This window comes from Amphiura filiformis, chromosome 3 (genome assembly GCF_039555335.1).
Source record: "Amphiura filiformis chromosome 3, Afil_fr2py, whole genome shotgun sequence".
In the NCBI taxonomy this organism is placed as follows: domain Eukaryota; kingdom Metazoa; phylum Echinodermata; class Ophiuroidea; order Amphilepidida; family Amphiuridae; genus Amphiura; species Amphiura filiformis.
Genome location: NC_092630.1, coordinates 66678676 through 66822854, shown reverse-complemented (window position 1 = coordinate 66822854; position 144179 = coordinate 66678676). Strand labels below are relative to the sequence as shown.

Below are 144179 nucleotides of genomic sequence, written 5' to 3'. Positions count from 1 at the left end.
TCCCCCCAACCTGAGACCAAAATACCTAGTATTTTCGTCTCAGCCCCCCACAGTCACACTCTTAATGGACCTCACAGTCCCGGTACAAAACTATCTTGCCCCCCCTCTATAGCATAATTCTACATCAAAGGGAAACATGTTCATGATACTAAAACTTGTATATACATTTCGATGTGGAAATGTTTGTCATTTTGTAGCTCGTATAAGTATATAGGCCTATATATGTTTATGCAACCCAGTACCATCTACATATAGGCCTACTAGTATTTATGATTGGAATCAGTGACGTATTTCTCTTGGTTCGTTTCCCCCTGGGTATTTTCGTCTCAGGTTTCCCCGGTTCGTTTCCGTCTGTGCAAATATAATCATTGACCTGGTGTTATGTTGACGATGTGCCGTGCGCAGGTGTCATAAACGTGAGGTCCAGGGTTCGATTCCCGGGCGGGATCACTTTTTCTTTTCCATGTTTTCCGATTCAATAATTTTGAGTCATTAATTAATTATAATTGAATAGATTGGCCTTGTCATTTCGACAAGATTCTGTTATGTCCCCCTCGGAATAGTCATACTTGCATGTTAAATTCGAATAGATTTTATTCATTTGTGAGGAGTTAAATTTAAGAGTGATGTAGGTGTGAGATTAGGCATGTGAAAACATTACAAATATGTCTATGCCAAAAAATCAGGTTGAAAATAATTTATCCAAATTCATTTTAAAATATCGTACATGTGGCTTTTTTTTTTAATGGCGAATGGGTTATCATTGGCGAACTTGAAGCAAAATCAGACGAAGAAGTAAAAGACGAAGGTCACCAAGGATGGTCACTGCACTGGTCACATTGAATTTTTCATGGATGCTGTTTAGAGGATCAGGAGTCCGGCCAAATTTTGCTTGCCATCCAAAGAGCGAAAATTGCCTTTATCGAGGTCTTTCTGCATGAATAATGCAGATTGAATAATACAATTGTATTCCAAAATATGGCGAATTACTGTTTTATAAAAGGAGATCGAGAAAATTGGATCAATTCGTAGTGTGGCTGTGCAATGTATATTATTATGAGCCCAATTTCCAAACGGTGTGCTATTGCTAATCAGTGGCGTAACTAGGGTTGGTAGCGCCCGGGGCAAGAAACAAAATTGGCGCCCCCCCACCCGAAAATATCTTAGACGCGGGTAGTGGCGTAGCTAAGAGAGCTAATGATACATAATGCCCCCCCCCCCCATTCTTGAAACTATTGCGAGTGGAGCGTGAGAAATTTTGGACAAATAAGGCCTATGATACACTCATTAATTTTGGTTACTAGAAGTTAAATATCGGTCTTAAAATGTTCTTTCAATTGATTTTGTGCTGAACATTTTGACTTTCACCACTTGGAGGGGCGCAGAATCGATGCTGAATTGGTAAATTTTATATTCGCCCGTGGCGCCCGGGGCATGTTGCCCCCCTAGCCCCCCGTTGTTACGCCACTGTTGCTAACCTCCCCTCCCTTCCTTCCAGAAATGCTCCCCACCCTGCTAAAAAGTCTGAGCCCCCCTCCCTCCTTTGCACATGCCAACTTTTTGTGAATCCATGGTTACATGTTTTATTTTTAAAAGTGCACCGTAAAATATAAATGTGTGCTTAAAATCGTTTGCCTTCCGTTCGCGCGACCTGCCAAAATCAATTGCCAGCTTAGGTAGACCTAATCATGGATACATGATTGACGTATTGGACCGTCGGAGAAGAGCAGATAAGGCAACCATTTGATTATATCTGCATTTTCATACTGCATACTGTGAAAATTTGATAAACAAGAATTTGTCTTTAAAAAAGACAAGTTCACGGATCAGGTGTATAGCACATGTACTTTGAGCTACTTTGGTCTAACTTTCAATATTCATATCTAACCTAACTCAACAATAAATAAGTGATATGAGGCTTAATAATGATACCTGCGTCTTGACTCTGGAAAACAATATTTTTTAAAAACCTCATTTTGCATTTAGGTTTTTAAGCCACCTCGGGAGCCACCTACAGGATCTCGTTTTGCATTTAGGTTTTTATTGCGTTGCAAAGTAGCAAAACTTTCTTTATATATGGCCCAATTCGTGCCTGGAAAAGGCTATCCCCTCTTACAACCTATCGACAGGTCTGATATCTATAATGAGGTGTCACCGGGTTTGCAAGAGATAATAATACCAAATCTAAACACCATGAAATTTACCACATCACGACCAAGCTCACATTGGGCGCCCCATTCCTTTTTAAAGGATTTTTATTAAGTCACCTACTATAAGAAACAAATTTGGCTATAACTATGAAGAAAATTGTATCTTATCACTAAAGTAAACAAATTACACAGCTTGCTTTTGCTAGCTTTTGTCAGGGTCAGGGATATTTGTCTCTTTATAGTCCTGCATATGAACACCAATATTATGCAGGTTTATACACATGGGTTATTACAAGAGTCAATAAACATTCAATTAACTATAGATAATGGACTTAGTTTTGTGCAATGTAGTAATTTTCTGAAGTAAATCGTCTGCTGCACAGTTATCTATACAGAATGATATGTTTACTTTGTAATTAGGCCTGGCCATGACCTGTCTAGTTTTGATTAACCAATCAGTTATGTGTATTGTCAGCATGTGATGGCTATAAGCCAATTGCAAACATGTTTCTAAAAAAGGCAAAAAAATTCCTACACTGGATAGACTCTTTTCCGAGTTAGGGCTAATTAGTAAGTTGTCATGTGCGGCAAGATTAGATAAAGGCATACAAACTAGGGTATGAGATATTAGGAATTATTTCCTAGACTCTTAACCACAGGGCTGGTGGGCTACAATACCTATTCATGACACAGGATATGTAAGGGATAAACTGTGCATATGAGATGTGGGGGAAAGTGGCATCATTTCACTGCCGTGAAAAAATAAAAGGGCATTTGAGACTGAACTGGACTTTATTACTCAAATGGAGGTGATAGCGCCCTCAACGGGCACACTCCATGGATATCCATCATGCTTTTTGCCCAAATTGGCAGACCTGCAAATTGGTGTTCATTATACGATGTAGATTCAACATTGGAGTTGGGGATGTAATGCTACTCTTTTAGATTCATTTATAAAATATTTACCAAAACAAGGTGTTGCATGCGTGCCAAGCAATATTTTTAGATACTGAAGTTAAAGCATGCGGGAAAGCCGGGGAAAGCATGACAAGGCAAAAAAAAGAGCTTGATTCATATCTGATCTGTAACGATCAAACGTGAATCTCATGTTCAGGCCGATCTCAAGGGAAATATATCCATATTCATGATGCCGGTCGCGGTACCTCGAGATTAATTCTGCACAAGTTTGCATAATTATGGTTACGTACGTGCGCGTTTGGCGGAATCGAAATTCGTTTGAACGCTAGGACGAGAAACTTTTGTCCACAAAATGTCAAGATGTCTTTAGAATGGTCACCACACGCTTTTATTGGCTGTTTCTGTAAAATATCAGGTCAATGGTTACGGGAGAAATTGGCAGTTAAGTAGTGTTCGGGAAGAAAATAACAGTCAAGGCGCTTCATATTGATTATTATCGGTGCTATCTTCAGTAGATAGCATGGAAAGTCGTTCCCAATATACCTGAAATACCTGACATACCGTATATACGAGGGTCTGCAAATATCAGCTTCTGCAAATATCAGCCCATTCATACTTTCCATGATGGTAACCTATAATCTTGTCTAGCTGATAAGAAAATTTTGTTTTAATATCTTTTTTCATTTGTTATGTTGTAAGCGAAGAAATTAAACCAGGACTCAGGACCGCGGAAATATGTACATAATATATAATGAACACATTGGTAGACCAAATTGAACTTGCCATAAAATACGATTTAGTCCCTTCAGATGGCTCAAATTGAAGTTATTATAAGGAAAAATATTGAAAATTATGTAAAATCTGCACTACTCCAGCAAAAACCGTTGCTTTTTAGCAGAGAAAAGATAATAGCAAATAAGAACTGTAACCAAATTCAATGTTTTTCTTTAAAATGCCCAACATTTATGCAGAAATCGCCTGTATTGGAAAAATGCTAACAGGAAGCATATTAAACCTGCTATGGAAACAGCACCTTGGTAATTAAACACCAAGGAAACTAATTTGAACGAAAATATAGCAAGTGACAAAAAGTGGCTGGGTGTCTTTATTTTAAACTTTCAGCTCCCAGACGGAACTTAAAAGTCGTTTCATACGGATGGTCCCTAGCAGATTCTTATTCTCTAAAAGACCATTATAGATATAACAGTAAAAATTGGATGCAAGGATAAGTTTGTAAAGATAAAAATGCCTTTTTGTAACTGGTTATCTTGATATTTGGTTACATATTTGATGTTGTTTCAGTTGTTGCATATTGGGCTAATCTCGGAAGAGAGAGAGAGGGATACACACATATTTTCATTTAAATGTTTTGCTACTTTTTACCGTTTCCTGTATATCAAATCTTATTTTGGAGTTGAGGTCACCCACATTATTCTTGAACAAATTCATCAGGACTGTTCATAGTAGAATTGTTAGTTGTGCTTTCATACGACTAGTCCAATAAAATATCCACTTACTTGCAGACGTTTCGGAAACTGTGAGTTTCCTTTTTCGATGCTATTGTTGTAAAGACGATCTGTGTACAGCTGATGTTGACTGCTGCTTAGCAACCAAGTTGCCAGTTGAACTTCTGTCAGTTATCAGATCGTCACCCACATTAATCTGAAAAAGGTATCACTATACATTTGCAACCACGTGTATGACATTCCTATGTATAATTATGCCAAGTTTGAAAAAGCCACCATTTACAGAACCAAAGTTACAAGTGTGGAGGTAGAACTTTTTGAAATACCCTCGTAATATCGTTAGTCGATAGCAATGAAAGTCGCTCAAATTCGATGCGTGCTTCTTTTTATTAATTTATAGATTATGGTCGAAGCCGGTCAGGCAAACCCCAACAGTAGCTCAGGGGCCACTAGATTAAAGGGACACCTAAAACACAAAAAGGATTAGACAAATGGGTAAAAAAATATGGTGAGCTAATTGCGGTTTTGAATGAAGCCAAAGTGTGGCACTCGGCAATTGACCCAGGAAGATGATTCTAATCGGTGTGTGTGTGTGTGGGGGGGGGGGTGTTATCTTCAGTAGATGTACGTGTATTATATCGTAATTCAGTAGATAGTATTGAAAATCTTTCCCATGCGTGCTTCACATGTTTATCAGTAGAGAGCATTTACAAAAGTCTTTTAAGTCGTTCCCATTCGATGCGTGCTTCATATCGTAGTGTGGGTGTTATCTTCAGTAGATAGCATTAAAAGTCGTCCCCATTCGACAGATGCTATATCCGTAGTCTATTGGTGTTACCTAATCTAGGTAGCATTGAACGCCGTTCCCATTCGACCGGGCATTCGACGCGTGCTTCATATCATGGGTGTTATCTTCAGTAGATAGCTAGCATTAAAAGTCGTCCCCATTCGATGCGTGCTTCATATCGTAGTGTGGGTGTTATCTTCAGTAGGTAGCATTTATAAAGTCGTCCCCATTCGACAGATGCTATATCCGTAGTCTATTGGTGTTACCTAATATAGGTAGCATTGAGCGCCGTTCCCATTCGACCGGGCATTCGACGCGTGCTTCATATCGTAGTGTGGGTGTGGCTTCAGTAGATAGCATTAAAAGTCGTCCCTATTCGATGCGTGTTCATCGTAGTGTTGGTGCTTTCTTCAGTAGATAGCAGTAAAAGCATTTGAATCGTGCTTCATATCGTTAAGTATCTGTGAAGGGTATATAGGCCTAACTATTATTTGTTTGAATGCGTAATTTAGGCCTACAATGCAATTTCTCCAATAAATAATAGTTTTGGTCTTTTTAATATTGTGTATTTTAAAGATTTTTAATGTAATTCAGCCAGTTGGCTGCTATTTGAGTGTTTTGAATAGATATACCTGAAATATACTTGGTATATAATATCTTCAGTAAATAAGCAAATGCGTTCTTTTAATTTTAGTGTTGGTCCCAGCAAACACAAAAATATTTTAAAACGTTATTAAGGCGTTCATCTTGTTTCGATTTTAGTAAAAACGGTTTGATAATTTTTAAATCTCGGTTTATATAAAAGGTTATGACAACGTATTATGAAACAACATTTATGTTATTGTTAACATATTTTGGCAACCATTTTTGTCAACACATATAATGTTAGATTGTTTTGCAGCATGTTATGAAGTCATTCCCATGCGATGCGTACTTCATATCGTATGGGTGTGTGTGTGTGGGGGGGGGGTGTTATCTTCGGTAGATAACATTTATGAAGTTGTTCAAATTCGACGGGTGCTTCATATCGTAGTGTCGGTACTATCTTCAGTAGATAGCATTAAAAGTCTTTTCCATACGTACGTACTTCATAATCGTAGTGTTGATGGTATATAGTATCCACAGTAGATGATGGGATGGGTTTGGATACGCATAGGCATAGGGGGTGGGTGGGTAGGGGTGTGCGTGGTGTAGGGTGTGTGGAGTGGGGTTTGGGGTTTGGGTATATTGGTTGGGTGTGTTGGGTGCAGAGGTAGGTGGGTGTGTGTTGATTTCTATTTGTAATCAGACATGAATTAACAATTTAATAACTCTACACAGCATCACATCATTTTAATGGATACAAATTAAATTTAACTCATAGAAATCTACAAGGCCAAATTTCACTGAGATATCCAAAAATAACATTCAACTATATTAAAAATCCAATAATGATATGCTGTATAAATACAGTTAAGTTGAATGAAGTACAGAAGATGGGTAAATATTAAGTTATGACCACGAATCTATACATTAATAATCACGGTCGGTTAACGTAGAGTGTGTGGTCGTATTTAAGAGTTTTATTTGTTTTGTTTTGGAGAAAAATTATTCTGTACGCGGTTTCTAATAAATGAGTAATCTAATCATTAGATTTTATATTATACAACATTCATGAAGCGCCGGTTCCAACTTCTAAAATCGAGTCAGAATTTGTGAGAAATTGACAATTTTATGCGTTTTATACCGCAGTTTAACATAAATAAAACACATTATTTTGAATATTATAAACCAAATATTATGACATTTCCCTATAGTCAAATTTCAACAACAAAAAAAGAAAAAAAGAAAGAAAGCGACTGTGTTTTTTCAGATTTTTGGCTCGGTCGATAAGGGCAAGTCAACTTATTTTTTAAGCCTTAGACAAATAAAAAAAAAAAAAATGGTGAGATAATTACGGTTTTGAATGAAGCCAAAGTGTGGCACTCGACAATTGACTCAGGAAGATGATTCTAATCGGTGTGTGTGTTGTGGGGGGGGGGGGGTGTTATCTTCAGTAGATGGCATTTATAAAGTCATTCCCATTCAATACGTGTATCATATCGTAGTGTTCAGTAGATAGTATTGAAAATCTTTCCCATGCGTGCTTCACATGTTTATCAGTAGAGAGCATTTACAAAAGTCTTTAAGTCGTTCCCATTCGACGCGTGCTTCATATCGTAGTGTGGGTGTTATCTTCAGTAGATAGCATTAAAAGTCGTTCCCATTCGACGCGTGCTTCATATCGCAGTGTCGTGGTTATCTTCAGTAGATAGCATTAAAAGTCGTCCCCATTCGATGCGTGCTTCATATCGTAGTGTACGTGTTATCTTCAGTAGGTAGCATTATGAAGTCGTCCCCATTCGACATATGCTTCGTGCCGTAGTGTATCATTGAAAATGATGTGTTGCTGTGTAGAGGGATCAATCACCGATTCATCCATCCTCAGATTTATGGAGTGCCGAATAGATTTGTGTTGGCGAAGAGATGATGAAAAGTGGGACGATTTGGAAATTTTGCCCCTGGCTCGGTGACTCCGGTACATCCCGCCCCTTTGAATTTTGCTTTGAAATATCACATTTTTGCGCGCTACGAGCCTACGCGAGCACTTCATCATCAAATTTTTATGCGCTTTTCCTGGTGTGGGGACAGCTTGGAAAAAAACTTGGGTTACAGTTGTGGAGGAGGGGTGTCTTCTATTCGAAGAGCCAAATGTGGCAATCATGTTGCCGCGCCCAGGGGCCATAAACAGATAAAAGTTTCATTTAAATTTTCAAATAGGATCGACGCCCTTGCATCATAGACGTCCAATATTGCATAAGTAATATCTTATTCTTGGACGTCTAAGATTGCATAAGTAAGATTGCATCTTGGACGTCCAAGGCTGCGTATAATCTTAGGCATCTTTTGCGTACTAGGCTTTTGATGCTGACAGCCATCCATACAAGATGTTGACCGGGGATGTTGATGGACGTCCCCACACCGACCTTCCATAGCAGACGGTCATGGAACGGGTGTTTGATGGTATGTAAAACTACGTCATTTTAAAGAAAAAGTGAACATTGGTGGCGCTATTTATCTTGGTTTAGCTATCATATTTTAATTTTTACAAGGTGTAGACATTGGTATAGTGGCATTAAAACATCAGAAAAAGAGTAAGAAATAGCAAAGAAATTTTCAAAACTTTTTTTTATCATGATATGTAGTAGGGAATAACTTAAATTACTTGGCTAAATTAAATTTAAAGTATATGTAAATAACGCCCTCAGTTTGAACACAAATATACACATTATAGAATTACCACAAAAAGCAAGAAAAAATCAATAAGTTGATAAAGAAACGAAAATCTATATTAAAAAATAGCTAAAAATATATGTATTATTAGTGTGATAGCTGTTGGTATTGTACAGGTCTAGAATTGGACGTTATTCTAAAGTTTTGTTAGAAAATTTGATCACATCAAACAACGCGTACATAAGGATCCCTTTTGAGGAAGTGGTCCACAGTATTAATGACTCTATCTTCTGATGGAAGCTCGCATCAAGGTCCTTCTTCAAATTAAAAAACGCTGGCGGTCAGAGGGTGCCAAGTCACAAGAATTGGGTGGGTGTTCGACCAGTTCTAATTCACATTACTGGATGGCAGCCATAGCCACTTTGTACTTGTCATGCTTGTCATCTTTGCCAACTTCCTTTCACCGCATTGGCTTTTCTGGGAGTTGGAGAACCTGGTTGTTTCAACTGCTTATTCTTTCGTCTCTGGTTGGAAGTGATTGATCCAGATCTCATCTATGGTCATGAATCGCTGGAAAACTCTCCCAGGATTCGCCTCAAGAAAGGCAATATTGTTACAGCTTTACGCACCAACACCCATATGGCATCTGACAAAACCATGGAAGAATTTTACGGTCAACTACAGGAAAATCTGCGGAAAATGTGATAATGTTAATTAAGTAGTCAATATATTATCGACCGCATATTGCACTTAATTAGAGTTACATGTTTAAAGTATGGTAAATGTTACCATTTCAGTCACCAAGGCTCTGTTTTCATGGACATCCGAACCCCAAGTATATTCAGTAAACCATGCAGAGCCTTTTGGTATTTTTGAATGCGTTTCATAATTCATAGTTATTTTTTATTTTGGTGATCAAGATGAAAAAAAACCCATAAAACAGCACCCCATTATTTCACTTTTTACATTTTATTGCAATAATAAGTGTTAAAAGCAAAAAAAGAAACAACAACAACAAAACAACCTTACATAATATTTGTTTACAGCTTACACCCCGGGGCTTGCACTTTGCAATGGCCTTGAAAAATTACATATCATGGTTCATTAAAAATCTCAGTACGAATAATAGGACGGCGGTCGACAGTTGTGTAATACAGGCAATAATTAATTAAAGGTACTCTCCTCATTCAACGCTGTGTTATTACTAAGGTCTCAGTTCGCTTGGTTTGTTTACTGCACTTTAACATGTTTAGCCCAATCTTCTTTGATGGAAATCTTAAGCAAAGTAGGCGAGCGAGTGAGCGCGGCACTGATTTAATGTACAACAAAAGACGTGCATTCAAAATTCTGTAGTATATGGCCAATGCTGATAGTGACAATTATTGCTTTTGTTCCTATACAAATTAGCAATCAGAAGCGGTGACCGAACTCGGGTTCTCACTTTTCACTATTTAATAAATATTCCATTATTGTAACCTCCAGATGCGGATGCTATTATTATATAGGCCTTGTATATAGGCCTATCTTAATGTAAAACGTGTGCTCAATATGTAATAATTGTTTATGTAACCTTCTCCCCGGGAGACAATAAGTTAGGCGTATACACTTAGTTGCAGGTTCTGTTTTCATCCAGCAAATGTACTGAAAACGAATAAACACGTACAAATATGTTCCATGTTTTCCTGTTGAACCTGAATGCCAAGTAAATATTATAACCACCGAACAGCAACGTAGATTTCCACAATTCACATTAATATCGCTGTATAAACAATTCCTATTTAATAGTATTAGAAATATGAAGGCAATACAGGTGACAACTACGTACAAATACACGCATAACCATCCCCATCCCCATACTCCTTCTCCAACCCATTCTGTACACCCCAACACACCCACAAACACTCGCATATTGAATTCACAAGTCTACAAGTCTTCGTTAATCCGGAAACAGGTAAGATAACATTGTTGTCAGTGGTTGAATCCACGATCCATGCTATGCACGCAAACGTACATTGATGTCCCATTTGCATTATAAATAAAACTGTGGGTGTGTGGGTGAACTGAACTGTTCTATACCATAACAGACAAAGGTGTTTCACATAGAGCTATACAATACTGGTTTTAGATTTAGCCTCAACTTATTTATTGCTAAATATTAATTTTCCTCAAATGGTGTTTTTTATGAAGAAGACTCTTGAAAGTTTAAATTTTGTTATTATTGTTATTATTATTATTATCATCATTATTATCATTATTATTATTATTATTATTATTATTCAAACACCCGAAACTGGAGTTTGCTGCGTATTATACACAAAACCTATGGTCCCCTTCTTCCTTATTCTTATTATTCTTTTTCCAATGGCTCACAATTTTGTTACAAATTAGAACGGTTTCCGGTGATCCAAATTTGGTACTAAATTACAGCATTTGGATTCATTCACTTTGCACAAATTAATATAGGTTACATGGTTATCGTTATTAAGTTAGATGAAAATTAGAACTTTTAGAAGCCCTGTTTTATTAACTCAATTAAACCAATGATCCATGATTACAGGAAGTCTCTGGCAATTACGACATTATGCCTTATGTTAGGAAAATTATTATCAAGCATGAATCACATGGTTTTATTTTAAACAAACTCATATTGACCATTAAAAAATAAAAACAGCCGTGTCTCAACACGCGATATTCAAAATTTCCGGGCGCCGCAATTGTGTGGCGCAATGACGTCCCAGTAATACAATAGAAGCACAGTTAAGCACAAATAACCATGACGTCGTTGCACTAGACAAGTTCGGCGCGGAAATTTTGAATATCGCGTGTTGAGAGACGACTGTTTTTATTCGTTTTTATGGTCAATATGGGCTTGTTTAATTAAAATAAAACCATGTGATTCATGTTTGATAAAATTTTCTTATAACATATAAGGCATAATGTCGGGATTGCCGGATTCCTTTAATTACACTATTAAAGGGCATGGTATATTGCTCGGACAACATCATATCATTGGCAAGCTAATATTATGAGGACAATGAAAATGACTCCTCTTTTGAGAAAATAAGACGTTTAAAATTGATATTCCGCAAAAACCAAATTAAAGCCACATTATAACATTTGCTGAGGACTCACTGATTTTTTTTTAATTCATTTTTTACACGATTATATTGTAGTTTATTAAACCAATATACCCTGCAAAAATCAAGACTCTATGTGCTGTAGTTTTGTCAAAATCTGAGATTTTGAATAAAACGACGGAACCGGCGTTTTATTATTACGATGGAATTATTAATCGAACACATACACGATGTTCATAACACACAGTACGTACACGGCGTGCGAGACGGTGATCTACACAACAAAGGGTCGTAGCATAACATTACCGAAGGAGTGGTACGTATTGGCAACATATGCGCTGGTAGTAAATTCCAATTTTCTTTGCTTTGCCGTAGTTGTTCGGCTCAAAAATAAAAATATATCTGACAGTAAAAACTAACATTTTATGGCAAGGAAATGCTAATCTATTTTGTATGAAAATGTTATAATATGGCTTTAAGCGTGACTGAGTTCCTTCGAACGAGACAGATTTGGCCTAGAAAAACGGTGACGTCATGAAATGAGATGTGCCCGCTGTGAGAGAAGGGACTATAAACGCTCTCAATGGACAGAACGTATGCTGTTGTTGTTCACAGAAAAAAAATTCCAAATTAAAGCCATATTATAACATTTCTTTAAAATAGATTAGTATTAATTTTCAATAAAATATTAGCATTTACTGTCAGATATGCAATTTGGCGTTTTCAATGCGTTTTACACGTATCATGAAATTAACGAAAATATCTAGTCACGCTGCTTTTAGAATTTTTACCTGATCGTCGGCTTTTGCAGGCAACAGAATGCAGATTGGCTCACGATAGATGTCGTATTCCTCTATGTGGTTCACTTATTGATAATTTGAGTTTGCCTTCCTTGTAACAACACACACATTGCCGTCTGGAAACCGGGTCTGGTACTGATTTTGGGACAGCCATTAGACTTCAGCGCTGTATCAAATTTCATAAAAACCACACGACTGACGACTATGTGTTTATGTTTCCCGCACGAAAGCTTGTGTCTACATCTATTACAATACTTCTTTGGAAACGTTGACCTTTGACCATTCTTTATATAACGCCCTGATATGACCTTGATATGTTCGCTTGATTGGGTACGTTATAGCATCCATTTCATTGAGGTGTTAGGACTTGGTCAGTAGATAATACTTGCAGGGATACAATAGTTTAACATGGTGTGTGAGCATGGTGAAAGACTCATTATTGATTAGGCGCGGACATATTAAAGGCACAGGTCCTTTGCGTGTATAGCAGAAAATTATAATAGAATGTGTGAATAGAATGTTTGGAATTTTGCAACTAAAATACTAACTGCATTCTGCATTATGTATTTATTTATTTATTTAGGCCTATGCCTATTTATTTATTTACTGACTTATTTATTTATTTTATTTATTTGGTATATTAGTTAGTAGGCCTAGTTAGTAATATTCCATGATAGGCCTACGTCGGTTTATTATTGATTGTTGATAACTTGACAACTTGATTGATTGATCGATTGATAGTCATTTCACATTATATTCCTAGTTTATAGGCCAATTTGAATAGCATCGTACATCAGATAAATAGACCTATCAGTATTGATTTATTCTATTCAGCAATATCAAGGATTACTATCAAACTTCTCATAGCTAATTGTCAGTTGGCTCAGTGGTAACGCAGTAGGTTTTACAACACGGAGGTCCCGGGTTCGATTCCCACCTCTGCCTATTTTTTGCAAGGCTGAGAAAAAATGAAATTTCTGGACTGCAAACTTATTTGGCGCGCGATCTGAGCTGGTCCTTTTCTGGTGGCTGTGTCTGTTACAGGCACACGCCCTCTGCATCCAAACCAGGTTCACGCTCATTGCACCTCCCTTAATGAAAATAAAATTATTGTTTAATACAATATTGAAAAAAAACCAGTTGGTCATCGGGTTTCGAACTCGGATCCCCGGATCTGGAGTCGAACGCCGAAACCATTGAGCTACGGGACTCTGATATAAATTGCTGTGTCGAAGTACATAATATATTATATGAATGGGTGCATCGTCCAGAAAGAACAAAAGAATTGTGAAAACTTGATTTTTTGGCGAATGGGGCTCAGAATTTTTATGTAGGGTATCTCAGAAAATGCTAGGGTATAATTGGAAGTAAATCTGAAAAAGTAGTGTGTAGGTGATTGCCCGCTAGTGCTGTAGCCTTGTCCAAAAATTCTGGATCAGCATTATTTTCCACTAATTTTCGCTATGAAATACCGGGTGAAATGAAGCAAAAGTGTTTGTTTATTATTAAACAATGGCTGGCTGCAGGATTGGTGTCCCTTTTTGAATTAATGAGTTGTCAAGATATTACATTTGGGACTCTAAATAACATTATACATGGTTTTAGATACACTTTGTACCCAGCGAAAAATATCATAGAACAATAGAAGTCAAGTGTTTTAATGTTAGGTGTAAATATAGTCTCGCGGGAGCATCTTATTAGTCTTCTTTAACAGTCTTTTTTTAAAAACTTGCTGGTCACGGCTACCGCGTGACTCTAATGCTATAGTTTCAGTTGGATGAAATATTACAAAGCAAACGCATAGTAACTAGTAACAATACTGTGTAAGTTTTGTTCCCGAAATGAGAACAATAGTGTGCATATTGTTATGCAGCATTGTTATGGTAAGTGATAGTACAACTCATTGTTGCTAATGTCAAACTTGTCAAAGTGATTGTAATTGTATGATGAGAGCATGATAAAGTGCCCGCTTCATTTACCTACGTCATCAGCCATACGGGGGAGAACACGTATGCTTCAAACGGGGGAAGAACACGTACGAGGCTGAACTTTACCCACACAATTTCTCCTTTTTCAGGAGAAATACGCACAACAAATTGCAACAAGTGTCAACTTGTAATGTTATAATTATTCTCTTCGAATAGAGATAAACTTGTTTTTGCAATAGACCTGCACTTTAACAGCTATATAGATTTTATTATTAGACCATGGTTCAATTTCGACAATGACAATTCACTTTAAATGTTCGCCCTGTTTTAAACTTTGATATTTTATTCAACCTTAACAAGGAAAAATATTAAACTATTTTTTACGAAGAACCAATTGCCGTTTAAACGAATGATACTTATATACAAAAATAGGTAAAGGAATATTTTAATTAGATTGTCACATTGAGCTACAGAAGTTTCCTGATTATTCGCCTCCTTTTCCTTTCTCAAAAATGAACTCAACATGAGTAAACTCACTTCAGAAGAACCAAAGACAAACCAAACAGCCCTTTTCAGGGCGACCTTGTATCAACAACAAAAAAAAGAAGTGACTTATGTTGTGAATAAAAAAAGTAAGAAACAACAAAGAAAGAAACATAAGGCATAAATAACCAAGAAAAAATAAGTAATTACAAGCATTGCAAACGAAGTCCCATCCCACATCCATTTTGCCGCCACTTAACAAAATCCATAGCCCATAAGCTCACCGGTAAAGCCCATTCCTAATAAAGGTGTCACTTTATTATGTTTGACGGTACGTGACTCATAGGCGTAGATCCCGGGGGGATGGGGGATAAATCCCCCAATATTTTGCAAGGGGGGGATGGTCCATACAATCATCCCCCCCAATGTTGACGCCTGATAATGGGTTTCTGATCAAATTAACCTCATATTTGCTCATTTTAGCCCCCAAAATACAACTTTTCGCGCGCTTCGCGCGCATTTATTCTACTTTTACACCATATTTGATCAGTTTAGCTTCAAAATAGCAAAATTTTTCCTTTGTAACATAAACTTATTATTTCGCTAAAAGGTGCTGGATTGAATATACTTCGAGAATTTTTTTCAAACTCCATCCCCCCAATGTCCAAAAGAAATCTACGCCACTGGTACGTGTACTCCTTTGAAACTTTGAAGCAGCCAAACCTTCAGCTGGGTTGTTATGCAAATGACCTTGAGTACCAGACTTTTCCGGTATTGATGACAATCGGCGAGGAATGTCTTTATGAATCTGTACCAGCCGTGAGAAAATTTGGCCCAGACGCCTCCTCCACGGTTGAGAGATGGTTGCCCAGATTGCCTCTTGAATAACGCCACATTATAATCCAAGTATCATCCACATAACGATACAATTTGGACTAAACTCTGGAAAGTTGACAATGCCTTTCGCTCAATTCTTTCCATTTAAAGGTTAGAAATAATCGGTGAAACAGGCGATCCCATAGAACATCCATGACAGTGTTGGTAAAACTTTAAAACTTTCTGCTGTACGTAAAGTATGTGTTGCGTAAACAGAGACTAAGTAAGTCCGTTCATGAAGTATGGCATCCTGGGTTCCCGCCTGGGTTAGAACTTCGGGAACCGCTAGAACTGCGTCTTTAGGAGGTAAAGAGAGCGGTAACATCGAACGATATTATAGTCTCATCCGGGTCCTAACATCAGGCCTTGGATTTTTTTCCCGAAAAATCCTTCGAGTTCAAAATATGGGGGTCCGATAGGCCAACCATAGGACTCAAAACCCTGGCCAAATATTTGGTGATATTATAAATAACCGAACCGATACTGCAAGGGGGTGGTGTCCTTCCTTCGGGAGGCCGTAAAACCCCGGGATGGTATCGGAAGAATCATAAATCTTGAGGGCACGGTGGCTCAGTGGTTACGGCCTTGGACTCATAATCTGAGAGCTTGCTCGACGTGCGTGGGTTCGAGTCCCCGTCCCACCAACGTGTTGCGCCCTTGGGCAAGGCGCTTTACCTCGCTTGCCTCACCCCACCCAGGTGCAATGGGAAGCTGTTAGGGTTAGTCACAGTCGTTGTACTGATGAACCCTGCGCCATTTGTAGGCTGCAAACGTGGTTCCGGCATAATCTAATGACGGCGGAATAAATGTAAAGCGCTTTGAGGCTGTTTACGGCATAAAGCGGTCTATAAATGTCTACATTTTTTTTTATAAAGGACATTCATCGCCGATTGTCATCAATACCGAAAGTGTCCGGTACTCAAGGTCATTTCCATCACAACACAGCTGAAGACTGAAGGTTTCAGTCGCAATGTCGCGACCATCAAGAAAAAAATAGGTTTCTTAATTTCAAATACCAGATGAATCAGAGTCTACACGGAGTGAAAGATTTAAGTATATATTTTGGTACATTTTTTCGTATCATAGCGGAGCGAACGGAACCAGGTGCGGTATAAAAGCTGTATCTAAATGATTGGTACCCGTCATTCATTGTAATGGATTATTCTAACACATCAAAATCCAACATAAGATCCATGCAATTTGTAGATTAATTGTATAATACGCTCGTATGTATAACAAGCCTTAAATCATACATTAAGGATGTTTAAAGAGTATCCAATGTTGCATTTGAAGAGGCAAATATTTCAATAAACATCAAAATTGATGAGTACCAATCATTTTGATACAGCCACCTTTATAAGACCCCTGCACACCGTCGACGTCCTATACGATAAATATAAATTTAACACTCCGTTGGTGAGCGACGGGCGAGTGGTAGTGAGCGACAGGCGAGTGGTATTTCACTGAACGCAAGAAAAGGAGTTCTATCTGATTGGCTAGCAATCGATCGCTTAGGTCGCTCAGTAGTCAACTACAAACTCATGCATTCAATTCGATTGAAATCGATTATTCTATTATTGACGAAGATAAAGAGCGTGATAGTGTGTCAATAATGTACATTGTATTGCACCTGGTTTTACCAGCATTCCTTTATAAAATAATTTTCTCAAAGAGTTGAATATTATCAAAATTTTTACAGCGGATTTCAAATGTTTTACATCAAAATTGCAGTTAAACATATCCACAGCAAAATACCGGTCCTCACTAATTAGTACATTTAATTTCCAGTTAGTACATTTAAACGAAACCTGTGATCTACGTGACAACAAATAAAATTTTCTTACAATAGAAATATCATATGGGATACTGATATGGTAGGCCGCAACCGCCACAACGTGGAGCTGCTACGCGTAGCTGACTTTTTGTTCCGTGGAGCCAAATTGACCAATCATGTTAGAGTTTTTCATTACTCGGAGGTAAAACTGACCAATCAAGTACGACTTACTCATTACGTGAAGCGAATTTAGTCATTAAGAATTTGCCAGACGAGCTTCACGTAGTTGCAAGATATCCTCGGTCACGATAGTTATGATTCAAAAAGTAATTTATGAAAAGTTCGGATTTACTTTATATACTAGTAGTAGGCCATACATACTGTAGTTACGGTACTGCCCGTTTTCCTATACACAATACTCAGTGCGCTCACCATTGACGCGTGACCTAGTGTATGTTAGAAGTATTATGCCATTGCCTATATGACGTCACTGTGTAAAAAATAACCAGTCAATATTTAAAGTATTCTCTGAAATTCTAGAAAATATAGTTTTGTAACATTTCCTAAATTTTTAGCTAATTTAGGTGTTTGGAAATATTGGTACTTTTGTGTTTTAGGAAGGATATGTAAACGACAGATAACACCAAAAAATATGAACAAATTATTTCTAAACCGTGTTAAGTCTGCAAACCATTATGCTTCTCATTTTCAAGAACGCTGGTTAACAATAAGCAGACTATTGTCTCATTTCGTAAACAAAAGCCCAGACAGTATTGTTACCTTGCGTTCGCTTTATAATCATTCACCCAACTGAAACTATAATACCAGCTCATTGTTCATTGCACAGGTAAAACAGACACAAGTGCAGTGTGTATTTAACCAGAGAAGATCTGATGTAACATAGTTGAGCTGTTTTCATTGAGTGTTATCTTGGTTTAATAGCTTTTAATGGGGTTTAAGTCCTTCAAAGGTCGTGGTGAATTCTACTGTAGACATGACTGCATCATGATTATTTTAAAGTCAACAACATTCAACAATATGATCACCGTGATAGTATGACAGTATCAGTACCGTGGGTGTCAGTGATCCTGGCCTGACACAGACAAATAAACAAACACGCCACACACATGGCACATGCATGCAAGGTAACATTGACTATACACTAATCAAACAATGGTATTGATCCTGTACAACTGTTTGTGGTTTATTTACATTCGATTCATTTAAAATCCACATATAGTAAACATTAATTTTGGCAAGGGTTTTCTCTCTCTGGAACGATGATGCATCAACTGGCTCCGCGTAATGAAAAGATCTAACATGATTGGTCAATTTAGCTCCGCGAAGCGAAAAGTAAGCTACGCGTAGCAGCTCCACGTTGTGGCGGTTACGGCCAGCCATATACTGATCATGCGAAAATCGTAAAACATAGAATAGAAACAGTGTGGCCGGCGCTCAAAATCTCAAATTGTATGCATAGCCTGAGTCGCACGGCCTATCTCGAACAAAATAGCTCAAAATCACCATGCGTAGTTGTTGAAAAACGTGAGGATTTATCGTACTACCACGGCAATTTTTAACACGAAGATATAGGGATGATGACGGTGTGCCCTGATGCATGCCACCTTGTTCCATCGGGTGGGCTATTTGTTATAAGCCATTTTTATGATTGGCCAAATGGTATAATGAATGTACAACTTAAAAGTAACATCGTTTTAATAGGATAATTCCAATTCTTCCCCCAGTATAATGACATTGTTTTATGTAATTCTCCGACACTGTGACTTGACAATACATTGCACCGTATTATGGTCATTTACTATCATAAAATACACAACTTTACAAGCAAGCTTTTACAAATATGTGGCGTAATTTTGAGCGTCTATTGGACAAAGCAAACGAGTGATTGTTTACAAATTTACAAATTTTACAAACACATTGTTTTCTTGTAATTAGTCATCCGTACTGTCACTTGACATACTGCACCATTCACATGGTCATTAACGATATACAACATGATATACAATATATGAAAATTATGCAAGTTTACAAGACCGTATGCATCGTGTTTTTTGTTTTGTTTTTCGGGTTACCCTTTCACATTCTGCTAAAATTTGATAGAAGTTCTTTGTGTTTATTAAAGTTCATTTGAATGATTACGTTGATCGTCAGCAGTGTTAGTGTTCATACGTTACATGAATATTATTGTATTTCATTGTTATTTTATGGTTCGTGTTCCTTTCGTAAAATTATATCGTCGCAATTCAAATTCATGCAATATTACAGTATGAACCGGAGTTGAAATATTGAAACTTCTCAAATGTTTGTGTTATTCATCGCCACTGAAGTGGTTGCCACACTTGATGAATCTTTATCACGTTTTGTCGGACAGCCAAGAGCTTGGAAAAGAGCATTCCTGTACCTGGAATTAGCTATATTGTAGATTACCGGATTGATAGAGGCATTGATACAGTTCAAAGATGTCCCTACCCATATAAATGTGGTCCTCTGACTGTCAGTCAAGAGATCCAACCTCCCATCGCTCATTTTGCTTACAACATCCGTAAGTCCGTAAAACTGCCAGGGAGCCAAACATAAGAAGAAAGCTGCCGCATTGAAAACCAACATACTAGCAACTTGCTTGTTGACTTTTTGCATCTGAATTTCCGCAACAAATTTTCTACCCGTTACACCGATAATCTGTCGCCTCATCAAGGCTCGTACTATCTGAGTGTAGAGCACGACGTTGATGCAGAAAGTTATCGTGAAAATAATGGCTTGAAGAATGGGAGGATAATTCCAGATTATCGCTGAAATGGACGTGCAATAGTATAGGTCAGTTGGCATACGATCATATTGATGACGATCTGGCCAAATGACGCAATAACGTACCATTTTACTTTCTCTTGGTGAAACTGAAGCTGCAAGAACAAACGAGACGATCCAGATACCTACTATCATTCTAACTGTTCGCTTCGTACTTTTAAAAGATTGATATTTAAAAGGGTGACAAATAGCCAAGTATCGCTCATAGCTTACCAGATTCACTATCCCGTTTGAAGCAAAATACGGGACGTAGAGGATAAAATCTAACATGAAGCATCCCACATCTTGTCTGTAAGGGTTCATGATGATGTATGGCGAGTCAGCAATTGTCCAGATGGTGCGAAAGCTGATGAAAATAATGAAAGTAAGATCAGCTATTGATAGATTTGCCAAGTAGGCATTGGTGATGGTTCGCATGCTTTGTATGCGGAATAAAGTAAAGAGAAAAGCGACATTGCCAAGAAAACCGATAATCAGGATGCATGGCAGAATATAAGTCGTAAGACTGCGGACTGCAGGGGAGATAAATAAAATGATATTTGCGATGAGGAAATCGGGAAGATATCTCAAATCGAACGTCATTTGAGGCGCACATTCACTGCTTATACCATTCAAATCCGGTGCTAAGGTAACGTTGTCGACTGATGTATTCATGACGATGAACAATTCAGAAAAAGGCTCATAAATGTTTGAATGTGCTGGCAGCCTCAGATATGTGAGTTCAACACAAGATTGTATTACTAATAAATATCATAGGAGTTTATAAAATCAAACTTTACTAGATAATATCACAAATATGTGCCCATATTATGTGTCCAACATGTCCAATGACTGACTGTTTTAGAATATGTGACAAGAAACTCCTAGACTCAATGCAATAAATAGAGCGAGCATGCGTATAAATTCTGTATGGAAGTCACGGTTTTGCTAATATTAAATCGGGTAGATGTAAGGATACCTGGATTAATAATCTATGCAAGGAGGTAGATAATTGCCACCAAGCCTAGACAGGTCTACCAAACAATCAAAACCCTAACAGGGAAATAAACTCTTCGGATGAAAAGTGTAAAAGATAAAGCAGGAAATATTCTCACTGACGAGGAAAACATCAAGGATAGATGGAGAGAAAATTATTCTGACTTAATACATATAACAACTGACTCAACTGTGCTACAGTCATTATCCAATACTCAATCCAGTGATCCTGAGTTCCAGGAATACATAGAGATGAGGTGGAATTAGCCTTAAAACACCTCAAGGAAGTGAAAGCAGCTAGACATGAAGGTATCACAGCAGAGGAATTAAAAGCTGCTGTGATACAGAGTGATAGACATGATACATAAATTATGCCCAAGGATCTGCGAATCCGAATGTGTACCAGTGGATTGGGGCAAAGCAATCATTGTCCCCATTTTTAAGAAGGGGTCAAGAAGAAGGACAAATTAGATTGTCACAACTACAATAGAGGCATACGTCTACAGAGGGAAGGTCTTCTGCAGCATACTTCACAGCCGGATGAACAATCAAACCGAGGAGATACTCTCCGAATCACAAGCAGGGTTTAGACATGGCAGTAGCACTGTTGACCAGCTTTTACACTACGGCAAATAACATAAAAATACACCGAAATAGGAAAGGCACTGTATCTCTGCTACATATACTACCAGAAGGCTTTGACACCGTGTTGCAAGACGGACTGTCGAGCTTTGCCTTCGCCCTACACTTGCTTGCGAAAGTCTTGTCACTTTTATGGCGCTATCTGAGGTACTACCTCTACGTTTACTCCTAGAACACTAAGGACCAATTATAAACATTTATAAACAATTTAAAGACATCTGGCCCTCCATGTGTACCGTGTTCGTCCATAGCCATCTCAATTTAGCCCTGTGAAGCGTTCGTTAGGATTATCGAATTCTTCATGGCATAAAGCTAATACTAGGTCTAAGTACAACAATATTTCTTAGCTGGCTTCCCCTTTGTCTAATTACCTGAAAACTAGGTTAGCCTTTCTTTTACAAACTAAATTTAATTACAAGGCATTTAACAGCATTAAACTACCTAGCATCTTGAAGAGACTTGGGTATGGATGATGCGTGTTGAGGGGATGAAAGGGTTTAACAATATGCTTGGTGAGTTGGGGTGTGCGTGTATGTAAATGAGGGGTGAGTGGAGTGTATGTTGTTTCATAGTGGGAATATGTGTGCTTGTATGAAGATGAACGTAGGTGCTACTTTTATAGTATTTTATATTAATATGAAATTTCTGTATTTGTGCAATAGTGGGCCTGCTAATTATCACGATTTGTTTTAATAATTTATTTCCTAATAATATTTTTGAATAATTTATCATTTTGTATGTTTTTGTGCAATAGTGGTCTTGATGATGTATTTTAATAATTTAAATATAACTTGTACATAAATCATATTATAACGTTTTATTGTGAAAGATGTATGGAGGATGTGTGTTGAGAGGGTGAGAGAGGAGTGCATGTGAGAGAGTGACTGTATGAGGAAGAATGCAGGGTTACTATTTTATTTATTATATATATTTTGTCTTTTAGTAAAAGATCGTATACTAATATATTATATTTTAAATTAACTTGTGTTTGTTAGTAATATTTTTAATATCCACACGGACATGTGGAAGAACAAAACTGTATTGAACATGTTTTTACCGTGTATAAATAAAGCTATTATTATTATTATTACTGATGACCAGATTAACATCCTTGCAGAAGCTACCCGAGGTCTGAAAGGTGAGATCAGAGAGTATTGTAGAGGGTAACATTATTAAATGATGGCTGAAACTGTTGTATCTCGACTGCAACAGTTTAAGTCAGTTGGCAGACAAACATATTGATGACGATCAGCCCAATTAGTAACGTACCATTTTACTTTCTCTTGGTGCACGAACAAACGATACGATCCAGATACCTATTACTGTTTACTTCGTATTTTTAAAAGAGTGATATTTAAAAGTGTGGCAAATAGCCAAGTATCGCTCATAGCTAACCAGATTCTGTATTCCGTTTGACTTGTTTCAGGCAAAACATGGGGTATAAAGAATAAAAGCCAATATGAATGCCTCTAACGGTTCATGATGATGTATGGCGAGTCGACAATGGTTGATGGTACGTCGGAAAGCTGATGAAAATAATGAAAGTATTAAAAAGATCAGCTATTGATAGATTTGCCATTCGTTTGATGATGGTTCGCGTGTTTTGTACGCGGAATAGAACAAAGAGAAAAGCAACGCTGCCAAAAATGTGATATCAAGAAGGATGGCAGAATATAAGTCGTAATACTGCGAACTGCATGGGATTTAAATAAGATGATATTTGCGATGAGACAAAAGAGACATCATTGGTCATTTGTATTTGGTTGATGCAATTTAGGCCGGGAATGTAGAATATAGGTTTACATGTAGGCAGCTGCTAGACAATTTCATGTGATCAACATTAACTATCCAATGCTATTATTTTTTTGCAACATACGCAAGAAAACAGATTTACATAACAAGAACTGTATTTGAAACTATTGCTCGGTTGTTTGATTGCATGTAAAATTGTCTTAATTTTTAAGCAAAGTTCGGTCATGTCGTGAGGATGCCTGATGACAGACTACCAAACAATCAAGTACCAACATGCACAGCTTTGTCCTGATATCACTTTTGGGGTTTACAAAATGTTTAACCTCTACTGTGATTGGCAGCTGCATAAGGTATCTCTTTGATAGCTGATAATGCCCAGCCATTCAGCAAGTGGCTCATAACTGACCTTGATAAGCTTTCTGAACATAAATGTGTAGTTTCGTGTTCATTTGATGTATTTTTCACCTGATCTCAACCCTAAACTTTTTATTTTTATTTATACCATCTACACTGACTTGCTGCTATACACGCACAGGAGCTGTACGCGCCTAATCAATAATAACTCATTATAATGAGTCTTTCACTCCATTGTTAAAGTACTGTGCTCCCTGTAGCATTATGGAATGACCAGGTCCTAGAGTGTGATGGTTTTGTAGCAGATAACAGTGTTCATTCAAGCCTATCAAGGTCAGTTATTAGCCACTTGCTGAATGGCTGGGCATTATCAGCTATCAAAGAGATACCTTATGCAGCTGCCAATCACAGTAGAGGTTAAACATTTTGTAAACCCCAAAAGTGATATCAGGACAAAGCTGTGCATGTTGGTACTTGACGAACATTCTGCCACGTTTCAGCACGAGATTGACTGGGAGGGGGTCCGCGTTTTGGACAAAGAAGAGAACTGGTTCAAGCGAGGAGTTAAAGAGGCCATCAACATAAGGCGAACCAACAGCGACCTTAACAAAGACAGAGGACGCCACCACCTCCCAAGATCATACAACTGGTTTCATCGCGTCACGTGATTCTAGCCCTAACGGGCTAGGTCACGTGACCCTCCAACTTCCCAGTAACATCAGTTGGCACCGAAGGTCGATGGATGTCGGCCGCAGGCCACCACAGCTAAACAAGTAAGTCGTGAGAAATTGGTTAAACTTTTCTTTCATTCTTGGTACTTGATTGTTTGGATTCCTATGTTGAAAATCCCTTGTAGTAGTATTTTTTTATGTGTAGTGTATATTGTTGTGGAAAAAAAGTTCACCTGGACTTTTGATTTTGTGCCATTTCGGCCATTTTGGATGATTTTTGGCAAATGTTTTCTAAAAGCATGATTTCAGTGCCTCGGTTTGAAGAAATAATTTATGCTATTGACTAGTAAAGTGCCATTTCATAAGAAACCCTTTTGATACTTATATGCTTGTTTCATGTTTGCATATATATTAAAATAAAGAAATATAAAAAGGTAAATATATGCTTATACCAATTTTGCTCCCATTGCTATTTTTGGACTTTGTCCGATTTTGACCATTTAACCACCAAAATACTTCTGCTGATGAGTTCTTTCCAGAAAACAATCTTTTGTAGCAGTAGGGGCAACATGAAATTTTGATGGTCATCCCTAATAAGTTGGTGAAACGGAAGCTGCAAGAACAAACGAGACGATCCAGATACCTACTATCATTCTAACTGTTGTACTTTTAAATGATTGATATTTAAAAGGGTGGCAAATAGCCAAGTGACAAATTATGCGGGCATGCAACGGATTACTTTGGAATAAAACGTGGTGTTAATTTATGCTTTCTTATATATCATAATTCATCAATATTCAATATTGTTAATCAGGTAAAATGGTTGAAAACGCTCATGAATATGTAGTTATTGCAATACCTTTCTAAAATTCAATGCATACGTGTACAATTTTGCCTCGTTCAAAGAGTTTCCAATATATTCGTATGTATTTTATTTTCTAGCCTCCATTATAATATGCTTATTTGTATAATTAACAAGCTAATCTGCATCAATTTAAAATTTCAAGACAATATCTGTAAAAATAAAACTACCCTGATCATGCATGCATTGTTTTTAGAAAAATAGTGGCAACAATTACATATTCATAAGTACTATTGATTAGGCTAAAAAATTGCTATGTCTTAAAGCCGTGCGCGTTCGTGTCAGCTGAAACAGCAAATTAATTTTTTATTAATATTTTTATAAATTCTGAGACAAAATTGGAAGAAAAGTTACTTGATTCGATACTCGCATTGTAACAATTGCTACTTGTACTTCAATTGTGTAAATCAACCACAATTTCATGCTGTGTACTTTTGAACACTCGAAAATGACATCTTAATTCAAAATTTTGTTTAAAAAAAATGTTTTAAAAAAACCCTCATTCCGCATTCGTTTTTGAAACTGCCATGGGCTTTGAGACATAGCATTATTTTTAGCCTTATTGATAAAAACAATAAAAACAGAGAAAATTAAAATACGTGCATTTAATATGAAAACCGAGTGTCCGATTTAATTCTAACAAACGGTATTTTAATGAGCGTACTTAAAACATGCTAAGAGCTCTTTCAGAATGCTTTTTGTTTCACCTTAATCAAATACTTTCATAGGTCATTTTATGAAGCTGGTATTATTAAAATTGGTGATTTGTTTTGATGCAAGAGGTTATGCAATGTGGTAACATCGTTTTAATTAGAAAACGTCTACAATTAAAAAACAATTTGTCATCATATTAGAGAAATGTTAAAGCAATAATCAGATCATGTAGTGTATATGCTATATGGGAAGATTTGAGCCAGGTACACCAACAAATTGATGTGGTGAACAAGAACAATCATTCATCCAGACATTCTAAAGACTTTAATATCCAGTTATTCAATTCGGTTTTTGCTAGCAATACCATCAAAACACATGGCGCTCTTCTCCGGAACGATTTTGACCTATCTCTTAATTAAATTCTTCCCGTCTCCTACCGTATTTAAGGGTTTTTATACTGTAAAAATAATGATCACATTCAGTTTTCATTGATAATGGATGAGTCTAACATATCAAATTCAACATAGCATCCAAGCAAATTTGTAGATTAATTGTAAACTTTATAACAAGCCTTAACCATACATTCTGGAAATATTGCATTTGGAAGAGCGGGCAGACCTTTCAATAAACATAAAAATTGATGGGTACCAATCATTTTGATACAGCCTGTGCTCAACTTTATAAGACCCCTGATGTATTCCAGCTTCTTCCATCTGGTAGCTCTCTGGACTATTTGTTATAAGCCATTTTTATGATTGGCCAAATGGCATAATTATTGTATAACTTAAAGGTAACATCGTTTTAATAGGCTAATTCCCCAGGCTTCTACCATCTTACAATGACATTGTTTTATGTAATCCTCCGAAACTGTGACTTGCAATACATTGCATCGTTCACATATGGCCATGTATTAAATTTATCATAAAATACACAACTGTACAAGCAAGCTTTTGCAAATATGTGGCGTAATTTTGAGCCTCTTTTGTACAAAGCAAACGAGTGATTGTTTACAAATTTACCAATTTTACAAACACATTGTTCTCTTGTAATTAGTCATCCGTACTGTCACTTGACATACTGCACCATTTATATGGTCATTAACGATACAACATGATATACAATATATAAAAAAATATGCAAGTTTACAAGACCGTATGCAGCGCAGCTTGTTGGTTTTTTTTTTGGGGGGGGGGGTTACCGTTTATTCTGCTAACATTTAATAGAAGTTCTTTGTGTTTCATAAAGATCATTTGAATGATTACGTTGATCGTCAGCAGTATTAGTGCGGTTCATTATTGTATTTATCATTGTTATTTTATAGTTCGTGTTCCTTTCGTAAAATTATATTGTCACATTTCAAATTTATGCAATATTACAGTATTAATCGGAGTTGAAATATTGAAACTTCTCATATGTTTGTGTTATTCATCATCACTGAAGTGGTTGCCACACTTGATGAATCTTTATCACGTTTTGTCGGACAGCCAAGAGCTTGGAAAAGAGCATTCCTGTACCTGGAATTGGCTATATTGTAGATTACCGGATTAATTGAGGCATTAATACAGTTCAAAGATGTCCCTACCCATATAAATGTGGTCCTCTGACTGTCAGTCAAGATATCCAACCTCTCATCGCTCATTTTGCTTACAACATCCGTTAGTCCGTAAAACTGCCAGGGAGCCAAACATAAGAAGAAAGCTGCGGCATTGAACACCAACATACTGGCAACTTGCTTGTTGACTTTTTGCATCTGAATTTCCGCATCAGATTTTCCACCCGTTTCACCGATAACCTGTCGCCTCATCAAGGCTCGTACTATCAGAGTGTAGAGCACGACATTGGTGCAGAAAGTTATCGTAAAGATAATGGCTTGAAGAATTGGAGGATAATTCCAAAATACCGCTGAAATGGATGTGCAATAATATAAGTCAGTTGGCATACGATCATATTGATGACGATCTGGCCAAATGACGCAGTAACGTGCCATTTTACTTTCTCTTGGTGAAACTGAAGCTGCAAGAACAAACGAGACGATCCAGATACCTACTATCATTCTGACTGTTCGCTTCGTACTTTTAAAAGATTGATATTTAAAAGTGTGGCAAATAGCCAAATATCGCTCATAGCTTACCAGATTCACTATTCCGTTTGAGGCAAAATATGGGACGTAGAGGATAAAATCTAACATGAAGCATCCCACATCTTGTCTGTAAGGGTTCATGATGATGTATGGAGAGTCAGCAATTGTCCAAATGGTGCGAAAGCTGATGAAAATAATGAAAGTAAGATCAGCTATTGATAGATTTGCCAAGTAGGCATTGGTGATGGTTCGCATGCTTTGTATGCGGAATAAAGTAAAGAGAAAAGCAACGTTGCCAAGAAAACCGATAATCAGGATGCATGGCAGAATATAAGTCGTAAGACTGCGGACTGCAGGGGAGATAAATAAAATGATATTTGCGATAAGGAAATCAGGAAGATATCGCAAATCGAACGTCAATTCAGGCGCACATTCACTGCTAACACCATCCAAATCCGGTGCTAAGGTAACGTTTTCGATAGATGTATTCATGACGATTCAGCAAAAAACTCACAAATGTTTACATGTGCTGCCCGAGATATGAGTTCAACACAAGAATTGTATTTCAAATAAATATAGAAGTTTATAGCACATAAAATCAAACTATATTGGATAGTTTCACAAATGCGCACGTCATTTATATACAGCCGATATGTTTGTGAAAGTCACTTTGTGACCAATGACTGACTGTTTGAGCATTTTCACATGTGTGACAAGAAACTCCTATTACTCAATGTAAATACATTGAGCATGCGTATAGAGTTAAAGTCTTTATGAAGTCACGGATAGCTACGGATATTGCTGATATGAAATCGGTAATAGGTGTATTAAGGCGAGTGGGATGACATAAGCAATATTTTCCCAGTTTTGTTAAGTTATAGCATGAGTCCTGACGAAGTCAGACACATCTGACGAAAGCTTGACCACTCGCACAGGGACCGGCTACATTGGTACTGTGATAACCGACAGCGTAGAAATACTAGAGAGTTTGCGAAATGCAGTTCAGAAGTTCAAACTTCAACGCCTACAATGTAGAGGATTATAGGGATTATCTATTCACAACCACTCTGCCATGAAAGCCTCTAGAACACGTAAAAGTCGAAGTGAACGCGAAAATCTATAGTGAACAGTGAATTATGAACGAAAATACGTCAATTTAAGAACAATAGTTTCCCCATTTCCTCATTGACTGCAAAATGACGTATTATCTAGTTAAAGACCAATTATTGGAATCCCCCCCCCCCCCCATGGACCATTCGTTGTTCAAAATTAGTGATTGAATTAGGTTAAAATATCATTTTTGTTCCAAACGTCAAGCTTGATATATACTTTTGTGTGTCGTAAAAAAATCAGTCTGCGAAATTGCGTTATGTGCAAACTTCACCGGCAAGGGGATTAAGTTCCCGTATAAATGGCCTATATTTACTGGAGCGAGCTGTGTATCATACTTCTGGAAGAGTATAGCAGTTGCATATAATTTTAAATAGAATATGTCATAGGTTGTGCCTGATAAGAGAGGTAGGGAGGAGGAGAGGAAGGGCATTGGAAGTGGACAGGGAGGTGTAGTAGCGGTAGCCGGGGAGGCCCGCCCCGTCCCCCCCCCCCCCATGGACATCTTGTCCTCCTACTTGACCCTCCCCTGTTGCATTTTGGTTGGATGCTGACCGCCACGATATTTACGTTTTTAGGCCTCTTTGTCCATTTTGGTCAATAATATTTCCCCTTGAAAGTCGCCTCCCCATACCCTCCTAAAAGTAAAACCCTGACAACACCACGGAGGAGGGGAAACTGGATTGCGAGTGGGGTATTTTAGGAGGGATAAATTCGGAGAGCGAGGATTGATGAAGGTTATTGAGAAGGGGGAGGGGAAACAGGAGGGGAAGGGGAGAGAGAGATTGAGGAGGGGAAATAAATAAAGAATTGTTGTTTCATTATGCTTTGCGCTGTAAAATGTAAATATGAAATTAATAAAGCTAACGTTGCCTTTAATAATGGAGCCTTTATTAAATAAATGGTCTATAACCACATGATAACTATGATAAATGAAACGTATAGCTAGCTAGTTTCAAAATAATATAAGGAGATTAGCGCTTGATCCCGACATAATCCTTGTTGAGAAGTATAGCCAATTCATTCATGTTTATTCAAACGAAGCGCCTAAGGCAGCGTCTTTTTTAAGTGTTTTTCAAACAAAACATCATGTACAACCAAATTTTAGGCATAAATAGCTAAAAGTGATATCATGCTAATGTATACACTATGCTTTTGAGTCATTCTCAACTTTAATTTCCCCTCTTTTACAAAATTTTTCACTTTTATATTATATTTTTTTAAGCGTTTTCGGATATAAAATGTATCTAATAATGACAAAATTGGTGGCGCTATTTAGTTACTGGAAATTACTCTCAAAGCTTTTTAATACAAATAATTCCTTTTATTGGTTGATAAAATATGTTGATAAAATTTCCTTGTTGCTTGTTTCACCTATTCCAGCTGTTTTAATGGCAGTATTAATCCCCTAACCCTTGCAAATAAAGAAATATGATTTAGGATAAATAGCGCCATCTATAGTTTGCATTTAGTTAATAATGAAGCCAATTCTATATACATCAAACAACTGTGATTAATGACCCACTTGACCAAACAAAAGGGAGACATTTGACTTTACCTTTACGCTCTAGTTTGATCAGTTCGTAATCGGCGGGCCTTATAACATCGTGGATTAATATCAATATATTTTATTTGGAGAATCTTGCGCCATTTTGCTAGAAGTATCGCAAATTATGAATTGAAGTCCTATACTTTATGTACTTTCTTTAACACGCAAAATATAGACCAGGCAAATCAACTAGCAACTATATCACTCTTAAAATGGGTATACTTTTCGGCGTTGTGATAAAAGCCTAATAATTCCCGCCAATTACGAGCTGATCAAAGTATAGGTCATACTCCCTTCCGACCCGCCTTAGATATTATTAATTATTGAAAGGTCAATTGACCATATTGACTGTGAGTCTACCTTTTTGTGTGACTTCTTGTCGCAGTTGAGATGCAGAATATCTAACGACAAATGCTACTTATTTTGTACTCAACAGCCTTTTTGACTAAAAAAAAAGTAGGTAATGGTATTTCACATGGTTATCAATTCTGGGGCCTTACTCAGTGACAAACAAGAAACTATTAGTATTACAGCAAGGAATTTGATTCAGGGGGAGCAGTTAACTATTGCACTCGCACATTTGGTATAAAGTCTCGTGGTTCTTCATCTTCAATTGGACCGTTAAATACATGATGATTTATATTTCCCAACATAAATTGTGAATTTTCGTCTCTACATATTCATTATAATTATTATTACTTTTAAGGCTGGTGAATGTAACATGAAGTTGAAAAGAAACATTAAATCTAAAGAATATCTCGAAGGTATCCTTTTTCCCAAAGGCACACATTTGTATTTTACAAATTGGACAATAGTTTGGTACTAAATATGACATTTGGATTAAATTAAATCTCATTTTGCACAAATTTATAGGTTACATGGTTATTGTTATTAAATTAGATGAGAATTACACGCCCTATTTTTATTTCTACTTAAATTAGCAGCTATATATAGTTTATAATAATACCATTATTCAATGTTGACGTTCTGGACTGTGCCGTTTCCCTTTTTAAACTTTGAGAACATTTTTTTTTCTTATTCAAGCTGACATGGACGAACATTATAGATTCTTACGATGAGCCAATTGTCGTTGATAATGTACAAAAATAGATATAGGGTGTAAGCAAATTATGCTAATTAGATTGACATTATTAAACTGCAAAAAGTTAGTCGGTCTTTTCCTGTTTGTTCTCTTTCTGGGTTCCTTCAAATCAATGAACGCAACATACAACATCAGTCTCGGAGCGCCTTGGGATGTGCTTTTTCCTGGGGATGGTAAGTTAAAGGCTTTGTCTGCTAGGTTTGACCTAGTCAACAGGGGGATTGGTAAGGTCTTTGTCATTATACTTACTTACTAGCTTCGTCGACTCTTGCTGTCGGGCATCAATGATGGCTCGCCATAACCGCCTGTCCTGCATGCCGGTCTCAATTTCTGCCACTGTATATCCTGTGTTTTGTTGAAGCAGGTCCACAAAGTCCGTCTTGTGCTGATTTTCGAGGTTATAGGTGGAATGGAATGTCCCCATACAATTCCTTATTGGTCATATGTATTTTCCAACATATTTAGTGCTGATCGTAACAGGTCCAGGTTTCACAACCATGCAGCAGGACCGTCAGGACGTTTCTACAGTAGCTTGGAATAGGTGTATTTTGAGGTTTCTGGGTAAGGACGATTTCCAAATATTATTAAGCTTGTTACAAGCTTTACATGCCATTGCCTTTCTTACTTTGATGATGTCTTCATCAGTACTCCTGACCCACGACCCCAAGTACTTGAAGTCTTTAACTTCTTCCATTTAGCTGCCATCCTCGGTTTGGATTTCAACATCTGTTGAATGGTTGTTACACCATGAATTGTGTTTTCTTCGCATTCATCTGTAAACCCGCGCGAAATGCAGCATTTTCTATACGTTTTTGAGCAATCCTGTGCTTGGTTGGCAGTATTTAATAGTAGCGCAATGTCGTCTGCAAAGTCAAGATCAGTTATGTTCAGTGGACAAACACGTCGGCTTTTCCCAGGCGGTGATGGAAGCGATATCGCCAATTTTGAGGTCGCCATTGGATTAACACATAATCATGAAATCTTCACAAACAATTCTAAATTTGTTATGTGGTGTCAAAGCAAAATTATCTTACTCTAAAACCGTCGGGGTTTTACAAAGTACTCCACTGCAAGTATGTTAATTTTCCATTTGTAATTGCTAACCGTGTATTTTGAATGGGACTGTCAGCCCTGTATCTTCGCCAGCCTCGTACGTCACGTGTTGCGCTTCCTATGCCGCCTGGCTTTTCCTAGGTTTTATTGTGAAGCCTAATCTCTCCTCCCTGCCGTCTATTGCAGATCTGAGGTAATATAGTCTAGGACGATGATGAACATATATGGTGCCAGCGTATCACCTTGTAGCACACCTGCTAAAATTTCAAATTCATCTGTGTCGCCATCTGGGTCGTCACTTGAGCCTCATACCCTAGTATGTAGGTGTCTTCAATTGCATTCACGATGATATCTGGGATGCCATATAAGCTTTCAAGATCGTGATCATTTTGCCTCTGTGGACTGTATCGAATGCTTTTTTGAAATCGATAAACGTTACCGCTGCAGAGAGGTTCTTTCCGGGTTCTTTTCTTCAATGTCCTCAATAATCCTTCTCAGGGCAAGAATCTGCTCAGTGGTGGATATCTTTTCTCTGAAGATTCTGTCTGAGCTTATCATCAAGGTGTGGTCTGATCCTGTTCAAGAGCATCCTATATTGAATGTTTTGGCAACTGTTGAGCTTAGGCTGATACCCCTGTATTTGGCTGTTACCCAGCAAACACAAAAACGTTTTAAATAAGTTATATTTTGGCTTTTGGTTTAGGTAAAACGTTTTAATAACATTAAAATGTCGGGTTATGTAAAGGTCATGATAACGTTTTAAAACGTTTTGTATAAAACACACTACAACAATATTTTTAAATGTTTTCAAAAATTTTTATTGTAAACTATTTTTGCAAACATTTTTGCCAAATATTGTGTCAATACTTAAGGGATGGGGTATGAACGTTTGGGCAGTATTTATTGTGGGACATTAGAGCACATCAGACATATCGAATTGCATTCTGAATACGAAGAATGTCCTTCTGATATCAAATAATTTTGATTTTTGAAATTCGCAATGTAATACACATTTTATGGCAAATCATTAAAATTGATATTTTTGATATTTAACAGTACTCGAAGTAAACTTTATAAATCTCATGATTTATATTTGAAGTGTATGTAGGTGGGATGAAAAGCCGACGATCAATTGAAAATTTTGACCTTTCGTATTGAAGATATGGATTTTTTTCCCAAACACACACACACACACAAAAATAGGTCTTTTTGGAGAAAAATCCATATCTTCAATATGAAAGGTCAAAATTTTCAATTGATCGTCGGCTTTTCCTCCCAGCTACATACACTTTAAGAATATATCATTAAATTTATAAAATTTACTTCGAGGACTGTTATATCTCAAAATGTGAAAAATATCAAATTTTATTAATTTGTCATAAAATTTGTATTATATCGTAAATTTCATAAAATGAAAATTATTTGATATCAGAAAGACATTCTTCGTATTCAGAATGCAATTCGATATGTCTGGTGTGCTCTCATGTCCCACAAAAATACTGTCGAAACGCTGAAAACGCTCATTCCAGTTCCCTTAACATTATGTTAAAATATTTGAACCCAGCAAACACAAAAATGTTCTTAAAATGTTTTTTTCAAAACCTTTTAATAACATTTAAATGTCGGGTTATATAAAGGTCATGAAAACGTTTTTAAAACGTTATTGAAAATATTTTGGGCAAACATGTTTCGCAAAATATTTTTTCAACCTCAAAATAACATTCTGTTTAGAATGTTTTGTATCAAGTTTTCAAGAATGTTTTTGGAATGTTATTAAAACGTTTTTATAGTATACCCTTTATATAACCCGACATTTAAACGTTTTCTGTAAAACATTTTTGTTTGCTGAGCAGTAAATGTTTTTTAAGGTTATGAAAATGTTTTATACTCTTAAGGGCTGGGATATGAACGTTTGGACAGTATTTATTGTGGGACATTAGAGCACATCAGACATATCGAATTGCATTCTGAATACGAAGAATGTCATTCTGATATCAAATAATTTTGATTTTTTGAAATTCGCAATTTAATACACATTTATGGCAAATCATTAAAAATTGATATTTTTGATATTTAACAGTACTTGAAGTAAACTTTATAAATCTGATGATTTATACTTACAGTGTATGTAGGTGGGATGAAAAGCCGACGATCAATTGAAAATTTTGACCTTTCGTATTGAAGATATGGATTTTTTTCCCAAAACACCAAATAAAAAAATTAGGTCTTTTTGGGAAAAAATCCATATCTTCAATATGAAAGGTCAAAATTTTCAATTGACCGTCGGCTTTTCCTCCTGCTACATACATTTTAAGAATATGTCATTAGATTTATATAATTTACTTCGAGGACTGTTATATATCAAAATTTGAAAATATCAAATTTTTATAATTTGTCATAAAATTTGTATTATATTGTGATTTTCAAAAATGAAAATTATTTGATATCAGAAAGACATGCTTCGTATTCAGAATTCAATTCGATAGGTCTGAGGTGCTCTCATGTCCCACAAAAAATACTGTCGAAACGCAATAAAAGCTCATTTTAGATCCCTTAATATACCCTTTATATAACCCGACATTTAAACGTTTTCTGACAACCTTTTATAACCTTTTGCGAATGAAACGTTTTGTGTTTGCTGGGTAGGCCGAGTTCTTAGGTACTGGGATGAGGTTACCACTGGTTAGGTTTCTGTCGGTTTAGTAGTACAATGTACTTGATTGCAAAAATCAAGTATGATTATGTCAATATTGCATCTCTTGATCACCTCTGGTGGAATACTATCTTCTCCATAACTCTACCATCTTTGCTTTCTGGTATTCCTCCATATCAAAAGCGTCATTATACTGTGTTATATCAAGCTTTGCCTTCGTCCTACACTTGCTCGCGAAAGTCTTGTCACTTTTAAGGCGCTACCTGAGGTACTACCTCCACGTTTACTCCCGGGTTTACTCCTAGAACACCAAGGACAATTATTTCATAAAGACACCTGGCCCTCCATGTGTACTGTTCGTCCATAGCTATTTCAGTTTAGCCCTGTGCAGAAAACCATTAAGCACTTCGCAAGTGTTTGTTAGGATTATCGAATTTGATGATCTCATTGAAATCGCAATGCTCCTTGCTATTTGCAATTTTACAAGGGATAGAAAATGAATAGCATTAAGCATGGACATTTTCAAACTACTTTTGATCATGAAAAGAAAGGAAAACTCATATTGGGCTAGATTAAATTTAATATATATATAAATAGCACCCTTATTCCCTTAATTTGCAAACAAATATACAGTTTATAGAATCAAAATGACCACAAAAATGCTGCAAATATTAATTTTAACTTGAAATACGTTTCACTTGAACTGTTTTTTGTAGTTTACTATAAAATTGTTAACGCATTTGTTATATAAAAAACCAGTTTAACCAAATTGAAAAACAACTTTATTTTATCATAACATTTAGAGTTGTGTCACGAATTATGCGGGCATGACATACTATGGATTCTTTTGGAATAAGACGTGGTGTTCATTTATATTTTCTGTATCTCATTTTTATCAATATTCAATATTGTTAATGAGCTAAAATGGTTGAAAAAGCTCACGAATATGTAATAATTTCAATACATTCCTCAAATTCAATGCATATACGTGTACATCGTACTTTTCTTTGAACAATTTTGCCTTGAATCTTGTTTAAAAAGAGTTTCCAATATATTCTTATGTATTTTATTGTTTAGCCTCTATATAATATGCATAATGAGCTAATCTGAATCAATGTTAAATTTCAAGACAATATCTGTAAAATAAAAGTACCCTGAACATTCATGCATTGTTTTTAGCAAAATAGTGGCAAAAAACTTTTCATGTGAAGACAAATCACGGCATTGACAGCTTTTGTCATTATGGTTTTACACAGTCTCTTCGAATCAAAACCTTCTTTCAAAAACTGTCTTTCATAAGTTCCCGGGACGACGAGAGTGCACTCCGTGCGAGCTGTAGATGGAAGGAAGGACCGTTCAAGGATAGATTTTGGAATTTGAACTGCAAGGTTGTGAGCCTGGGTTGTGAGATCTAACAGAGCTCCGAAGACGAGGGTCCGTCTGGAGCTGGTCAGGTCCCGGGGGGTGGGCACTTCCATGACAGATATGCATCATGTGCCTCGGGATACACCCCCTTTTTCAAACCGGCTTGTACCCAATGACCCCCTTTTTTGTGTTATGGTCCTACCTATTACCCAATGACCCCCTTTAAAAAATTCATGTACTCAATGACCCCCTTTTTCTATTTCCTGCTATACCCAATGACCCCCCCTTTTAATTCCAAAATTTAGGTGGTATTTGTGTCCTCCTCCAGAAATAATGAGATTTTTCACATTTCCAAGGTGGCCAAGTTGTTTTTACGCAGTTTGGCACTTATTTATGTGTACTTAATGATACTCTTTTGGCAATCCTGTACTCAATGACTCCCATTTTACTTTTTGTTACCCCAACGACCATCCTTATTTCAAAGTTTCATACCGAATGACCCCATTTTGATTCAGGTTGTATACTGAATGACCCCATATTTTTGTAATTGTACATTTGACCTGAATGCCCCCTACTTTTAACATGGCGAGGCACATCCCTGCCATTTCAGATAGGGAGTGCCTCCCCCGGGGGTCAGGTACTAGTTGGCATAAGAGTTTTGCAGCATTGCCATAGTACAATGTACATGTCACATATTCCATGGAACATATTGTTATGTGCCCCCAAAAAATTCCACAATATTTATTCAATTAAGTATTTTGTCATCAGGCATTAGTTTTCACTATTTCTGATATTTATCTCCATTCGTACATGGTATATTCTGGAATGCTGATGATTAAAGTGATCAATACACATCGCGTATGGGGGGCTTTGGGGTGCAAGCCCCGGGTCAAAGCATGAAGTGGCTAGCGCTAGCGCTTAAAATCCTTTTTTTGCTCTTCACTTTTGAAACCACAAAAAAATTGGGTCAACCTTTTCGGGCTGTTGAGGAAGGGGCGGCAAATTGAATTTTTTTTTTTCTTTGGTTTAGGAGCCGCCACGGTACACCACTGATACATTCATATCTAGTTACATGTAGACATTTCTGGAAACATAATGGATATTGCTAGAATGATATACTTTCCCCAGAAATTCCTAGCACATTTAGTGGTGGTGCTATTACAGTGACCATCTATACACACTAATGAAAAATCAGAATTTTGAAAAGAAACATTAAGGGCCTCCTGTTGAGCAAACATTACAATATTGGGCGTTATTTCCTAGTTTCAATCAAAATTTATTAGTCATCAGTAGATATAAGTCAAACATAGAACTTAATATTTTAACAGGTAAAATCATCCTTTTGACTAATAATTATTCCTTGTTGAAAGTACATTGGTAAAATAGTGTGAATATGTAAAATATCTGTCAAGTGTAGGCTTTTTTAATGTCAATTATATCCATGCATCAACAGCTGAAATCTAGGAATAATGCTGACGAAATTCATTCAGGCACAGGTGACCTGAAATTCATCCAGGTACAAGTGACCTCGCTGGTCGGGGTATTTTTTTCACAAGACAGGCAAGTGTAGCCAGCAATTGGGCTTTTACCCTGATCAGAAACAACTGTAATATAATGGGGTCTTTTATGGGTCATCTGCCGGCTTTTTCCAGCTGAGCCCCTGGGAGAGCATATTTTTTTTGTCCTGCAGAGATTTGAACCTGGGCCCTCTCGCACCAAAGGCAAAGACCTTAACCAATGTGCCATGCTGCTCCCTTGCAGTGGTAATTCTCTGTATGCCCTTTAAATTACAATGTCTTTTGTCAAATCACAACAGGCCAAACAACTGAGCTATAGAGTTAATATATTAAAACAATTTTACAGAAACAAAATGAATGAGAAGTAAATATTATAGAGTCAATTTAAATTTATATAAAAAATGAGTATGTCAAATGTGTTTTGAATTACAAGGCGTTGTCATCAGGTAAATTGAAAAAAGTACAAACACGAAGGTGTGGATAGGACAGTTAGTCTTCCCTTGTGGCTAGCAATGGCAAAATTGCCAGTCATGTCTCTGATTTGACATTGTTAGTGACTAAAGGTTGACATAACTATAACCTTAACATGAATAAAAGTCTTTCATTTGGCTTCCTTGGGTTTGAAAGCATTGATTCTATACTTAGTGTATACATATATCTTGCATCTTTGTACATGAACCGGAGTATTGTGGTATCAACAGACACACACATAAAAGACCAGATTTATTACATATCCTGCTTTTTGATTACATTTCGGACCAGGTTTGATATAATATAATCAACTTTTTAGCTTGTGCGTATGAAAAGACCTTGTGTCATTAGTCGGGGTGTCCTTGTGTGTGCATAGACTCTAGGTGTGTGTGTCTCAGTCAGTCAGTTCGTGTGTCAACAATTAAGAAAGACTTTAGGTAAAAATGTAGTCTCATAATCATTTCAAATCTCGCTGTAGAAGTAGTGATTAATTACCATAGCGATAAGTGAAAACAATTTTAGAATATATTGCCCTACACTAGACAATTTTTGTACAGGAAAGAAAAACAAAGTCCTGAATTCAGTATTAATCCTGAAACTTAAATTTGAGCCACGTAATAGTAGTTCTTCTGGGGTGAACCAAACCTGCCCGGTTATCAAATTAATCAGTGACAAGGTTATTTCTGAATTTGACAGGTGCTAATTGATGTTTTAATCTTATTGCATTAATTAACACCTATCAAATTTAGAGATAACCTTGTCACTGATTAATTTGATAACCAGGCAGGTTTGGTTCACCCCAGAAGAACTGGTCTGGTGGTGCTTTCTCTTTAACACCACCCTTTACATGCTGAGTCAAATTTACTTAACTGTGCTACTGATCAATTTATAGGGCAGTTAGACAACATATCTTTTTGAATAATCTCTGAAGTCCCTGCATGTCCATACTGAAACCTTTCAAAATTGGTCAATATTATTTAAATTTAAGTCTGTTTGAATACAACAAGATAAAATACAAGTACACTCTGGGAATAGTTATAAAACTTAGCACCACTTAGTCATACAAAAATACAGGGTGAGTAAAAAAAAAGTGCAATAGAGAAAAGAATCCATTTTTATTTAAGAACCGAGTTGAACCTTTTAGGTTTTCAAACATTTTATATATGATATATCCATCAGTGACCTTGTGTGAAAAAATCTAGGAATTAGCATTTACCGTTTTGTTTTTATGACACATTTTGCAGCGATACCCAATTTTAATGTTTGTCCAAGAGACATCTAAAATTTGAATGTCAGCCCACTCTGTGTAAGGTAGATTTGGAACAACTGCCATTTTCTTAACCTCGTTGGCATTGAAATAAAATGGAGTACCCAAAGTGTTATTGCCCTTGGTCTTGTTTAAGGAGAAGAAACATTATTTGTTGTTATTTTCATTTTACCTTTACTTTAAAGACGTTTATTCTCTATCAAAACCATACAGATTTGTAGGCAGGTTTTTCAAATGTCAAAATGAAATGCACGTAAACTGAAGTGGAGTGAATTACAAAATATCTAGTTGGACATATTGGGATTTAAAAAATGAAGGGCTTAAAGTAATGTTAGAAAGTTTGTTTGAACAGAAAAAGAAATTAAAATAACACAAAAATCAACCTTATTTAAGTTAAAGTCAGTTTCAGAGCTGGCGCCTTTACCGTGCATTGTGTGCTCTCATTCAAAATACATGGTACTTCTTGGACAAATAACGAAATTTGGTATCGCAGCAAAAGGACTCATATTTTCACAGATGGTGACTATTGAGTGTAGCATTTATAAAAATTTTCAATAATGGGAAATTTCGACTTGATTCTTGCATAAATAACGATTCTTTGCTCTATTGCACTTTTTTTGACTCGCCCTGTATATGCATACATTTGAAATATCTAAGAAACATATATATAATCTTAGCTTCCTATATCTAACTGTATGCCCCAATTCATGGCAAGGCCAATTGGTCGGTCCGATTGTTTGGTTTTTCTAAATATTTTTTTAAGTTCATAGCAAAACATGACTGTATGCCTTTAATTAGATTAATAAATAGCCCAAATAGTTGTGAATTGGGATATTTCTCTATACTGCATACCACTTCATTCATGTTTTTAAAACTGTTCAGAAGTGTATAGAAACTGGAAAAAACTTTTCAGGATGTCGAAAATGTTGAAAGGAAAAAAAAAACCTTTTCTGGAATTTCCAAAATTAGGGTCGGTATTCATTTGTACAGTAAAAAAACATAACAAATTTTTTCCAGATTAGGGTCGGTCGGTGGAGGACAAGCCTCATTCAACAAGATGAATTATTGCTCAAAATGATCTATAGGCTCCTATTCGAATACACAGGTGTTCTAATAAAGCTTTAGGAAAAACCCTCAAAATTGTTGACATCTTATAATCAAAGTTTGTTGAAAGGATGATGATCCTTCCACCTTAAAAGTGTAATTGTGAAATGTTGAAAATTCCTCATTTTTTGCACCAATTCTTTTTACAAATGTATTTGCACTTTTTGACCCTCCCCAGCAAAACTGTTAAACATCATTAATCTTTTGGTCTATTCCTTTTAATGCCTTATTCGGAAAATCATAAAAATCAGACATAAATCACTTTTTCCACCTTTGTAGCATATATGTGCTAACATATAGCCAGTTAGTGGTTAAATTGATTTCCATCAAATTTTAATTTTGTTATTCTTTATAACATATAGCCTGTTAATGGTTAATTTGATTTCCGTCAAATTTTAATTTTGTTATTCTTTATTCAAAATGTTGAAATAATATTAGTAATAACTACCAGGAAGGGTTGCTGTCTATTTTAAGCTGAAATAACAAGGTAAAGTGAAAGAAACCCCACTGGTTATTTTGGCTATTTAACATGCAGTTCTATGGGAGGACATCTTTATGTCGAACTTTGCTCTGTTGACCTACAAAGACAACAAATTTGGCCGATTCCATTTAGGTGCAAGTTGGGACATGTGTAAACATTACAAATATGCAAACAAAATCAGGTTTGAAAAAAATTAACCAATTTCATAATATAAGATCATACATTTATGGCTTTAAGCTGAAAGCCATGTAAAAAAGACAAAAATGGACATTTTACATGAAACTGTAAAATGTAATATCTCTACATGCAATGGATAGGGGCTTCAACTTTGTCAATTTCTGCTGTTTTCATCATTTTTACCACTTTTTTATTTCAAAAATAGCTAATGAAAATTAAATGACTTATTCTTCACTTATTTTAATGTTTTTTACACTTTACTTGGATTACTGAATGGGCCTTTAAGACTGAAGCAAGATATTACAAAATTCATAAATGTTACAAAGACTTATAGCACAAAATTGAAAGGTCAACAAGCCTTGGCACACATCCTGATCAGAAAATGCCAGATCAATTTCAACCACTTTGAGATATTTGCTGCCAGCTAGTATGAATTACCATTCAAGGATGTTTTAATGTTGTGCTTTCAATTGTAGTGACATACCAGATTCAGTAGGTATTATTCACAGTAAAACACATGATCAGTTTACAAAATACAAAGCAAATGATAGGTACCACTGTAAACAAATTGTCATTGCTACAAGTTTTCAAAGGAGACAAAAACTTGTCAAATTTTGATTACAATTTTGACAGCTTAGACTTTTTATTTACTGGGCACAGCCCCACTCTGAGGGGCTGTCATTTTCTTCAGAATGGGCAGTGTCATGAATATACTGGGGGTCATACAATTTTTAAACCAAAAATAGGGGGGGTTGTAATTTTCACACCAAAAATAGGGTTTATACGATTATCAAGGGCTTGTAACTATTAAAATTTTCGGGGCATTATGCACGCATTCATTACACTTTACATCAAATTTTGTGCACAATTTGTTAGTTACAATTAAAATTTTTGTGCTGTGCATGCATTATTTCAAGGAGAATTTCGTGATCCTAGCATCCTCTTTTTATGACATTTTTCAGTAGATATCCACGAAAAAAGCTTATTCCAAAAATTTCATTTGATTCCAATTTTGCGTTTGCAAGTTATGCATGATTATGTGTATTGCACTGCTCCATAAGCCACTGTTGTAATTTCGTTCTGGTATACCAGAACGAAATTCAAATTTGATGATATTTTTGCAAAACGAATTAATCTGCAAGACATATTTGGTACACAAACAATGTAGCCAAAGGTTTCCAGTGGTATAAAAATCTATAAAATATGGCAAACTTCAAACCTTTGTATCTTAAAAAGTACAACTAGCATGGACCACAAATTGCATATATATCATCCTGGATTGTAGATCTACCTCACAGTAGATCAACTGTAACAAAAGATGTAACTAATTAATTGCCTAATTAAATGCTAATTAAGACAGTTTTTCCTATATGTACTGTACAAAGTGTGCACGTAATGCTCTGACATTTCCAAATGGCCCATCTTTGGCCCGAGTCATCCTGCTTATTCAAAAGTACACATATTTTTAAGGAAATTTGATGAGGAATTCAATTATGCTATTAGTTTTTGTGCTAGAAATGGAGGAAAAAAGTTTTGATTGATAAATGTCATAAAAATTGTAAAATTATTTTACAATTTTTGTCCACCCTGTATGTTTAACACAAGGGATACCAAACTCTTTCGTCCTAATTTGTTTAAAGGGCCCATGAAATGTCTTTCTGAATCCATATTTATTTTGAGCTACATAGCTTTCAGAAAAGGAAAATATGAGGTTCACTGTGGCAAGAAAGATGCTAATTTTGTTGATGTTCGACCGTGTATATTTCTTACCCACCCTGTATTATGATGTTATAATTTTGTTGATTTGGCATCCTTGTAATATAAGCTTTCCAGAAATATATACTTATAATGGTCTAAAATGTATTTATTAAAAGTTGTGTTGAAGTGAATCACAATTGGTGATATTTTCCTCATTTTACATTAAGTTACACAAAAGATGACCAATTCATGACATGCGACCCTATTCTATGCACCAATGATAGTGAACCACAATGATATAGGAACCACACATGTCGCCTACCAGTGAACGAAAATTTGGTAGGCCGGTCGCCCGGGACAACCAAAACATGCACCGGAAAACCGAAAATAATGCTCTAGTTGGACAACCAAAGATCTACAGCCAAAAGTCACTTTTTCAGAATGTTAGTTTGCTCAAACCTGACACAACTGATGAATTGTTAAATATTTAAGAGTAATTGTTCATAAATTGACTACACTCACTCCACTGGTCACATGTAGTTGTTTCAGATTGTGGCAGCTTACGGACAACCAAAAGCTTTGGTGGACAACTAGAAATTACAACCTGGTTGTCCGTGGGACAACCCCTTTTATTTATGGTCATTACTTATCATTATTTTGAAAATTACCACAAAACATATTCTTTACTTGTATGAAACATCAATCTAAATATTTGAGCAATTTAACGCATATATAAACTAAAAGCATATTTTGGAACTGCTCATGCGAGGTATTAATTTGTACATTTGAGCAACTTAACAAAGGAATTGACCACATTTACCGACTAAAAGCATATTTCAGAATTTTTGACATGTAGTTGTGGGTTTAAAGACATTTGTAGTAACAGAAGGTCAGTCAGATATTAAATCAACAGCAAACAGCAAAAACATTGTAAGTTTGTCCTGGAAATTTTGAGCGCTTTCTTTTTGAGGATTATACTGTCATGGCCATTCATCTTCCCTTCACAGGTTACAATTTTACTGACATGAGCTGGATTAGACAAAATCTCACAAGAAAATCTGATAACAATCAATAGATTCTTCCCTACCTACAGTTTGTAAATTATGCTGATTTTATGCAAATCACAACAGATTCTTGCAAATATTGATTACCTGAATCCTTTGGGATATTTTTCTTTCTTATTTTCAATAAATCTTACTTCAAGTTTTATCACTAAACTCGCTGGCAGATTTCTTATTGCATAATCTCTGCTCTGCTCAGTCAATGAACTTTTTCCAAGCATACACAAATAAATGCATACATATAGTTAGGCTATTTTGTGTTATTAATTTTCCATTATTTTATAAATTTGATAAAGAACATTAATGAATAAGTACATGCATGACAAACACATTATTATTGGTTATGTTTTTTAAGAAACAACACATATATATTTTAAATCCCTTTAATATCTTCAGGATAGAGTTCCCAGTGTGACGTTATCTCTTGTCCACATAACCCTGTAGCCAATGTAACTGTGCAGAGCACTTAACACACAAGTACCCGTCTTTTGGAGGCACAAACACTAATGGGGAGGCAAACACTTAAAAAGAAGAGACAGAACCATACGTCAAACAATTTATGTGTGACAGTGTATTCTGTCATGCACAAAATTAACAACCAATGAATATGAAAGATTGTAACCCTAAATTATCACAGTTGTGCTACATTACAGAAAAAATACAAGCTCCAAATCTTGCATTAAGTAATGCAATAATAGCTAATAATAGTACCTCTATCGAATCTCAACTTACCATCTAAAAATATATGGTCGTATAAATCTTTTTGTCCAATACAATTATATAATAGAGACTGACACACATAAAATGCATTGTAACTGCCCCATATTACCTAGTTACTGTGTACTATAATTAATTTAGGGCTAGAATTAATCACATTAAGATGTATTCGGCAATCCTTGTTTCCTGTTACACTGACCTACATTGGTTTAGGTGTGACAAGGTGACTTTTCCATTATTCTTTTGTTCAATATCCATAGCTACATCAGGTGGAAATGACTGATAGTTGGATACCGTTGGATCATTGATTAATTATCAATTGCTTGAAAAAGTGAAATAAACGGATAACAGGCGTTAGCAACCTTAGTCGTCCCACAAATGCAACAACTTTGGCTGATTCCAATTAGGTGTAAATTGGACATGTGTAAAAATGACAAATATGTGACCCGCTCTGACAAAACCAGTTACAATTTGCATTTTTGACATTTCATGATTTGAACAAATTTTAATCTTTCCCCAGAGTAGCTAAATAGGCCTATAACTCAAAAACAAGTCTGGCAACTTGTTCCAGGTCTTGCTGGAGCTGGTCACATATGCCAAGAATCAGGTGTGGAAAGTAAAGGTAAAGGTAAAGGAAAACTAGAAAAAATGTTCATAATTAAGGTGGCCCACAACAAAGGTTTGTAAATACAAAGAATATGCAAGTAAGCTTATTAATATTCATAAATTTGCAAATAACCTGACACAAAACTATAAAGCACAAGAGGTGATCATAGTTTATCATCATATGGTACTTGCTGTTACGGCTCAGAACTTTTTCTGAGTTAACAGACGGGGCTCTGGGGGTAGTGGACTGTAGCCGGATAGGTTATTGGAGTAGCCTAGATGACTGCAGCACACTGCTTTGTCTGCATCCATCGTGAGACTAAGGGTGAGGTAACCCGATTTCAACCTCTACTGACAACTCGCCCAGCCAGCGGGCCAGTATATGGCTAAAACCCTTTAAGAATCGATATGGAAGTGAAAGTAAAAGAGGCCGTAATGCCCAAGGCCAAAACGGGCGCAACCACCAGAGAAAAGATGGTTGCAGATTGCCCAGTCATGACTCGGAAGCCAACACTTCAGTATGACGTTTTGCAGCCAAAGCCGCAAGGACGCAGCAAGATTGATGAGAGCCATATGAGTGGACAAAGAAGTATTAATATATGTACATATAATACCAGAACTTTAAGGACTGAAGAATCTCTGGAATCACTTATAGATGAACTAAGAGATCTCAAGTGGGACATTATAGGACTGTCAGAGACAAAGCGTGCTGGAGAGGGCATTGAAGAATTAAAAGGAGGAGCATGGCTTTATAATCATGGAAAAACTGAGGACAACAGGAATGCGAAAGGAATTGGATTCATGATCCATCCAAAATTCAAAGACTATATAAGAGAAATAAAATACTACTCAAATAGAGTTGTTTCACTTAATGTACAACTGACAGCAAACAATCACCTATGTGTAGTGCAAGTGTATGCACCTACCAGCGAATATGAGGATGAAGCAGTAGAAGAAATGTATGAGGATGTGAGTAAGGCGATGGAAGAAAGTAGAGCGACCTACACCATAGTAATGGGAGATTTCAACGCCAAGATAGGTAGACGTCAATCCGGAGAGGAATCAATCATGGGAAGGTATGGAATTGGCGAAAGAAACAGAAGAGGAGAGATGCTACTTGAATATGCTACACAACAAAACCTGGTTATTGCCAACACTTTCTTCAAAAAGAAAGAAAACAGATATTGGACATGGGAAAGCCCAGGAGGAAAGATCAGGAATCAGATTGATTTTGTACTAAGTAGCCAGAGAGGCATACTACAGAATTGTGAAGTGATCACGAATGTGGACATTGGCAGCGATCACAGGATGATTAGAGCTAAGATACTATTGAACAAGAAACTGGCGAGACTCAAATTCATCAAGAATGCTAAAAAGAGCAAACTTAATATAATGCGGCTGAAAGAAAGGAGGGAAGAATTTCAACTTGCACTCAAGAATCGATTCACAGCACTGGATATGGATGATATGGATATAGACGAAAGATCTACACTTATATCCAGCACAGTGACAGAGGCTGCTGAAGAGATAGCACCACAAGAAAGAACAAAGAAACCAAAAACCAAAGAAGATATTGAGATTGAGGAGCTAGATATTAAAAGAAAGATACTCAGAGAAATCATAGACAAAACTACTACTCAGAAAGTAGAGTACAAGGAAACTGTGAAGGAAGTTAGAAAGAAGAGGCGTCAGAGAAGTAGAAGAAAACGAAGAGAACAAATTGAGTCCATCCTAGAAAGTGGTAAAGGACCAAAACAAATCTCCAAAATGAACAGTAAGAAAACTAGAATCAGCCAGATGAAAGACAAAATGGTATTCCTACATCTAGTAGAGAAGAAATACTCAACATCTGTGCAGAGTTTTACCAAGACCTATATAGCTCTCATTCTAACCAAAGTAAACCAAACTTCTTGTCTCCAGATCAAACAGACATACCAAATGTAACTGTTAAAGAAGTAGAGACAGCAGTAAAACAAATGAAAGACAACAAAGCACCTGGCACTGATGACATATCCAGTGATGTGTATAAGATAGGAGGTGCGGAAATCATCACTCAATTAACAAGACTATACAACCAAATATTGACAGAAAAGAAGATACCAGCAGCCTGGAAGGAAGCTAAGATTATTCTTCTACATAAGAAAGGAGATAAAGAGGATATCAAAAACTACCGACCAATTAGTCTGCTATCACATGCATATAAAATTTTCACACAAATCATTCAGAATAGAATCAAGAGAATCTTGGATGAAAATCAACCTAGAGAGCAGGCAGGCTTCAGAGAGGGCTTTTCAACAACTGATCATCTACATGCTTTGAACCAACTGATTGAGAAAGCAAATGAGTATCAGCTGAAGCTTTGTATTGGCTATATAGATTACGAGAAAGCTTTTGATTCGGTGGAACACAGTGACTTATTTGCAGCCTTAAGAAGCATTGGAGTTAACGAAGGGTATGTTAAGATTCTGGAGGACATTTACACAAACGCCACAGCTACAATCCACATAGATAAGGATGTCTCCAAGCCTATCCACATAAAGAGGGAGTACGGCAAGGGGACACAATCTCTCCAAAAATATTCACAGCTGCCATGGAACAAATTTTCAAACAACTAGATTTAGACGAAAGAGGTATCAACATCGATGGAGAATGGTTAACTGACCTGAGGTTTGCAGATGATGTAGCCCTTACATCACCATCAGTAAAAGACTTGGAAGTTCAGCTAAATAGTTTGAACACTGAGAGCAGGAAAATTGGATTAAAAATACACAAAGGGAAAACGAAATACATGACCAACTTTGACACTACAGAGTCCATTGAAATTGACAATGAACCGATTGAGAAAGTAGATAGTTACAAGTATCTGGGCAAGACAGTCAAAATGGAGGACAATACAAGAGAGGAAGTCTTACTGAGAATCAAGGCTGGCTGGTGTTGTTTTGGCAGGTACAAAGACATCCTTTGTGATAAAAAAGCTACCAATGACATTGAGGAGGCGCATATACGATCAATGTGTGTTACCCACCATGACCTACGGCGCTGAAACCTGGTCGACAACTAAAGATCTGGAACATAAACTCACCACGACACAACGAGCCATGGAAAGACGTATGCTGAACATAACTATACGAGACAAAATCAGAAACAGTGACATAAGAAATAAAACTAGAGTCAAAGACATCATGGAAAGGATCGGTGAAGCAAATGGAGATGGGCAGGACATGTGGCAAGAAAAAACGACAAAAAAAAAAAAAAAAGAGTCACCGAATGGCAACCAAGAACAGGAAAGCGTAGAAGAGGAAGGCAAAGACGAAGATGGCGAGACGACTTAACAGCATATAGAGGGAGCACAGGGGCAAGGGATGCGCAAGGCAGACAGAAATGGAAGATTCTTGAAGAGGGCTTCATACTACAGAGGATGAAACAGCCTAGGTGAGGTGAGGTGAGGTGAGGTACTTGCATTTAGTCTGCAGAGTGGATTAATGGAACTCTAGGCAAAATATGCAAATAAGTTCATTAATATTCATAAATATGCAAATAACTTTACATATAACTATACAGCACATAAGGTCACCATACTACCACCTTAACGAGTTTTATATAAAATTGGATCGATTGAGCCCATATGCATTGGTCGAGCTATGAGTTTTAAAAATATTGGACGGGATGTAGTCGAGTCCAATATTTTAAAACTCATAGCGAGACCAATAAATATTGGGCGTAAAGCATCCAATTTGATCATTATTATGTTTTGGATCCAATATTTTCATAAGTTAATCGGTTAGTGTGTGTATGGTGTAGAAAGCAGCGGACTGACAATACAGTTGCATTCATAATTTTGCTTCCACCCAGAGAACCTGACAGTGGGAGAAACAGATAGCCATCTGTTGGACAATTGGACAATACAGATTGGACTTCTTCATAAGAAAGACATAAATGAATAAAGTGAATTGTTTTATTTTTTAGAACAATACTGAGGAATCAATAAATTGGAATACTGTACTCTTTTCTGACATAAAATATGGTGTATTATTATGTACAAGCAAAATGCATTTTAGAAATATATAAAAAGTACTGATCCAGTGGGTCAAATGGTAAATAGATCCCGGAGGGGGTACTCACATGTAAATGTGGTATGGGTATGTGCGAGGTATGTGGTATATGTCAAGGGTCCCTTTTTCAGGCACTCCGGCAGTTCCTTAAGACCCATATTTGGATCATGTTCCAGTTCTTTGAGCCTCAAACTCTGACAATTGTAACTCTTTAGTCGAAATTTGGAAAATTTTGGATTTTTTTAGCTCCAAAGCCTATAATTAGGCCCAATTTTAGTTCACAAGACCCATCAAAAATATTGAAATTTCAGTTCATCAAGCCCCCATTTTGTCCAAAATCAGTTCTTAGTTCCAAAGTTCTGTGTTTCGCGCCGCACACCCCAACCCAAATTTCAGTTGAGTGCCCCCCCCCAGAAATAGATAAGATTCACACATATATTTATCTTTACTACTGTTGAAATTAAATTTCTCAGCTGTCAGCTTGTTGCAAAGTAACTGAGCTTTAGGGAAGCAGTTTTTGATGCTTTTTATATACTGGTTTTTTTTTCTCCTGCTCTCTGGCACATTTTGGTGATATATTTCAAGTTTCACTGAATGAACTTCATTCACTATTATACCCAGCTATGTAGAAAATGAGAAGATCTTCTCTGGTCGAACTAATATACATATAGTTGCACTCTCCCATGTATAAACAGGAATGTTCTTTAGAGTATACTGTATATACTAAAATGTACAGCTCCACCAGTACTCTGCACTGTTTGTAAAATAGCAACATTTCACACATAGTCACAATGCACTAGTGACTCTCTATTCTTCAGACATATAACATATTGTAAAAGCTATAGAGGGCTGCATACTAGTTTAATTTATAGTGCTATCGGATCACTATATTCTTAATTCAAGCAAATTCATGTACAACATGATTTCTATTCGCTGTTGTAGCGTGATGTCAAAATCGATCAATGCCAGATCAACTGGTTCAAGCTATCTGTGTTTGGAATCAGAATCAAGATGATCACAATACAAAGACAATGAGTTGTTAACAGGTGTGCAAGCCAAGTGTGAATCAGTAACTATGGTAAGACGAATCCACTACGATGACGAATACAGAGATGAATGGCTAGCTATCTATTTCTGTGCAGATAATGAGTACTGTGATCCAGATATATGATTTGCATACCATATGTAATGCTATAACACTTGTTATGTGATCCAACAAAATGACCTGCTCCTCAGTGAAACTGATTTTGAGATGTGGCCATGGCCAAAGCACTTATATAACAAGAACAAGTGGTGATACAACTAATGCATGGCTGAAGAAGTAACCTCCCCTGCTGAAACAAATATAATAATGAACTTGTGAGACAAGTATTTTCTCACCACATACAAGAAAAGTGCAAATGTTCATCATTATTTTGTCTGTAAAGATAATTTTGACAATTTGGCAAGTTTATTTATTTTATTATTATTGTTATTATTATTATAATGCCCATATTAAGAGAACAGGTATTAATATTAATTAGGTAAAACCAAGTATGGAGGTATCCAACAGTATGCTACTTAAAAGACAATGCTGGTATCCAAAATTATGTAAACGAGTTGAAGGAGATTACATGAACATGTACAGTAGCACACCTCTAGTTGTTATATAAGCTCTTTGGATATGGCCGATTAACCCTGTGGGCCCTACTGGCTACATTATTGGCTTCTAGAAACTATTTTGATTGATTTGCTAAGAGAGCTATAAATTGTATTAAGCCAATCAGGGATATGGTCAGAATGGTCAGGGGTTGAAGGGGCTCTGCTTAAGATTACTAAGAGATCTAAATGCTCTCTATTTTGATTGGTTACTCAGATGATTATATCATGTAATCAACCAATCAGTAGAACTGTAAGAAAGGCAGTAGTACCCATCAGGTTAATTCTTCAATTTCTTTAGTATCCAAAAGTGGTTCTAATTTTTTCATAAAAATGGTGTTTTCTACCTTACTATCACCAATCGGATTTCAAGTTAAATTACTCTCGATATCAGTTTTATTTCAGCAAGCTTGTTTGTAAAATATAAAACAAAGAAAAGCAACCAGCTGCAGTGGCTGTGGAAAAACTAATCAAGAGCTTGGCTAAGCCACAGACCAGACAGTACTACCATGAGGCTGATGAGGCTATTACCTTTTTGTTCTTATCATCTGAAGGAAACATACCTTTTTGTTCTTATCATCTGAAGGAAACATATCTCAGGTCTAATATGTTACTGGGGGTTATGAGTAAAAATATTCTTTGAGATTTCTCATTTTTATGTGGTGAAGTGGGGGATGAGGCTGTCAATTGGGTCATTTACCTTTAATTGCTTTCAGCAGTATGCAAATCAAATCTCACATATCTCTGGAACCAGACATCTACTTTTGATGGGATTTACAGTATATTGTGTTACCTCCCAGCCATGTAATAAAATAATTAATTTCACCCAACATTATTTTGGCTTGCTTACATTAAACGCAGCTAAATGCTGTAACATTATCAATATTGCATTTTCATTTAACCATACAGAGAAAGATCACATCCTTTATCATCTCATCAGTTATACAATAGTTCACTCCAAATGGCAACAGTGTCTTAGCTAGCCACCCATCCACCTGTCATTGTAGATGGGGTTTAATAAATGGGACTAGTCACATCAATGCCGTTTCCACATACTAAATGACATCCTTCTATTATATTGGCAAACCAAATAACAACAGAGTTGTTCTGATCCTTCATTGCTCTAGGTGTAAACATGTGGGTTGACATGACTATGTGTTTTCCCCTCCATCCTCTTCAGCTTCCCTGTCATCTTTATTTTTAGCACCTTCTTCCTCTGTATCTGAATCCTCAAAGTCCACAAGTTCATATTCTAAGTTATTTGGGTCATAACCTTCTCCTATACACAGTAACATTTCCTCATCACTTGCATATTCCTGTCCACATAACTCAAATAACCATGGACAACCTTGTGCCGAGCATGATGCACACATGTAACCATCATTCGGTGGCATCTCAGCTGAGGGACGAGGAAAACTCTGAGGAGAGAGAAGAGCAAAAGAGGTTATAGATGAAATAAAAAGATTTGGGAGATATCATCAAATAACTTGACATGCACACAGTAGCGGTAATTGTTATTGCATGTGGGACGTATTTATCCAGAAGGTGGGGCACTAAATAACAAGGCGGTTCTCGAACCATGAGTCTCGCCTGCTTTTGCGACCACCTGCTTTTTCAATTACTTTTGGTAGAGGTAAATGAATTTGGCGGTTATCGGCTGGGCACGATTATCTGGCTGATGGTGACTGTACCCACCAAGTGTCATGCCCATGCAACAGTTTTTACTAATTTGACCTCAGATGACCCCTGGTGACCTCAAAATGACCTTCCAAAAATTAGGCTTAAAATGTTGACTGTACCCACCAAGTTTCATGCCCATACGACTGTTTTTACTAATTTGACCTCAAATGACCCCTGGTGACCTCAAAATGACCTTCCAAAAATTTGGCTTTAAATGTTGACTGTACCCACCAAGTTTTATGCCCATCCAACAGTTTTTACTAATTTGACCTCAGATGACCCCTGGTGACCTTGAAATGACCTTCCAAAATGTGGCTTTAAATGTTGACTGTACCCACCAATTTTCATGCCCATCCAACACTTTTTACTAATTTGACCTCAGATGACCCCTGGTGACCTCGAAATGACCTTCCAAAAATTTGGCTTTAAATGTTGACTGTACCCTCCAAGTTTCATGCCCATATGACAGTTTTTACTAATTTGACCTCAGATGACCTCTGGTGACCTTGAAATGACCTTCCAAAAATTTGGCTTTAAATGTTGAATGGACCCACCAAGTGTCATGGACATATGACAGTTTTTACTAATTTGACCTCAGATGACCCCTAGATGACCTCAGTGACCTTGACCCACTAACCAATACAAACCGGTTCTGTCTCGGATCAAGATGCACCCACCCACCAAGTTTGAGGAACGTGCGACTCATAGTCTCCGAGAAAATAGGCGGAAAGCAAACTTTAACCAAAACTTTAACCAAATTTGTCACATACACACACACATACACCCCCTACACACATACACACATCTGCACATCTGCACGGAAAAGTGATTATATAGTCTCCTGCCTTATCAGGCGAGACAATAAGATGTGCATATGAAGAATGAAGACCCATTTTTCTTCCAAAGAGACCATATTTTCCTTGTTTTCCACCCAAATGCCCATGTTGCTCCCAAGACACTTATGTGGAAAACTTCTGTTTTACCCAAAATATTTTGTCGCAATAAAGTCCCTATTTTTAGCATCTGCCCCCAAAAGGCCCAATTTTAAGGAAAATCCCTCACAAGGCCTAGGTCCCCATAAATTTTTGCACTTGCACATTTACCCTTAAAAATCCTTTTTTTTTTCACACAACCTTGCCCCCGAAAGACCCCATGTTAAAGACTGCACATGCATATCACTTTATTGGATTGCACCCAGGTATATATGCCAATGAGGGTTAAAATGTCAGGCTAGTACTTTTAGAATATTACAAGCCAGACAGCAAAAGTGCACGCCATTGGCATGCAAGCGAGTGTAAAAGTCCAGAATGATCCTGAGTACAGCAATGATATTAAAGGTGACTGCTTAAATTCTCATAAATGATGTCATACTAGTGGTTAACATTGGATTCAATGTTTAAATCTTGCCTCAGGTAATGAATGTTGCACTCATTCATGACAACTGCCATGGAAACTGAATCTAAATCAATACTTATTGGGTGAACTATGAATGAATACATGACATTGAAAACAATAGTCCCTATGAGCATTAATATTAATACTTACAATTTGTAGCCTTGGTCTCTTGGTGATCAAGGGTGAATTGGTCTTAGCCTCAATCAGAGATTTGCATTCCAGACAGTGTGGTACTTCATCATGTTGAGCAAGGACGGATTTGGTTGATACTGGACATTCAAATGTCTCCTGCAAAGAGGGATGGAAATTTGAAATAAATCATATTGATGAAAAGAGTGTAAACTGTGTACGTGTATGTAACACTTTTTTGCCAATTGTAGCTCTCACTCAAACTCACAGTAATCAAAAGACCAACACATTCTCAGTGCCCACAACTCTATCAAGTGCATGCAAATTGATATTAATGACATTAGGCCCCAAATATCATTGATTGATAAAATTATGCTAGCTTATTCAATGAAGATCACTGATCATTGATCTATCTCTGAGAAATACATAATTTCCAATTGGTGATATTGCACATGCCTACATAATTTACCTTGTCCACTGTTACTGAATTTCCATGAAGAAAAACAAGTTATTGCGCAGTTAGACGCCATACAAAATTCATAAACAAATTTCAATAATTTAACTAAATTATTTTAGAGCAGCCTTTAATGTTAATTGACCTTTTCGGTAAATCCCATAAGCCTTAGCGGGTAGACCTGAGATGTCATTTGATGTCTAAACAAACAATATGCACATCGTTTAGCGGAAATTAGTGAGCATTGTTACTGCGTATCTGAAAACCATGAAGTGTGCAGTATCGATGTGAGCATCTGCGTGATGACATCAGAGGTCTACACACAAAGGCTTATGGGATTTACCGAAACGGTGAATAGCCCGGAAACCACTTGTTACATTCAGAAGTGATACCTAAAAGCCCAGCACTCCCACCCCATGGGCAATAATTCATATGTACATAACTTGAAATCTCACTACACAACACACAAACTACTGCCAGTAACAAGAGGTTCACTATCATAACAATTAGTGGGTTTTTAGCGGGTTCGCCGTCGGACAAGTTTAGAACTGTCAAGCTTTCGTCAAGAGTAGCTCTGACTTCTTCAGGACAAAGTACCTAAGAATATGACATGTAGACTGCCCCTTGTCTACTGATGACTCTGAAAAGAGTCGTTCACTGAAGACTGCCCCTTGTCAACAGAGAACAAGCAGATCTCGCCTATCTGCTAATATAAAGGTTTTGGTGGCTCTGAAAAGAGCCGTTCACTGAAGACTGCCCCTTGTCTACAGAGAACTAGCAGATCTCGCCTATCTGCTAATATAAAGGTTTTGGTGGCTCTGAAAAGAGCAGTTTGCTGAAGACTGCCCCTTGTCTACAGAAACAAGCTCAGTGAACGGCTCTTCTCAGAGCCACCAAAACCTTTATATTAGCAGATAGGCGAGATCTGCTTGTTCTCTTAGGACAAGGGGCAGACTTAAGTGAACGTCTCTTTTCAGAGTCATCAGTAGACAAGGGGCAGTCTACATGTCACATTCTTAGGTACTTTGTCCTGAAGAAGTCAGAGCTACTCCTGACGAAAGCTTGACAGTTCTAAACTTGTCCGACGGCGAACCCGCTAAAAACCCACTAATTGTTATGAATTCCCGTCGTAAAAGCCTATCCCACAATTCACTTTCATAGTTTCATACACTCCTAGATAGTGAGAACCAATCAGAGCACATGTTAGTAAATTACTAGCCGTACATAAATATTGTATAATTGCACAGGCACACACTCTGCGTAGTACACACAGTGCTTGCGGGTGGATGCTTTTATATTTGCTTGTATTTTCCAACATTTTTAGTGACAATGTTGTTAAAAAATAACAAAATCACAGGATTTTTTTATTGTGTATGAAATAGGTTAATAAATGTGTATCACTTATTGCTCGAGAAATTGTACAAAATAAGGCAATTTTACTGGGATGTCCATGCGTCTAATGCACTCCCCCTTCGGGGCTTGTGCATTAGACGCATCAACATCTCAGTACGCGTGTATAATATTGTACAATTTCACTCCCAACATGTGATACGCATTTATTAACCTATAACCGTATGCCTCCTTCAAGGCAGTAATTGAGACGAGTAAAATGTGCGTCTATAAACTCCGCGAAATAAGCGCCACTCATTTTCTCATATGGCTCACTTATTAGCACACCTTTACCATGGGTTATGGCCACAACCAATCGATTTTGTCCAAATCAACATTGCAATAGTGGAGCGGGGAAGGATGTTGGCCAATTAACGCTCAGGTTTGGCAACATTATTCGCCAAGGTTGTCTCTATGACACGTAAAAAAAACCATCTGAAATTACGTTTTCGTTCATATCTTGAGAACGGAATGTCGGATTCATGTGTAATTTTCACAAACTCTTAGCCTGTTTATGTACTCTATACTGAATATAACTATTTTCTTGTGATTTTTACATGGCTTTATCTATGTGCCCTATTAATTATAAAGATGCCAAAATAATGCAAAATACGTGGAAAAAATCGCCATTACATGCTGTCTACTGAAGATAGCACACGAAATATTTTAAAAATATTTTAATGATGACGAAATAGTGTGAAGTTTAAGTATTAGCCGTAATAAAAATAGCAAGGATCAGAAGAGAAAAATGATAAATATAACAAAGTCATTAGCAGGATTCGAACCCGTGATTCCACTGATGCATAGATTAGAAGACGGCGACTTTACCGGTGAACCACGAAGAATTCGATGAATACTTGTGCATTTCTAATGTATTAATGTGTATTTAAAATTGTTAAATGCATATTTCCTGTGACGTGGTGCGTGTGTGTGTGTGGGGGGGGTGCTGGTCATTTGTTTCGACAGTGAGGCGATCATTTCAATCGTGGTCAGGACTCAGAAGCGTGACTCAGTTGCTATAGTGATAATAGGCTTATATGTATCACTTCGTTGCCTGGCGAATAGGGAACAAAAGTTTGTAAATTATATCAGAAAAGAAATGCATTGGAACTATAAAAACACATTGTCTTTATTCTACAAGCATGATGATCAGTTTTTCGCCTTTGTTGTTAATGGTCTTATAAAGTCCGATTCAGAATCCACATCGCGGCCGCGATAAAATCTGAGCTCGATTTTGACGAGCTTATATCGTTTCATTATATGTAAATGTCATCGCGTGCTGCTGTGTTGTAATGAAACATAGCAGCATCGCGCGATTTTGTGATATGGAGTCTGAATCCGTCTTAAGATACTCCATGATATAGCGTTAACATTTCTTGTCCGATGCGGGTTATAGATGTGTTAAGCTGGCGGATAGTTTGCCTCGTAGTTCCCATAGATCGGTATATTTAATCACTTACAGTCAGGCAAATCTTGCTTTGTTTCCAGGAAGACAAGATTTCTCAGATGCTATTGTAGAAGCTTTTTCAAGCTCCAATATTCAATACTATCATATGGCAATCAAGGTTTCGCGATGCATTCGGTGGTTACCAATCCGTGACTACATTTTAAATACCTTTGGCATAAATGTGAACTTCTCAAATCGCCACGTGAACTACCACACGGCATGGCTGTATCTAGTCAAAGAAGATCCTTCACCCATGGAATCTGAGAATCACCCCGATCACAGCAACCCCCCGCGCACATTAGCTGCTAGCCAGGCACGCGCTAGTCAGGCAGTAATGGAGGAAGATCAGCAGGTCACTCAGGAACCCCCTCCAAAAAGAAACAGCGTACACGGTTGAGTAACTTTGAAGTTTCTGAAATAATCCGAGAGAAAAGATTAAGAAACAGAGCTGAGCTGCTCAGCTTTGCAGAGCTCAAAGGCGAGAAGGAAAACTGGCGTGGCTGAATTTCTTATAATCAAGGGTGCCAAAGTAGTGGAGGAGATTTTGACAACTACCTGGGAAATGGAAAACGCCCTGAAGATCTTGAAAGGGCTAAATGAAACGAATCACCGTCCTTGAACGTTGTCCAGAGGAAGAGTGTGTTGAGGGGTGCAACGGAAGATGGCTCCTTCAAGCCCAAGATCTTCTGCAACGCAACGACATTGGGAGAGACAATTTCTCCAAGGCAGTTCGAGAACTGTTACATACCGGGAGAGGGAAATATAAAAACATTTTGCTCATCGGTCCCGCCAACTGTGGCAAGTCCTTCATACTTAGCCCTTTAACATCAGTCTATAGGGCATTTACAAACCCGGCTTCGACAACCTTTGCCTGGGTTGGTGTGGAGAAAGCCGAGATCATCATGTTGAATGATTTTAGATGGACATCACAGGTAAATTGTACGAAAAGTATTTATCTGAACTTTATACAACATGGCCACTGAACGTATTTCATGTTTTTAACCATTTTTTTTTTCAGATCATTGGCTGGAGTGAGTTTCTGTTGCTATTAGAAGTTGCCAGTGTGCACCTACCAGCTCCCAAGACCCATTTTTCAAGTGATATTCATTTTACAGCGGATACACCAATATTTTGCACCACCAGTCATCAGATCATATATATCAAAGGAGGGGTCATAGACAACAGAGAGACGGAGATGATGTCAGTTCGCTGGATCTCAATTGATTTTTATTGCCTCTCTAAAAGTAATGATGATAAGTATATAAAAGTATGTATTTTGAAACAAAATGACACAAGGAATCCAACTAACATAACAGATTCATGCAAAAATGAACAGTTTTTGAGAAAATCACAAAATTTGATTTTACTTTACTGCCTCAAAAAAGGCATGCAGACTATAGCTATCTGAGTCATTGCTACATTGGTCAAAAGTTACATTTGACAAAAGTTAGATTAGGTTATAAATCTTTGCAACTGGACTTACTGTTTTTTGTTGACTACAGTATCACGTCATATCTCTGACGCTTCATCAGGCCTAGTGATGTGAATTGTGTTCACAGCTAAGAAACAACCATCAGGAAAATTCCTCGGCGACTCCAGTGTGACGTTACACCTACCACTGTGACATCACAAGTCAATAACACAGAGCCAATTCACATCACTAGGCCTGATGAAGTTGCAAGTTGCAAAGATTTATAACCTAATCTAACTTTATTCAACTACCTGGATGATTGAGAATATTCATTTTTACATTTGACAACAAAATAAAAATGCGAAAAACTTTTTGAACAAATACATTTGAGAAGTAATAGAAATAATATTGACACTTGTACAATTTAAGAAATTAATACAAGAAAATGTTAGGGCTTGCATAAAAGAAATATTATTTATAACAAAAAAGAACATATTGGACATTTGATTACTTGTTGATTTGAAAGAGTAATCTATAAATCCCTACTTAATTAGACTTTGCCATAGTCGAATTTTACCATTTCCTTGAACTCAAAATTATACTGATGTTTATTAAAATTAAAGTATTCAATAGTAAAATGGTCATAAAGAGTTAAAAATATCAGATAATTAGTGACAATAAAAGTAACTGAATGCAACATTATCTTGCATAATTATAATGGCTCACTTTAATACTGAACAATTCTGATTTTGGAATCTACCAGTTTATTGATAGCGAACCCGAAAATCCGACTATGGACTTGAATTTTAAGCAGAACTTTACCCGGGACTTTGCTCTCTAAAACACACAGTCAAGCATACTTGTTTATCGGTCCATTAACCACAAGTACTAAGCATGGTATAGTACAAGACGTGCTAGATGTTTGATGAGAGATTAACTTTGGCGTCAACACAAAAGCGCCCAAATACCACAGATAGTTGTGTACGGTGTAGTTAATGGTAATGGCGCGGGCCCGGAAGATTTAAACAATAGCCAGATATGGGCGACCAATCACAAGGCAGATCCATTTAAAGATGCATTACATCATGGCCAATTTTAGTTAGGATTTCTGGCCTAACTCTCCATAGAGTCCCGTGTTAAAAATCTTAACCGCAAGGCAAAGTCAGTAGTCCACTTGGGAAGCTAACAAACAGAGGGAGTGCGGTGACTTAAAAGATCAGATACAGATGTGAAAATCTATCAGTTGCACACAAATCAATATAAATCAGAGTTTTATGCTCAAATGTAATGGCCAGAGTATGCAAAATGGGCAAGTGGACTACGGAGAAGTCTACTACTTAATAGACAATGTGTATAATTTTGTTCAACCTGTAAGTGATGAGTGTCTATCAAGTCCCAAATTGCGCTTGTATAAATTCATGTAAGCATGCACCAGTTATGCAGTATGCAAAACAAACATAGCTAAACTAAGTGCACACCATTCTATATATAAATCCACACTGTTCACCATGTTTATTTGAACAAATTATAAAACTGGCAAATATACTTACATGTGCATATTCTAGGAATTTCATGAGGTGGTAATTGAGAACAAGTCGTTTCTTGGCTCTGGTAACTGCTACATAGATCAGGTTGAGTTCATCTGGTTTGATTCCACACTCTGCCTGTCCATTAGCTAAATCAATACAAGGACAGGGGGTATGATTAATGGTTAGGGTAACAAACTAGCTTTGATTGATCCAAGCTTCCTAATTCAAATGCATGCGGATAATACACCAAACAGATCAAGATAGAGCAAAAATGTGCAGAACATTTTCTGTAGCACATTTGTTTTGTTTTTCCATATCAAAAGAATTCATTGAAAACATTTTCAATGTCTCATATTCTCCACTTGCAACATTCCTAAAACAGATCTTAAGGAGTGAAAACTTTGAGATATTTGAAGTGTACTTTTAAGGTGTGGTGGCCTAGTGGTTAGAGTGTCCGCCTCACGATCGGGAGGTCGCGGGTTCGAATCCAGGCCGGGCCATACCAAAGGCTTTAAAATTGGTACCTACTGCTTTCTTGCCAGGCGTTCGGCATTAAACACATGGTTACCAGAGGACTAACCCCCTGCTGTAGCTTTTCTGCTTGCAGACATGTGGCCTAGGGTTATGAAATGGAGATAGGCGCCGCCCAATGGGCCGAAAGGCTTGGGAAGAACTTAACTTTTTTTTTAACTTTTAAGGTGTATTTAAAAGGTACCTTACCTTCTAGGAGGAATGCTTCTAAAGCAAAGTCTTCTGTGAGTCTGACAGTATCAAACTCAAGACCCTTGGCCTTGTGTGCAGTGCTCAGGATGATATCTTTAAATGAACAAAGGAAAACGACAACATATGTTTTGAAAAGGTACATTATATTTCAGCTTAAGGGGGTACTACACACCCCTGCAAAATTTTGTGCCTATTTTTGCATTTTTCTCAAAAAATATAGCCCATTGGTGACAAGTAAGATATGTATATTATAGGGGCAAGGACTACAACTACTGCACTGAAAATTTTATTTCAGCACAGACAACAGTTGTGGAGTTACAGTCAAAAATGAGGGAAAACCAATATTTGATCAATAAATCAATAACTACTTGCCTTGAGTTGCTGAATCTTCAGTGCAGTAGTTGTAGTCCTTGCCCCTATAATATACATACCTTACTTGTCATCAATGTACTATAATTTTTGAGAAAAATGCAAAAATAGGCACAAAATTGGCCAGGGGTGTAGTACCCCCTTAATACACACTGGAAGACTGTACAAACTGTTAGAAATATTAATCTTTGATTATCATTTTCTGGAATTTGAAAGACACTCATTAAGGCCATAATACAATGTGTATAGATAGCTGACCTGCATATTCAAGTCTTTCTATTGTCCTCCTCTTCATCTCACTAATAAGAGCTGGGATACGGATGTTGTACTTCTGAACAATCTTGATTTTCCCTTCAAGCTCACCATCCATGGCATTGAACGCATAACTTCTCAAATCGCCAAATGAGTTGCGCATGCTGATAAACTTACTCCGGATCTTGGCCTTTGGTTCTGTGAACAGATAATAAGTCAGAATATTAGCCATGTGATAGTACAATAATTATACACCGAGACAAAATAAACCATATCCAAGACATCCACTTTATGTCCATCGAAAAAAGTTTCGTTAGGCAATGATGTACCACTCTGCAGTAAATAATTGTAACACTTGTTTTCCACTTAATTACCATACTGACAGTAAAGCTCCACTCTAAGTTTTGGGAAAATTCCAGAAATCTTTATTCTCCCAAGTAATTTCTGCTAATTTTTGACGTAATGTGTTCCAAATTTGACAACCCCCCAAAAAATCTAGCAACTTAATTTGAAGAATCAATGCACCATTTGTTTTTGTGTGATTATATAGAATTATTTTCATTGCTAGATTATTTATCTATCTTGAAATGTCATCAAAATAGCTCACATATTATTGTAAGGATCATATAAATTCCACAAAACATCCAGCTTTCACATAAAACTCACTGGAAAAAATAAAAAATAATGGCTACTTTTGTTGATACATACACGTAGCCTGATGTATTCTCTCTTAATTCCATATGATTTTTAGTAAATATAATGTCACACTTTCGACGGATGTTTTGGATTAAAAATATCTACCAAACACCATGTCGCCATTTTAACATAATTTCGATGACAATGAGTACGGGCAAGGAATCAAAGAATTTGTGAACTTTGCTCCACAACATCACAATGATGTTAATGACCTGCGTTTTATGACCTTTAAAGCATCATTAATCTCATTTCCCAGGCATTTTAAGATGACAAGAAGTTCGGTGATTGGGTTTTCTTTTTCCTTTTATTTTCTCATATTTTTTTTCGGCCAAAAAGGATTTTTTAAATCTGGAAATCCCTTCAACAATGATTTACAAAATCTGGAAATACAAAAAATTCACACCCTCATACAACTGTGCACAGGCTGATAAAGAACAGCAACACTTTTAATTTGTGGGCCCATGTGATACTCCTGGAACCGCTCAGTCCTGACAAAACAACACAACAAACCCGCAAACTGACTCATGACATAATACATTACCAGGATCTTACCATTTGCATACAGCCTGTAGATGTCCAGTAACATATCCAGTTGATATCCTTTAATGCCCTTCAATTTAAACATACAATAAATCAAATTTAAACAATGAGAAAATAAAGGGAAGACAAGCTTCCATTATTTACAAGAGTCTCCTCAATTGTATACTGATTTGTTTTTACTTGATATCATCATCATGATGAGAAGTTGCATTTTACCACACTTATAACATACATAACTGGCTGAATTCTTTTTCATTTTTTCATCATACAAAAGCATATGCAACATTCAAACAAAACCTGTTGTATTGTAATGACTCAAACTAAATGCACATCCATCTTGTCATATGATTAAAAACACACCTCATTACAGTAAAGCCTTATTGCCATGGTTACCTCACAGCATGTATGGCTACTTACCCCAGCAAAGCCTATTCTTGTATTCTTCTTTTCTTTCCTGGCATCATCACATATTTTGACTGCCTGGTCAAAGAGCACCACGTTAGATCTACAGATTATTGCTATTGTACCAACTTCATCACCATGGATACCACCTAAATAAAAACAAGCAAAATATTGCCATAGTCTGTTTGCTTTTTATTTGAAAAACCAACCAACAAACAAACAAACAAACACCAAATAATTTTGGAATGCACATAACAAATACAAATTAGACATTACATAAACATGCAGAATGCAGTAGTGTTGAAAGGCCTTAAGTTTACCTTTCCTGTATGAACAAACAGCATGAATTTTGAATACTGAATAGATAAGTGATATAAAAACCACTTATACATCCTTACCTTTACCAAATCTTTGAACCGCCTTCGAACGCTTTCGGCCGCCTCAATTTTTCTTGTGGGTTGTTGCATTTCATTTATATTTGTTTGTATTTTCCAATATTTTTGTGACAATTTGTTATAAAATATCAAAATTCACAGGATATTTTTCTTCTGCGGGAGCTTGTGCATTAGACGCATCAACATCACAGTACACTTGCATTATTTTGTACTCCCAACAAATGATACATATTACTTACATCACTTACTTTTCAGGAACTAGCTATTGCAATATGAACACCACTTTGTGAGAAAAATTCAAATTGCAATAAAACTCATACTCTCTTGCAAATATCCATTATGATTTAGAAACTTGGTGTTAACATGAAGGTTGTTTAGCATATGTAAGGCATCATTGATCAAATCTCATCCTGAACATACAAGATTGAATGTAATATTTCCCTAAACAACTCATTAGAAAAGGGGATGCAGTATCATGCCTGATGAAAGAACAACTGAAGAATTATACTGTTGTCACTTACCTTGTTTTCCTGTGCCAACAATGAACTGTGTAGTATTATTCTTGAGAAATTCTAAGAGGAGATTTGATACATATGCTATTTCTGGTCCAAAACGGAAACTCTGTAAACAAACAATACATGATGAACATTAATTATCTTATTATATTTACTTACATACTACGGGTCCCTTCATCACGTTTTCTCATGCTCTGAGACATGCATGCCCTGATTATTAAAGAAAATATAAAAACAGGGAAAATCTGTTCCAACTGACCAGCGGGGAACCAAAGGGTGGATCCAAAAGGATACAACAGTGTCACACTAGCAATGGATAAAAGCTGGTCTCTTATTTTATTCCTTTTATCTTTTCGAAACATCAGGTTTTTAACTTTGTTTAGGCTATATGTTTTGTATTACTCCTCCATTGGATGTTGTGTCATATTTTCCCTGTTTTAAATATTTTATTGAATTCATGTATCATGATTGATATAAAACAAATTACAAATGTCTTAAAATTTGTGTAATGGTCAAAATATAATCACTTGATGAAATATGCATTGTTCCATTATTCCAACCCCAAGAATAGAACAAACCATCTTTTACCTTGCAATTGTGTTTCGACCATCACACTCATAGACAGTTAATATTTGTAAAATGTTATTTTTTTGAATAATTCAACTGATATCAAGTTTAACCAAGCTGGAATGTATTGAGTCCTAATGTCCCATCCATTGTATGACACTATCAGGTCAAAGAGTCATACATCTAATACTCCAGTTACCTTACTGAATTCCCGAATCACATACTTAAAAACTTAAATAGTCACTTACTTGTGTAAGATGAAATGTCTTGACATCTATATTGTCTCCTGCATGTCTTTGTATTTGATCCATAGCATTCTCAGCTCCTCTGAAGCTATATATCTGTTGGTTGGGATCACCCACCAATATCTTAGCACACGACTGTCGCAGAAGAATATCTTGCTGAACTGCAACAAGAAATAAATGGCAACAATAGACTTCATAATTTTGCTGCAGTTTTTACGCAGACTTTAAGCTTGACTATGTTAACAGCACTGTATACATAACTTTACTATGTCCATTATATTACAGACAAGAAGCTGAATGAAAACAGTGTTCAATTACACAGAAGCTATGGATGGAAAATATGTCAGGTGCTTGGAACATCAGGATTGTCATCTGAAAGGGATTGTCTTCAGCAGTTCTGGCCCTTTGAAACCCGGTACTTCCCTTGGTGGTGGGCCAGCAGCTTTTAACTGCACCACCTCCTGTTGGTGGCCTTAGGTGGACATGCCATTTCTTAGCTCAGGTTACTTTACCAAACAATCGCATGCACTTGAAACTGAAAGTCACTGATGCTGAAAGATGCCATTTTGTGTTAATAACCAGAAAGTTCCTGATGAAATGATGCCACAACTGAAAAGCTTAAGATCCCTCTGGCCTTACCTGGAGTGAGATCCTGTGCTTCATCAATTAGAAGACAATCATAGTCATAGAGCCAAGGCTTCTCCAGTTGATATAGCTTCAAATACACTGAAACAACAAGAAAACTAACTCAGTAATGATGCATTGTGCATGTGGAAAATGTTACTAAAATCAAATTGAAAAACACAAGGATAAGAAAGTCAATCATGGGACTTCTCCAAGGCTTAGAATTGACATTTTATTGTTGTGGGAGACAACACAACACAACACAACACATTGTTGTGGGCGGGCCAAAAATTATCTTTACACTTGGAAAAGAGCCCATAATAACAGCATTTGGGTAAATTTAAGTTTTTAATATCTTCAGGGAATATCTATCTTATCCTGCTCATTTGACACCTCTATGGATCTTCTGCAGCCTCTACAAGTAAAGTTACAAGAATTTGAATGGGTGAATATCAAACTTTATAAGTGACAAACTGGCCTGCACAAGGAGAAAAGATTTCAGCAAGTGCAACAAAGAGTAATACCATATTTTTTTCCAAGCAGCATGATTTTGTTGCACTTTCTTATCTTTCTACTTTTCCCAACATTTTTGTACCTACATGAGGGATATGCAGAGTAGTTTTATGACATGGAATCTTATAGAATAGAAGCTAAGTGAATAAATCCTACTTACCATCATGACTAATGGTTTCTTTACATTTCACATTGATAATCACTCCCCACACAAGGGTAGCATCATCAGCAAGTTTCTGTTGGGTATCAAAAGAAAAACCATATAATTTTACATTCAAATATAAACACAGATTTTATTACATTTCACTGCACAGGTGAATGAATGAAAACACGAAGAGGATCTTTGTAAAATCAAAATGGTAACCTAGCAACAAAATACAATAAGCATGCAGAACGCACGCCAGCGGTGCCCATCACACAAAACACACCAAGAGCAAGTTTTACGCATAACAGCTGGGGTGAAATAGGATACAGAGAAAAGACATAGAAAGGCCTAAACATACCCTATAAATCGCTGGTTTACTGCTATGATGACATTTGAACCTAGTTCCGAAAATTCACAAAAACTGCTTCCCCTCTGACTTTATTACAAATGCAACAATTATATCATTCATATGTTCGTACTTTGTTACATCTTCATGTACTGGCATACAATTTGCAAACATCTCAAAATTAACATTTCACTTTGTTCTTTGATCCAAGTCACCTACCATTCGCATATGGTGTTCAAGGTCTGCTATAACTCGGCCACTGCGTTCATTCTTCGGATAGGTAGTTGGTACATGCATCGTTGTAATAAACTCATCCTTGGAACTCATAAAGTTCTTCAATGTGTCAATGACAAGTTTAGCCCTGGTGATCCAATGAAGTCCAGATTTCCTTTTAGGTTTTCTTTTGGAAGTATGTTGTTGACTTTATGAATCACGAGGTTATTTTGTATCCGTTTATCATCTTTACCACTACTCTCAGCGTACCTGATGAGGAAAAGATATCAGTATCATTTCATTATTATAACCCAACATGCAGCATTTGTTGTCAGATCCTGTAACCTTCTGGATGATAATTCACCTGACTTGTGACACAGCATGACACACTCACACTTATATAAATTGTGTTTGGTTGACTTGAGGTAAAAAATATACCATGGTGGTTTGGTACACTGGGTGCCACTACTAGTCTATAGTACTGCACCTTTAAACCTGCCTGCACTCAATGGGTGGGTAAGTTTGTTTGGGAAGGGGCAGGGCACAGTGTCAACACCAGGTAAATAATGATTTTAGTACAGGAGGAATCACATATATCTGCTATCACACCACTTATCGCCAGTAATAAAATTAAGTTGACTTTCCAATTCGCTCCACAGGAATGATCACTACCCTATTGTTTATAACTACCAAACAGATAAAAACTGTATTGTTGAGGGGCCAATAAAATAAGCTGTGTCTCACTGTATAGAATTCCTGAACGATTAGACCACATGGTATATGAGATGAGCATGCTCTTGTCTTTTCTAGGTGGGCTAGGGGAATTGAGCTAGCTTTGAATACCAGGGTAGAAAATTATGAATATCTCCTGTTATTTTTGGTTTCTATAAAAACCAATTGTAAGGCTTGCACTTGAATATGTGTTGAAAGAACATGGTAATCTTCGATCTGGGGATTCAAAACGAAGATTGCATTTTGAAATCAAAAACTGACAAAAATAAGGATTTTATATGCTCAGAACAAAAATATGAGTCCTTCAAGCAGATGAGGGACTGTCGCCCATGCGTAATGGGGAAGAAACATACCAGGCTATGTCAATCACTTACTTCTACAAATTTAGTATATACCATACAGACAGAAATATTGACAGCATAGTCGCATTCTGAACAAGTTCAGGTGAGACAAAAAGCAAATTGAGCAAGCTTTCAAGATGAATTCTTACCTGATTCCAACCGCCCAGTAAGCTAATGAGTGTGTAGTTTTGCAAGTCACATTTGACGGGAATACCTTTTCTGCATGTTGTTTCACGGTCCTACAGAGTGAATAATGTCCATGTAAGTCATGTGTCATTGAACAAGAAATATGCCTATATAGGCTATTAGGCAACCAAAAAATAAAGAGCTGTTCTACAGGCAGACGCACCTTGGGGATCGATTGGTTATTTTTTCTCTATAAACATTCCTTCAAAAATCACCAAAACAATTATGTTAAAAGAATTTGAGCCAAAATCAAGAAACCTTTGATGTAAACATGTAAACAGGAAACAGAAATCCCCCAAAAATGATACATCTGGGTCAGTCAGGTGTGTAATGCAGTGTTCTTGCATCTGAATTCAAATTAGTTATAAGCTGATGTTGATGTTCTCATACCTTAAATTGCAATATTGAGAGAATACAACATAAGAATCATATAACGTCATTATGTGCTGATAGCATGCAGTAGAAACAGATATTCACTGTTACTGACTGAAACTCAAAGGGTAAACAATATAATGTTGATCTGACCTTCCTTGGTCCAGGTAAGTTGACTTATTGCATTAAAAATGTCTTCTTTATCATAAAATAAACCTTTATGTATGACTACAATGTAATTGTGGATTTCAATTAACCAAGAAACTGTTTTGGACAGTTGTATTTAGACTTTTCTTCAACTTAAATTGTAGGCTCATGCACAGCTTCAAACATGGCAAGATATCTATGGCCATTATGCACTATTTGCAGCAGCAGCAGATATCTACATTGTAAAACAGGGTTTTAAAAGCACATTATGATTTTATTGTGAATATGCCCCAATACTCGCCTGTTAAAAGCCACATATAAGAACTTCATGTGTGGGCGTCTCTGTGCATATCTGACCAGGGTGGTTGTTTTGCCTGTACCTGTAATCATCAAATAGGGAAAAGTAAAATGTAAGCAAGACGTAATATTGTTAATGAATAAATCTCATCAACATATTATTATTTATTTATTTATTGCATAAATCCCATTGCCAGTTCAGTTTAGTTGACAATTACAACTCAGTGCTGTGAGCAAACTTTCTCTTTGGTTTCCCTGGACCGGACTGGTATTTGTGCAGGGTGGGTACCAATTTGTATCAATCTTATGGTCTGATCCATGGGTCATAATTTATTCAAGCAGGGAATTAATTTCCATTTGGGGCAAGCACATAAACAAATCATATAATAGGCCTATTAACAATTAATAATTTTGGGCCAGGGTAGAAAAAAACTTGCCCTCCAGAGTTTTACTTGTTATTGATATTTTAGCTCATTGTCAACACACAGCATTTAAATATCAAGTAATCATTTCCATATCTATCACCAAAACTACTACTTATGACATTTTTACTTTCAATATATCTGGTGCTTGTCCTTGCATGTGACTTAAATTTCATCAAGCTAATATTATCCCTTACCACCCACATGTTTATTTATTAAATAAATATATAAAATAACACGCTCAAGTTAATATGTTTTACAGATATTTGGAGTGGCTTAAACAAATTGAAATGGCTGTAAACCAAGTCCACTAGTTATTGAAGTAAAACTAGATACACAATGTAACTAATATTGAAGAATTAATCTTACCAGCAAAAGCTATAACTTTGATTACTTCATTAGGCTTGGGATCATAGGTGACAATTCGCATTTGTTCATGGGTAAGACGTACACCACCTGAATTTTGCCTGCAAAATAAATCATTTTTACCACATGATGAAATTTAAAAAAAACATTGAATATGCCCATGTGTACACAACCCCCCCACCCCCACCACACACACACATCCCTACTTGTAAATACTCAGAGGACCTAGGATTTTCCAACCAAAAACCATGCTAAATGAGGATAATTTACACCTGAAACTCTCTACCAAACAGTGGATCTGCTTGAATCCAATCTGAGACCCCAAAAGACCTAAACATTTTAGGTCCTTTGGAAAATAAATGTATATCTTCAATACAAAAGGTCAAAATTTTCAATAATTGATGGTGGGCTTTTCTTCCCAGCTGCATACACTTTAAGTACATATCATTAGATTTATATTATAAAGTTTACTTCAAGGACTGTTAAATGTCAAGAATATCTAAAATGTCAAGTTTTAATAATTTGCCATGAAATTGGTAATATATTGCAAAAATTTCAAAAAAATAAAAATAATTTGATATTAGAAGGGCATTCCTTGCACACAGAATGCAATTCGATATGCCTGATGCGCTCTCATGTCCCACTAAAAATACTGTGCAAATGTTGCTATCCGATTCCTTAAACAAGTTCTTCCTTTAGTCCCAAGGAGTAACAAAAAATCAATGGTCATATGTGATGCGATCAAGCAAAATCAGTCGGAACTCAGAAATATTGATTTTGAGATATAGCCAAACAAAGGAAAGATTACCTTTTGTTTCCTATTGTTTCGGAAACTCTTTAATAGCTCCTATCTTTGAAACTGGTTGTTCAATTTAGATGGGGTTTTCTGAAAAATGCAGCTTTGTAAATGCTTTTTACTATCCTATAAGAAACTGAAAATTTAATATTTCCGAGCTCCGACTGATTTTGCTTGATCACATATATCACCTCTGTAACACTAACACAATAATTAGTTTGTTTAGCTTGATGTGACTTACCCACATTGCCATAGTGATTTCTGATCTACATCTCTCTGCTTCTTGGCTTTGGATGGAGTTGTAGTAACATCAGAGAAGCTATTCTCATAAAGGTACAGAGCATAAAATACTCTGTAATGCAAACTGAATGAAGACAAAAATATTTACAATGAGACTTCATTCTTTGAAAGGTTTGTATTTACATGTACAGTGCATTTTTATGTTATTTTGGATAAAGGGAAAAAAACAAAAGTTTGATGATAAAATAAAAGTGTGAAATTTTGAAAATCTCAACCCCAAAAGATCAACTTTGACCGATATTTTAACTACATGTTTACAAACGAAATCAGACTTTTTGACCCCCTCCCCTAATGAAAGGACTTTCATTTGCAGGACATCATCAAACTTTTGGTTAATTCCCTGACACCATCTAACAATAATGACAGCAATTCATGTGTCTACTGTTACATAATTTCCATGTGTTTGTCTTTGATTGAGGGCATTTGCAAAAGCACACCCCACAAACACAAACAAATGCACATGATAAATGGAGTTAATGGTTTCAGAAATGAAAGTACACATCTAAGCTATTTTGAAGTCTCAGAAGCAAAATTAAAAAGTTGAATACATTAATTAGTAAAGCAACTGAAAGACAAAAATGCAGACAGGACGTTCTTGCACTATGATATTGCTCTACCAAATCTTACCCTCTATTGGCATTGTGTTTCCTCTGTAACCTCAGCAACAATGTAGCTACACAGTAGAGGCATTCTGTGACATCTAAAGCAGTACATGTTGCCATGGGATTAAGTAAGCACTTAATTATGAGAGTCACATCAGCTACCGTCTCAGCCAAGATTGCCAGCGCTGCTATCAGACACCAAGGATTGGGAATCTTTGTAGAAAATGATAAGATGATGAAATATTCATACCATTAATCATTATACAGTATATTTTGGTAGGTCTTTCATATGAAACAATGAGTTACTGTGTTCCAGATGACGCTCAAATTTAATATATTTTGTAAAAGTGACCATTACAGGAAACAGCAGAGCAGTTTCCCATTTACCCAAGGGGTGATTTAGCATCAAACAATTTTTAAGAGCTTTTCTAAATTCTAGGTCATTACAATTAAGAGAACCTGGACCATCCATGCTTTAAAAGTTGCAAGTTTAATGAAATAAACAGGCCTCGAAATAAGGAAAAATATTGAAAGGTCCCCTGGACCCTTGCCTCTAAAATTCCAGGGATCCTGACTTATTTCCAAGGGTTGCCATAACAGTATTTGGCAAATTCTGTTAGAGACCCCACTTCATTCACAAGGCGTGTACTCAGCCATGAAAAATGTTATTGTTTCAAATGGGGTGTCATTGTAAAGGGGAGTATTGTAGCTATCCATTGATATACAACACGATATGAATATGTCACAAATAATTGGAGATACAGATGCTTGAAAAAACTTTCCAAACTTTTGTTGAGGAGTTTAGAATAGATACAACATGTGTACACATGAGGAAGAGAGGAAGAGGAATCACTCACCCCATCTTTGATTAGTTCTGGTGCTCTCTGCTCAAATAAATCTTTGGCAAGTTCATAATTGTGATGTTGCTTCAAATCATCCACCATTGATGATCCAAACCACTTCCTAAATTTCTGAACATATCTGTTAGTGAAAAACATATCACATGTTAGTGAAAAAGGATAACTAATTAATATCCACTTACCTTTTTTACAGTATTTAGTATTAATTTCATCTTAATTATATCAACAAAGTTCATAATACTGAGAAAATCATTACAATTTCACAAATCAATCTGATCAGACTCATTGCTTGATAATACTCATATAATGGAACTTAACTATTATATGAAACCAAATTTTTATTTTTCAGCAGTACTGAACAGAATCGACCATTGGGGCATAGTTTTTACTCCATGACCCGAACAAACCAGATAGCTAACAAATCCCTGAATTATGGCTTAACCTAATAAACTTTTCCATGCCCATAAGTCTGACACTTCTGAGACCAAACAGGTATCAATGCTATTTTGTGTCCTCAGACCCAGTGCTGTACGGTGCAAAACCTGATTGAGGAGCCAATGGCTCCTAACTTTATAAATTTAGAAAAAATCTAGTCGCCAATGCGCCTAAAATGGTCGCACCGTGCAGCACTGCTCAGACCTGAAACTAACCTTTAGTGAATAACGCTGAAAATGCTTTAAAAAGCTTAAAAGCTAAAAAACGGTGTAAAATTGGGGTAAAATGGCTCAAATTGGGATGAAAATAAAAGAAAATGTGTAAATTTAATCAAAAAGGTGAAATCGCTAAAAAGAGGAAAAGTTTCAGGTCTGTGTCCTTGCTTACCTGGGATATTATAAAAAAGTTGATTATGATAAGCTCTTCAATTAAAAGGGCATTTTGTGAGCCACAGCATCATCCTCCAATTTTTCTCAAAAAAAGTTGAGATTTTTATAGCACTGGAAACCTCTAGCTACATACATACATAATGTTTATGTGCAAAGAATTTCTTGCAGATTAATTTGTTCAGCAAAAATATTGTGAAATTTGAATTACGTTTTGGTACACCAGAACGACATTACAAACACATTGTCTCCGGAGCAGCACAATAAACATAATCGCAAACGCAAAATCGGAACTGAAATTTTGGGAATAAGCTTTTTTTGTGGATAACTTACCGAATAATTTTTAAAAGGAATGCCTCTTTGCAAGTCATCTGATATGCAACAATTAAGCTAAATACCTCAGCACAAGCTGTTTCCTCTAACACCTTGTATTTGTGGTATCTCTTCTTCCATCTCAAGTACTGTAAGAATTTAGTCATTACATTTGTAAGTAAACACAAGTGACAGCATAATGACATTCATGATATACTAAAATGATGATTGGCAAACATCACAAGCAACAGTAACCTGAACTAAAACATGTTCATCTTATTGACAGATTGCAGCCTGGTTGTAAAACTAATCTTTATTCTTTTTTACTCAGTTTGTACTCAAATTATCCAGCCTTACAGACATTAGACATGTAAAAGTGGTCATGCAAATATAAACTAGTGTGAAACAATAAATAAAAGTACTTTATTGTAAGTGTGAAACAAATTGAAATACACTTCTTAAAAGTTTGTTTGGCTTATACATTTTTACAGTGAGCCTCCTTAGATCAGGGAAGTATTTGCCAAAGCGTGGGAGGACATTTGATATTGTGTCCCCCATCCCACAATGTGGAGGAGACATGCCCCCCGGCACTGATTGATGCCCATGCCTGGTAGTAAGAGATTTTAAAGTCCTATCATATATCACATTATTATGTTTTCATGAATCCAAGTGTGTGAAAGTATTGAATCCAACACATAATAATGATAAAATTGGATGCTTTACGCCCAATATTTATTGGTATCGGAATCGCTATGTGTTTTAAAATATTGGACTCGACTAAGTCTCGTCCACTTTATATTTTAAAACTCATGAACTATTACTAAAGTTCAAGAAATCTATCACCACATACCTTCTTCCTATTGATGATGTCCTTCCATGATTGACACACCAAGTTAACACCAAGGCTTAGATCCAAAATGGGCATATTACAAAAATATTCTCCATCACTTCCACGGTAGTCTGGAGAACATGTCTACATTGTCATCTGAAATTACAATAGGATCTCTTGGTGCAGGTGAATCTTGTGAGCTTTTAGAAGGACTGTCCCAGCTTCTCCCTTGTTTACTGGTACAAGGACTTGATGTGTCTGATTCTGCTTTCTCAACCAAGTTCAGCACCTCAGCTGTGTCAAAGGTGGCGTCCGTTTCAAATTCATCTTGTAAACTTTTAACAGGAGTGCCCCATTTGCCCCCTTGCAATTTTTTACAAGGACTTGATGTGTCTGATTCTGCTTTTTCAACCAGGTTCAGCACTTCAGTTGTGTCAAAGGTGGTGTCATTTTCAAATTCGTCTTGTAAACTTTTAAAAGGAGTTCCCCAGTTCCCCACTTGCACACTTTTACATGGACTTGATGTGTCTGATTCTGCTTTCTCGACAAGGTTGAGCACCTCAGCTGTGTCAAACATTGTATCTTTTTCAAACTCATCGAGTAAGCTATCAGACTTTGCAGCAGTACTTGTATTCGCATATATTGCTACATTGGTACCTTCCTTGTCAAAAACATTTCCATTGTGTGTATCAGATATGTTGTTAGTATCTTTCATCAGATTTCTCTTCACACTCTTTCTAGAGCACCGCTGTACTTTTGGCATTGGGAAACTATCATTGGTAGAAGCATTTTGATGAACAATGTCCCCTTGTGACGGCATCTGGGTAGTTCTTGGTTTTTGTTTTGGTTGTCTTGGATGCAAACCCTGATTGACATTTTTACTAGATGTTTTGATCACAACAGGATTTGTCAATGGTAAAGCACCTGAATTTGTTCTCGAGTGTGCTAAACACTGCTGAGAGTCCATCTGAATCCGTCTTTTCTTCATGTCTGGCCCTACATGATGAGAACATGTAGCTCCGTCAATGTCACTTTCATGATACCTAGCTTCATTGGGTCTGTGCTCATGTTGTTTCTTGTCAGAGGTGTCATCTTCCTCCATTTTGACTTTCTTCTTGCTCTCCTCGCTAAACGTTTGAACTGTAACTGAAAAATTAAAAGCAACAGAATATATATCTTTGGTACATCTAACTATGAAACCAGAGAGCTTGGGAATTTTATTAGCAACATTACTAATTTGGGAGTCAAAAGAAAGGTCCTTACTGAAAGTAACTCCAAGCAGCTTGAACTCATCAACTTCTTTAGCTGATCACTTCCCAAAATATACAGAATTTAGGAGACTAAGACTGCAGTGTCTGCGCGTTGACAACTTGACAGGCTTTGTGCTTTACAGAATAGACATATCACCTAGACTTCTGAGTGCCCATCCCTTACTACAGTGGTAGGTGAAGCCACATATCTATGGTGATTTTGACTGGAGTTTATTTATTATTTATTTGTACATGTCTGGAAAGAAAGATGGGCTCCTTTGCATCATGGGCAACATTTGTTTACTAGCTACCTTATTTGGATACGATCAGATAATTTATGTTCATGAAATTCAGTACACAGATTTCTAAGTGGTCAGTCATCAGGACAACTTTGATCAAGCAAGATCGCAGAATAAAAGGACTAGTCTTCAACAAGAAACTAAGTCTAAGAATCAATTGCTGAGCCTGAAGGGCCTGCCATTAAAAGGGGACAATTTTTTTATGGAAATGTTACAATGACAATCTTCGAGTACGGTACCGGTACTATTACCTGTAGGAGGTGTAAAGTATAGAAACCTTCCGATCTAGCATGCCTAGTGCCGTACTATTAGGCCCATGAAAGTCAATTCCAAGTTTATCGTCCCTTTTTTTTCCCAGGTTGGTGAGGTGACTTTTTCATTTTTTTTTATTTCATCAGATTTCATTATTGACCTAAAGTGCGTGTTGATTTAAAGCCACACTCATACATGTTATTTATAAACATGTTTTTATATAGGTAGGGACTAGAAAAGTTAGAAAAGAGCCTGGTTTTGGTTCCAAGTTATAAATTTATATGTTTTATAAACAAAAATATACGAGGGTCAGTCAGTATGTTTTAAGAGTTGACTCGTGACATCATTTGTGGATCGTTTTCATGGCATTTCTCAATGATTACATAAATACTGTACCTTTGTCTTTCAAACAATACATGTAAAAATTCTATCACACACATGATTACGTAACAGCATTAGCATAAAATCAATGGTCTAGAGTCACCTGGTGAAATTGAGGCGTTTTTGTTAAGGGAAATAAGAGGCTGAAATGAGGTTTTGTTGTATTTTCTATATTTTCTCGGGAATTAAAGAATGGAGAATGCTGCCTTTTGGAACAGTAATAGAGCACAAACTACCAGTTCATTTAAATCATGTTTGTTGGGCTGTAAAGGTTTTAGTTTATTTAAAATGTGTGGTCAAATATGTCTAATTTTTGACAAAAACAAGGCTTTTCTTTCTTTAAAAATCTTGATATTGCCAAAAATAGCAAGCGGGAATTTAAATTTTTTGCCAGTTCTGTTGACTAATCTCCAAACATTTAAACGGGAGTCTCCCTAGAAAATATTTGAATCCGTGATTAAAATATTATAACTGTTATTGTACCATTGTTACATTTATACAAAAAGTAGTGGTACAAAGAGAGAGGCCATCGTTTGAATGAGAAATTTATTTTTAAAACTTTTCTGTTCATTTCAGGTTGATGTAGCGGACTCGGGGTGTAGGCAAATAACTCGAATTATCTACGTGAGGTCGACACCACTAAGCCTCTACTAATGTGATAGAATTAAACCGGAAGTCTCGGAAAGGTTGGCTGTGTATGTCAGGATGACCGGGGTGACACCATCCCTCAAAGAGGGCACTGCAATTTTGGGTAGAGGCGTAGGTCTCGTGTGGAGGGCAGAACTCCCCGTTTGACTCGGTGCAACTAATGAGTATCTCAAAAAGCGGTAGCTGTTACTTTCTATACTGATTTATTTATCACCACACTCCAGGCATACATTACTACGTCTTTGGCAACATTAGCTACACAACCTCCCTGCATCCCGTCACCTCATCTCCGTCACCTCCACCTAATATAAAGTAGCACACGTTCTGGTCGTTAATACATAACAAAGTTGAACATGTTTTACACAATACATAACTCAGGCCTACTGCACCTGCACGATTTTGGCTCCATAAGGAGAATTTGGTATCTTAACTATCCAAATGAAAAAATGGGCAGCATGGCCCCCCTCTAGGTGCAGACCAGAAATTCGTAATAGCATACAAATGGGGTGCAGAGCACGTATTTGTATGTATTACTACTATATACATCACAATATATTTACATTACTTGGGCCTAAACTATCTTTAACACAACTAGGGAAAATAACTGAGCTCCAACAGACTGATGACATCCAAATGCGCAGCCCAACGGCCCCCGGCCTGTTCACTTTCAAGTTGATGTACGTGGCCAGACACAGTAACGGCCCCCGGCACGTGTACCGTTCCGTCTTGCAACCACTCCTGGTACTGATGTGCGTGGCCAGACACAATAACGGCCCCGCACGCTTACCGTTCCGTCTTGCAACCACTCCTGGTACTGATGTGCGTGGCCAGACACAGTAACGCCCCGCACGCACGTTTACCGTTCCGTCTTGCAACCACTCCTGGTACTGATGTGCGTGGCCAGACACAGTAACGGCCCCGCACGTTTACCGTTCCGTCTTGCAACCACTCCTGGTACTGATGTGCGTGGCCAGACACAGTAACGGCCCCCGGCACGCTTACCGTTCCGTCTTGCAACCACTCCTGATGCTGATGTAGTCTGCTGGAGTCAGTTATTCAGGGGACACAATAATAAGTGGTAATAGTATACCTTAACCTGTAACTCCACTTTGGTAATTGATAACTCACATTAATTTACTCACCAAAGTTACCTTGTGAAATAATGTATAGGCCTAATTAGACTCTTCACTTCCCATAATATAACTCTACTACTTTAGTTTATAACTCGCCTCGATCGTCCTCATAAAATGTGCATAGACCTACAAATCCACTTCTGTAATTAGGCCTATTGTAACTCTACTCTTTAATTTGATAACTCGCCTTGATCGTCCTCATAATATTATTTAGACGCACTTTAGCACGTAGTATGCAAATTGTTATGAAGTATAAAAGTACGTAAAGATCTGTAAAAAGATCGTAAAGATTCACATTTCCAAAAGATTAAATTGTAATAATCGTGTTGACATGACTTGGAAAAATACTAATAGTTATTTATTTACAATACTGATTATCACATACCTTTCCATAGTCATGGTTGTTGGGCGAAGCCACGGCGAGCGTGCGCGTTTAAATGTGCGAAGTTTGCAAAGAAAGAGCATTTAATTCATTTAATTATTTGAAGTCCAAAAGGAAAAGGATGATCAAAAATATTATCTCAAGTTACATGCAATCGTGATTAATATAAGAGATAATAATAATAAATGACAAGAGAGCATTTAATTTACAATGATCTCATGTACAACACGCCGCCATCATGTATGTACACAAGTACGTTACTCTCAAAACGACAACTTGACCCCCATAGGCCGCCTGTGTAAAGTTTGACCTCCATAGCGCAACACAGTAACATGGCGACTCTATACTCAACACAATTAATTTCTAAACTGACATGATTTTATACACACTCTTTCAATACATTCCGCAAAACGCAAGAGACTGGTTCTAATCTCAAAATGACCAGTAATAGCTGCTGAATTGCATAGGTGCATGTTTTTGGCGACATCTAAAAGCAAACTGCGACTTTTGAAGCCAAAAAGGAATTACCGCGGCGAGATCACATTACACATGCATGAAACGCTATACACGCTATACTGAGACAAACTGACACACAAAATCCTCTATTTAAACCCTTTCTTCTCGACATAATATAACAAAACATCTACTGCAAGTGCTCGTAATATTTCCCGACAATATCATATAATTAATAGCTCATAACAGTGCATTTTCGAGGATTTTGAGTGAATTATTGACAAGAGCTCTGAAAAATGCGACTTACCTAATATAAAGTAGCACACGTTCTGGTGCGCTGTGCATGTGGCGCGAAGTGATCACGCAGCCGGGAATCGCGCTGATTGGCTGACATGCCGTATGCATGCCTTCCAAATAAGGGCAGGAAATATTAGCCCGCGAAACGTGTGAAAGCATACAGGGTGAATAGGGTGATCCAATTCCGTTTCATTGAGATCATCCATAAAAATTCATATGAATATTTAAATTACAATTTTCATAGCATTTTGTAATATTTTAGGCCCTATTTACATGGCATTTAGCAATTTCGTGCATTTCCACCATGTTGTATCGGTCATCCCACCTGCGCATGCGCAGATTGTTGTTTCATTTGCACCAGTTATCATCGCACTGAGTACCAGCTCTCACACGTGACCAGTCATTATATTTTAGTCTGTTTCATTTTGGAGATAATTAACGTCATTTGTAATAACAGCTTTTTCATTTTCGCCATTTTTAGAGAATAATTTTGCTTCCATTCAAGCCCTAAAGTTGTTGAAGTTTCCAGACGTCCCATTTCCACCAAAGTTTAATGGCAAGTCTCATATTTTACCAAATGCAAGCGGAGGACCTAGTGTTTATTCTCAGTGCCCAAAACTAGCCATATGCACCTTGTACTTTTGCTGTTTTCGGACATTGTAAACACGTGTTTTTTCTGTAATTTAAAAGGCCCGCCTTTTTGCGTGATTTGGCAGTGTCCCTAGTATATTGATTTTATGCTAATGCTATTACGTAATCATGTGTATGATATAATTTTTACATGTGTTGTTTGAAAGACAAAGGTACAGTGTTTATGTAATCATTGAGAAATGCCATGAAAACAATCCACATATGACGTCACGAGTCAACTCTTAAAACATACTGACTGCCCCTCGTATGTTTCCAATGGCTAAAACTGGTGAAAACCCTGATACTTTGAAAATAATGAATTATTTTGGCATTTTTGAAAATTTGACGCAGGTGTTTTTGGTGTCCAAAAAGTGACGCGGGCGGGGGACGATAAACTCGGAATCGACTTTCACGCGCCATACGCTGTCTTTCCTAATTGGCGAGGATGACAATTTTGACCTCCTCGTCTGTCAAAGAGGTAGACAAAAAAAAGACCGTTCCGCTTGTCCAAACACTCAAGTATCAGATGGATGGTCCACAATGTCAATCATGTCAATAGTCATGATAGTGTGATTCGCGTTTGGGATTTAAAAAGCTGTCAAGTAGAACCATGCTTCTTTTGTCCAATTTGCCATCAAGATTTCATATGGAAACAGTTCAGACCCAGAACACGATCATGTCAGAAATTAATATTTTGTTTTGGGACTGATTTAATATATATTCGGACTACTTGCGACCCAGCTACACTGTGGGAAATAGAGTCATGGCAGTAGAATTTTGCTCCTCGGCAACTATGCCCAGTGAGGTCACGTCACACTCGGTGTGCAAGCCCTGAACTCCAAATAACTTTCATAAGCGACAGACAAATTGCACAAAAGCGTGCCAATTTAAGCTTCCTGTAATATCTATTGCACATAAGGCCGTATAAAATTAATATTTTGGTTCTCGTCCAGAGGATTTTCATGATGAGGGAGGGAGGTGGTTTTTTGTTTTTTTTTTCAATGTAAAATCAGCATTGTCAGTAGTTTTCGGTCTTTTCAAACAGAAACGATGAGGTGCTTTTTTTTTTTTTTTCAAATGTGAGATTCTGAGGATAAACCCCTATAGTACCACAAAAAGACTTGGAAGTGATCCTTGTTCTCTAATAAACTTATTTATATGTATGAAAAATTCATGAATCATTCCAAAGTCTAAAATAATTGAAAAATCTATAAAAAAAAAAAAAAAAAAAAATCTGACAAATCCCAGAAATTGACGAGGGAGGGGACGAGAACCAAAACATTAATTTTATACGGCCTAACATACAAAGTCACAAACTTACAAACTTCAAATGCACTTCAAATAAAGCAGACCAGCTGTTAATTATTACCGATCCTGCAGAATAACTTACATAATCGTCCATTTCATGGAATCCCGTTGCTCAGAATTGCAAATTCTAATTTTTATCTGTCAAATGCGCTGTGGATGTGCTCAGAGATTTTATGATGTGCTTCACTAAATCACAGGTGTGAAACTAGTCTCGGGCCCAGCCGATTTGTGCTCCTTCGTCACTAAACAAACCGTCTGGCGACAACCTCATAGTACATGTACGTCTTTTCTGATTGGCTGAACATCAACGCCATAAATACTGGTGTTAAATTTTGCTGTCAATCAGCGCCTGATGGACAGCTATGCGGTTACATAAATCCACACAATGTATGTGAGTACGCGCTGCAAGTCGCGTACATGAAAGGCGATATCCGACGATCGGCGCCTCAGTGGCTGCTAAAGCTAGGGTACATTTTTCGTTTGCGGTATCTACAAAGAGTGGAGGGCCTGTGATGTTTGGTGTCACTTACGCAAGTCACGTCCTATAGCCAATTGAAAACAGTTTTATTTGTAAATTCATTAACCAATCAGCGACTGTCATTTTACGGGTTGTCGCCAGACGGTTTGTTTAGTGACGGAGGAACACAAACCGGCTGGGACCGAGACAAGTGTGAAACTGACTTAATACCACTCGCTCGTTTTCGCAGGCAAGCGAAGCCTCCACCTCGTGGCGCTGGGGCATGACGTCATCATGGACTGTGCAAAATTTCCGACGGCCGGGTGCCATATAACCCGTTTTGTGATTGGTTGCAAAAACCATTTATGATTTATTGCAATCGTAAGCCAATCAATGAACGCGACGGCCTTAATTAATGTGACCCCCATGTGACCCGCCAGTAAAGTACGTCTAACCTGATTGGTTTACAAAACTACTTTGATAATTACTAAGCCAGTCAGCGTGCTCGATGTTTAAGGGGGTTGTTAAAACAACCTCGTAGAGGTTTTCGTGATGAGGCGAATTCACATGGTGATCCAGCGATTGAGTATAAATTCAGCGTGACAACTGCACTTGCAGGTGCAATAACAATACATGGACACAATCAGTGACATTTACACAATGAAATAATGAATTATTTATGACATGCATGGGCTGGATTTTACGATCGAGGTAAGGTTTTCGGTCCGTCCCTGAATATCCTTAGCTTAGTTTTCAGCATCAAAGATACTTGCGATGACCAGTTTTTTGCAGACACTTTGATAACAAGTAACTTTTATAGGTCATGGTAGAAACGATAGTTGTACAATTGTACAAAATATACATTTTGTTATAGGCCTAAAATGTTTACAAAAAATATATTGGTCCACACGTTGTGCATGTATTCAGTTGTTCGACGTAAAGTTGTTTTCTTTAAACTTCCGTGGTCCGGGTACGCGCTGGTGAATTGCGATCGCGTAGAAGTGACAAAAAGGTCGCCTACTACGCGCCGCTACCGAAGACCAATGGGTCGGCCGGCTTGTTGTCAAGTGCATTGATCAGCCAATCAGCGTGATTGTTTATTGCTTTTGTGTTTACGCTCGTATGCGCGATACGCACAGGCACGACCACGGAAGTTTAAAGAAAACAACTTTATACTCTCGGCAACGGGCATGATGATCTAGTTCACCACGTAAACTTATGGCTCAAAATTCGGACCGCTCGCCAATAAGTTTACTGCTTTCTTTGTTTTGAAATTTGTTGACGTTTTAACGATCCCCGATTTCCGGTCGCTTATTTTAGCTGTGTCATGTCACATGCATGACGCTGGTGGGTACCAACCAAACTTCAGGAAAAAAAAACTCGATCGCCGATAACGATGTGATATGGGACTTACATAGGATTACACAGAGATATTTCTTGCCAAAATTTGACCATTTCTAGGCAAGTTGGTCCTACTTTGTCTGCGTTATAATATGAAAAAGGACAGTCTTAAGTAAGCATAAGTGCAACGCTTTTGATGTTTTGATGTTTTGGGAGACTGGGAGGGATCAGAACAAAAAAATAATGGAGCCTATTCTTGACTGTGTAATATTCCTTCAACCAGTTGCCGTGCGGTAACAGTCTTATACGATGGACAGATAGTATCAGTTTGTGAATGAGGACATCGTATAAGTTCCTTGTACTAATGATGTATATCAGGCTGGACACATCACACTACCGTGTGATGTGTCCAGTTCGTCGCCGAACTTACATATAAGATGGAGAGTTTAGCATAACAGCCTGCCTATTTACGCTTCCTGAAAACACTCTTGCACATAACATACAAAACCACAAATTCACTAACTTCAACTTGCACTACCGACACCATGAAAAATATTTTAATTATTACCGATCCTTCAGAATACTTGCAAATATTGGCAGTTTCATAAAATCCTGCTGCTGAAAATCGTAAATTACACAATCTTCTGTCAGATCCAGGTCAGTAATCACAGATGGGCGAATCTACCAGCGTGACAAGACCAGAGATAATAAAGGATGAGAGGCCACGCCGTACAAATAGCTAGCCTGATTGGCAAGCCGCCGCTAGCCAGATCTTCTACGACCGTGTATGATGAGTAGAGACCATAGAGCCCTATATAGGGCTCTGTGGAAGAAACGGTTCCTAATTTTGAAGCCATGGATAATATATTCATTTATACGAGAACCATATTTTTGTACCAATCACAGAACAGCTGTCAATCATTCTTGTGAAACGTAAGCTCCGCCTAGTATCATGGTCTTCTTCTGCGCATTGGTTGTGCGCATTAACTAGCCTCCAGCACAAATCCTGTGCACACGATCAGGTTGGATGGGCGGTTTACGCCTGGTTTACACAATAGGAACTGCGATGCATCCTAAACTGGATCGTTTCCGTGTATTCGCATTGCATGGTGGGTAATCGCCTGCCAGTTTGCGTAGCTCCACGTTCACAACAGTTTAAAATCAACACAGGTAAATCCATATATAAATTAACATGGACACAAAATTGACATAGCTTATGTTATTCAAATAATAAAATAATAAAATGTAATATTATCATGATAGATGCACGTTTTATTAAAACTTGAAAAGATTATTAAGTCCAATAATTTGTTTGTGTTAGCTTGCACGAGTCACAAAATGGCGACCCATCACGCATTTTCTGCATGTGCCGACATTAGTAACTCATAGTGACTGTCCTCAAACTAAGCGCCAGTGTGTCTCAGGCCTGATAACGACCCCAGGTAATTTTATGCAGAAAGTTTTCTTGCGAACAGCTGCAGGTGACAATTAAACAATGATCACGGCTTGTTTATGTACATGCGTGGGGAGGCTTGTACGTCAGCTGGCGTGTTTTGGACATGTTCGGCGTAAAAAGTGTCGTTTTTCTTCATGAAAAATACCAGCGATGACCAGTTTTTTGTGGGCTATTTGATTTACAGGTATGTCGGTTCGTCATAGGGTAGAAATGATAGCTGTACAATTTGTATAACATACAGTTTAACATAGGCCGAAACATTTATGGGCACAAATCGACCTTCCGTATTATGCACAAGTATGTGGAAGTGGCAGGCATACTAACTAAAGTTGTTTTCTTTAAACTTCCGTGGTCCGGGTACGCGCTGGTGAATTGCGATCGCGTAGAAGTGACAGGGTCGCCTACTACACGCCGCGCCGAAGACCAATGGGTCAGCCGGCTTGTTGTCAAGTGCATTAATCAGCCAATCAGCGTGATTGTTTATTGCTTTTGTGTTTACGCTCGTGTACGCGATACGCACAGGCACGACCACGGAAGTTTAAAGAAAACAACTTTAATGATGATCTATCACATAAGCTTATCAAGTTCCACATTCGCCAGCTACACATTATTGAGGGACGACCACTGCAATCATGATACAAATTAAATAATTTACCTTATTTGACTTCTTGATTCAATTTGTATGCTGATTTGAGTTATTTCCATCATGTTATATGCAGGAAACTAAAGATTCAAACTCAACTGAACACTTGCGATCATTTTGTCGATTGCATGATTCAGTTGTAAACATTTGATGAGGTCAAAGGTCACAGTTCCTATGGCAAGCAAATTGTGTCATAATTTTAACGAGGTGGGGGAGGGGGGAGCTCCAAAGATATGAATACCCCAATACCTCGTTGAAACTTCCTCTTAAGTACGTCCACACGGGAGTATCACTGGAGGTTGACTTAAGTGCTGGCTGGGTCTGTCTAGTCAAAAATGGCATGTACCCGATGGGGTAACTTCGGTCAGCGGAGTAGCCTAACTTTGGTCGGTCAAATTTATTTATTTATTTTTTTTGGACCAAAAATGAGCATTTTTTACGTTTTTTTCAGAAAAAATAAAAATCAATATTTGTAAACAAGGATGTGTGCTTGATTAATTTTACAAGGGGTCAAATGTCACAAAAAACAACAACTTGCCCATACAGCGAAGATCATTTTTTTTCCATTGGAATGTAGCCTAATACTCCCACTCTGACCAATGTTGCCCCAATTGTGGGGTAACTTTGGTCAGGCTATTTTTAACCCCTAGGCCTAGGGCACCCTTACAAAATCATTAAAAAATCTTTTTCAACTTCAAGGTGTAGTGGGGAACCCTAATGTCATAAAAAAGAGTTAATTAGAAACATAATTATGTTTCGTTTGGAACCCAGAAATATGATGAATGAGCAATTTTTGGGTCTTTTAGAGCTGAAATTATTAAAATCAAGGGTCTTTCGTAGCTCAATTTTGGTCAAATATAAGGGCTGCGAAATCCAAAAAGGGGGGTCTTTCTGGGGGAGCATACCCATATGGTCATTTGTGTTAAGTGCCCCCCCGGGTCCCAATTCACTACTTGCATGCTTCGGCCATTATGCACAATGTGCAAGGAGAGCCTCGAACTGGCACCGGGAACTGGCAGCACATATGAATGAGAATCAAACCAGTCATATTACATTGTTATTTGTTACAGGTTATTTGGGATGTATAGAAAACTATAGGAGTAAACCTAGTAAGTGTGATCAGATCTAGCAAATTGAAAACAATGTTACCAAAGTTTGTTTTGAGGTATGATCCAATTAAACATTCAAATCTATACGTTCTGCATTGTTTAAATATCAAATGTTTTTTACTACTACCTTATGCAGATGTTACCAGTGGCGTGCGCAGCACATTGAAAGTGGGGGGCCAGGTTGTTCAGTTCCCCCGAATGGAGGCTGATTAGCCCCCCCCCTTGCGCACGCCACTGGATGTTACAATTTGATGTCATTTACATCAAGTTTTAAAATTTGAACTTCTTTTCTGTGAGGCTAAACTTGTCCTAATTTTTCTTAACTAGGTCACTAGATTATTTGAAAGACTAATCTCATGCAGTCTTGGACTTGCCAGATTAGATTTACACAACTAATTATCTTTGCTGAAAGAACACATGCACACCCAAACACAGTTATTCACACAGCGACATCTTGGAATTATTTGTTTTGCTTGTTTGCTATATTTTAATAATGCACCATTATAAAGTTACATATAGTTACATAATTAAAGGTATATTTTGTTTTGAAGTCATTGTACCATACAAATCACCTTGTGAGAAAAATCAAGTGAATTAACTGACAATTGCACAGGTGATAAAGGGCAAGTGGAATAGTGTTGAACAAGGCACGTTTCTTGACTAAAGGGCATGAAAAGCAGCAAGCAGCACTGTTTCATCATCTGTGCCAGGATCTTGTATGCATTATACATATTTCTTGTGCTGTGTGCCAAATATTGGGCTGTAAAAGTGGTTAGACGTAACTGCTTGGTTACTGACATGTGTTTTGAGTAGAGTATTGAAGTACTCCTGTGTGTGATTTTTGTTCATTTTGATTTAAAGGATTTTAAGATATGACCTTGTGATTCACAAGTTGTGAAAAATTATAAGTTTCTTTTTGAGCCCAGTTTATATACGTCCTACACTCAAAATGAAGTGAATTACATCTAATATTTTATTTTTATAAATCCTTTTGTTGAGATACCCAATTTCAAATTTTGCCCAACAGGCCCAGACAGGGTCTAATTCTGCATAAAACCGGGCAATGTTATTTCTATAGATCTGCTGCGCATTCAAATTGCATTGTATTGCATCGTAATTTCATTTGTGTCTATGCTAATTGTGTTTACACAACATGAACTCACGTGTTTTCAAGCAAATTCGCCGATAATAGGTGATCAAAAGCGATCGGAATGTTACAAAAGTACAGATCGCATTTAGTTTACTTCATATGAGATGATCTTTGGAAAAATACGGCATAATTTGTCTTGGTGTTTGCGGAATGCCATGCAGTAAAATATTAATACGTTGCGGCAATTCATGATTGACAACTAACAATCGGCGTGTCCTTCGTATTATCCACTGTCAATTTCTTATCCACTCACTAATCCTCACAAAAGCTATGTGTTGATTACGTAATGTATGGAGGCAAATTGCAATAAGTACAATGAAATAATGAGTAGGGCGAGCTCCGAGGCGGGTTTCTTCTTCATCTTACGTAACAGTATTGTTCTCCAAAAAAACCCGGAAGCTTGTCGTTTGGAGCTCTAGCTGAAATACAGCAAGATAATGTAAGATAGTAAATGTAAACCTGTATTTTAGCTAGAGTATCTCGAAGCTAAACAGGCCCCAGTATTTTGAACATTCTTTATTTTGCTGTCCAAACTTTCTTCCACTTCAACAAGCAAGACCATGGTCAATAACTCTATGGGAACTAAGTGCTATGGTACTTCAGTGTAAATCAAATTAGGAAAATGGCAATTATGTGTACTCACATTCAAAATTTTGATGGGTCATGGACAAAAATCATCTGGTTCATAAATCTGGTTTGTAAAGTAAGTTAGTGTAGAGTAGGTAAGATTTTAAGTTTTTAGGAATCATAGATTGATTTTCAAATGATTTAATTATTTAATAGTACTTGCAACCAAAGGTATGTGTAAAAGTAACTTGTGAAAAATGTTATCATTAATTTTTTGCTTAAAAAATAGAATATTTTTGGACTTCTCAAAATAAAACAACAAAATGCAGCCAAAAAGAAATGTGTGTGGACAGAAATTAGCCTTAATTCTTTTTCATAATTGACTTGACCATCAATATGTGAAATTTGGAAAAAAAACACCAACAAAACACATTTTATAGTTTAGTTTTCAGCTTCATATTTTTAATTTGCCAACTACAGAGAAACAAAAAGGTTTTTACTTGTTTTTTCCCAAAATCAACTTTGGGAACTTCAATTTTGTCAACATAGGAAATACTGAACAATAAGATACAAAAAATGAATGAAAGAACTATTAAAAAAACCAATTTATGTTATATGTGATGTGATCAAGTAAACGAGTCGGATTTGGGGAATATTGATTTTGAGATATATTAAATAATAGTATTCAACCTCCTTTAAATTGTATTGTTCTGAGCAACATTAAATTGGCCATACCTCTGGAACCCTAAGTCTAATTATCATGGGGTTTCAGCAAAATAAAGCTCTGAGAATGAAATTGAAAACTGACTTTTGATTTTGATCAAAATCAGACTCATTTAGCTTGATCGCATCACATATAAATACATTGTGTTTTACCTTAATAAAGATATACATTTATATTCTAATTCAGTATGAAAGCAAAATACAAAATCTAAATCTAAAAACCTACAAAGTGTTCAAATAATCAAATATAGCTAAAAAGGAAGTCAAAATACACAAATAAAATTAAAAGAATATTTAAAATACAAATGACAACCGCATATTGAATATATTTCCATGAGCACTCTTATTCTAAACTTTGGTTCATCTTAAGTTCGGTAGTGATGTAGGTGCATAATGCTGGTCACATCAAATTGCACACTCTAGCATTACAACCAAACAAACACATTGACATCACAAGGGAACTAGTGGAAAACGCGCTGAATGAAATAGAGTTGACGTGATGCCAGGATGAAGAGTGGATTATGAAAATTAAATGATGTATTGGTAATAAAAACTTTGCAGAATGACACTGTACTTAATTTAATAAACAACTGTGATGTAAATGTATTAAGCCTCCTTTTTCTGCATGACAAAGTTTTGCTTCATTATGTGTATGTGATTCAAGGTCTTAGGCGCAAATCAAGCAGTAGGTTGCAATATTGCTGAATTACTGCAAGTGAAATCAGCTCATCGCTGTAACAACCTTTTCACACAGAAATCAAAGTATATCTTGTTTATGCTATTTCTACTCATAATGTGACAAAAATAAATTAAATATCATATCAACTGTGTTAAATAAAACCTATCTACTACGAATGATAAAACTATATCTCCATAACAAATAAGGCCATATTTTAAAATATCATATAACTCATACAAAGATTCTTGTAACTTGATTAGTCAATTGATATTAATTTAAATATTTCTGCTATTTTAAGCATCAACTGTAAATAGACCTATTGCACTCTGCGCAAGTGCATTAATTATTTACTAATGTACACAATACCAGAATACTTAATCCAAGGCATTGATCCATCCCATGGGGCAATGGCATAGCAAAGGTATTTGACGCCTTGACTGTACATGCGTAAACATGTGTAATAACTCCTTGTTCTGGTGCATTATGAAATTAAGTACAAGAAAAAATATATGAGTTATATAAAACATATGTTGAATGCTTTTATACATACAATGTTAAGGATAGTTTCATTTAGTGCATAATGGACCGCTAAATTCAACTTGGCTATGCCTTGCTAAATGGAACGGTCCATATTTCACCTAGTGCAACTATTCTTAACAATTGCAGTCATACACATTCAATATTTTATACCATTTGCATGTTGACACTTTACTAAATACATTTACCAGAGAACATACCCGTACATCAAATTTCACAGAAAATGGAATACCAGTGACATCAAAGTCTTCATTGGTTGAATATATAACATTATTTTCAGGGGTGGGGGCAAAAATGCAAAATCATCCTGCTGACCCACTCTCAGCATTGATTTACTGATCATACAAAATGGGGTTAATTTTGCTAAAACAGATAAAAAGGAAAATGCAAATCGCAAATTCTAATCAACTTTGTCCCGTTGGTGCCCCCTGCTTGAATACACCATGGAGTAGGGAGGAAGTGATATTCATAGAGTTGCTTGAATACACCATGGAGTAGGGAGGAAGTGGTATTCATAGAGTTGCTTGAATACACCATGGAGTAGAGAGGAAGTGATATTCATAGAGTTGCTTGAATACACCATGGAGTAGGGAGAAAGTGATATTCATAGAGTTGCTTGAATACACCATGGAGTAGGGAAGAAGTGATATTCATAGAGCTGCTTGAATACACCATGGAGTAGGGAGGAAGTGATATTCATAGAGTTGCTTGAATACACCATGGAGTAGGGAGGAAGTGGTATTCATAGAGTTGCTTGAATACACCATGGAGTAGGGAAGAAGTGATATTCATAGAGTTGCTTGAATACACCATGGAGTAGGGAGGAAGTGGTATTCATGGAGTTGCTTGAATACACCATGGAGTAGGGAGGAAGTGATATTCATAGAGTTGTATATCTACAAGTAAAATGGACTTTTCCATTTACAATCCATACTACCCCTGTGGAAGATTTTGGAAATATATTCCATATGGGGAGTATGAATTTCGAATGGAATGAACACATTAGACAACTCCATTTGAAACTTACCCTCCATCTGTGGAAGATTCAGGATGAATCTTTCTCAGAGGGTGTATGAAATCCAAATGGCACTGCCTAATGTGTTCATTTCATTTGAAAATCATACTCCCCTGTGGAAGATATTTCCAAAATCTTCCACAGGGGGAGTGTGGATTTTAAGAGGAATAGCCCAATACGGTGGTATTTCAATAAAGCACCATTTAATTATACAAAAATACTCTGTATTTACAAATATATGCTTAACTCCATAATATCAAAATACTGAAGTGACAACTAACCTATTATACATTGTATTATTTTAAAATTAATAATATGGAGTCAAAATATGCAACTTTTAAAAATCTTGTACAAATTTTCAATGCCTATGATTACGACATTTTGTTTGCAGTATATATGGATAAAAGAATATTGAACTGCATGAGCAACATTCTTTCCCAATGAGATGCCTAATGAGCAACATTCTTTCCCAATGAGATGCCTAATGTGTTCATTTCATTTGAAAATCATACTCCCCTGTAGAAGATATTTCCAAAATTCGAGATGCTAACAAGCAAACCATAGATAATGTCTTTCTGCCATGCTACACTATGTGTCTATATAAGTTCTTGATCTGTGTTACTCCTCATGGTTTATTGTTCACTCTATAGCATTAAAAAATGGGTCCATTTCAAGTGAACAAACTAGCCAAATCTAGCACTTAACCATAGCCCCAATGCATCATGCTCGTTTGCTATTTGAGGAGCATTGGGGTTCTTGCCATGCTCGCTGCGTGCTTTCTTTGCTAATCACAGGGAGTCGTGGTTTGCAAATGGGGCTAATTCTAAACCCACAGAGTTATGTTTTGTTGCTACAGTTAACAGTAAATTGATGATACCTATGGTAATATCATTGCGCTTAAATGTTAGTGGTTTGAGAAAATTAGTTAAGCTGTAAATCTATTACAGGCCACCGGATTACACAGACATGCACCATGGTGTATGACTGGCATACATCATTACCCCATTAGGCCACATTTCCCCTGAACCAGAGGTACACGCCAGTTAGCATTTCATATAATGTGACAGATATATTCAATAATTTCTAAATATTATATGTGACCTGCTACCACAAAATTAGTGCAAAATCAAAAGTTGGTAGTTTTAAAGTATCAATAGAGGTAATCCTGAATATTCTTATTGACAAAATCTCAACTTCATTTACCATATCATATCAACTGAACAATAAAATACAAAAAAATGAAAGAACTATTAAAAAACAATTTATGTTATACAAATACATTGTGTTTTACCTTACTAAAGATAAACATTTCTATTCTAATTTAGTAAGAAAGCAAAATATAAAATCTAAATCTAAAAAACCCAGAAGTGTTCAAATATGGCTAAATAGGAGGTGAACAAAACACAAGTAAAATCAAAATCAAATATAGAATACAAATAACAACCACATATTGATATTTCCATGAGCACTCTTATTCTAAACTTTGGTTCATCTCAAGTTCAGTAGAGATGTTGATGCATATATCAATATATATAAATAAAGGTAATCCTGAATATTCTTACTGACAAAATCTCAACTTCATTTACATGTACCATATCAACCCATTATAGTTTTCTGCAAGGTTCTTCAGCGATCTGCTGATTTGGCACTATTTATAGCATAAACAAAGAAGTGGGGTTCTGATTGGCTACCCTATTATAATAGTACACTTAAAGCCATATTATAACATTTGCTGAGGAAGACGCCCTCACTGAATTTTTAAAATTCCTTTTTTTACACGATTAAATTGTACTTTATTAAACCAATATACCCTGCAAAAATCAAGACTCTAGGTGCTGTGTAGTTTTGTCAAAATCCAAGATTTTGAATAAAACGCCAGAACGGCGCTTTATTATTACGATGGAATTATTAGTCGAACGCATACACGATGTTCATAACACACAGTATGTACACGGCGTATGCGGGACGGTGATATACACAACAAAGGGTCGTACCACAACACGACCGAAGGAGTGGTAATACGTATTGGCGACATGTGCGCTGGTAATAAATTCCATTTTCTTTGCTTTGCCGTAGTTGTTCGGCTCAAAAATAAAAGGGATATATCTGACAGTAAAAGCTAACATTTTATGGCAAAGAAATGCTAATCTATTTTGTTTGAAAATGTTATAATATGGCTTTAAGTCTAAGTACCCATCTTTCTTTATGCTTTCTATTGAAATACATTTGAATCACAATTATATCATCCATGGGTTGAGTTGCAGAGGCTGTGATATTTATTCTACAGTTGCATATTTCATCACCCTGAATTAAATATATTTGCATGGAACATACCCAGGTAGACCTTTACTAAAATAACAACTTAATATATAGGCCCTACATAATAAAAAAAAACATTGAAGTGGCCTACCGTATTCATGCATCCATTGTACTTCTGCCATTGTACTTCTTAGGATGTAAATAGTAGCCTATCTATTGTCTTAAAATTCATGTCATAGTCTTTTGCATTGGCTGATGCAACACCCTGAATAAGAACCCAAAATAGAGGATTGTCTCAGGAGACCACACATTCACTTTGAAACTTTGCATTTTAGTGCATTTCTTCATTTTTAAGGTATTGGATGTTGTTGGGTTTTTTTCAGTAATTTAAGAAATTTGTATTTTACTTTTTCCATTTGCTCCTGAGACAAACCTTTTATGTTTGCCTAATGTCTATAATTAAGCAAAGAAGTTTGAATAACACATTTTGAATTTGATGGACCAGCCAATGAAGTAAAATCTGATTATAACGTAATTGTGATCCTACTTCCATATTCATGCTACATTACAAAATAATATAAAATACTTGTTAGTCATCAGGTTAGTACGAGAGAATCAATTAAATCTCATTTACCAGATTTTTCACATTACCTTGGAGCAACCAATGTTGCTGCGGTCAGTACCAATGACCTTCAACTGCGCTGTGATGTTGAACACATTGATTCTTACCGTAGCTTCTCCGGTTGGTGTATAACATCCCCTCGTGACATCATTTAACATCACAACCCAGCTGAAAGTCAGTGATACTGACTACAATGTTGATTGCTCCAATGTATGTGGAAAACCTGGTAGACAATTATAGGTTAATAATTGTAGATCACTTGTTGGGAGAATAATTGTACATAATAATGCACATGTACCGAAATGTTGATGTGTCTATACACAAGCCTCGCAGGGGGCGTGCATTAGATGCATCAACATCTCAGTACAACTGCATAATTTTGTACAATTTCTCGAGCAACATACCCATATATTAACCTAATTCATACAAAAGACAAAAAAATATTTTTCACAACTACAGGGTTAGTAATATTTTATGTGTGAAACCTGTACATTTTGTACATCACACATATCAGGGAGCCCTGAGAAAAAATACATTCACAACAGTAAACAGGAACAATCGTACCATACTGCAGACTTGATTTAAACAAATCCAAGTTCCACATTATTGTTGTATCCACAGTTACAACTTCAAAGTTTAAATCAAGAAAAAGTAACACAAACAAATTTAAAACTACTTACAATGCCGATAAATTTAGGATTAAACTTGTAGTCTGAGGTTTTGATGCTGGCAAATATTTATCAATTGTATTTTGCTGGGATCAAAACCGTAGACCACTAATTGAATCTTACAAATAAAACCTTAGAAGTGTCATTTTGGTTTCAAATGTTGGACGGATACATTTTAGCTGACACACTATTACATTTACATAACCAGAAATATGTAACATCTCATATAAGTTGTTGCAGTCAGAAAATCAAACAGAAAAAAGCAGACTCCACATGACCTCTTAGGAAATCCATCATATTGTATTCTTGCATGAGGATAATAGTATGTACCTCACATATGCTTTGACAAGGCCAAAATAAAACCCACACGAGAATATATTTAGCATTTTAAAAAGTGTGAGAACCACAGAAAGTTTATACATAGAGCACCCACCTGGATTTAGATAGCAAACTAGCACACATGAAGGAAATATGGTGAAAGTATGTGGAAAACAAACCAGGGCCAAGTTGTGTTCTTCTCTATGTACAATTAATGAGAACATGGTAGAATCTGCTTTCTGGGAATAATTCTGATATATACCCTGTGCACAAGTATAACCCTAACCTAACCTTAAACAGGGTAAACCAGAATTGTACCATATAGGTATACAGGGTGCACAGGGTAAACCAGAATTTTACCTCTGCTTGAATACAATGATTGTCATAAAATGTCTGCAGTATTGAATATGACTGTTGAAAACCAACATTATATGTGATGCGATCAAGCAAAATCAGTCGGAACTCGGAAATATTTAATTTTCAGTTTCTTATAGGATAGTAAAAAGCATTTACAAAGCTGGATTTTGAAGGAAACCCCATTGAAATTGAACAACCAGTTCCAAAGATATGAGCAATTAAAGAGTTTCTTAACAATAGGAAACAAAAGGATTTTGCTTGATCGCGTCACATATATAGCTGCAATTTAAACATCTAAGAAAACTATTATCAATCTCCATATATCTATAGTGTATCTCATCTCAAGTTGAGAGTAATTTGTAATGTTGGATTTTGCAGTGGCAGATTTGAATTGGTGCATACGGACAAATAGCCCTTCTATGCATGTGTATACACCCTGCTGGATTAAGTTAGCGTGCACAGTTCCAATCTCCCACTGCGAAATCCACCATGGCATTACTCTCAACTTCAGATGAAACACTGTATAGCGATCTAGTAATAAACCCAACTTTGTGAGTTGAATAATTCTCCTCTATAACCATTTCAGTTGTCATTCTATCTTTGGCACTGACAACATATCTGTGCTCTTTGTCATTTTAATTTCACTTATACTGAATGTTTTGAACAAATTATCTTAGTTCAGCTGGATAAATAGGCCTAATCTTTGGTTAATGATACACCCAGTCAATGTTTTTCAACATGACATTTCATACTACTTAGCACCAAGGCTCATATTGAGCACTGAGCAGTATATCTTTAGTTAAAGATAACATATATACAACTGTTGTATTTCAATATAATACATCATGCTATATTGCATCAAGATCCATTTCAGAAGTTTCCTTATTTATGACATTATCTGATCCAGTCAGACCAAAGTCAGAAATTTTGACAATTGAGGTATTACTATTTTTAACTTGTTTGGTGCTTAGGCTACTGATGTTGAAATCCCACTTCCATGGCATACTTGGTTTCAAAGTTATGAATTTTTATATCCATTTTCTTATATTTTATATTATTTTTTGCTAACCTATTTTTGCCTATAACTAAATTTCATTATTACTGACTACTTTGGTCTGATTGGTTCAGATAATGTCAGAATTCTAAGGGTTTGCATAGTATTCTTCCTGTATTTCAATGTACATCAAAGCCCTTACTTCTGCACCTTCCTATTTGTCACCCACTAGTCACTGCTATCATCCTCCTCTACTACTGGTTTTTGTGGTCGTCTCATCTTTTTCTTTTTCGCCTGTTGACTATCACTTTTATCCTTTCCTTTTCTTTTACATTGATATTTTTCATCTTTGTTATCATTTGTTTTTTTCTTCCTTCTTATACTGCTGACATCTTCTGCACTCTGTGTCTTCTGCCTTTTTTCAGTCTGTACCTTCTGCTTTCTTCGCGCCTTCCTACCAGTATTCTCTTCACTTGCATCTGTACCTTCCTCATCATGTATGTCTGATAACTCATAATATTCATCTTCATCATTAATGAAATCATCTTCAACGATGAAATTATTGTCCACTTGTTTTCTCCTTTGTTTCCTTTTCTTCTTTGTCATTTTGTCCTTTTGTTTTCTTTGATGTCGATCATTGTCATCACTGACATCATCTGTTTGTGTTCCCCGATGCATGTATGTTCTTTTCCTTTTACCAATGCCAGCCTTATCAGATATTTGTCGTCTATTTCTTTCTCGAGTCCGCTCCTTCTGTCGACTTCTTGTCATCATACTAACATTCAGTTCATCTCCATCTGTATCATCATCCTCCTCCTCTTCATTATCGCAGCTGGTATCATTTTCCACCTCCTCTTCATCTGTATATTCTGTATTTGAAGACTCCTCACTTTCTTCATCATTGGTGCTATCATCATCATACTCAATGTCTATTTCCACTGGTTTTCTCCTCTTTTTGATAACATGCTTGCCCTTCTTACTATCAGCTTTTTTTCTTGATGTTCTATTTTTCCTGTACATCTTTTTCTTGTCATCTTTTGCAGGTGTCCTCTTTCTTTGACGTATCTGTACTTTCTGGCTACTATGAGTCACCCTACTAACATTGCATACCTCTTCATCTGTACTCTGCTCTTCTTCTTCATCACTAATATCATCTTTGCTTTCCTCTGAATCAGAATAGTCAGTCTCTGAGGATTCCTCATCACATATGAAATCATCCTCATCATCATCATCATCGTCATACTTGTCATCTACATGTTTTCTCTTTCGTTTCACTCCATGTTTCTTCTTTGTCCTTTTCTTGCTCATTTTCATTCTTTGATGATGATTCTTTCGATTTTGGATATCATTTGTTCTTGATTTTTTTGTTCCCTGTTTTCTGTCTGTCTTTTTCTTTTTGTAACTGCTTACATCTTTTGCAGTTGACTTTTTCTTTCTTTGAATTTTCTGTCCTTTCCGCTTACTTTGTGTCATCCTATCATCACTGTCTTCCTCTCCATCCTTTCCATCATCATGGCTGCTGTCAGTCTCCTCATCCACCGCATCAGAATAATCTGTATCTGTATACATAGAGTCCTCATCTTCATCATTGATGAAATCATCATCATCATCATCAGAGTCTTCATCATCATCATTTATAAATCCATCCTCATCTCCTTGTTCACTGCTATCTTCATCATCATTGTTGTCTTTTTCTTCATCATTGTTGCCCTCTTCAGCATCAGAATTCACTTCCTCGTCACTACTGTCTTCACTGACATTCCCTTCTGAATCCAGCTCCCCATTAGCTATCATATCTATTTCCCATTCATCCTCCCACTCATCAAACACTCCAATGACTTGTCGTACAGGTGGAGATGGAGATGGTACTGGTGCCAGTCCACATAATGCTTGCAACCATGGACAGCACTTTGCAGAACACGTAACACACAAGTATCCATCATTTGGTGGCACAGTATCTAATACTGGACGGAAACACTGCAGTGGAAAAGGAATGAGAGAAATAGAAATATTGTTATAGCAAAACTGGTTCTTGACTTCCAAAGTACTTGGAAAATAAGTATGATATAGTACAGAAGAACAAAAAGAGAGAAAAGGCTTTGTACATGAACATGTGCACAAGTTTGAACCTTGGTAGTTACACAACTTTACACTAACTGTACTTTATTCAGAAACTGGATGGAAATTTTATGATGAGCAATGACATGTATCTTATATTTTACCACATAAAAGATCTCTTTTTGGCCATTTATCTTTGGAATCATGCATGGTAGGGTGCGTTGCCTATCCACTTAGGGTGTAAAGGGTTACTGGTATTTGTTGCAAAGATGAATTAACTCATGTAAGCCTATGCTGCACATCCTACAGTACAGCAAACAGAAATGCATTTAGTAAATGCATATTTAATTCAACAGTAAAATCAGCTTCTGAGCTGACTATCAACACTTCTGACCAATGTGAGGATGTAAGAACCTAGATGTGTGAAAATGTAAGTGATGCTTCTGTAAACATTTTGAACACCAGTGTATGACCAGCTAAAGCTGGGCTGAACTTAATTATCAGAAACATTGGCTTGCATCCACACATTTAAAACTTGGTGAGAAATTGTGATTATGAGTACTGATGTTAATACTTACAATTTGTAGCCTTGGTCTCTTGGTGATCAAGGGTGAATTGGTCTTAGACTCAATCAGAGATTTGCATTCCAGACAGCGTGGTACATCGTCATGCTTAGCAAGGACGGATTTGGTTGATACTGGACATTCAAATGTCTCCTACCGAGAAATAAAAATGAAGCTGTTTATTTGAAACTCACTTCAGCTACATGTTTTATCAAATCTGTCTACACTAAGACTGCAGACCTTTTACTCATTCTGATAGAACAAGTGACTTAGGGTGTAACTAAATAAATGAGCTACATTTAACTGCAAGCAACAAATCTATCAAAATTTCCTTTCTGCTATTTGACATCTAATGCTAGATTTTATCACTGAAACTACTTTTGGATGGTTCAAAATAAATTTAAAGTACAGTAAGAAAAGTAAAGTAAGAAATGTTTGGCAAGTGCCTGCAAATTTTCTATATCCTATAGGAAATCTATTGCTTTTCAGAACAACAAAATTATGTGCCCACATGTAAGTTCTTTCAAATAAACAATGTGTACACAAATAAGTAATAGTATACTCCACAGTATATTCCTACAAATGTAGGTACCTTCAATTACAGTGTGGATAGAAATTGTGGAGTGGTACAATTAGTCAAACAAAATAGCTTATTTGATATGATGTGCATAAAACTGGACAGCCCATGAATAAAGCATGGCCTTAACTGTATCAGGTTTGGGGATGTCTGGTTCTGATAGCTCAAAAATGACTGATGAACAAAAGAGTTTCACACACAATGTTCTGATACTTATGATCCTTAAAGTAATTCAAATCAAACTTCAACGCTACTTGTTTATGATCCTGTTTTCCTAAATTTCAGAAAGTCATTTGCTTTAAGTTTCACAAAGCCTACAATGGATCATAGTGCTGGTGATATTTTCAAAAGTAAGATGATGTCAAGGTTCACGGTTAGTTAGTTTATTCTTTCTTTATTGAGGGTAACAACTTCAGTGACCAGCACTGCTTTCCAAGCAGGCCCTCAGTCAATACAAAACATAATATAATAATAGTACACAAAAGTGATACAATAAAAAAATAAGATATACAAAAACAAATGCAATCACAATTATGAATTCATAGACTATACACATTTTAACATGAAATGAGAACATTTGTTTTGAATCGTCTCAAAGACATATTTTCCATATCAGTTCGAATCATTGGCGCTATACTGTTCCAAATATGAGCAGCTCTGACGTGAAATGTACATAATCCAGAATTAGTGTTGTATTTTGGAACAATCAATGTATTAGACGAATGATTTCTGGTTACGTGAGAATGAGTATTATGAACAAATTCAAACTGAGATGATAAATATGAAGGACTAAGATTTCTTAAACATTTAAATGTAAGAATAAGCATATGATTTCTCCATCTGTCACTTAGTTTGATCCACCCTAGTGAGTTTAACATGTCTATTACTGGTGTCCTAATATCAGCAAATAGAATTGTTCTAGCTAAACTATTTTGCAAAACCTGAAGCCTTCTTTGATATTCAAGAGAAAAGTTACACCACACTGAACTAGCATAATCAAAATGAGGGGTTACAAGAGCATTTGATAACATAACAAGAGTGTGATGTGGAAGAAAATGTCTACAACGCCTAATGATACCAATTCTTTTTGAAACATTTTTAGATATATAATCAATGTGAGAGGACCATGACATATTATAATCAAACTTAACACCTAGATATTTGAAATCATCAACCTTTTCAATAATACAATTGTTGTATATAAGATTTACATTACTAAATTTATCTATGATATGATTGCTACCAAGGATCATTAATTTAGTTTTATCTACATTTAAAATGAATTTAAAACGGTGAATACTATACTTACATGTGCATATTGTAAGAACTTCATGAGGTGATAATTCAGTACCAGTCGTTTCTTGGCTCTGGTCACAGCTACATACACCATATTGTATTCATCTTGCTCTATGTTGGCAACGATTTGCCCATTGACTGTGACAAAGACAGATAACAAAGAATGTCATGTTACAGATTGCAGAAATATGATTTTAGAAGATCACATGTCTAGCTAGGCTTTTCAAATCTCCATTTTAATGCACCTTTTTTTTCTTTTGTAGTTGTCAGAGAAGAGCAAAGATATTCTGACAAAAAAATAAAAAATAAAGAATGCAAAGAAAGAAATCAGACATTTTGGATTGCAACACATGTTCTCACAGAAAAGTATGACCTCTGGGGTAGTTAGTGTCCCACTAAACTATATATTGTGTTTTTGCTCATACCGCCTTGCACCTGATACCATTTTGATGGGGAAAAGTAGGGAGATGAGGCTATCAATTGGGTCAACCACTTTTAATGTTTTAGAATATGGTATTTATCATGTTATACGTGAAACCACGCAGACGATGCAGACACATCGTTGTTAAATGGTGATGAACAACGGTGAAACATGATTGAATCCCTAAACGTTTTCTGTTAAATGTTTTTGTAAGTGGCCACTATACGCAACTTACCAAATTGAAGGTACGCCTCTAGAATAAAGTCATCAGCTAGTTTGACAGTATCAAACTCAAGTCCTTTAGCTTTGTGTGTAGTTGTCAGAATGATATCTAGTACAGAGCGAAAGGAAAACATACTACATGTGTGAGGTAGTTTATAGGAAAGTAGTCTTATAGCTTTATATCTATTCTTTTCATTTTTTGAAAAAAAATCTTTGCTATGTGTTACGCACATGTACAGATAACAATATCTTTTTCACAGATTTTTAAAGATGTCTTATGGATAGCTGCTGTTTACTCTTTGCTGTTTGATTTTGCAATAAATGAGTATCTGCTTAATATGATATTGAAACCTCTAGATTTGTATCAAAATGTGACTGATTCAGTCTTCACTTCGAATTACCTAAGTTAAACCAATGACCTTTAGTGAAACAAAAGCTGAAAACAGTATGAAATTGGGGTAAAATAGCTCAAATTGGGCTGAGAATAAAAGAAAATGCATAAACTTGAGTAACACTAAGCTGAAATCTGCTAAAAAGTTTTAAGTCTGGGTCTTGTTCATCTTTGCTCAATACCTGGATTCCCTGAGTATCTAAGATTTGTAAACTAAATTGACCCCAAAGATTGAATCAGCTCCTGAATCTATGCAAATACATTGCTATTAAGGCCCAAGTTCCTAACATACATGAAATGAACCAGTATATTTTAACACCACCAATTAAATTTCATGTCAAATCACTAACACCAATATTTATCATATCTGTAAAATGAATTGTATTAAATGATTTACACAAACTATTTTACATCTACAGAAACCAACCTGCATCTTCAAGGGATGTTGCTCTACTTTGCATGTCAGCAATAAGACCTGGTATACGACGGCCATACTTCTCAACGATGGCGACTTTTCCTTGTAACTCGATATCCATGGCATTATTTGCATATGTTTTCAAGTCATAGAAGTGCTTGAAGTTTCCAATGAAACCATTTTGGATCCGACGTGGCTCTGTTAATAAAAATAAATAGACAGTAATGATTTATCTCTCTTTAAATCTTCAAACTAAGCCCCTTAACTGCATCTTCAGATGTTGGTGTTTATAAAAGGAATTTGAAATTCTGTCATTTTTAGTTCTACTCATAGTCTCAAAAAGAACATTGCAGTTGTAGATATACAAAGCTTCTTTTTTAATTTGTAATAATTTGTTATGATTCCCCCATGATGACCATGAGTAAAAAAAATGTGTCTGGTTGTCCTTTTGTTTGTTTGTTTTGTTTGTTTTATTTCTTCTTTAACCTGGGACACTCAATCAAATGGTGTTGATGACACCAACAATCATTTATTTGGCTTAAGGGGTGGGGTATGAACGTTTGGACAGTATTTATTGTGGGACATTAGAGCACATCAGACATATCGAATTGCATTCTGAATACGAAGAATGTCCTTCTGATTTCAAATAATTTTCATTTTTTGAAATTTGAAATGTAATACACATTTTATGGCAAATGATTAAAAATTGATATTTTTTGATATTTAACAGTACTCGAAGTAAACTTATAAATCTGATGATTTATACTTAAGTTGTATGTAGGTGGGATGAAAAGCCGACAATCAATTGAAAATTTTGACCTTTCGTATTGAAGATATGGACTCTTTTCCCAAAACACCAAAAACAATTAGGCCTTTTTGGGAAAAAAATCCATATCTTCAATATGAAAGCTCCAAATTTTCAATTGATCGTCGGCTTTTCCTCCCTGCTACATACACTTTAAGGATATGTCATTAGATTTATAAAATTTACTTCGAGGACTGTTATATATCAAAAATGTGGAAAATATCAAATTTTATTAATTTGTCATAAAATTTGTATTATATCGTGAATTTCAAAAAATGAAAATTATTTAATATCAGAAAGACATTCTTCGTATTCAGAATGCAATTCGATATGTCTGATGTGCTCTCATGTCCCACAAAAAATACTGTCGAAACGCTCAAAACACTCATTCCAGATCCCTTAATGATAATATTCAAACTCCAGAATTAGTTATATTTTTGCACTGCCTTTAATTTTTTTGCAAATAAATTATTCTTTTATGTAGTTACCTTCCAGTTACACAAAAAACATTATTTTATGTTTAGTGGCATTTCTCCATTGCCTTTCAACTTTTGAAATGTGGCTTGTTTGAAACTTAAATTCTTATGTCAATGTCATTACTTCTTACTTACGTTTCCATCGTTCACTTGGAGGCAGGCTAACTATGAACATGTCCCATATCATTTCTAGTTTATATCCTTCAATGCCCTAAATTTAACAAAGAGAAATATTAAACAGCTTCAACAAAAGAAAATGTATACATAATATGATTTTAAGATTCATCGCATATCATGATACAAATCTGAAGAGGTCATAAACTAAGCATCACAAAAAGTAACTTTCCGATGTTGAAGACCGCAACTCAAAACCTATGCATCAGAGTTTAAAACTGAAAAAAAAAGGGCTAAATTCACAGAAGCACACACCATGCACACATGGTGATGGTACTGCACACTTCTGCATGTTTATTGTTCACCATTCTATGACTTCCTATATGAGTCGACAACTGTAGCATTATACATTTCGTTCAACTATTGGTATACATAAAAGTATTGGGATTTAATTTATATGCCCTGTCAATTATATCCCATCGTATTCTTGCATCACAAAAGAGAACATCAGTCACACGATACGCAAGGTATTCTTGGAGAAGATGCCTCCCCTGACTGTCTGCCATTCTATATCATTCCATGATGTTATCTATCTGGCTTATTACTATTAGTATAGACTGGGATGGAGTGATCCAATCATTCCTAAGCCACTTACCCCAGCAAAGCCTATCTTTGTGTCCTTCTTTCCCTTCTTGGCTTCATCACAAATCCTGGCTGCCTGATCAAACAATGCTTTATTCTTTCTACAGATGATTGCAACTGTACCCACTTCATCACCATAGTAACCACCTGAATCACAATTAATATTAACACTACATATCTCAGAAAACAGTACAATATAGCAAAATCTAGGAAAAGAGGGGTCAGCATTTTTTACTCATATTTTGAAGTTTCATTAGGTTCCCTAAAGTATTCATGAAAATGGTGATGAAAAATTCTCATATCCCCCTGAGCAAGATACCAGACCCCCTAAAACGCCCTAAAATTGGCTTCTGCTAACCCCTGACAAATTTGAAAATATTGAATTTTGCACACATTTCAGATAAAATGTTTGAATATAACACAATGGTTTATCACTTTACTTTTTCTGTCATGTAATATTACATGTTTTTACAATATAAAAATGCACAGCAAGCTTTAAAAATGTTTGGAATGTTCCATTTTCAGCATGAGGGGTGAGACTATATTCTTGTATTTTTAAAATGTTGAAAATGCCTAATTTTCCCCAATCTTTGAGGGAAAAAATAAAAACCTTCATACCTTTTTTTATTTTTTATTTTTTTGTCATAAATTACCCCACTCTTGATGTTTACAAAAATGCATTCTAAATCATGGAGACTTCTTTAGTATTTTACTTACATATCCACCAATTCAGGGCACTTTTAACAATTAGTCAAATGAGGCATTTTTGTTACTTACACTTTTACTTCCATATTACTGCATATAGTGATGACTTCCAGTTCAAAACTGCAACAATTTGTTTATCTCTCTATGCCACATGACTATGGTGACACAAACATGTGATATTAGCCAGGGTTAGTCCATTATTTCAAAGGGGTGTTTGTAGAAAACTGGGGTGTCGTGGTTTTTGCTATATTCCACTGTGTAAAATGGCTGATATTGAGCAGATAATAGCTGTACGGTATGCTAAATGCTCATATCTCTACAATATGATGCTAATTAGGAGAGTTGCATTAACTTAGTCAAACTTGACCAATATTGTTATAACAATAAGCAACGAATGACTTAAAAATGTGTTTTTTTTAATATCCAGTCTCCATGTTCAAAATGCCTTTGTTCCTAATTTTAGGAACTGCATATGGAAATGACTTTAATTCAAAACTGCAATATTTTGTTTATCACTCCATACCACATGACTACGGTGACACAAACATGTGTCACATGTAGAAAACTGGGTTTATCATGGTTTTTGCTATATTCCACTGTTTAAAATGGCTGATATTGAGCAGATAATAGATGTGCGGTATGCTAAATGCTCATATCTCTACAATATGATGCTAATTAGGAGAGTTGCATTAACTTGGTCAAACTTAATATGGTTATTTATATATAACAATAAGCAGCAAAAGACTTAAAAAATGGGGTTTTTTTAAATATCCAGGTCTCCATGTTAAAAATGCCTTATTTCCTTATTTTAATTTGTGTGTTTTTATAGGAAAATATTTTATTGTTTTGTAAACATTATTCCACTATAATTGCTGTTTGCACAAATATGCAGTCATATCATTGAGACAACCATTGCATCTTACTGATATCGAACTACATTCTGAATACGAGGAATGTTCTTCCGATATCAACTAAGTTTGATTTTTGAAATTCACGATATAATACAAATTTGATGGTAAACGATATGTACTTCAAGTACATGAAGTATAGGCCTATATGTAGCTGGGATGAAAAGCGACGCCGACGATCAATTAAGAATTTTGACCTTTCATAATATTATATAGATATTAAAGATATACATATTTTCCCAAAAAGATCAAAATGTTTTTGGTATTTGAAAAAAAACTATTATATGACACATTTCAAAAAAGCAAAACTATTTGATATCAGAAGGTTCATGTGCTCTCAATTCCGACAAAGAAATCTGTGAAAACATCGCTATCCGAGCCCTTAAACTAGTTAACCTGTGAAAATTAAAAAATTAAAATATATGGAGGTTTTTATTTTTTGCATCAAAATATTGGTTACAAATCACATTATTCACTGTTTCTCAAAAGGTGAAAAGTAGGAAAACACCCTCCCCAAAATGGAACAAACCATTCGGTTCTTTTACCTTTTCTCTTATATTCGTAGTCTTATTAAGAGTAATTTAACTTAACACATGCAGATTATATTTTTGATTAAGAAGGGTTTTCTATATCTTTGTTCATCATGAAAATACCAATTTTCTACCTTTGTTGATGTTATTGGACCATTATAAGCTAACTTTCTTGAGAAACACCTCTGTATTATATTGGAATACCCCACACATCAAAATACCCTTGAGTGTAATATTAGACAATATAAAGGAGAAACAAAAACTTCAAATAACCATTTAAATTTTCAAAAAGTGAAAAATAGAAAAACACCCCGCCTAAAAATGGAACAAACCAATTAGATTTTTTATGTTTTCTTTCATATCTGTTAATGGTAATTCATCAACTTAATACTTACCGAGTATATTTTGTTATTGTGAATGGTTTTCTATATCTTTGATCATCGTGAAAATAATCATTTTTAGATGTTATTGACCCATTATAGCAAACTTGAGATGTTCTAGGGTGATACCTCTGTATTATAATGGAATAGCCCGGCTTCAAAATACCTTTGATTGGCATCTTAGACATTATAAAGGAAAAACAATTTGAATTTCTTTTTATTAAAAATACACAATCAAGACTTCAAAAACCAATTAAACTCAATATCTTTAGAACATCTGCATACTAGAATATGGAAAAAGTAGTCCACTTCCGGGGCTTCTATCTCGTAAATTAAAATACTCTCCATGATTTTTATTTCTTTATTTAATTAGTCTTGTATGAAACTAGTTTACATGTGAAAATAAAAAAAATTAAAAGGTATGAAGGTTTTTATTTTTTCCGTCAAAAAGTGGGTAAAAAACGCATTTTTCACTTTTTCTCAAAAAGCGAAAAATAGGAAAACACCCTCCTAAAAAATGGAACAACCCAATTAGATTTTTTTTTTTTACTTTTTTCTTTCATATCCGTTAAGATTAATATGTCAACTTAATACCTGCAGAGTATATTTTTGATTGTGAATGGTTTTCTATATATTTGATCATCTTGAAAATACCCATTTTCTAGCTTTTTTGTTGTTGGAAAGGGGGAGGCAGGGGGTCATTTTAGGGGGGTCTTGTATCTCGTAACAGAGGGGTCGTGAGATTTTTTCAATGTCACCAGTGTGCATAACTTGGGACACTTGCTCAACCATCAAAGCATGAAAGAAATCTGCCTACCCTCGTTTTCCCCGGTCTGTCTGCTTCTACCAGACATTCCGTGTTAAGTGAACAAAAACAGTACATAATGGATCATTATCCTAACCATGGCTGGATCTAAACTTTTTTTGGCACTAGCAAATCGGGCGTGTAACTCTAAAAAGTTACACGCCCAACAGAAATTTTACAAGCCAAATTTTCCGGAATAAATGCGAAAAAGGGCACTGATACACGATAGTCTAGTAAGTTTAATACATGTAGCAGTTAAGTGTTATTGTTAACCATTTAGATGTGAGCCCTGCTCATGACTGGTTCTTTATGATTTCTTTATGACATTAGGGAGAGGGTGGAACAAAATTCTTGGATGTATAGTGAATAGTGAATGCCGTGTCCTTTAATGAAGTTGCCGTCGGTGCCCAGCCCTGCCCCTTCATTATAAAATCATATATCATGCAGACTGTTTGCGTGTGTTTTCCTAGCTTTTGAGAAATTGCCTTGGTGCCCTTCTCAAATTTTCCACAGTTGCCATAATGCCCTATTGAAATATTACTAACTGCCGTGCTGCCTTGCCTTTTCAGTGAAATCCAAGGCAATTATCAAATTGCCCTAAAAAAGTTGACGTGCCCCTTCAGATCCTTAATTCAAGGGCTGACCATTACTGTGTGCATATTTGAGAATATAACTTATACGATCAAAAATACCATAAGATATATGCCTTGCTTTCTTCATCGAACCTAGGGAGAAGCTCGATCAGTGTGAAACTTGCCTAAGCAACCATTTATAATATTAGCTACCTTGCTTTCCAGTGCCAACTATATTCTGGGTTGTATTCTTCATGAAGAATTCCAGCAGGAGGTTGGACACATAAGCTATTTCTGGTCCAAAACGGAATGACTGTCAAAGACAAAAAAAAAGATGTGGTTGTCCAATTGCTTACTCAGTATAAATATTTTGATCCTATTTGAGCTCCCTGACACGCCTTAGGACTTCAAAACAAAATAAAACATGATTGATAAAAGAAGAAAACATCAAAGGGTTCAGCAGACACACAAATGTTTAGTAGTGAAATTTGCCAGATTTCTACTAGACCACATTTAAGGGTAATTCGTAATTACGCGCTATTTTAAGCAATGGATGCATCTCGAAGTTAACAAACTATTGAAAAGGGTCAATATGAAGGCTATTCTAAACATGTATCAGTTTTATTTTGTAAATTAAACCAAATACTGGAACTAAAATTTGCAACTCACTTTGCTACGTTGCGTCCGAAAGCATCGGACTTCGTCAGGCATCTGATTGAAGATGTTGTGATGACGTCAGATGTTGTGACGTCAGACGGCGAGGAATGTCTCGTAACGCTGGGTCCCATGCGTGTGACAACTGAGTTGCAAATTTTAGTTCCAGTATTTGATTTAATTTACAAAATAATGTTTTGAACTACTGGATGAATAATCTACACCAAGATATGTATCAGTTTTGTTGTGCAAAAGAACGATACCCAGTAAAACTATACTACCTGCAAGCATTAGATATTGATTAAACTATTTACAAAAATAAAGCAATTTAATCATTTTCAGAAATACATCTGTAATGATTTCCACATAGATGTTGGCAACCTTTTTAATTAAATTTAGCCTTTCTATTCAGACTGTTTCCAACGTACCAAATCTGTATTCACTTGAACCAACACATCTTAACAACCAAAAATGACATTTTATTCATTTTTAGCCAAGATTTAAGAATATAACCAAGGGTAATTTCAATATCCTGGGCCCCCAAAAAAAATTGCAAAAGTATACATGGATTTTTAAAGCTTTTTTGGTCAAAAAAGGTCCAAATTTGGGGAAGAAAGTCAACTTTTCACAAAATTGCCCCCCCCCCCCCTCGGGAAAAAAGTCCAGTTTTTCAAAATCAGCACCCCCACATGGGCCTGCGTAAGATAACAGAGATGTGATGGTGGAGGTAAAACTTTTTGAATGACCCTCGTAGCTACTTACCTGCGTCAGGTGGAATGTCTTGATGACTGCATCATCTGCTATGTGACTTCTAATCTGGTTCATGGCATTCTGGGTTCCTCTGAAGCTGTAGATCTGCTGGTTGGGATCTCCAACAACAATCTTAGCACACTTCTGACGCAGAAAAATGTCTTGTTGAGCTGCAAGTAATACAAGTACAAACACATGCTGAAAATTATTTATAAATATGAAAGGGAGGTGATTGTAGGTAAACTGTATATTACTTGGTGAGAGAGAGTGCATTAGACACATCAAAATCTCAGACTCAGCACAAGTGCATTATTTTGCTCAATTTCTCAAGTAACAAATATACTCAGTTTTTAACCTAATTTATACACTTTATATATAAAATTTGGAACTTAAGAGCAAATATAAATGCATCTACCTCTAAAGAAAATTAATTAACATGTTTTAAAGCAATGCATGTGGAGTGCAATTACACAAGTTGCATACACTCTGCATATTTTTCTAAGATCTTTTCTGATTGCTACATGGTTCTGTATGAAGTGTATTATAGTTAAACACATAACATGAAGTTACTTCATAGCAATAGGTAGATCAAAGATACAAGAAATAATGACACTAATGCTAGAAGCATCAGTATCCTCTGCTTCAACTTAATTCATACAAACAGTTCTCAATTGTTTTTAAATTATGACAGATTTGTATGACATCTTGCTGCACAAAAAACATCAGACCTGAAAAGCACCTCCATCAAGGGACTCAATCAAATTAAATTACCTGGAGTAAGGTCTTGTGCTTCATCTATAAGAATGCAGTCATACTTGGAAATGTGTGGTTTCCTCAGTTGATACAGCTTCAAATACACTGAATAAAAAACAATGTGAAATAGAATCTCATCTGATATGCTATTCAAATGGCTAAAAATGTCAAATGTTAATAATTATAACACTTAGATTTTCCAACAACTTCCACACTAATTTGCGTTGGAATACCATTGCTTTAAATCGTGGCTACTATTCCTGTGTTATTTCCATGGACTAAAGAGATACAGACTAACTCCAAACAGTCATTCAGCATCACCCGATAATGAGGGCCATTCGTTCCATGAAATACAACAGACAAAACTGCTACGCACGTACTGCATATTTTTACGTAAATGCAAAGACACGCAACGCTCTATTAAAGGCACATAAAGATGGCGTGATTGTTAGGCACTGCACAATCAACGATCGAACCCTCATGAATATGTGAGAATTCACAGCATACAATGCATGAGGATTTTGACTGTTAGAAAATAGTCTGTAATTAGTCTGTGGTTATAAACATGCTTGTTATAAATTCAAAAACCGAGTTCCTTGTTGAAAGCAACAAATGCTCTCTTTATCTGTGCATCGTACTTATGATTTGGAATAATATACACTACTGCTCTGGGATTTTAAGTACAACCTGAGAGTACTAAATTAGAGAGGCGCTACTTTGATCGCAAAAGTGAGGACAGTGTGAGCTCGGGACCTTGTGTAAGAGCTAGGTGACGTCGTTGTTGCAGATGATGTCATTCACTTTTAAGCTGCCTTTAGTTGGCAGACGCAGCCACAATAAAAACGTCTTTTCTCATCTTTTCTGAAGTTGTAAGTAATTATCTCTTTCATAGATTATCTAATTACCATTTAAAACAAAATGTATGGTATATTTACTAATTTAGAATTGTTTTTATAATTTTATTACCGATTTAACCATGATTTAACCCCTAAATTCTCACTCGTTGTGCATGATGATTGACAGCTGCATATCGGTGGTACAAAAAGGTGACTGTCAGATCTATTACGTGGATGGCAGCAGACAGATTGCAACTGACTGACCTGCACTGTTTGTCACATAGACAGACCGTGACCTGGGTCCATGCATACAAAGCAGGGTATGCGACTGTTACACAGGTCTTGTCCTCAGAATCGGTATAGGCAATTTGTACAGAGTACCGCTAGCCTGGTACAACCATCAGCTAGTATATACATGTAGAGTGAAATTTGCAATATTATGCATGCCTGTCTGCACGTATTTAAGATTACCATTTAGTAATTTAACTTAGTAGCCAATAAGAATACTAATGAACAACCACAACTTGGATCTTCACATGATTTGTGGACCAATAGTTAAAATCATATTTCTTCTTATTCAACAAGTTTTACAATTACATACAATCAGGTGGTCCTCGATGCTCTGGTTTGACAGGACTTGGTCTGACAATTATCAGTTGTTCCCAGGCATGTGTGGCATCATCTGCAAGTTTCTGTAGGTGAGAAAGTGCACAAAAAAAAAGGATAAATTTATGGGAAAGAAAAAAAGCAAGGTACACTAACTTGATGTGGGGAAACAAGTAAAATGCAGACTAGACAGTATGCAGGGGGACAAAAACAGCAAATGTAGGCATAAGAAGTAGGCAAAGTTAGATAGCCAAAAATTACAAGTTCCAAGGCCCACAGAAGTGCTGAACCTGGAAAAACAACAAGGATCAATAGTAATACAAAAGTGCACTAGAACGAGTGATGAAAATCACTGTGCATATAAACAGACACGCTAAACCAAACATCCAGTGTAGGCACAAAAACAAAATTGCCAATTCCAGAGCCCACAAAAGTGTCAGGAAAACAGTACACTGGAAGTGATGAAAATCACTGTGCACATAGCAGTCAAATAACAGCAAACAGACAAAAAAACAACTGACATTTTGAGCAGATAAATTGCTCTTCTTCAGGGACAGAGAACAAAATGTAAAGCAAACAACAAGAACTACACGCTGTAGTTTACAAACAAATTCAAGTCAAAAATTGAAGGCAAGTTCAAATTGAACTAAGTAGCAAACAAGACAGTAAACTCAGAGCAAAATAAGCTGTGTCTTCACTCAGTGAGAGCGAGATATATTTATGTGTTGAACATGTTCAAGTTCATAACAAGAATGGCATCATCTGCAATCTAGCAACACATTAATGACCATGAAGGAACCATTTTGCAATTCAAATTACAAATGAAGTATATAATGATGTTCCAAATTAAGATTATTAAATAAAAAAATGTATGGTTTGAAATAAAACTACAGCATGGTATTTGTACCTGTCAAATACACTAATTAAACTGGTTTTTTTACTCTCAACAAAGCAAAATTTACAGAATATAAATTATATTGTAGGGAAATATAATAATCCTTTCGATGAAGAAATTGGTTTTAGGCCAATAGTATTAGCTATAACCCTAACATTTCTCATAACAAGCTGATTTTTTTCAGGATAGGTCCAGGAACATGTGTAGAATCAAATTCCAAAAGTCCCCGAAAATCCCCCTTGTGCTTCCTTCAAAATCCAAGATGGCGTCCAAAATGGCTGCCATTTTCAGTTTTTATCATAACTTTGCCCCCAGACATGTTAAAATCACAAACAAAGCATCTAAATATATGTATTGAGGTACAAGGAATGTTTTAAAATTATTTGCAAGAGGTTTCAATAATCCTAAGTAGCCAAAATCCAAGATGGCGTCCAAAATGGCCGCCATTTCAGTTTTTATCATAACTTTGCCCCCAGACATGTTAAAATCACAAACAAAGCATCTAAATATATATTTTGCGGTACAAGGAATGTTTTAAAAACATTTGCAAGAGGTTTCAATGATCCTAAGTAGCCAAATTCCAATATGGTGGACAAAATGGCCGCCTTTTTGGAAATGCCTAATAAGGGCCACCTGTCTGATGTATTGCACCCACAGCTTCCCAATTCTGCTTTCACCTGCTTTGATGTCTCTTCACGCTATTACAGGCTGTGACACAGTCTCAGCCATTTATCGTCAAGGAAAGCGCAAACCCTGAACAAGAAACGTACATGAATATGACTTGTTAGATACCTTTACAAATGCCAGCAGCGCGCATGATGAGGTACAGAGAGCAGGGGAGAGCTTCATCCTGAAGATGTATGGGGTTAGCAACGGTTCATTGAATGAATACCGCCACACTGTATACAAACGGGCAATTGGTCGCAGTTCCCTTAGCTCTTCATTTGAGCTCGCGAGTTTACCCCCAACTTGTGCTGCTGCAAAACAGCACTCATTCCGCACTTTCCTCACGGTTCAAGAATGGGTGGGGAACAACCTAAGTCCAACTGCCTGGGGATGGAGATTACAAGATGGAATTCTTGTTCAAGTAGAAACAGAACTCGCTGTTGCACCAGATACATTGCTCAACATGGTACCATGTGGATGCAAATAAGATGCAACAACATGACATGCAGCTGCAAGAAACTTGAGACTCTTCTGTACATTGATGTGCAGCAAATGCTGTGGTCAGTCTTGCAGCAACACAGCACCTGTACTAGTTGGGGGACAATGAGGAGGAGACCGAACCAGCATTGCAGAACATTAATGCAGAAGACAAAGTGCAAGTTGATGAAGTTTAAGGTATACCATTTGATTGCATTACATCACGTGGATACCGATGGAAATAATGGTAACTATTGTATTGTACACATGGTAAAAGCACTGAATCAATATTGTAAAATAATGATGGTAATAATGGTAGTGAATTTGGATGATGTGCATTATAAGTCTGCTTACAAATCATGAGTTTTGAACTTTCTCCAATGCCAATTAACACATCTTAAACACTTCTTAGGCGGTCATTTTGGACGCCATCTTGTATTTTGGCTTTATATCTAGGTATTGAAATCCTTCAAGTACATTTTAAATATATCCATTGTACCCCAAACCTATGTGAGATATTTTGTATATGTATTTAACCAGTCTGGTTGAAAACTAATTTTACTTACTAAAATGGCGGCCATTTTGGACGCCATCTTGGATTTTGGCTATTTAGGATCATTGAAACCTCTTGCAAATGTTTTTAAAACATTCCATGTACCTCAAAACATATATTTAGATGCTTTGTTTGTGATTTTAACATGTCTGGGGGCAAAATTATGATAAAAACTGAAAATGGCGGCCATTTTGGACGCCATCTTGATTTTGAAGGAAGCACAAGGGGATTCTCGGGGACTTTTGGAATTTGATTCTATACATATTCCTGGACCTATCCTGAAAAAATCAGCTTGTTATGAGAAATGTTAACCTTTTAATGATATTTGAGCTAATACTATTGGCCTATTTTGTTACAAAGCAAAACCCCTCTTCTGTGAAACTGGTTTAGTGTACTAAATGTTTTTGTGTCAATGCTCCACACAGATTAATTGCTAAATTTGATGCAGTGTAAATTATGTCTGAACCATATTACGTGTTCAGAAAAGGTACATTAGTGAATAATTAACAAATTGTAATATTACCTTAAATGACCACCTACATCAGGGGCTATTTTAATGTGTCTCACTGTCACGTTCGTGCAATGAGATAAAAGTGTTGAAGTAGAGTGCGTTTCAAAAATAAAAAAATTGACATTTTTACCTGAATGTGACCGTAAGAAAGGCTCTACCATTGTCTACTATTAAAGCATATCTACACGGATGGTTAATTATCACTGCACGAATATTTTATCTCGTCACGTACGTGACAGTGAGGCACGTTAAAATAGCCCCTGACCTACATGACCTTTGACATTGTATCCAAGGGTCATTGTGTCCAAGTCATATTGAAATCCAACAAAGTATGTAGTAGAAATTACCAAATGCAAACTTATGGTGCCCTATAAATTGACTCATACAGATCTAAATGTATGTTACATACTTCATATTACAAGTAACTCTCTATATAATTTACTCTTCTGGGTTTAGTGTAAACTACAGTTATTACCTACCATTCGCACATGGTGATCAAGAGGGATTGTAACATACTGCTGACGATCACCTTCTTGCACACATTTCTTGTAACTTGATGGGACATGAACTGTAGTGATGAAATCATCACTGGAACTCATAAATGAGTTCAGGGTCTCAATGACAACCTTAGATCTGGAGATCCAATGAAGACCGGTCTTCCTGTTGGGATCTTCAGCTCGAAGTAACTTGCTAACATTCTTGGGTGTCAAGTTAAATGTAGACTGATGTTGGTACCTGAAAACAATAAAATAGATACTCGGTTCTATTACAAATATTAAGAGGCCGGTTGAGTGCAGATCCGTCGGCACACGCTTGTCATTACGGAATAAATGCTAATCTCATCGTGACATCATCCAAGCAGCTAAGTTCATTTCCCATTGAAAAAGTGTTACCCTACGGATCTGCTGTCAACCACTCTGTAAAGTATTTATTATACATGCTCAACAGTCAATACAATGGTATGTGTATAACCATAAACAGTCCAACGTTTTATTAACAGTTTTGTAACAAGTCATGTCTTATGACTTGAGGTAAAATGATGCAAATGACTTAAATGATATTTAGTGATTTGACCCTGTTGAATTTGTACAGTGACTTGAGTTAACTTGAGATCAAAATTAGCCCAAATGATGTGATTAGATATGAATTTTTTTGGGACTTGTTACAACACTGTTTATTAATAAGTGCAAATAATGATTTTGAAACAATACATGTGGCCATATGAAGCAAAATGAGGCCACTGTTAATTTGAGTGACAGACTAATTTAACATTCCCCCAATAATTTCCACTAAAAATTAGTCCTCAGTTTTGATTGATCAATCACTTACCTGACTCCAACTTCACCATATGCTACTGAATGCATTGTCCTGCATTCCACATTGAATGGAAATACCGTCTGTGCATATTCCCTTACAGCTCTAAAGACAACAACAAAATGGAAGTGTTTGAAAGTACAGAAATGTCAGTATGTCACTTGGTTAGATTGGACGATTAGATCTATAATACACCCACATCCACAAACACCCCACTGAGGTATGGAACATAACTTATTTTCCACTCGGGCTAATAGGTCAATATTATAAAATTTACCAGTCCAAGCAAAATTTACCCATCCGATAATCGCTGTCACCACATCCTAGCGATCATGTTTCCAGTTTTCCTGGGTTATTTCTAAACATCAGTAATGGCATGACTGCCCGTTCGGTTTATATTTGCTTTAAGCATAAACCCTGGAAAGAGAAGGAATGCTTAACTTCAGCTAGATTCAAAAAGCCCACCCCTCTACCCAGAACCACCTCTCAGCCAGATTTCCAGTCTACTGCAGTGCATATGATGATAACAAGGCTAGATCACATTATTACTGGAAATTCTCATCACAATTGACTTTAAATTCAGAGATATGAACATTTTAGTTTTGTTCAGAACAATATAAAGGAAGTTAAAAGAGCATATGGATGCTCCATTTTTAGCTGAGTCATATGCTTCTAGCCTCATTTTATGATGTAACACATGACAGCATGACTTTGTGTTCGGTTTACATTTGTTTGAAGCATAAACCCTGGAAAGAGAAGAAATTCTCTTTCCAGGGTTGATATGCACTCCACAGCCCATAAACCCCTACCTACAGACACCCACCCCCTTACACATACACAACCCAAGACACACATATACAAATTATATCTTTATGTTTCAACGAAATAACAACTTACATCAACCATCATGTTAAATAGAAAATAGAGTGAAGTAAGAAGAACTGGAAACCTTGCCTCCTGAATTTACTTATATACAGTTTGGCATATTGGATCTTGTATACAACATTCAGACATCATTAGAAATTTCAACTGAACAAACACATAGCGTGACTATTTTTCGCGTACACTGCACGATGTACGCCAGGAGTTGCGACTGTGCATGCGTAACACAAAAGTGAATTCAACCATGCCAACTCACTTGTGATTGGTTATTATTGTATCCAAGGTCATGCGTTTGAGTTGCAGTTTGAAATACACGATATATGATTTACAGCTAGATTCAGTCAATTGAAATTTCTAGTATAGCAATATCTAGTTTGTTTGCAAACCAAAACAATTCTTACCTGTTGAAAGCTACATAGAGAAACTGTGTGGTAGGACGTCGTTGTGCATATCTGATAAGAGTGGTAGTTTTCCCTGTTCCTGTTGAAAAAAACACTTTGAGTCAACTCAATTTATCATAGTATTGTGGATAACTACAAAATATATCAATGCCTTCAAACCTTTTCAGATGAATAACTTGAATGAATAAGAAATATCATGGACTTTGTCTTGTAGAAGATAACCATCTCAGATGGCTGGTACTAGATATGCTATTAATATTCAGATTCAAGTGCCACAGCTTTTGCATCATATCATTCATGAAAAGTACAAAACCTCCTCACCTGCAAATGCAACAATTTTGATGACTTCATTAGGCTTGGGATCATAGGTCACAATCCGCATTTGTTCATGAGTAAGACGTACACCTCCACCTGTATTTTGTCTGAAACAAAAAAATTTGTATTAAATATATTACATTTGATTTCAATAACTTTATCTGTTGTTTTCAATAACTTTATCTATTCTTATGAGCAGAGAAATTATATTTTGGCGAGGTGACAGCAAAGTTTATAAACACAGCTCTGGGACTGGTCAATTGGAACTGCATATAACTATTTCAGTGTTCGATAACCTTATTACCTTTCATCTTATTCGTCACAGCTCCTGCACAAAATAAGATGTGCGAGAATACTGCCAGGCAAAGAACAATGACTGCTACCAGCATTTAAAATGCCAGTTTTATTTGGATGGAAAATATTTCCTTCTCAGTGCTAAATTGCAAATTTCATATTGGACCTATGACATATGGTAGGTATTTTACAGTAAAAATGACTCAAGACTATAAGATATCTATGCATGTGTATGCCTTGTCAGACATTGATTTTCATGACAAAGGTTTAAGCCAAAACTTCGCTTTCAACTTGAACTCATCTCAAAATCTCAATATGATTTGACATACTTATGAAAGATTCCCATGCACAATGAGAATGATATAGCAAGTTTCATACTACGGCTAGTATAAGCATTACTTATGAAAGATTCCCGTGCACAATGAGAATGATATAGCATGTTTCATACTACGGCTAGTATAAGCATTACTTATGAAAGATTCCCGTGCACAATGAGAATGATATAGCATGTTTCATACTACGGCTAGTATAAGCATTACTTATGAAAGATTCCGTGCACAATGAGAATGATATTATAGCAAGTTTCATACTACGGCTAGTATAAGCATTACTTATGAAAGATTCCCGTGCACAATGAGAATGATATAGCAAGTTTCATACTACGGCTAGTATAAGCATTACTTATGAAAGATTCCCATGTACAATGAGAATGATATAGCAAGTTTCATACTACAGCTAGTGTAAGCATTACTTATGAAAGATTCCTGTGTACAATGAGAATGATATAGCAAGTTTCATACTACGGCTAGTATAAGCATTACTTATGAAAGATTCCTGTGTACAATGAGAATGATATAGCATGTTTCATACTACGGCTAGTATAAGCATTACTTATGAAAGATTCCCATGTACAATGAGAATGATATAGCAAGTTTCATACTACGGCTAGTATAAGCATTACTTATGAAAGATTCCCGTGCACAATGAGAATGATATAGCATGTTTCATACTACGGCTAGTATAAGCATTACTTATGAAAGATTCCCGTGCACAATGAGAATGATATAGCATGTTTCATACTACGGCTAGTATAAGCATTACTTATGAAAGATTCCCGTGCACAATGAGAATGATATTATAGCAAGTTTCATACTACGGCTAGTATAAGCATTACTTATGAAAGATTCCCGTGCACAATGAGAATGATATAGCAAGTTTCATACTACGGCTAGTATAAGCATTACTTATGAAAGATTCCCATGTACAATGAGAATGATATAGCAAGTTTCATACTACAGCTAGTGTAAGCATTACTTATGAAAGATTCCTGTGTACAATGAGAATGATATAGCAAGTTTCATACTACGGCTAGTATAAGCATTACTTATGAAAGATTCCTGTGTACAATGAGAATGATATAGCATGTTTCATACTACGGCTAGTATAAGCATTACTTATGAAAGATTCCCATGTACAATGAGAATGATATAGCAAGTTTCATACTACGGCTAGTATAAGCATTACTTATGAAAGATTCCTGTGTACAATGAGAATGATATAGCATGTTTCATACTACGGCTAGTATAAGTATTACTTATGAAAGATTCCCATGTACAATGAGAATGATATAGCATGTTTCATACTACGGCTAGTATAAGCATTACTCATGTGACATGACAAACCCAATTTTCTCGACTAATTATTGACCTACTGACAAGTGATTCTCAGACAAGGAAGGTGTGCCAACATCCGAGAAGCTATTCTGATACAAATCACATGACTGTCACATGACTTACCTATGGTGCCGTGACTGCTGACCAATGGCCAAGTAATTCTCAGCCAAGGAAGGTGTGCCAACATCTGAGAAGCTATTCTCATATAGATACAAGGCATAGAAGACTCTGTAATGCAAACTAAACACAGCAGAATCAAAGAAATGGTGAGTTATTTCTACAACAAAGTGAATTTTAATAGCACTAGGTAATAGATTGAAACAGAAATGAGTACCTCACCATATTAGATCTGTGCATGTCATTATGGAGGTTCACAGGTACCAATAGATTAGTGCCCTATTAATGGGTACCCCAAAATCCAAAATATGCAGGACCAATCTGGACTGACAGTGAATCAGATGGGTGGGGGCTGATTGCCAGTGATTGGGGAATATATCGACTGATTGGGCTGGGTGTCGGAGTGAGTTCTCATCGAGTTGAAACATACCACAGTTTCTTCTGGTCTGGTTCGGGATCAACAAATAAACAAAAATATGTAGTATTGTAGTATTAAAAATTTTAATAAATAAACAATACATAAGTACAGATGTTTCCATCCATGATGTGAACTGAGTGAGGATTCTGTGAAGCATGATAATTTTTGCTGCATTAAAATTTTGCATTTTGGAGAGAACCCATACTTTTGCAACATGAAATTTTTGAGAATTTTTGCATTTCCCAAAAGGCCTATAAGAAAAAAAAATATTCACATATAAAATGTATAGTGAGCTATAATGCTTGTCTAAAGTCACAAATATTACCAAACTGTTTAAATAAAGTGTATAAATAAATTGTCAGGAACCTAGAAGCATTACGCATGCAGCTTGTGACCCACATGCCCTGGGGGCACTCACATGTTAAGGTGGTAACGGGTGTGTGCGGGCGGTCAAGGGTCCCTTTTTCAGGCTCTCTGGCAGTTCCTTAAGCCCCACATTTGGATCTGCTCCAGTTCTTTGAGCCTCAAACTCTGACAATTGTAGCTCTTTATGCTCAAATTTGGAAATAATTTAGACATTTTTAGCTCAAGAGCCTATAATTTGGCCCTAATTTCAGTTCTTCAAGGCCCTATTTTGCCCGAAAATCTGTTCTTAGATCCCAAAGTTTCGGCGCTCCGCGCCGCACACCCCTACCAAAATTTAAGTTGAGTGCCCCCCCCCCGGGCCCACATGATCTCCATGCCAGTTATGTCTTCAACCACACATCAGTATGCATATCACCACTTCTAGCTGTCTAATATATAGGCCTAATTTCTGTAGTTACAATTCAATATGGATTTTCCAATAGGTACTTTAAGTTCTTATCCTCCCTACATGTAGGTTGTTTGGGCCAAGGTTAAAATTTGTTTGAAATTGAAATTAGATTCTGTCTGACTAAAGTTTAAATTTGATGGTACATATATAAGTTTTCATAGTTTACCTTAGAAAAGAAAAGAAAATATCCCCAAAATTTGTGGCTTACCCTCTGTTTATAGTACTGTATTTCCTCTGCAATGCGAGCAACAATGTAGCTATACAGTAGAGACATTCTGTGACATCAACAGCAGTACATGTTGCCAGGGGATTAAGTAAGCACTTAATTATGAGAGTCACATCGGCTACCGTCTCAGCCAAGATTGCCAGTGTTGCTATCAGACACCAAGGATTGACCACCTTTATCATGTTTATAGGAAGTAACAAAATGTTCATACCATTAATTACTTTGGATAAGTTATGTGTAGAATTCTTTTAAAATATTATGTAATGTGCTGCTCAAACCACTTACGGCAATGACAACGGGGCTGATTAATTCAAAATTATTCCAATTTATTTCTTATTATTTAAATAAAAAGAGTGTTAAAAACTAACAATAAATATATCCTATTTACCCTTTGTCTTGCATTTATCATCTCATGGAATATGCAATACCATTATTTTTGGTGTAGAACAACTCAGATATCACCCCTAATGTTTTACCTAAAAATGGTATCACCCATGTCATATGAGACTATAGGGCCAAGACAAGGTACATGACAGGGGCTAAAACAATACCTTTATTCTCTAAATCAAATTCAATAATTTTGTTCTAGGTATATATGACATATTGACTATTGTACAAAAGAACTCATTAGAAATTGACGAACAGTACATAAAACAGTGCTACAGCCACCTGTGAGTTATGGATATAATTGATGTCAAAATGGTTCACTTTGGATGACACTTTCACAGGATCCTATTGTTTTTACATTTGCACATGCAACATGAACACTCAAACACTTACGCCATCCCTATTTACTGTATCTGGTGCTCTCTGCTCAATCAAGTCTTTAGCAAGCTCATAGTTATGATGCTGTTTCAAATCTTCCATCATCGATGATTTAAAAGTCCAGCTCCTAAAGTCTTGTACATATCTGTGACAATAATCCAAACAGTTATTATGCTTTGTGGGAGGGCTTTTTAAGTGAGTAACTAGCTGAGCATTCAATGATGTTCAATGCCACCATTTGGCCCTAGGGCTACATTTGGAGCATTTAATGGAAGGGGCTACATTGAACTATTTCCAGCAAACACACAACGTTTTACGTATTTAGGGTTATATAAATGTTAAGGGTAATAAAAGGGTATAAAAATGTTTTAACATAAGCTTCAATCTAGGAAAATTCATGTTATTTAATAACATTCTTAAAACATTTTTGAAAACATGATGCAAAACATTGTAACAGAATGTCAGGGAACCTGTTCAGGTTCTCGCAAAGGGCTTTTTCGAGAACCTTTGGTTTGCATGGACGGTGTAGTGCAGGGCGATATATTCAAAAATTGTATTCATCTATTGCTATGGTAGTTAATCCTTTTACATCACTTCTATGGCAAATACAACCAAAGGAGATGCTTTCACAACTACTCTTGCAAGGTCACACCTATTATTATGGGATGGTCAAGTAACATAACCATTGAAAGTACAAGCATACATGGGCCATGGATTCCTGTTCGTGATCGTTCAATAAATTGACAGCTAAAATGAAGAAAACTACGCCTTTTCCCCAACATTTCATAATTATATTTTTGGATTAAAGAGATTAAAAATCATACTAATACTTCCGTTGCAGAAAGGTAAAATATTACAACACAACATGCGATCTGAGACTTGGAAGCATAAGAGAACCAATTTTGGTTCTCCTAGTTGTAATCCAGCGAGAACCTTCAGGAGAACCGGTTCTCTGTTCTCCTCGGAATTTGAATCCCTGAATGTTTAACTGTTGAACAAATATTTTTCAAACATGTTTGCCCAAAATATTTTACAATAATGTTTTAAAAACATATTAATAATCTTTATACAACCCCACATCATCAGAACGCACTAACCATACGTCCTAGCATTATTTTGATGCCACTAGTCGATAGAGTGCCCCTATTTCTATTTGACATACATGTATGCCACTCTCACCCCAATATATTGCTTCCTTTTAAAAGAAAATGAGAGACCAAAATACTCTTTCACAAATTGCAGACTTGTGCTTGTGACCCAATTATGGGGTTATTTTTTGGGGTCCCCACTTTTTAAAATCTCTCCTACCACCATATCCTACACTCTACACCCCCTCTCTGCACGAAAAACAACAAGATACATGTAGGTGGGACCCCCTACCAATAGTACCCATTCTGTAAAACGGCGTCTTCTCACTTTTTTGGCCTACCGTAATTGTGTGGCCATGTCCCCACTTTGTAATTTTTGTCCCCACTTATATAGTGAAAATCTGTTTCATGTCTCCACAATTACGGAAAAACAAGAACTCTCACCCTCTCTCTCTCTCTCTAGACACTCTGAAACTTACTTAATAATATGCAGGAGGAAGCCGTCTCTGTCAGACATACCATATTGATAAAGCAATAGAGTCAGCTGAGTACAAGTTGTGCTCTCTTGTACTTTGTATTTGTGGTATCTCTTCTTCCATATCAAAAACTATTGAAAAAATGTATGCATAAAATAATTATTTTAATGAAAGCAAAAATTACAGTGCATTATCTTTGCAAATAATACAAAGTTAAGGGTATGGTACAGAAAAACAGCACAACACATTATTTAAATGGCACATTGACAATAATTAGTAATAAGGAAACAAACAATTTTAAGAAGTTTGCTTTTGATCTTTATGCATTGATGAATGCCCTGATGGATATAACTTTACCACATACGAGATCACACCACTAAATCAGGTCCAACCCTATCTGACTAAAGAAATAACAACCAGTGTTTCCATTTGATGACCATACCTGGTGCATTAAATTTGTTTTTGATAGTTGTGCTCTGAGGATGTTTTTCTCAGTATCTAAGCAAAAAAATATTAGAAATATTACAATTCTGACATTTATTTATTTACTTAACTACCAAAAAATGGTGGTTTTAGGGTAGAATATACAGACCATAAACTTTTAGAAAAAATGTCTTTTGAATGAACGATACCATTTTAACCATGAGAAAATGATGATTTCTTAGGTACCTTTATAAAAGAATAGGAACTTAATTTAGTGGTGTGATTCCATACCACAAAAGCCCTAAAAATAACTATATTTGCCCCTGGTATTGTAATAAAGGGAATGCTTCAGATATTAACTTTTTCTCAAGTCAGTCATTTTCAAACCTGCTTTGGATTGTTTATCGTCTCTTCTTTTCATTTCATTTCATTTCATGAGTTACCATAATCAATTATCATGACCAAAACAGGTAGACCTAATTAAAAGGTCTGATATAGAAATTCATTGTCAGTAAACTTGGTAGACATGGTCACTGTATAATTAGCACCTACATGGAGTTAATTACCAATGCATGTCACATTTGACATGTACGCTTCTATCTCTTACCTTTAAACAAAGACATTGTATTTGATGGTCTATGCAGGCCCATAACAAGGGGTTTTTTTTTTGGGGCGGGCTGATAAAAAAAAGTGGACCTTTTTTTCAAAATTGGGACCTTTTTGGACTTGGGAAGCAGATTTTTAGAAAGCGGACTTTGTTAGAGATTTATTCGCTACGCTCGCAAATGGGACTTTTTGGATAAAAAAGGGGACTTTTGGGGGATGGGGGGGGGGGAGTCCCTCAGCCCCCCCTTGTTACGGGCCTGGGTATATGTTTTGCTACAAATATTCATACCGTCTCCCTGTTGATGATCTCCTTCCATGACTTGCAGACTAAGTTAACGCTGAAGCACAGATCAAGCATTGGCATGTTACAGAATATGTTCTCCATTACTTCCACGGGTAGTTTAGAGAACAAGTCTACATTGTGAATGTCTTGATTCACAACAGGATCAGGAATTGACATATTTCTTGCTGTTGCTGTAGGACCTTGTGAGCTTTTAAATGGACTGTCCCAGTTTTTTCCTTGCATACTTTTACATGGACTTGATGTGTCCGATTCAGCCTCTTCAACCAGGTCTAGCACTTCTACTGAGTCAAATGTCTTGTCGTTTTCAAACTCATCAAGTAAGCTATCTGATTTGGCATCATTATTAGTGTGTGATTGAAGACTGGTACTGGCTACTGAAGCTTGTGAGCATTTCAAAGGACTGTCCCAGTTTCTTCCTTCAACACGTTTACAAGGACTTGATGTTTCCGATTCAGCCTCTTCAACCAGGTCTAGAACTTCTGATGTGTCAAATGTAGTGTCATTTTCAAATTCATCAAGTAGGGTATCAGTCTCTGCATCATTATTTAAGTGTGGGAGCTGCTCTGGGGAAAGCAAATGTTGAAGCTCATCAAATTTTAGTCGTTTTGGATTTAACTTAGCCTGTTTGACTTCTTCATCCATCTTTGTCTTGCTTCTGATGGTTGTAATATTGATGACATTTGATCTGAAATTGGCAAATAATTGAAACATGAGATTAACGAACATATATAATATAACCATGATAACCACCCCAAAATCAACAAACCGTTCAAACCCAAGGGAACGTCCATTATATAATGAGCCTTATATGGAAGTCACCACTTGACTTCGATTATTCCGTTGTATCAAAAGCCACAAGTACTTGAGTACCATCACCCACGGTCAGCTGACATTATTTTAGCAGATTTGAAAATAAATAAAAATACATTTATTGTAAATGAAAATGAATCATGATATTATGATTTTAAAAAAAATAAAAAATACAGGAATTATTAGTACTAGAGATTTATCATGTAAAATAATAATTAAAATTAAATTAAAATCATGCTACTGCTAGCCTACAGTGCCATCTAAATAAATTTAAATTAATTCATGAATGATAAATAAATGAAAGTTACCTGAAGAAATTAACAAAAATAAGAACATAAACAAATAATATTATACTTAGCTGTACAAATAAACGAAAAGGCCTAAGAAAAAGATAAAGAAAAAAATCTGAAATGAATTCAGTGTACATGTAGGCCTACTTTTTAATTGTATTTTTACAAATTCAAAAATAAGATAGTGATATTAAATAATAAATACGGTAGTAATAATAATATTAGGTCTAGTAATAATAATAAATAATAATAATAATAATAATAAAATAATGATTAATATTTATAATAATAATTTAATAATATAATAGTAATAAATAAAAATAACAATAATAGATATTATAATATAAATAAATAATAAATAATAATAAATAGTAGTATTAAATATAATATTTAAAAATAATATTGATTACAAAAAAACATTAAAAAAAAAACATTCTTCCCATTCATTTATATCATGTTATTTTTAATAATATTATCAAACTTATTTCTCCACTGAAAATTATAAAATAACTGTAAACAATTATAACTAAATATATTATATCTAATATTAATTGAGTGACAGCCAATCGATCAAAACCCATCATAAACATCCAGGCATCCATTGCCAAGACGGCCTAAGAGGATTAGGTAAATAATAACAAAGAACTAGCATTATAATAATAAAGGACGTTCCCTTGGGTTTGAACGGTTTGTCCAAAATCATGACTTGCATACATTCAGTTATGATGTCACATGTTTACATGAAGGATGCCCTCTGTTGTTTCACACTTGAGGCAAAATCTGGGAGAAAAAAATAATACATTTGAAATTGATTTAATTTTGTACTTTTATACACAGTGTCATCTATCATATGGCAGACCACAATAAATATCTTCAAACCCAACTTGCAAACCCTTTTGGTTTTAATTTTGTGATATATGTAAGAAAGTTTGATAACATTTTTCTAAATTATATCATGCTACTGCTAACTAGTATGAAACCAAAGTTATTGCAACAAAATCAACTTTCCCCATGACTACACATGGTGTACTCTGGGGTGTGCTAAGCTGTGCTACATGTACATGTATGTACTAGGGTTTTTTGCCAGGCAGTGTTTATCAGACCAACAGAATTAGTACAAAATGTGAAGTGAAAGACACAAGATGTAAGATGATTAGTGATGTGATCAAGCAAAATCAGTCAGAAGTCAGAAATATTGATTTTGAGATATAGCCAAACAAAGGAAATTTCCTTTTGTTTCCTCCTGTTTTCAAAACTCTTTAATTGCTCATATTTTTTGAACTGGTTGTTCAATTTCAATGGTTTTTTTTGCAAAATGCAGCTTTGTAAATTAATGTTTTTTAATATATCTTATCAGAAACTGAAAATTGACTATGACTGACTTCAGACTGATTTAGCTTGATCACACCACATTTGATGTTGAGTAGCTGGAAGCTTATTTTAAGGAGTATGTTGCCGCTGAGCTCCTTGAAGAAAAATATAATTGAGATACCACTGACCTAGAGCTGCAAAATAAATTTTACATAATTATTAACAGGGATTGAGTTTTAAGGCGTGCGAAAGCGATTCGCACGCGCCGCACGCCTGAAAATACGCCGAGGTGCGATTTTAGCACACCTAAAAAAAAAAAAAAAAAAAAAAAAATTTTTTTTTTATTTTTTTAAGTTTTTTATTTTTTATTTAGAATGTCCTGGAACTAAAAAATGTCCCTGGAAATATTTTATTTATTTTTTAAAACTTGAAAAAAAAATTACAAAAGATTTAAAAAATTATAAATTCATGTTCAAAATAGGCAAATTTATTATTGATGTTCACATTACAACCTATTTATGAAGTAAAGAAGCATACAAAACAAATGCATTTTAAAATCATTCATAGATTATTATGTGAACATAATTTACAAATTTGCCTATTTTAAACAAGAATTTATAATTTTAAAATCTTTTTGTAATTTTTTTTTTTAAATTAAAAAAAAAATTCAGGGACATTCTAAAGTTCCAGGGACATTCTAGGGACATTCTAAATCCAAAAAAAAACTAATTAAAAAAAAAAAATTACAAATGACACTAGCAATAAGTCCAAAGTCCAGGGACATCTATGCAGTATACACCATTCATTACCCCAGAGCTTTTACCATGGCCATTTAAAAAAAGTACATGTATGTTGTCACAATTGCTAAGTTTTAGCTGAAAATGAAATCATAGTCATACACCAGTTTTGAAAAAAGCACACCTTGGTTTATTTAGGTGTGCGATTTGCAGCACACCTAAAAGCACACCTCGGGTTATCCAGGCGTGCGATTTACAGCACACCTGTCACATTGCAAAACTCAATGCCTGTATTAAATTCTTACACCATCTTCTTTGCCTAAACCATACACTTATTTATAATACCCTTAAAACATGTAAAAGACATTCAAAATAAATATTCAAAGACCTACTTACCAACTTCAGTGCTCCAAAAACAGGTTAATTGGGTGTCAGGCCAGAAACCAAAACACTTGCCAAACAATGCACTTGAAATTGGTATTAGGCTTAACAATGACATCATCATAAAAAGAACTTGTATTGACCAACAATAAAAAGCAAACAATAAGCACTAAACTTAACACCCAATTAACCAACCTGCATACATGTTCATTTTATGATCCACAATTCTCATGTTAATGCCACAAAAACCTTTTGGGAGCTTGCCTAAAATACTGATTGGACTAGCTTTTGTCAGTACGGTACCAGGCTGATGCATTGCTAATTTTCTATTGGTCGAAAGTTGTATTTTGCATAAATTCTTTACAGATTTAATAACTTTTTGGTGCACAACCACATCTTTAAATTTCAGGTTTTTGTGCTTGCACACATGTTAAAGTCATATTATAACATTTCTGTAAAAATATATATTATTTATTTTCCATAAAAGCTTTTACTGTCAGATATGTCCCTTTTTAATTTTGAGCCGAACAAGTGAGGCAAAGCAAAGAAAATTGGAATTTTCAACAAGTACAAGCGCCAATGCATGTTACTCCAGCGGTTATAATATGGTAACCCTCTGGATGTGTGTTTGTAACTTTGTATGTGTCCCACACGCCGTGTACGTACTGTGTTTATGTGTTATGAACATCATCGGATACGTGTTCAACTATACTAAAATGCAGTAAACCTTTGACGAGCGCGTATTATAAAGGATACATCGCATATTTACTGCGTTGCACGCACTTGTCTCTGATTGGCTGCTGAGGCGATCTGTTGTTGCCGAGTGGAAATTTATGAATGAACTGTGCGCCGTACGCGCTGTTAGCGCCGAATTTGCAACATCACGGTAGTCGCGCTCGTCAAAGGTTTGCTGCATTTTAGTATAATATTTCCATCGTAATAATAAAACAACAGTTCCTGTGTTTTATTCGAAATCTCAGATTTTGACATAACTACAGCACCTAAACTTAAAAGTCTTGATTTTTGCAGAGTATCTTTGTTTTTATACAATCATGTAAAAACCAGAATTTAAAATTTTTTTGAGGGTGTTCTCCTCAGCAACAGTTATAAATATATGGCTTTAATTGAGTGTATGCAATAAACCAATCGGAACAGTATAACAATATTAAAATGGCAGCCATGCTGGAGGACAGTTATAACTTAAGATGACAGTGGGGCAGATCTCTAGATCGATTCCACAACCATTCATACCTATACATGTATCACACGTTTTAATGTCTTATCATTATTCACACAGTTCTATGGGTGGACATATTGTCATAATTTCTTGAATTATGACTTTATGTCGAACTTTGCTCTGTTTACCTACAAACACAACAAATTTGGCTGATTCCATTTAGGTGCAAGTTGTGACTGACATGTGTAAACATTACAAATATGCCAAAAAATCAGGTTTGAAAAAAATTAACCAAATTCATATTATAAGATCGTACATTGACTTTAAAGGGGCATTTCGTGATCCACAGCCTCATCCCCCCACTTTTCCCAAAAAAAGTTGAGATTTTTACACCGCTGGATACCTCTGGCTACATCATGTTTATGTACCAAATATTTCTTGCAGATTAATTTGTCTAGCAAAAATATCGCCAAATTTGAATTTCGTTCTGGTGCACCAGAACGAAATTACAACACATTGTCTATGGAGCAGAGTAATACACATAATCATGCATAACTCGCAAACGCAAAATCGGAATCAACTGAAATTTTGGAAATAAGCTTTTTTCGTGGATATCTACTGACAAATGTCATAAAAAGAGGATGCTAGGATCACGAAATCCTCCTTTAATTTAAAGTTTAAATGTCTGCCTAACTGCCAATACATCAGACACCAGCACTGCATGCTGTACCGTATACAATCAAATTTGGTATGCTGCATCACACTGAATTTTAGCTGAGACGAATTAATATACCTAGGTATATTCGTTTCAGATTTTAGTATGTTGCATATATAATTTGTGTTTTATGAAAGTCTAGCACACAACATTCTAATTCCCATGAATCTTCATACTCAGTCAAATGATACCTTACCTTCATTCTACATCTACATTCAGCTTCAATTTCAGTTGAATATTTATGCGGTTATTTTCAGAAATTGCAGTGTTTTCACAGTTTGGCACTTCACAGACAACTTCATCCATTGCACCACAGCTTCACAATCACATCATTTTGTAAACAAACGTTTGATTCGAGGTCAAAGGTCAGATTGCAAGATGTCCGCCCCTCCGAAACCTTGGGAACGGGTGGGCCAAAACAGTCGTTTTCCACCGTCTCAGACTTCTATTTTTGATGATGGGTACGTAATTATTAATATTAGATGTTTAAGCAAATGTAGGATAAGTTACGTATGAATAAATGTTTTCAAAGTGCGAAATATAGCCTTTTAGTTTTTATCGCGTAGGATGCAAGAGGAGAATTCGGAAACCTTGCATGTTAGGTGGTCATTAGACTGCGGAACTCAGTCCTTAATGATAGTCAGTAATGCTGGTTTCATACTTTTCTGCCGCTTGCCGCTTTGCCGCTGTGAAGATGACTTTACTTCACTGCGCAATCTCGCCAAAAACGCTAGCGGTGACCAGCGGCAAGCCGATATATCGATTACTCCACCGCTTTGCCGCGGCGGCAGCACCGCTGGGAGTTGAATTCAAGTCAACTGGGAGCGGTGCCGCTCTGACGTATGAGAACAAAATATGATTTTGGAGCGGTGCTGAGCGGCAAGAGTGGCTTTCAGAGTCATGCCGCTGCCGCTCAGCGGTGTGCCGCTCCGCTTGCAGAAAAGTACAAACGGCATGATGAAGCATCATGCCGCTCAGCGGCAAGCGGCAGAAAGTATGAAACCAGCTTTATTTATCTTTAGGTCGTTACATGACTATCATTTGAGGACTGAGTTCTTACCAATTACCATACATCTTCCGAGGTGCAGTTTCAGACAATAGCTTGGGTATGTTGGGATTATTGGGGCAGAGGTTATCTTTTGAATTCTTTCATGACCACTGTCACTGAAGCATATTAAATCAAGTCTGTCAAGGACACTAGGTGTGAATTGAAAGACCATGTCACTTGCCACAAAAGAATGTCAAAGGTCATACGACACCAATTTGGTGTCTTTCCGCGCCTCGAAATATGATGCTTAAAGTCTATGTCTGGGTGGTCATGTTCATGAATCATGACCGTTGGTAGTAAACACATAGATTGAATTGTTCCATGCCTACCCGGTTCCCGGCGATCTTTTTCTTTAGCCCACCCTCGCTATAGGGACTAAATTACTGCTTTTGCATCAGGGTTTACATTATTAGCCCGAGGTACTCACACCTCGTCACTACGATTTACTGTCCTTCTCCGTACGAAGGTCTAAGACTCCTGAGCAGTGCTCGAATTTAGGAAAAATAAATGGTTGTCCCACGGACAACCAGATTACAATTTCTGGTTGTCCGTCTAAGTTTTTGGTTGTCCGTAGGCCTACTACAAGTGTGACTTTTGGCTAGATTTATGGTTGTCCGGTGGACAACCGAATCAGTATTTTTGGTTGTCCGGCGACTTTTTTAGTTGTCCCGGGCAACCGGACAACCAAAATTTCGAACGCTGCTCCTGAGCATATCACGGCTGTTTTGCTGTCAAAATTTTCACTCACAAAGCAGTATTACTGTGCATAATATTAATTATTGAAGTAAATTAATAATGCAAGTTGAGGAAACTTTTGAGCCTAGTTTTATGAAACCTGGATATAGAAAACAACATGTGGGAATTTTTATTGCGTACGACGGGACGCAATAACTCACTGCTTTTGCAATATTCATGCATGAGATTCGGGTTTTGGTGGGTCCGGGACGCAAAAACGCAGCCTAGCGCGACCCTTGTCCCTAGGGACCGATAAGAGGCAGAGGCCAGAGCGGAATCCCTAGTATCATGGTGTTTAATAGTACTTCTTCCTAGTCAACTGCTAAAAAATTTGTGAATGTGAAACATAAAATGTACAATTTTTAAGGGGGTACTACACCCCTGGCCAATTTTGTGCCTATTTTTGCAATTTTCTCAAAAATTATAACGCATTGGTGACAATTAAGATATGCATGTTGTAGGGGCAAGGACTACAACTATTGCTCTGAAAATTCAGCAACTCAAGGCAAGTAGTTATTGATTTATTGATCAAATACTGGTTTTCCCTCATTTTTGACTGCAACTCCACAACTGCTGTCTGTGCGAATTTAAATTTCCAGTGCAGTAGTTGTAGTCCTTGCCCCTATAATATACATATCTTACTTGTCACCAATGCGCTTATAATTTTTGAGAAAAATGCAAAAATAGGCACAAAATTGGACAGGGGTGTAGTACCCCCTTAAGTCACTATAAGTAGGTCCTCTGCTCAAAAAATTTATTTGTATTTTTGCCATGTTCGCAAAGTTTGATGGTCACCCACATGCACCCCGTCCCCATGGCACCCACACACTTTCCTCACTCATTTTGATTTTCCCATGTTAATTATTCCCACTTGCATTAGAGGCAGCGTGTTGATATGCGATGTCGCTAGATGACGCGAACTAAAGGATACACATTTTTTTTTTTGACACGGTGTGTTCACTGTGTTGATACGTGATGACGCAAGATTTTTTCGTTTGCCGCAGTGTAGTTGTTTGGCGAACATAGTAACTGATGCTCACTATTTTGAGGTCCCTGGATATTTTTATGGTATTTTTTGCTAATTTTTAGACTTTTATCACTAAGATTGAAATGAGGTGAAGGTTTGCAAAAGTGAAATTTGCAGTTGCATCACCACCGTTCGAGTTTTTATCACGAAAAGTTTTGCAACTCGGTAATTTGTTATAGATGAAGTGGATGATGACATTGGACAACAGTTTTTATGAGTGGATTGAAGGAGATGGGTACACAAAGAATGCTGGGTGTGCAGTCACCTATGAAAATAAAATCAATAAAACCGCTGATTTGGATCATTCATCATGTCATATGCTAATGAATTTTTATTTATTCTGGATAAATAATGGAGTATTAATTACAATTTCAAGCATAGGAGTTTAGGCAAGAAGTACAAGAAGCTGTGTAATTAATATTATGACAAACATGCAACTATTTAATTTAGGCTACAGGATCCAGGGCTTATATTAAGTATGCCTGGACCAGGAGCTAAAATGAGTTCCTGGTACCAAAAATGGCTCCTGGTCCTATATATTTTGTAATGTAAAATATTGGACACACCAAAACTTGGCAACCATGGGGTAAAAAAAGCCTGGGTGCCTGCTTAATATAAGCCTTGACAGGAGCTTTGTATTTTTTAGTGCAAACTCTAATTGAAATCATGCAATTCCATTGCACTAGATTTTTGTATACACTTTACCCCATAACGTTGTGCTGAACTTGTGCAGAGCTACTACGGTATGGGTTCCCAGTACTAACTTGCCACACCATTCCTCCCAGGCTGGCACTAGCTAGGGCAGGCCTCCTTCTTCTCAGTAGCTCGAGTTACTCTAGCTAAATACAGTTTTACATTTTACTATCTTACGTTATCTTGCTGTATTTCAGCTAGAGCGTCATAGGTAAAAAACTCGGGTTTTTTTCTGAGTACAATACAAAATATGTAATCTTTTCATGACTTCAGCGACGCGACCTCGATGGCCATCATTTCTAGTATTCACCATGTCCATTGAAGTGAGAGAGAATTGAATAGATGCGTGTTCATTAGAACAGAAATTAACACAATAGAAAATTAGTATCTCATGAATGCGCAACCAATCTTTAGAAATATGAAAACCCACTTTTAGATGGGATGAGCTTGTGTTTGCTTCTCACTTGGCTGCAAGATCTTTTTAGGGAGGGGAGGGGGTTCATAATGTGGCTTGGGTGAGTGGGCTATTCGCCCTTAGTAACCCAAAAGTCATTGATGGTTGGAGCTAATACTTGTAGAATTGGGTAGTTTATTCCAGTCTGTTATAACTCTTTGGCGGAAGAAGTAGCGCATTCTAGTTGTATTCTACTTATGTCTGGTTCTAGCATTATGTTTGTTTCTTCTTTAACTTCCGATAGCAAAAAGCAGGGTTGGGTGTTAGGGTTAGAATCATGATATATGTTGTGGAGAGCAGATACCAGACCAGGTATCATGACAAATAGTTCAGCTGTTGATTGATATTTACTTTTGAGTGTTTAAAACTTGTTTTGCTTGGTTTTCAGATGGGGCATGCAGAACCAAAGATCCACCACTGCTCAACCAGGCATGTCAACAACACCATCACTTTCAAGAGCACCACCGCCATTGCCGAGTAGACCAAACCAGCAGAACTCCTTACTAGGCACATCATCCATGATGAACAGATATGGCTATGGGGGCTATGGTGGTGGCTATGGAGGTGGTTATGGTATGGGGAGCTCATATGGTGGTATGTACGGTGGTTATGGCAGTGGCAGTATGTATAATTCACAATTTGGAGGAGGAGGAATGTATGGTAGCGGTGGTTATGGTTATAATGGTGGCTTTGGCCAAAATGGTCCTGATTCAAACTACAGTCAATTCTTACGAAGAGCTGAAGAGAGTAGTAGGCCTGCGTTTCAATCCATTGAAAGCATAGTCATGGCATTTGCATCTGTCAGTATGATGATGGAGTCCACATTCCAAACTGTATATAATTGTTTCCGTGCTGTATTAGGTGTTGCAGATCACTTTTCAAGACTTAAACTCCATCTAGCTAAAATCTTTTCAGCTATTGCTTTGTTCCGAACTCTTCGCTACTTATATAGGCGTATATTAGTGTGGCTAGGAGCAAGACCAATGGAATTTGCTAATGAGGTGTGGAAGGAAGTGGAAGGTGATGCTGTTGCTATGGCAGCAGGACAATTAGAGAAGAAGGCCCAGAAGAAGGCACCATCTTGGCCCATCTTCATGTTCTTTGCAGTTGTTGTAGGAGGACCGTATATCATCTGGAAACTACTGAGTTCAGTGTCTGATGAACCATCTGGTAAGTTAACATGCGTGTTCTCTATGCTGTACAGCAGTTGGAATGTAATGCTGGTTTCATACTTCCCTGCCGCTTGCCTCTTTGCCGCTCTGAAGATGATTTTGCTTCACTGCACAGTCGCACTAGAAACGCTAGCGGTGACCAACAGCAAGCCGATATATCGATCACTTCACTTCTTTGCACAAACGGCAGCACCACTGGGAGTTGAATCCAAGTCAACTCTTATTGGTGCCGCTCTGACGTATGAGAACAAAATACAATTTTGGAGCGGTGCTTAGCGGCAACAGTGGCTTTCAGAGTCATGCGCTTAGCGGTGTGCCGCTCTGCTTGCAGACAAGTGCAAGCGGCAAAAAGTATGAAACCAGCATAAGTGCACTGTTTGCTAACATGTAAAGTCAGGAACCAATAAACTTTGTCTGAGGAGGGAAAGCATATTAAACATTTTTTGAAGACAAACACACTTGGATAAGTATCATTTTTCAAACTTCAAAAAGTATCTTTGGTGCAAACAAACTTAGAAATCATTTTGCTGCAATCTGCTTTGTATTTTCTATGGTGTACAACTGAATTTAAAGGTAGAATTATGCAAGTTTAAAGATTTGGTTAAAATAATAAAATGTATCTTTTTAAATAGGCTTTTATAGAAATTTAAGATAAGAGGATCAGGTTTTTAAGCATTTTGCTTATCTCTTCTTACAGAGCAAGAAGCTTGGGCAACCGGTGAGGAAGACCATGTAGTAGCAAGGGCAGAGTTTGACTTTGAAGCTGACAGTACTAATGAAATCTCCTTCAGATCTGGAGCTACCCTTACTTTGGCTCCAAAAGGTAAAGTAACAAACATCATTCACTCATCAAGTGCGATGAGTATGTTGCAGTTGCAAGACCAAGTTACAACAGAATATTATTTCACATTGACGTGAATTCAAACTTGTTACCTTCTCCAGAACACCCTAAAATTCATCAAAATTCAGAATTTGACATGTTTGCAACAAGTTTGTAGACCCAAATCCAATAAATCTGCTCTACCACCTAGGCTACACATAAACACACAAAAATCGAGATTGATACAAAACTGTGTAAGCTAACAATATATTGCATGGTGAGTCCTGTGTTGCATACTTACCAACCTCTCCACCAGTAATGATGCGATGACTATAATGTGCATAGTGTGCAATCTTCTTGGACAAAATATTTTTTGTTGCCCAGATGTTGGATGTTCCAAATTGATGTGTATCATCAACGTACAGAAGCATCTGTAATTTGTGTACTCTTTCTTTAATTAATTTTTCCCTACAGAACTGCAACCAAGGGTGCGAGGATGGCTGCTTGCCAGTGCTGATGGGAAGACAACCGGGCTTGTTCCACAAAATTATATCAAGATTCTAGGAAAACGAAGGGGAAGAAAATACACTCAACAGCAGCAAGAAAGCAACAGCAATACAACATCTCAGCTTTCAGCAGCTCCCTTTGAAAATGTACCTGCACGGTCATCACTAAATCCATCAGCGTCAATGCCTTCCCTAAATCCATCCACCAGTCAGTTAAATCTGGCAGGTTTTGACAAAGCTTACTCTGCTGATAATAAGACAGACTTTAACTTTGAACCTCAGCAGCAGCAATTGGAGGGTGCTGATGGATGGGCAAGCTGGGCAGCAGAAGCAGCACAGAATAAGCCAAGTACTGGAGTAACAGGTGGATTAGAGACAATGCAAGCAGACAACTTGTCAGATACTGAGAGCCAAAATGTAGCAAATGTTGATGATACTTTTTCTGATCTTGGCACTGATAAAACATGATTAGCATTTTAAAGGTGAACCTCATTGAAAATAAAGTTATATATCAATGGAAAGCTTATGATGTCAGGAAGCAGAAAAGAATATTTTTTATTTGCATAGCGTGCCAGGCTAGACATAATCTCCATGCAAAGATTGGATATTGGCACCCCCTAAATTACAAAAGCGAAATCGTTCAAATTGGCGCTTTTCGTTGATGACGTCAGCCCAGGGACACACAGTTACTTCCGGGTTTGATTGTAAACACAATGTCCGTGTATTACTGTGGCATGCATCGGGCCAATTCAGTCATTGTCAACTTTACATGAAAAATATCTTCAATAAAATAAGAATTACATGAAGGAAATATCATGATCAAATCAAGAATGAAGTTCCTGAATAAAGTGTGTGGATTTAAAAATGGGAAAAGTGCTGGCGGGTGATTTGGGATAGGCCAAGCCATCCACGATATGCACAGGGAATATTACAGTAAAGCACGAAGAGCGAAGATTCGCCGAATGAAAACAGATTGCACAAAATAACTGCTAGTGCTACCAGTTCAGATCGTCACACCAAGTTGAGATGAACTTATCACAATGAGAAAATGAAGGAATAGAATAAGGTACATGTACAGGATTTTTAATTATTTCTTAGCTTTACAACCGGTCATGGCCGGTCATGTATGATAGGCGAACTTGTATATAGATACATACGGGATGAGCTCACTGAGTCTCACAACGCCGAGTGTTCAGTATCCGCGACTGTACTGTACTTGCAGACAAAATGACCGATTTGATATTCACATTCTGATATTTCCAACTTATTGCTACTTCATCAGCAAAATTTATTCCTGTAAATGTTCCAAATATAAGGGAACGATTGATCAAATCTGCTGAAACACCCCATGAAACCACAGATATATGGAACACACAACGCAAGTGCTGCCGGCGGACGAAGCCCCGAAGCGAGTCGCTGTGTTTGTGCATATCCGTCCCTGCAATTTACGCATCGTTTTCGGTAATCCTTAAAACATGAATGTTTAATTTTTCCAGTACCGTACACTGATTGTACTATCATTAAAGAATCGTGACACATGTGACATATTTTAATTTTATTCAGATTTCAGAATTCCATTTAATAACGGTCTACTAAGCCTAAATTGTATTTATTTTATCATAAAGTATCTGCCCGAGTATCTGTTTCTTTCAATCGTAATTGTGTGGAAAGAATGTATTACCGCAATGCGCTAAATATGAAAACCTTCATATGGGCTGGATTTGACGATCGGCGGTTCTTTATTAATTTTTTGATTACTGCAAGACAATATTTTTTTTAATCAGATATTTTAAAATGAATCAAGACTAGGGAATGTCACAAACAAGTATTTAATTTGTTATTCGATCATGTTTATTCAGTCCATGACATGAACGGTACTCGGTAGTAGCAAGTATTTGCGCATCGAAATTCAAACTCAATTACCCAGTTATACCTAGCCAGTTATGACTGATTTTGTCAAAATTTACGGAAAATTTATGTGTTGACAATAATTCTATTATTTCTAATATATATAGAAGGAACCAGTAACTTGAAGATTCCTCTAATTTCAAGCTTTATCATGTTTATTGTGAAAATCAGACTTGCCGGGCAGCTTGCAAAGTACAGGAAGCAAGTCTTGTTTACGTGTTTCCGAGTAGGATCATGTGACTGCGAACCGTGAGCTTACGTCACGAGCATTCCCAAGGTCATAGACGATTGATTTGGGTGCTTTTTGGGCGCCTTCAAAAAGACAAAAAATTCATTAATTTTTTAATTTTTCAGCTTTATTGGCCATCAAAAAAAAAGGAAAAAATAATTTTTAGTATCCTGACATCATAAGCTTTTCATTGATATATAACTTTATTTTCAATGAGGTTCACCTTTAAAGATATTGCTATGATAAGTGCCTGTTGTACTATCATCTTTAATCATGATCTTGTGTAACCTAATTTAATAGGACCTAATATCAGCAGACCATTCTTATATTTTGTAGTCCATTGCCAATGAGGGGATAGATTGATGAAGAAAACAGTTTGGCAAACTGAAAGCAAGGCTCAGTAGTGAAAGCAAATATTCTAGATACTGCTGCAAAGTGCCTACTGTATTATCATCAGTATTGATCTGTAACTTAATATAACCTCACCTAACATCAGTATATTATTTTTTTATTGGCAGCCCATTGCTGGTTGGGAGTAATTACATTACACCATTGAACTGTAAAGAATGCCAAATTGAAAGCAAAGCTTTATTAGTATATTGTAAGCAAATATTCGCAAATATTCAATTACAGATTGATGCACATTGTGCAAGCCAACTGCAGCGAAGAAAATTATGTTAGATTTTTGGTGCAATTTGAGGCAGGTGCATACTACATGTAGTCTTTGTATCACATTATGAAGGCCGTCTTCTCTGAACAAAAAGATTTTCATTGAAATTGGGCTTTGACCATAAGTGGGAATGTGCAAACCAGTTACCTCAATATCCCATCATGATTATAACGAAGAATTCAAGATGAATGATGTAGGTTTGGTACAAATGCAATATTGAAGTAGAATTAATATCATATCATGTACATTAGTACACACCTTTTCACAGATTTTCATCTAGTTTTATATGTATATTTATAAATTACAAGGTGACCTGGTAAATTAAACTTGTTCAAGGGCCAAAGGGGCATTTTGTGACTTGAGCATCCTCTTTTTCGGGTGTTTTGATAGATATCGCCCAAAAAGCGCAGGCGACTACAAGTTTCCTCCAGCTACATTGGTCTTGAGTCATTTCTGATAGTTGACCTTGACTCGGCATGCTGTCCGTATCCCCAAAAGACACTGGATGTATTTCCAGAACAAGGTTCATTGCCATCCAGGTTTCCTCTTGCCATAAGTTGGAACATACAATGCATACTCTTTTACTGGTTCATTGTTAGGCAAGCGGAGTATATACCCTACAAAAAATGAGTCCTGGCTTTCTCAACAAGTGGCGCCGTCTCTGTCAATGGTAGTATTTGGTACTCTGTCTACTCTCTTGATGTTCAGCATAATACGGTAGCAGGATGTGCAAAATGAGTTGATTTTATTTTCCATATCTTTAGAGATAACCCACAACTCACAGCCGTATAGTAAAACTGATGCAGCTTGTGTGAAACAGTTTAACCTTAGTGGAAATTGGGATGGTAGGACTTTTCCGCAGTTGCCGTAATTTCCAGCAGGCTGTCCAAGCAAGAGCTTTCTGTCTCATCAGGTCACTAGCACTGGACCCCATCATAGCATGTAGTACTACAATGTATGTCCCATAGTGTTAATTCTGTCAGTTAACAGACAGAAAATACAAATTGTACTATCTCTTTGTCAATGACCGAATCTGCAAGAAAGGTTGCACACACAAGCATTATGTAGTCTTATGTTTCTGCTGGTACGAAATTCTCAACTTTTTTGGAGTAGGGGGAATGAGGCGCGTATCACAAAGTGCCCCTTCAAATATTTTGCAATTTTCTACTTTTAATTTTATTCTGTTTTTAAAAATACCCCCATTAAGTGTGAGACAAAAGTACCTCCCTGTAAAGTCAAGTTAATCTGCATACATAACACATTATGATAGGCCTGCCAACCCATGAGAAGAGGCAAGGAGGGAGGTTGTTTGTGATCAGGATTGGATGAACTGGAATCCAGACTTGTTACTTGAATTATAGACAGCAGATGCATATTACTTTTCTGTACTGACAAAATGTCTTTTTTAAATGCACATAATATGCAATTTAGTAAAATAAATGTGCTCCTAATATGAAATTAGACTTATCATGTAGGCCTATATAAACACATCACAAGAAATAAGTTCCCCTCTCAGAATTACGTCATAACATCGTAAGGTAAAATTTTGTACCAATAAAACTAACTTGGAAATAGTTTACTGTTTACTAAGTGTTCTGTGAAAATTGTAAGATGTCCATGACTTCATGGCTGAATGAGCCCAGGTGGAAGACAAAAACTGCCCTTTCCAAAAGTCACAAAGTAGGCCTATGTTTGTTAACTGCAAGGTGTACAGGGACAAGCAATGGGACTGGGCACCTTACAACTCATTGTGCTGAGTTTTAAACCAAGGGGATTTGCACAACTAAATGATCATGAATTGATAACACACTAGAGTAAATGTTCTCTTGGTGGGAATTTTAAACTGCACTCAACCCGGGACTCAACCACATGTGTTTTTCCATTAGTATTAAGCCGTGAATCATTTTAAACAAGCCTACTTTGTGACTTCCATTTGGGCTCATTCAGTCATGAAGTCATGGACATCTTTCATTTTCACACAGCACTTAGCAAACAGTCATATAATTATTTAAGTTAGTTTTATTAGTACAAAATGTAACCTTACAATGTTATGACAAAATGTTGAGAGGGACTTCTTGTGATGTGTTTATGTAAAACGGCAAAAAACCTGTAATTAAGACTTGCCATTCATTGTACACTAACATGACTAACCAAAGAATTTGTATGTTTTTAATTAATGAAACAAAATGTTACTACCAGTGTAGTATTGGAAATCAGTATACATGTACTTGGTGTGGTACATGATTCAAGTTTGATTCATTGAATTTTGCAGAAATGTTGGGGGAAAATGTTAGTTATTTGAGATTTTTCAACCAGAGCTTGAAAATGTACACATACAAATGGTTTGTCTCTTTTTAGTAAGTTAGCAACTGACTGACGTTAGCAATTGACTGGCAGAGTGGAAACTTAACTATTTTGTTTGTTTTGTTTTTCTATTATCTAGTTTGTCCAGCCCAGGTGTCCAGCTGAATAGTGGGCACTGTACTACCTTAGTGCAATGACTGATTAACTTTAACCTTGGTATGGTGATAATGGGTGATGAGTCCAAAGAGTGTAAGAACTTAACCCCATGTGAAATATTTAGAAATCTGGCACATTAGTTCACATAAGAGCAAAAATATTGTACCTTTGGCATTTTCTGGGAAGACTAAAATCAAATGATAATTTGCACATTTCAGCATTCCTCTAAACCTTTACATATATTTTTATGTTATGTTGGGCATATAAAAGATTAAGAGTAAAAACAAAAGGAAAACAAAACTTTTCTTATATGTAAAAGTGACAGATTTTTATGAATAAATGCAAATCATGAATTTAATCAAGAATTGTTTCTCTCATTTTGTTTTTCACATGGAAAGGGATTAGCAGAGATTATCTGTGCAAAATAGTTGTCTCACTTCACTACCAAATGGTCAACAGTTTTAATTGCTGATGATAGGCCAATACATCATGCCTGTAATTTTAAAAACCTATGCACAGGCATAAACCTACAAGTCCAAGCATTATCTGTAATGTATGCTTACATTGTTTGGGCATGTGGGTTTATGCCTGTGAGATATTTGTTGAATGTTGACCACTGTGGCCCAAGACACTATATAAACCATTTGGTAACAATTATGAGCTTCCAGCTAAGAAGTGCACACTCTTCTCTACATACCATAAAATATCACAGCCAGGATCAGCACCCGAGTTTTCATATGGGTAGCCGAGACAATAACAGTTGCTCACAGGAGTTTCAGGTTAGCTCAATTATTTCACAACAGAGGCTGTATCAGGGCTAAAACTTTCATCGCCACACACCAATGCACTGGAGTGACAGTTTTCAAATCACTAATTAATAATTATCACTCGAATACACAATTAAAATCTGAAATTTAAGGTAGGTTCAGGTTTTTTCTTAGTGTGTTTTGTACCTCACGTTTAGGCTTGTACCAAAATAATCCAGTTCCCAGTGTTTCGAGGTAAATTGCGCCAGTCTTTTGATACTAGAAGTAAACATTTGTTTCACAGTGGCCCATAGAACGGTATGTGTGGTATACCACAATGAGGCCATCACTTTTT

The 144179-nt window shown here is 36.4% G+C and overlaps 6 protein-coding genes across 6 annotated transcripts; 1 reads left to right on the top strand and 5 right to left on the bottom strand.

Annotated features, from left to right (window-relative positions):
- Positions 1-27655: 27655 nt before the first annotated feature.
- Positions 27656-28300, bottom strand: LOC140147450 (P2Y purinoceptor 12-like). The gene has a single exon (XM_072169227.1). The coding sequence runs from the start codon at positions 28298-28300 to the stop codon at positions 27656-27658; it is 645 nt and encodes a 214-aa protein (XP_072025328.1).
- A 24195-nt stretch (positions 28301-52495) lies between these two features.
- On the bottom strand, positions 52496-68049 carry LOC140149004 (F-box DNA helicase 1-like). The gene is made up of 12 exons (XM_072171138.1): positions 67934-68049; positions 67384-67459; positions 66726-66812; positions 66090-66247; positions 65281-65380; positions 64380-64513; positions 63975-64032; positions 62733-62924; positions 62103-62198; positions 61404-61528; positions 55174-55311; positions 52496-53366 (listed from the first exon to the last, which is right to left on the bottom strand). Exons 1-12 carry the CDS (start codon positions 68039-68041, stop codon positions 53100-53102), a joined length of 1539 nt encoding a protein of 512 aa, XP_072027239.1. The 5' UTR covers positions 68042-68049; the 3' UTR covers positions 52496-53099.
- Positions 68050-75406, bottom strand: LOC140147449 (F-box DNA helicase 1-like). Its single transcript, XM_072169226.1, has 9 exons — positions 75332-75406; positions 74503-74630; positions 73346-73469; positions 72514-72701; positions 71828-71950; positions 70794-70891; positions 70007-70085; positions 69150-69239; positions 68050-68197 (listed from the first exon to the last, which is right to left on the bottom strand). The coding sequence occupies exons 1-9, from the start codon at positions 75404-75406 to the stop codon at positions 68050-68052; spliced, it is 1053 nt and encodes a 350-aa protein (XP_072025327.1).
- On the bottom strand, positions 75406-86360 carry LOC140149005 (uncharacterized). Its single transcript, XM_072171139.1, has 2 exons — positions 86253-86360; positions 75406-76456 (listed from the first exon to the last, which is right to left on the bottom strand). Exon 2 carries the CDS (start codon positions 76410-76412, stop codon positions 75426-75428), a length of 987 nt encoding a protein of 328 aa, XP_072027240.1. The 5' UTR covers positions 76413-76456; positions 86253-86360; the 3' UTR covers positions 75406-75425.
- Positions 86361-97031: 10671 nt separating this feature from the next.
- On the bottom strand, positions 97032-131651 carry LOC140149003 (F-box DNA helicase 1-like). Its single transcript, XM_072171137.1, has 21 exons — positions 131553-131651; positions 125921-126620; positions 124606-124733; positions 123054-123183; positions 122256-122446; positions 120822-120938; positions 118738-118838; positions 118417-118495; positions 117149-117238; positions 116299-116554; positions 112713-112803; positions 111294-111380; positions 110535-110692; positions 109332-109431; positions 105232-105365; positions 104598-104673; positions 103194-103379; positions 102389-102484; positions 101746-101870; positions 99875-100012; positions 97032-99215 (listed from the first exon to the last, which is right to left on the bottom strand). The coding sequence occupies exons 2-21, from the start codon at positions 126575-126577 to the stop codon at positions 97467-97469; spliced, it is 4689 nt and encodes a 1562-aa protein (XP_072027238.1). The 5' UTR covers positions 126578-126620; positions 131553-131651; the 3' UTR covers positions 97032-97466.
- A 68-nt stretch (positions 131652-131719) lies between these two features.
- LOC140149002 (peroxisomal membrane protein PEX13-like) lies at positions 131720-143641 on the top strand. Its single transcript, XM_072171135.1, has 5 exons — positions 131720-131817; positions 135702-136483; positions 137183-137308; positions 137780-138293; positions 140180-143641. Exons 1-4 carry the CDS (start codon positions 131735-131737, stop codon positions 138277-138279), a joined length of 1491 nt encoding a protein of 496 aa, XP_072027236.1. The 5' UTR covers positions 131720-131734; the 3' UTR covers positions 138280-138293; positions 140180-143641.
- Positions 143642-144179: the final 538 nt, after the last annotated feature.

Coding starts and splice junctions, on each gene's coding strand:
- LOC140149004 (XM_072171138.1), bottom strand. CDS start 68,041: ATGAGTTCCAAGGATGAGTTTATTACAACGATGCATGTACCAACTACC. Junction 65,381..66,089: donor AGACATTTCATCTTACACAA/GTAAGTGACTAT, acceptor GTTTGTTTACAG/AGTTTCCGTTTTGGACCAGA. Junction 53,367..55,173: donor AGAGACCAAGGCTACAAATT/GTAAGTATTAAT, acceptor CTCTCTCCTCAG/AGTTTTCCTCGTCCCTCAGC.
- LOC140147450 (XM_072169227.1), bottom strand. CDS start 28,300: ATGATAGTAGGTATCTGGATCGTCTCGTTTGTTCTTGCAGCTTCAGTT.
- LOC140149005 (XM_072171139.1), bottom strand. CDS start 76,412: ATGGAGGAAGATGACACCTCTGACAAGAAACAACATGAGCACAGACCC.
- LOC140147449 (XM_072169226.1), bottom strand. CDS start 75,406: ATGCCCATTTTGGATCTAAGCCTTGGTGTTAACTTGGTGTGTCAATCA. Junction 72,702..73,345: donor CAGAACTAATCAAAGATGGG/GTGAGTGATTCC, acceptor TTTTCTACAAAG/ATTCCCAATCCTTGGTGTCT. Junction 68,198..69,149: donor TACTGGGCGGTTGGAATCAG/GTAAGAATTCAT, acceptor TTTCCTCATCAG/GTACGCTGAGAGTAGTGGTA.
- LOC140149003 (XM_072171137.1), bottom strand. CDS start 126,577: ATGGATGAAGAAGTCAAACAGGCTAAGTTAAATCCAAAACGACTAAAA. Junction 104,674..105,231: donor CAAAGATAGGCTTTGCTGGG/GTAAGTGGCTTA, acceptor TGTTAAATTTAG/GGCATTGAAGGATATAAACT. Junction 102,485..103,193: donor AACATCCCTTGAAGATGCAG/GTTGGTTTCTGT, acceptor GCTCTGTACTAG/ATATCATTCTGACAACTACA.
- LOC140149002 (XM_072171135.1), top strand. CDS start 131,735: ATGTCCGCCCCTCCGAAACCTTGGGAACGGGTGGGCCAAAACAGTCGT. Junction 136,484..137,182: donor AGTGTCTGATGAACCATCTG/GTAAGTTAACAT, acceptor CTCTTCTTACAG/AGCAAGAAGCTTGGGCAACC. Junction 137,309..137,779: donor CCTTACTTTGGCTCCAAAAG/GTAAAGTAACAA, acceptor TTTTCCCTACAG/AACTGCAACCAAGGGTGCGA.